Here is a 144,179-nt window from a genome sequence, read left to right as displayed (position 1 = left end):
AAAAAGCCACACAGAGCTTTGACGAGCTGCCTTCGTGAGACCTAGATTTGGGCCAAAGGAACAAGCAATTTTGCATGGACAAGCACAGAAGCAATGGAGGATCCTACATATTCAGATGAGTTTTCAAGGTCTATATTGTTTGAAACCCTGTTTAAATCCAGTAGAGATACAGTCACTACATAGATAGAAGTAAGAGCCTTACAATGTCCAGATTTAACTAAAGAAAAAAATCATTTCATGGATACTTTGACTTTGCCCCCCCCGCCCCCCCCCCCCCATGGTTACAGGCTCTACTCATGCCATAAGCAAGCTGAACACAACAGAGGGTGCACTGGAGATGATGAGCCATGTGCCAGGAGTGCAGCACTGTTGTGTGGGATAGGGCTGGATGCACGAGGCTGCTCCTGGGGCTTCATCCCATATTGATGAAGGGCTGTTCTCCCCCAGCACTTCAGCTGCATGGGAAGGGTTCTGGCTTCTGGGCAGGAGGAAAGTTGATTAAGGACCACTGTCTTAGTTCTATTAATATATAATGAATATATTAAGATATAATGATTCACTGCCTTAGTATATTCAGGTGCTTATCACATTTAACACGGTACAAAAGCAAACTTTTTAAAGTTTCACAGCATTTCTGATATTTTGTCTGCACTAGAAACTTACACACATAGTAACTTCAGTTCCCTCCATGCCTCAAACAGAACATTTTTTTCCTGTGAGCTGAGCAAGTTAATTAAAAAACTAAGTGGTGGGTAATGGGGGACAGATATTTTAACTCACCGCAAAATCAGCTTTTACTCTACAGGAGAGGAAGAGACCAGACAGCAAGAGGTTAATCTTTACACTGTCCAAGTCCATGGTTTCAGCTCAAGTCCCCCTTTCCCAGCAGCATGGCCAGCAATGGTCCAGGTAATGATATTCAACACACACTTTTCCTACTGCCCCACATCTCTTCTCTAGTTTGCCACATGGGAAGACATCTGAAGCCTTCTGGTTTCCTAGAGGTCTTCTTGCCTGAGAAGAAAGGAAACAAGTCCCACAAAGAAGCACAGGATTCTCACCGGTCTTGAATTAAAAACATGGAGCTTCTTGCCAGAAGGAGCCTCACAGACTGCAAGATGGATCTCTACACATAGATGTAAAATTCAAGCCCCAGAGTAAAGACGAAACTTCTGTTCCAGAGAGCCAAGTTTAGCTTTTGTTACAGGCTGCCCTAATTTATAAGTGAAGCTTTGTAACTGCAGTTTTAAGAGAGTGCCTCTACAGTAACTTAAAACATCTCTCCAGTAAGCAAAGTGGCTGTAGTGCTTGGTGTCTGCTGCAAAATACCCAAATAATTAAAAGAAATACAAAGTTGGAACCCTTTGGCTGAGATTCATCTCATTTCACTTTATCAGTGTAAAAGTTGAGCAGTCTGGTCATCTGGACTCCATCTATGGTCAGCAGATAAGAGGTGAATCTCTTCAGAGTGTGAATCTCTCAACTCAGACAGATGGATGCTCAAGATGGGTGGTACAAACCTCGTTTAGGCAAGACTTTCTTAAAGACTGCTAAATTTAGAATAAGTTCATTATAAACCAACTATTATCTCATCCCGAACCTGTGAAGTCTTGCCCTTCTTACATTAATATTGCAGGAGATTTTGCTCATATTTAAATGTTAGCATTTCATCATCGCTGAGCCATCTGTTCAAAGCCCATTGTTGTTTCACATCTTAATTCCAGTCATGCCACACAGCATTTACATTCTGTGAACTAGTTCTCCCAAAAATTTCTATGGCAATTACCGAATTCCCCTTTTCTATACCAGCACACTTCAAATGGAACAGCCTAATGACTCTAGATTAAGATCTTTAGAAGTCATACAATTTGTTCAATTCCACAATTAGCACACATACTAAAATCACTAATAGCCATCAGCTGAATCACCCACAGCTCACCATCATTTTTCTTCCGGAACAAAAAAATAAAAGAAAGCTTTAGGAACTGGCCATTTTCAAGACTAAGGTTAGGCAAATGTTTTCATCTACATTTCTGGCCCAGACAATGACGAGGCTACAGCGTTCTCCTCACTACTTCAGTTAAATAAGAAAAAAGAAGAGAGTAGGGTTAATTGGTTTTCTGAAAAAGTCTTTTTTAATATCATTTTATTGAACTCAGCTATTTCATGAAAATGCTTAATTTTAGAAAACTGTTCCCAGAACACAAGCTCTGCACAGGCAAATGCAGAGTTTTGATGTTTCTTGATGCAGAACAGACTCTTCAAAAGAGGAAAGGGGGATAAACATTTTGGGAAAGACTTACCATCAGTTTCTGTTCCACATCTGATCCTGGTTAATATTTTTCTAAGTGCCTAAACTTTCCGTGGAGCAGAATGGCTGCTTTACTGCAATCTCACAAAAACTTCACTGTATTTGTGGAGAAGGTTCTCCAGCCTCACCAGGCTTCCTCTTGGTGCAAGTTCTATCAGGTGTACGAGATTGCATTAGTGCATTAGGAAGAAGGACATAGAAGCTACTGTTTTACAGACATAATCTTGGGTAAAATTAGTATCATTAGATTTCAGGCTTGCTAATAAACCTGTTTCTGATGAGGGACAAACCCAGGAGGAATACAACACAAAACCCAAGACAGCTTGCCTCTGCTAAGGCTTTGTGCATGGAGGAGAGTAAGGCACTACCAGGAGCCGCCCTTGTTGGAAGGATGCAGAAGGAAAGGTTGCTCACGCTCAGCTCAGCACCAAGGAGGATAGGCACAGTCCTCCTGCTGCCCCAGGTCAAAACATTTCAAGCACACAAAACATCTCCTCAGGCCAACACCTCACAACATGTGTCCACCAACAAGCAGTTCTGGGACAAAAGTCAGGAAATCTGCACCATGGCCAGGGCCTGACAACACCATCAGAGCCAAGGACTGATCCTTCTGCAACAGAGCATTGCCTTTCTATTTTATTCTCCATTCTGTATCCAAAAGACATCAATTTTCAGACCTCTTCAGATGGCACATGTGCTTCACACCTGGATAGGGGCTGCAGTGGAGCCCATGGACTTGGCAGGTTAGGTCTCGGGTATGCCTTGGCATATGCCACGCGTGAGCACGCTTATTAGTCCTTACCTTTGCCTGCTGTGGGTACATCTCAGTACCAGTGCTTCTCAGTATCTGGGTGTTTTTCTTTGTTGTTGTTTTTTTTTATAACATCCCATAAAAATTTTCTTTTCATTAAAACATTTGTAGTGCCCACAAACAGACTCTAAATTCTATTTGGACTCTCTTTTAAAATGTATCAATAGTGATAATTTAATTACAAAATACCAGTCAAAGATGAGGAGCTGTAGTATAGCCAAAGTGAGGCTTACAGTCCAAACAAAGGGCACCAGCAACAGAACACTTAATAACATGATTGCTGCATTACTATTTACTGTGAGTTAGCCTTATAGGCAGTTTTACTGGCCAACTTTGTTTCTGAAGTCTGAACTCATTTTGTGTTTCTAATGCCCTCATAAAACTTCAAGCCAGCAAGTTCATATTCTATAAAAATCCATCTACCTTCAAAGCATGGTAGGAGAATGTCTTATTTGTTATCCTTCACCTGCTTGCATCCCAGGCTGGCAGTATACGTTCTGCCCATTCTATTTGAACAGGTACTTAAAAACTTCTTTTGATTAATGGACATCTGCAGCTTCAGTGAGAGCCAGAATAAATCACATGCAGGCAGTGGCTTTTCTTGGAGGATGAAATCCAGAGTAGTGCTCCATTTCTGCCATGCCCCACAACTATTTGTGAATGTATTGCATAGACATGACATGTGGTGGTACAGGGATGCTCTTGCTTCCTTCTGGCGACAGCCAGCACCTGGAAACAAATTGAATGGGACACGCAAAATGATGAGTAGTGCTGGGAAAGACACCAATTCTATTACAGTGCTAAGGTAGTGAAGTAGCAGTTTCCAAAATTATTCTGTGTCATCTTTCTTTCTCAGACAGCAAGGGCATTTTCCTGTTTTTCCTCCTAGCTTGGTGTCTCTGTTTCCACTCTGTTACACAGCTTGCTCTGCCTATAGGTGGCCTTTGTCCAGTTTTCAGCCAGGAGATCTCCTTGAAGCACCATAAGAAGTGCAGGTCTGCTGGTGTGTCTTTGCATAGGACAATCATGCATGGAAGACCCTGCCTCCCATCAGAATCCAAGTGTAGCCTCATCTTGCTGACACTAAATTTCTGGCATACCTTAATGTGTGTGCCCTGCAGAGTGAACAACTCTGGAGAGACTAAACCGGCAATGAAGGCGGGAGCAGCCCAGATACCCACATTAGCTTGACTCCAGCAGCAGGAATAGCATAAGTTCATAAACAGTCTTTGAGGTTATATGTCTCTGTCTTTTTGTTGCAGATCATCTGGTATTTTAAAGGCATGTTTAAAGCCTGTTTTAATAGAAATTTTACTGAAATTTGAGATTAAGTTGTCTTTAGCAAGACAAAAGTGACTGCATTCAACATCTAGATGCAAGCAGCACACCAGCTAATGCTCCCCATGGGTATCAGAGCTCCCTTGGTACACCACAGTTCTCAGGCAACTATAGCTCCTGACTGTCCATCTAATGTGTACATTTCTTTCAGAGCTGTGTATATGAGGCAGACCCTGAATCATTTGTTTAGTGCTACATCTACAGAGACTGCCTCACACAACCTAAACAGTGCCACACATGAGAGGGCTTTTCTAGAAACGGGTAATTCAGCTGAGTTGATGAACATGTATGTCAATGCAACATGGAGTCTGTTTTTCATCTTCTAGTAGCAAAGCCCAAACAAGCACAAGATAAAATGGGGATTTCAGAGACCCTGCTAACACTGTTCAGTGCAAGCCAGCCAGCCAGAGCTTGGGCGTCAGCCCACCAAACAGCCACACTGAGATGCTTCAAGAACAGTTTCAAGCAAAATATAACAGCATCAGAAAAATCAAATCTCCATTGCTCTTTTAAGCACATAACGGAAAGAAGAAAGTGCTTGGCTTATCCATTCACTATTTCAGCAGCTATTTTTCTCCCTGCCTTTAAAATCAAATGCAATAAGCCCCTTGCAACCCAAGTTTTGGCTAGCTTCATTAAACAGCTACTGAAAGAAATTCATCATTAAAATTGGAAGGCAGGGATGGGCAGAGTTTTCATTTTGAAATGTTCAAATATTTTTTCATATAAGCGCTTGAATTACTTCAAAAATAGATTAAAATTATGCTTCACAAGAAGAACACAGAGAGGGCAGGCTGGAATACCAAATAATTCTTTATCAATATACTAAATATTTGATTTACTCACTAAATGTTTTACTTGTGCTGCACTTGAGTGTAGGATCCACCTGAATTTGAGATAAATGTCCTCATGGCAACAGGTATCTGTGAGGGAAACAAACAAGATGCTACAGCAATGCAGAAGACACTGTCCAAAAAAAGGTCTTTTGAAGGCAGCGTGATCCAACACTTGGTCTAGGTAGGCACCAGAGTGGAAAGAGAAAATATTACCTGCAATTAAATCTATATATAAATTAGTTATGTCAGCCATAACTCTAAAGCAGCATGGCAGGCAAAAGAAGGCAAGCTCACAGAGCAGGCAGTATGCATAGCCCCCAGTGAAATAGCTGCTGGATTAGAAGCAAAACTGGCTGAGGACCCAGGCTTTTGTTTCATGAGAATAATGCCAGGTCTCAACATTCTCCAGCAATGTGCCTGCACATGTCAGGGTGTGTGTCTGACCCCAGTTATGGGTGCATGGGGACAGCTGCATGCTGTGCAGGCAGAGAGAACCTCTCAGCAGAGATGTTCTGGGAGCAAGATACGCATCTCAAAGCAGAAACATCAACAGCAGTCTCTTCTCTTGTCCTGCTGAGGAAATCAAAGTACCTTCCTATGCCAGCAATCACATTTCTTGAAAACCAAGTATTTTGTTCTGAGCACATTTAAATGTTGTTTTTCTGCAAAACTTTCACTAACTTAAGAATTTTAGCAGCTACTTTTCATGAGAATCCTTTATTTAATTAAAGCTGGAGTGTTGTGCATTGGACTCCAAGGTCGTGAGCCTGGGAGTCTTTTTCAAAACCTCTGCCAATTAAAAAGAGTCTTGTACAGAAAATTGTTAAATTTCATTGATATGTTCAGAACAGACCACCCCATCTACAGTGCTCTTTTAAATTCCTTACCCTCCCTCCTGGCAGGCCTTCCAGGAAACCCATGCCCACACAAGCGTTCCGTTTTGAAGGATTTTTTTTCCATTCCTCCCCCCTAGGCTGCTCATGGAGTACTGCATTCACTCCCCAGAATCCCAGCCCGCCACTGTCCCCATCTGTAGAGCAGGGATGAGGCCCACCTGCCCACCAGGAGCAGAGCTATGGCCTCCATACAGCACGACCACAGCATTCATCCCCCTCATGGGAAACTTCCTGAGGACGTTGCACTGAGCACACTTATGGGAACTGAGCATCTCTGAAAAATCCCCAGATTTTTTAGCAGAAGTGATGCGCTGCCTACATCGCTGCAATCTACAAACATCTGTCACTAAAATACAGACAGAAAATGCCCAGGAAAACAAGACAGGAATTTTTTCAGCTTTCTCAAGTTTGACACGGTGACTATTATGAGAAAGGTGAATTTCTTGAATAATGAAAAGGCTTCCTATTCCAAATTTCCTAGAAGCGGCTACGAGAAAAACCCTTCTGAGAAAGACTTTCAAGGCATTACCACATACTGGAGAACCGAGGGCAGAGTCCAGGGCCACCAGCAGAGCTTGGGGTACTACAGCTGTCAGCCTGCTTTTGATTAGCATTGTGTCCAAGCATGAAGCTGAGGTCAGATCCTCCCAAACACCTCTCTGAGCCAAAGTGCATACAGCCCAACATTTTTACATGGTACCCCGTGGAAGTCTCTCCCAAGAACAAGCGTGACTCCTGGCAGAAGAAACTGTCTTAGCAATTCAAACCACTGCTTTGCTGTCAGGTCAAGCCATGAAGGCAGGCCAACAGCTGTCTTGCTGCTTTCATTGCTACATATGTCCATCGACACCCTTCTTACCACTAGAGAACTTCCTCATCACAATTACATGCACTGAGCACAGCATGTGATTTAGATACACGTGCCCCCCAGGCTGCTTCCCAGCAGGTGCTGGGGAGGGTAAAACCCCCAGAAGCCAGGCCCAGGCCTCCTTGTGTCACTCCAGGAAGGCCCCTTCCACTTCCTCACCTCTCAGCCTCGGTGCACCCAGCACATCTGCAACACATGGACATCCTGAATGCTCCTCCTTCAGAGAAAATACATTTTATGTTTTCCTTTCCAATTCAGAGTACGAGAAGACAGAACAACAGCAGAGATTGTACTGCTTGTTGCATTGTTTATTAACGTTTTTTTGTTTATCCAGTTGCAAAAAAGCCACCAGTTAAAAATATAAACGGAAACGGTTCCAATTTGTGCTGTTAGCTCACTTCATTTGTAAAACCTGATCAGGCTAAAAGGAAAAGTATTTGGATTAATACGTATGATCATAATAATGATATTAAAAAAAAACAACCCTGCTGCCACTAAAGCATCAGACAGAAAGAAGCATAAAAAAATGAGTAAAACAGAACATCATATTTTCTATCTGATATGAAAGAAAATTGTTGTGTTTTTTTTAAGACTTTCCCCAGAAAATATATACAAAAAAAAAAAAAAAGCAATTTCATGCCCTCCCCCCAGAATAGGATAAATTAATCAGGAAAGTACGAACTTCATCACTAGTTTTCAGGTTGGATTTTCAGCCTGGGATCATCCTGATTTCATCCACTTTCCCCTGCCAACCATGTCCCTCTTGCTACGGAAGCCCTTCTGGTGCTGTGGGAAGGCAGCATTATCACCCATGGTGGCTATAATTAAACTTCAGAGCTCCATGACACTACCTTCCAAGCATGCCAGATAGGAATGCCACCATGAGCGCTGTAGTCTGGAGCAGCTGAAATCATATTTTTAAACAAAGCCAGGTATTTCCAACAGAACTTACAGGAAGGCCAAGGCTGCAGGCAGCCTTGCTCCTGCCAGAGCATGTTCATGGCCTCCATGGTTCTGTGCAGACACTGGGAGGTCAGTGCCACAATGCTGTAGATGGAGTGGCTTCATTTATTTATTGTTTTAATTCATTTTCAAATGGAGAGTCTGAGTCTTGAGGAGAACACAAATATGATTTGCAAGCATGAAGCAAGGGAAGATGGACAGCCCAATTCAGCCCAGGATACATCTCAATACAGTTCATAGAGCTATGTGAGGCCACTTGTAATTATGTTTTATGCATTTACATTTGTCTTCCCCGTGGTTCTCTGGTTGTTGCTTTTTTTAAGTCTTGAGTGGCTTTGTGGGCAGGTAGATGCAACACATTTTGTGCTCAGCACAAGGAAAATGCCAAATTTTAGGGGACATAAGTAGGTTTCAGAGACAGGTCTCAGCATTAGTGGTGCTTTCCAGAAAGATCAGGACAGGGCGGAAAAAGGCATTTGTCACCACTTTTCACCCCTAAAAGGCTCTTTTCTGGAGAGGAGGGTTCATGAAAACAAGCACACATTCACAGATTACTTCACTTCCTTCCACATACTAAATACATTGTATGCATTGCCCTATTTTGACCCATTTCTAGTGCTTCTCCAAGCCTATGCAGTTCTTCCTGGACTGCAATCAATCAGGAAGTTCTGTCGAGAAATAACCGTCGCCTGAGAGGTCTCAGAATTTCCCATTTTCTGCTGGACAAACACCAGCCTACCCCAGCACTTCTCATGCCATCTCTCTTCCCAGCCTGATCAGTAAAAAGCCTGGGAAAGTGCAAATTATTGTGCTTAAAAAAACAAACAAAAGCGAGGCCATACAAACATCTGAATAGACGTTTTGTTTCCAGATCATGCTTTGAGTGAAGCTTGTGGTTAAATCTGTACACTTTATTATGCTTGAAGGTGTTACCCTGATTAAATGTGGAAATATATAATGTGCAGTCATTTGTAAGAGAGAAAAAGTCGCACACAAGGGGCGTGTTTTTTGGTAAGGTAAAATATTATTTTACATATTGAAATATGTAAGTATTTTATTACAATTATTTGCCATCTGAATAACAATCTTGGGTATCCTGCTCTGGGTGTCCATGTTTAAGCATGGGCACACTGAGAAGATATGCACCTACAAAAAAATCACCCACATCAGCAGATATTTTCTGGATCTAGATAGCAAAAGTAGCAGGCTCAGTGCATGGTGGCCTCAGAGGCTATAGGCAACCAGAGAATTCAACACAATTTTCAAAGTCCTGGCTGTAAATGCAGTGTCTCTGCACCATGTGGTCTGCAGCAACTGCTACACACACCATGCACACAGAATATCAACGTCAAACCATCTAGTTGCTTTCCCCTATGGCCCTGTGGCCACACCACACTATTTAGAAAGAATGTTGTGATGGCCAGACTTGCAGTTGCATTTCTATTCTACCTAGCTGGATTTCTCCACACGGGCAGCAGGATTTTTCCTCTGACTACATGTGTCCAAGGGGGTGACTGTGAAAATATTTTGCTGAAGATAGCCTGCACCACAGAAATCAAAGCTGGTGCTGAAAACAATCACCAATAACAAGCTTTCATTGTTAGCACTGGGGCTAGGTTTTCAAAAATGCCTCCTGCACCCTTGCTCAGAGAGAGTGACACCCTGGACCAAGTATCACCAACTGGTCAGAGAGGACAGAAGCTTCAGGATGCCAAAAAACCTGATTCCATACAAGCCAAGTGAAGGAGCATTTCCCTTTATCTATAGCAATATCATCTGTGTCACAGAAAATAAGACATCTGATTTAAGGAAAGAAATGCCTCGGAAGATACAGCAACACAAATTTTAGGGGAGAGACTGTGCTACAGAAGAGCCACCAAACTCCTCAGGAGATGGACATTTCCCCAGACATCAATATGTACGGTTGTCATGTCTTGCCCTTCTTCTCCGTTTTCCTTCATTCGTCAGCAATCACTATCTTCACCTCACCCTCATTCCCCAGTTAGGTGCTGGAGGTCCAGGTCATTCTTCCCTACACCGACATTCACATTCCCAGCCAGGAATGCACAGACAAATGTCATCTAGTCAGAGGCACAGTAAGCTCATAGAATTCATAGAATGATCAAGGTTGGGAAAGACCTCCAAGATCTCCACTTACCACCAGTTTTGCCAGCTATGTTCCTGAGTACCACATCTTCACATTTCTTGAGCACATCCAGGAACAGCGACTCTACCACCTCCCTTGGTTCCAGTGCTTGACCACTCTTTCTAAGATTTTCCCAGTATCCAACCTGGTTCCCTCCTGGTGAAACTTGAGGCCATTCCTCTTGTAGTATCACTGTTAGTTGGGAGAAGAGGCTGACCCGCACCTCGCCACAACCTCCCTTCATGGAGCTGTAGAGAGTAATAGTCTACCCTGAGCCTCCTGTTCTCCAGACTGAACAATCCCAGTTCCCTCAGCAGCTCCCCATAAGACTTGTGCTACTGACCCCTCACAAGTTTTGTTGCCCTTTTCTGGACATGCTCCAGTGTCTTTCTTATAGTGAGGGGCCCAAAATCAAACACAGTACTCGAGGTGCAGCCTCACCAGTGCTGGGATGGGGGATGATGACCTCCCTGCTCCTGCTGCCTGCACTTTTTCTGGTATAAGCCAGAATACCATTGATCTTCTTGGCCACCTGGTCATGTTGCTGTCATCATTTTCTTTTGAGTGTCAGTCAGCACCCTCAGATCCTTTTCCTTCACACAGTCTTCTGCTCCAAGCCTGTAGTGTTGCCTGGGTTTGATGTGACCTAAGAGCAAGATGCAGCATTTTGTTTTGTTGAACTTCAACCCACTGGCCTCAGCCCAGGAGGCCAACTTGTCAAGATCCCTCTGTAGGGCCTTTCTACCCTCAGGTAAATTGACACTTCCTCCCAGCTTGGTGCCATCTGCAAACTTACTGAGGGCACACTCAGCTTCATTCAGGTCATCAATAAAGATATTGAATAGGACAGGCCCCAGTTTCGACCCCTGGGGAACAGCAATCTTGATTGTTCACCATCTGGATGTAAATCTATTCACCCGCACTCTCTGGGCCTGGCACTCCAGTCAGTTCTTCACCCAGAAAAGAGTGTACATGTGGAAGCCATGGTCTGCCAACTTCTCCAGGAGAATGCTCTGGGAGACAGTGTTGAAGGCTTTGCTGAAGTCTAGGTACACTACATCATTTCCCTCACCCACAAGATAGGTCACTTGGCCATAGAAGGAGATGAGGTTTGTCAAGCAGGACCCACCTTTCATGAACCCATGATGGCTCTGCTTGATTTCCCAGTTGTCCCACATATGTTCTATAACCTTACCTGGCACTGTCAGGCTGACAGGCCTGTAGTTTGCCAGATCCTCCTTACAACCCTTGTTGGAGATGGGACTCACATTGTTATGCACATTGTTTCTCTGTTTTCCCTTCCTGCTCAAAACCGGCTCCTGGCTTATTGCCAGAATTCTTTCCTTGTTTCTTTAAGCTTTGTACACTATAGAGGGTGAGGAGACTCTTGATTGCACTGCTTCTGAAGAACTAAGAGTGTTTATGCTCCCAGTATGAGCAAAAGCTTGTTAAATCACATGTACCAGAGCCTTATAGTGGAGGAATCTGCTATCTTTCCCTAGGCAGACAGAGAGTACTTTTTACAAAACATCCTCTTAACTGTTAAAAGCCAAAATGCCACTCCTGAATCACACAAAATAAACTATCTCTTATATAAAATAAGAAAGTCTAGAGGGAAAGCTAGCATGAGTAGAAAGTAATCTTCCTTGTTACACAACATCTTGCCCAATGTTTTGAAGAAAACATTAAGAACTGAAGCTAAAATGACAGATGCAGAATGAGCTTATTTCCTGTTGAGCATTTATCCTCCCAGATACATGCACACTGACACACGGCTTGCTCTGCTGCACTGCAGCTCTCAGGATTGACAGTGTCTGTCTCATGGCATGGAAAGAGGCACTTGATGCACACACTGTCCTCAAGCATATACAGCTGTGTCAGCACATGCGTTCCCCATGTAGTTCCCATTTTCCCTCCTGAGAAACTGAATAGCTTCTTTCTTCTCTCTCTCTTTTTTTTTTTTTAAATTTTTTTATTTTTTTTTTTTTATTTTTTTAATAATAACAATAAGCAGGACATGTTGATCATATATTTTCTTGTCAAGTCATTCAAGCAAAGCTACCTATTGCCTGTGAGGAATTAATCCTTCATTTAAAGCCACTCAGCCCATGTCCATATACTATCCATCAAGCTCCATGGCAGAGATTCTCCCACATTGTGGCAGGCTGATGGCACATTCTATGTATAGCATGGCAGAGCTGGGGCAGAAGCAGGAGTCGTGCAGTTCTTATTCTGTTCCTTTATCTACAAGAAGCAGTACTGGGGAGCTACCTGGGACATGTCAGGGAGCATCGTACCTGGGATGGAGCATCTTCCTGCCTTGCAGACCTTCCTCCAGCATGCTAGGCTACTAATTAGAGAGAGGGAAAACATTGGGTGGGTGGTCAACCCTGAAACACAACCCACACACCTATTATGCCATAGCTAGTATTTATAGTTTCCCTCAAAAAAAGGTCACCAGGTACTCTGCAGAGCTACACAGTATGAGACTGCATATCCAAATGGGATGTGAGAAAAGTTGCTTAAAAAAGAACATAGAAAAATGCAGAAAGCATAGAAAAATGTTCTCTGCTTTTTTTGACCGTTGCAAAGGTAAAACAACTGGATTTCTGCAATGCTGAAAGCTTCCGTAAAGCTACGAATTTCCTTATTCTTGCATTAAACAACCACAGAATAAATCCTTTAGATCTTCCTCTACAACTCAATCACCTACTGTAGCCCATAACTCGTTACAGAGTCAAATGAAGCCCCTGCAATCCAACTACTAAAAAAGTTACAGCATGACTGAAGGGGAGAACGGCTTTCTTCAGCACTTCAAGATGTATTCTATCACATGGACAAATGCGTGGACTGGAGGCTGCGTGCATAGACTTGCAAGCTGGTGGAAAACTTTTAACATTTAATATTTAAGAATTTAAAACCTTGAATTTAAAGGGCTGAAACTACCAACAGTAGTTTGCTAGAAGAGCTCAAAACTGCTCAGAAGACGTGATTTGCCCTTCACTGTCACTAAAGACATTATTCATATGTGCTTCTCAATAACACTTTCACTACTGCACAAAATGTTCATCCTTGTTTTATTAATGTTTCTCCAAAGACAGTAGCAAGTTAAGACAGGGAATGCGCCAGTCTGGCTAACCTGTTAAAATGGCCCAAGCCATTAAAAACCATAGAAGTGTAGATATACTTCTGATCATATTTTGCTGTTTATAGGCTGAATGAAAACTGATGTTGGACTAGGTAGAAGAAATGGTGGTAAGACCACATCTCCTACAAAACCTACAGCTTCCTGCAGTTGTTCCCCTCAGCCTCCCATTCCCAAGCTCTTCTGGGGGCAAAAGTGACAGGTCCATGCAAGCAGCAGCTCCCAAATATCCCCCAGCTCCTGCAGAGCTCTGCAACCAATGCCCCAGTACTGCACCTTGCAGCCACCCCTGGAAGAGTTGTTTCCTATTGCATCTTCTTTACAGAGTCTCTTTTCAGCTCAGTACAATGGCTTTAAATGGCTGTGTAAAGAGTTTGAAGGTTCCCTTACTCCATAGGCAGGGAGCTTCAACAGCCTCATTTTCTCTCACAACAAAAACAGCTTTGGAAATTTCCAAAGTCTCTATTTCCTTTAAAGGCAAGAAAAAGAGCTTTCTAGGAAAAAAAAAATAAAATTACTTTTGTCTTCAGAACTTGAAAATGCAGCTGTGCAAACATGAAATCTTTGTTCCCAATCCCTCTTCAGAATGTAAACTGTGTCAAGGAATTTTTTAGAGCAGACAATAGTCCAGAAAATTAAATAGCTGTTAAACATATATTAATTGAGGTTAGGTAAGTATTGACTGTTATAACATAGGAAAACCAACCTTAACTCACTGTCCCTTTGCTCTCTGACTGATGCTTACTTAGACAGTTATGCTGGATAAAGCAACTGTGGCAGCCAGAGGAGGCAGTTGCTTTGTTGTTTCTTTGGCTGGTTAATTCAGATTGTTCTAACTCCAGAGGTTTTCCCAGAGCTGCTTCCCTATAGCAGGAAATAGGATCTGAAATTCAGAGAAGGCATGGTGGACCTCAAGGGCAATCTAAATCCGGCAGAGCAGTGCAGTAGGCCACGTCGTAGCCACATACTCAGCAAGAAGTCTTGTGAAATATTTGATAGCTCTTCAAAACACATTTCCCCTCTCTGGTTTCTCTTCTGCCTTTGAAAGTTTCTTCTCCCAGTCTGAAAACTCAAGCTTGTGTCAAGTTCACATTTTGATACACTTACCTCAAAGTAGGAAGCACAGCAGAGAGGCTGGATGGTGGTACAGTATCACAGCACTTCCTCACTCAGCACTAAACACCTATTTTATCTTAAGCCTTGGCAACTCATTCACATTTGAGTGTGCTTAGACTGGTTGGAGTACCCGTAAACCTCCCTGATCACCCATTAGTGAAGGGAATTCATTGCACATCTTACTCAAACGTTTGGTTTTATGGAAAGGATGTAATCAGCTGATGTTCTGAATAGAAGCTACTATAGCCTTTCAAATCATTTTGGCCTTTGAAAGGTCTTACACTGCATTTCTTCTCCAAATATCCTTCTAGAAGCAGCCCTGGGCAGACCATGCTTTATGTGACTATGAGACGATCTCTTTGGACATATGCTTTTAAGCTTTAATTATTTTTAGTTTAAAAATGATTTTAAACTTATATTAGGCAAAGTATTGCCACAAATTGAACACAGACTTGGAACTGTATCATCATAATTCCACCAAAAATGTTGGCCTGATACCAGGAACTGAATTTCATAAAGTACTTTCTTTTCAATAAATCTGAACTAAGAAATAATGGCTTTTGCTACATACATGGAAGATTAATCTGCAGCGCTGTTTACAATACAGTATTCCACAGAATCACAGAATGGCTAAAGATAATGAATGTGAAAGATCACGTAGTTCCACCCCCCTGCCATGGGCAGGGTTGCCATCAGAAAGCAGAGCCAAGAAACAGAATCAGCATGACCGCAGCACAGTGGTCAGGATTAGCCATCTGATGAGCAAGGTCAGAGTAAGTCCATCCAAAATACTTAAGCAATTAAAGGGGGGAAAAAAAAGGCAAGAGATGATGATCATTTCTGCTGACCAGACTGCATGAATTCATGTACTCAGCCCAGTGGGACCTCTACTGGGAAAAACTCCATAGAATTTTAACTAGAGTGATTTAGAAACCAAAATATTGCTCTTTTCTGCTAGCCCTCAAAACAGTGATACAGACGACTTGTTTTTCAGGAGACCATTTGGAAATACCACACTGAGTCATGTCAGTAGCCAATTTTAATATGATTATTGGTAAGGTTAGTTCATTTTTAATTTCTCCTGTTAAAGGCTCCAAATCTTAGTGTAAGACTGAAGTCACTAACAACCATCGGCTATTAACTTAAGCCCTTCTAAGAAATTCCCATCAGTGTTAATGACACAGACAAGAAGCATATAAATGAAGAGGCAAATTTCAAAAATTTTGCTTTCTGAGTGCTCATGAAGTTGTGATTGGTAGTGTACAAAGGTCACTCTGAAAGTAATGCCTCCTATTTACTTCTATGGAAACTAAAATGATACAAAGATAACAATAACAGTATATGATGAGTAAATTCTTTGCTACAAAGTGCAATTTTTCAACAGTCACCACCATTAGCTATGCATTTCTGCCAGCAGTGGACACAAGCCGGCAAGCTGTGCTCATAAAAATCTGGATGAACATCTGGAAGATGGCTTCTTTTCCATGTCATTGTCACCACTGCTGAAATACACCATACACCTCACACTGTGCTCACATCCACTCTTTTGTCTCCAATGTTCACAAGTGTTGATGAATGTCAATGGGTACCATTTTTTCTGCATGGAGGATCTCAGTTCTACCCGCTTGCGTCATACACTCCCAAGTCAAATGCCACTTTCTCAGCCTGCCTGTCTGTTGCCATCATACAGCAAGAAACATAATGGAATACCGTCAGGAAGGTTCAGCCTCCACTTCCATCCCACTGACATCCACCCCAGTATCATGGGCCAACATAATAACATGGGAGGCATTACGTTTGGAACAACTCTCATATAACTCTCGTATGTTCACGCACCCATGTACTACCTACAGCTAGCAGTCATCTTTACAGTTGTCTACCCATTAAATCAATAGCTACACAGGGTTACCTGCATTGCTTGCACTCTCTTAGGGGAGTACACAGTTCCTCTTTGCTTTTCAAATCTTGGCTAAACTGTGTGTGGAGCATTGATTAATCATTGGGAAGGCACACAAACCCTCACAAGTTGCCTGCACGTAGCTGCTGAGAGCTACTGAACAGCAGAGTGACTTACAGGTCAGCTTACCCAACGGTCATGTTAATAATCTCCCTCTGAAATTTTATCAGAAAAATTAACAAAACTGATAGGAATGTTTGTTGGTTTGGCTTTTTTTTTTTTTTTTTTTTTTTTTTTTTTTTTTTTTTTCCCTAAGCACAGCCGCAGTCCTGTGTGTTTAAAACTAGATTGGCTGATGGAGCAAAGCATTCAGAAAACTGATAACATGGCAAGTAACATCACCAAATGTAGATATTCCCATACTTTGATAGACAAGCATCAAAAGTAACAAAACAGAACTTCCAGCATTCAGTGCTGTATGGAAAAATACTTACTGCCCTGGGGGTGATACAGCAATGTGGTTTTATTGCCTTATTTGCACATGCTGATTGGGAGCTCAGAGGCAGGTGGATAAGGCAGCTTAGAAAGTGATGGGGTGGAGACATTTTCCAGCATGTTGTTTTCTCAGTGGTGTTTCTGAACAAAATAAAGGCGTTTGAACTGATTCCATTAGTTTCTGGGCTGTGGATCCTTTCCCACACATTTATGTTTCACAAAGAATCACAGCCCAGAAGTATGTGGATCCACATGTGTGTATTTGTACACCTAGGCTATCAGGAAGGAAAACAGCCCTGGGGCAATGGCTAAGGCTATGCAGGGCAGCAAGGCTCACTGTGAGCTGCATTCCCAGGAAGCGATGACACAAATTGAAGTGCATGAGAACATTCTGCAAAGTGAGCTGCTCTCTGAAGGTCACCAAATCCTTGCAGCACATGGCTCTGCACAGGGATCCCACCAGATACAGGTGTGCCTTGCAGGAGACAAGCACCAATATGCAGTACCCCTTGCAAATAGCAGCAGCAAGAACAATACTCATTGCAGACAGCACCTCTCTTTGATGCTTAAAATATTTTGTCAATAAGGTGTTAAACATTTGTGGCTTTTAAAATAAATACTAGCTTTACAACTAGTGCTGTGTTTAATAAACTCTGACACTTTTTCCCGCTGAAAAACATGATTGAAGTCATTCAGCCTTACTAAAAGGGGATTTGCTATATTTTAGGGAAGGAATTAAAGTATAAAGCCTGCTATCCTCGGCAGATAGATTAATACGAGTTTATCATACTGCTTTAGTCCTGTCTTTCTCATATTCTCTCTCATTCTATTTCTTCTAATTTGAGCTTCAGATCCAAATAGCTGCAATAATAGCACAAATCAATCCCAGGCTAAGGAAAACTATAAAACACACCAGAGTATGGTTTGGCAGGGCGCATTCTGCCTTTGAGTGAGGATTAAAATGAGACTGATAGCTCAAAATGAAATAAACATATGCAGCAATTAGTACAAATTCCTATAATATTGAATTATTTCTCAGTTACTATTCAGCTGAAAAAGGCTAGTTGTAACATCAGTTTCCTTTTTATGGGCAAAATTTAGGACTTCTATAGAGACACTTAGGAAACTGCCACTGATACCAAAGCTGTATGAGGATTTTAGAATTTTAAGAAAACTTAAATCCATAATACTGTCTGAAAGTTAGACTGAGAATCATTCTTAAGGCCAGCAAGAAGGCCATTAAACCAGAACTCTTGTGAGAAGTTCAGCAGAGATCAGAAGGATTTCAGGAAACTGAATCTGATACAGTCTGAAATTATTAGGAGTAAGACATTTATCTTAATCCTATTTTCATAATAGGAAACAGGCCTCTGGCTGACTTTTCAGAAACCAAGAGCTTCTAAGAAAATCTGAGACATTCTCTGGGAGACTACGGGTGATTAAAGCCAGTTTTCCTGTGTTCCATTAAGGCTATGGCTCTGGGACTTTCAGGCATGAGCTGCTCAGCTCAGATCTGCTGCATAGCAAGCTTACTCACCTTGGGCAAAACATCAGGGGGACAATCTGATCTGGAAAGCTGATGCAGGGCTTTTTAATATATAGAACCCTGAAGACACCATCTTTTTAGCCAGTTCTCTTACACTTGCATGCTGGGAGAGATAGCATTACTCTTACAAGACATTTGCACATTCCCCATGCACTGATAACTGCTTGCACTGCACTTTGTTCTGACAGCTGGGAACCAAAGCAAGCCTTTGAGGTGCAGAAGTGATCATGAGCAACACAAGAGCCCATCATAATGGAACACAGAACAACAAAGTACCTGTCTAGCACTAGTATGTCAAGGGGAGAAAAAAAAATTGTACTTTTACTGCAGCCAGTAATGGTTTTCTATGACGTCAGTGCATTGCCTTGCCTTCTATAACCTCTGCTGCAAGTGTGATGCTTCCTCAATACAAGGTTTAAGAGTTCAAGAGGGAGATTTACAGAACTGCTGTAGTTTCCAAGAACACAGATGAACAAATGGGCAGTTTATGTCCATTTCTTTCAGCTCTTATGTCTCTTTCAGCTTCAGCACTGAAGGTGTAAGCTAAGGGTGAGTTACAGTTACATCTGTGCTATGATTTCCAAAGCAGGCACAAGCACCCCAGCAGCAATGAAGCACTACCATTTTGTTTGTTTCAAAACAAAAGAAAGAGGTCTGAAATCTAAAGGAATAAAAATTTAAACTCAGTTGTACTAAAGACTAGCTCATCTATCCATGTTTAAAGGTAAAGCAGAAGTCAGAGCTGGAAGAGCTAAGGGTCCTCTTCTATTCATTAAGTCCTGCATTGCAAAAGCCAGAAAGTGATCATTCTGCAGGGAACCCAACTGGAAAACACTGGAGGTTCCCCACGTACATTGCTGCTGGATTAACCAAGACAGGGACTTGGATCTGTGAAACGTTTCTCAATACAGTGAAAAGTCTGAAGATGAAAATATTAGGGGACACATTAATTAAATTTAGTTCCATCAAACACTTTATAGCAGAAAAAAATTTCCTGCTTCTTCATGAGTTACCCTTATGCTATCATCAGTGTTTGTTCCACCATTGATTTCCAGGAAGGAAATTACAGCACTAAGACATCAAGCTTTGAGTTCTTGAGGAGGATATTTTAACACCTTGAAATTTTGCCATAGAAATTTCTTCCATTTGAATGAATCAGAAATCTGGGGGGAAAAAATGAGTAAAAAAAAAGAAAAAATACAATAAGCTGTGATTCATGTTTTCACTGTTAAGTGGCTACAAGCATGCACACCATGTAAGCAAGGAGAAGAAACCCAGGTTAGTATATGCAACAGAAAATATGTGACACATCCACTGGATTTCAAAGCTGCATCACTGGCAAAGTGCTTTGACACCATCGTGATGAATCCAGTAGGAAAATATGAATGTAAAGTAAGTTAGAAGGAATAGTTGAAGAGATTCTGGCGGTAGGAATCCTTTCCTGAACATTAGGTAACATTTTAGTGACAGAATAACAGAATTGAAGGGCTTGGAAGGGGCCTCAAGTGATCATCGAGTCCAGACCCCTGCACAGCAGGCCCCCTACAGCAGGCTGTGCAGCTCAGTGTCCAGGCAGGTCCTGAATATTTTCAGAGGAGGAGAATCCACAGCCTCCCTGGGCATTCTGTTCCAGCGCTCTGTCACCCTCACCATGAAGAAGTTTCTTCACATGTGGGTGCAGAACTTCCTATGCTTCAGTTTATGATCATTTCCCCTTGTCTTGTCCCCAGAGACCACTGAAAAGAAGCTGGCCAGGTCCCTTTGTCTCCCAGTGATGTTAAGTGTGATGATGTTAAACACACATTGTCTAGAGAATTTGCAAGAACCATTTGGCATCTAAAATCTTTCATTTCAAGCCTGGAACTTGATGACAGGTGTACACTGACTTATCACTATGTAGAAACTCCATGTTGGCCAGCAAGATGCAAGGAAGTAAGGAAGCAAGCTGTAGGTAGGCATGGAGCTAACTAATGGCACCTATGTCTGAAGTGAAATGATTCATTTCATTTCATATTCCCTACTAATACCAAAGATATGGTATTAAGGAAGGAGAGTTTAGAGAACTGCATTACCATAAAGAAGCAAGCATTCTGATCATGGCTTGCTTAAACAATTTGAAGCTACATATTTTAAACTGACTACTTGTGCAACTTGGCCGATGGTTTGCAATAACAAGGTGGAAATACAGATCACATCTTTACTACACAAAGCAATAGAATAGCAGTTGGCAGCCAGTGCTCGCAACATCCATCTTGCCAAAACACCTAAGGTAACTGCATCAATCACTGGCTCTGCATACACAAGCTGAGGACTGGTGGTAGCATGGTCTGACAATCAGAATGAATTAGTTTACTTATGAGTGTGCCTCAGTCTATGGAACATAATCATATCTCCTATAAATCATCATGATGTCATTGATCTCTCCTATTTTGGGCTGAGTTTGACCTGTAATGCAGGTTCACACAGTACAGGCATGTGCAGCACCCGTAGTTCAGTCATCACACCAGAGGTCTACCTTCTGGACATGCAGCACAGACCTACATGGCTCCCTTGTGCTTTCCAGCACCTCCCAGAGGTCAGTCCTCAAATGTCAGACCTAGTGAAAAGAAAGCCAATATAGAACAAGGATGGGCCCCCCCAAAAAGCATTAATAATCTCTATGCATAATAGCATGACTTACACCCTCCTCAGCTCCCCTCCAAGCAAAATATAGAATAACTTTGGAATGAGGGGAAGATCTTTAGATAAATTTAAATCTTTAGATAAACTTAAAATTAAAAATTAAAACATTCTCCAAACACATCATTAATTTAAATATGAAATAAGACATCTTAGTATGATGCTAAGGTAAACCAAAAGAACTTCTTTTCTTTAATCTTTCATCAAAAAGCAGAAATTGTGTTATTTTGACTCAAAAAAAGCCTTTTTTTCCCCCACAGTTTGATTGCCTTCTGAACCACATCTCTCTCCTATCAATCACTATAGAAAAAGGTTGTGTGAAGTTCACACAGCACATAAATGAGAGCAACTAACATTGCAAATACTGATTTGAACAGGTTTTTTACAGTTTAAAAAAAAAAAAAAAAAAAAAACAAACAATTTCAGAAGTAGTAAGTTAGCCTAGAAGGAGGGGAAGAGAAAAGAGAATTAAGTTTCCTTATTCTTAAAAATGATATATTTTCTTTTATATGCTTTTCTTCAGGAATCAGTCTGGCATGCAAAACTGGATTTGTACCTAGTACGGACTGCGTTTTATTTTCTGAAGATTTTCAACTTGATATATACTCAACAATTTAAGAGATTAAAGTAACCGTTCTTGGCCAAAAGTAAAATACAAAAGATGTTTTCAGAGCATGAGTGCTTCTTTTCTTTCAGAGGATGTAGTCATAGCAGATCAGTAAGAGGACAAACAAAACCAGAAATTGCTATTTTTCCTTGTGCTGGTTTCCCAAACCACTGTGATGATTCTGCACAAGCTAACAAAACAGAAGGCTTCATTATTAAAGTACTCCTTGGCTATAAGCATAGAGTTTTCTTTCATTGCTAAATGCCAATAACAGATCCAACATTTACATACAAGAATAATAGGACTGAGAGTTTCTAATTTTATCTGGTGAGTTCAGGCAAATTTAAACCCCACATAGGAATAGCCCAAGGAGGAGGAAGGTCCCACAGACATGGACATCTTCTGCTCATTGCCATGTCAGTACTGACTGCAGAATGATGCATCGCCGCAAGGCAGACAGGCCATGCAGACGTGACTGGGTGCTGATGTGCTCTGGCTGCTTACATTCTTGAATAGTATCGTGCATGTGGTGTGGAACAGCAAAGAGAAATAGTCTGACATTTTGAGGAGCATGGAGGAAAGACTGTGGTTTAGTACGTTCCCTCCCACCCCTCCTGCAGCAGCCCCCCACAGCCTGACACCAAGCCTGTTTTTCTTCAGTCTGGATATCAGCACAGGAGACGTGAGTGCCGGAGTGTTTCACAGCTTTGCCTAGAAATTATCTTTTATCTTTTGATAACATTCGGTACTCTACTCCTTCACACTCAAGAGCTTTCCTGACACAGGCATTCTGTGAAACAGCTCTGGAAACTGCTGTCCACTTAGTTTGGTGCTTCCTCTCCTTTTTTAAATATTTATATTGGAACAACCTTTTGAAATATGCAAGTGTATACAGCAAATACCTTGAAACAGGAGACAGCCAATTCTGCTGCCTTCATCTACTTGTTTTCTTGCTGCAGCAGAGAGGGGCCAAAGTACAGGGCTAGTCTTTAAGTTCAGACTAAAACCACTGGAACATGGAAATGAGTTTTTCCATTATCAGATAGAGTTTTATTTAGCCATTTGGAAAAAAAAAAAAAAAAAAAAAAAAAAAAAAACTCAGATCACACTGGTGAGGTTAGGGAAGGTCACAAAAAAATGAGAAAGCCTCTGTCCAAAAAAAACCCGTCCAAATTATTTCACTCTGTAAAATTCTAAACATGGAAAAAATACAGAAAAGGATAATAATGGCAATCTTCATGAACAGCTGTGGGATACATTTAACTTGGAGAGGGATAACTCCAAAACAGCTTTAAGCCATCTTTGCAGACCCCACAGCTGAGGCCAGATGTGCCTATTCAATCACAGAACATATCTCATAGCATCCTGCTACAATTCATACCAGTTATATCTGACCCCGGGGTACTGCAGTTTACTACAAGCAGCATGTATTCCCTTACAGCATCTCTCTCTGTACCTGTTAACAAGATGGAAAGAGAATGGAGAAAGAAGTTGAGGTCTTTTTAAAGCATTTAGTCCATTTTCAATTGCTCATAAACCTGTGAATCTTTATTACATTTGGAAAGATTCATTTATTCATTTGTATTTATTTCACGCTAAGCATTCATTTCTCCTTCATCCTCCTTTGTACCCCATGCATCATCTCTGCAGTATTTCCTCATTATTGCTATTTAGAAGTACCATTATAGTTGGAACTATATCTCTGTGATATAATTTATCAGTTTTTGTCTTGAGAAAAAAAATATTACTGCATCAGGTGTTTCAGATAAATGAGAAGTTTACACAATTTTCTTTCAGTGTCATTTCTCCAGTAAATCAAGGCACTCTTTTAACACACTTGATCCAAATGATTCTAATATCTTTTCTTTGGCTGATATGCTTTCTTAAGTTCTCTGATCAGAACTATGTAAGTAACTGAGATGTGGCTAGACATGTTCCTTCTGTTCATGTCAGATGTGCAACAGAATCATAGAATATTCTGATCACTCAAAGCACAAAATCACTGGGATTGGAAAGGAACTCTGGAGATCATCTAGTCTAACTCTCCTGCTAAAGCAGGATACCTACAGTAGGTTGCACAGGAAGGTGTCCAGGCAGCTCTTGAATATCTCCAGAGGAGAGTCCACAACTTCCCTGGGCAACTTGTTCCAGTCTGGAACTTCACATGCTCCAGCTTGTGTCCACTACATCTTGTCTGTCATAGTGCAACACTTGACTCCCACCTTTTAGGCATTTATATGCATTGACGAGATCATATCTCAGCCTTCTCCTCCTAAGCAGTCTCAGTAAACAGAGTCAAAATCCTTGCAGAAATCAAGGTACTCTGCCCTCCACTCACCTATCCAGCCAGACATGGCATCACAGAAGGCTACCAGACCAGTTTAGCAAGACTTCCCCTCAGTGAATCCATGATGACTATTCCTGATAATCTTCCTCTCTTCCAATTACTTGGAGATGATATCCAGAATGAGCTGCTCTGTCACCTTCTCAGGAACAGAGGTGAGGCTGACTTTCCTTTAGTTTCCTGGCTTCTCCTTCCTGCCCTTCTTGAAGGCTGGAGTATACTGCCTACCCTCCAGTCTTCAGACACCTCTCCCATTTTGAAGACTATAGAGAGTGGCTTGGCAATCACTTCAGCCAGCTCCCTCAGTACTCATGGGTATATCCTACCAGTATCCATGGATTTCTGTGTGTTGAATGTGTCAAGACCATCTCTGATTAGATCCTCCTTAATCAAATAGAAGTCTTCCTTTCCCCTCTCTCTTGAGAATCTCCAGGGTCTCAGGTTCCCAAGGGGTATTCTTAGCAGTATAGACTAAAGCAAAGAAAGCATTCAGTAACTCTGCCTTTTCAGTGTCCTCTGTTACCAGGGGACTCACCTCATTTAGCAGTGGATCCGCATTTTCAATAGTCTTCCTTTTACTATTGATACCCTTAAAGAAGACAACATTCCCATAGTTCTCTCAAGCGGTCAGACCCTTTTTCCACATTCCACAGATTTGCTTCTTCATGATTTGAGTTTTCCCACGAGCTCCTTACTCATCCATACCACCTCCTGGTCCATACCACTCATCCATACTCATCTCCTGCCACCTTTGCCCGATTTCTTATTGTTAGGGATCCACCAATCTTGAGCTCAGAAGAAGTGGCACTTGAATGTCAACCAAATCTCTTGGGCCCCTATATTCAGTGCTCTTACACATAGGAATATCTCCAAGTAGGTCCTTGAAGAGGTCAGAGTTGGCTTTCCTGAAGTACAGGGTTGCAAACCTTATTGTCCTGTTTCTTCCATGTAAGATCCCAAACTTCACTATCTCAGGGTTGTTGCATCCAAGGCTGCCTGCAGACTTCACATTTCCAACCAATTCTTCCTTGTTTGTAAGAACAAGTTCCAGAAGTACATCTTCCCTCATCAGCTCCTCCACCACCTGCATCAGATAGTAATCCTCCATGCACTGCAGGAACCTTCTGGACTGTGTGTACCTGCAAATATCAGGGTGGCTGAAGTTCTCCATGAGAATCAGTGCTCACTGTTGTGATGCAACTTTCAGCTATCTGTGCAAGACCTCATCAATTTCCTCCTCCCGATCAGGTAGCCTGTAATAAACACTCAGAGTGGTGTCATCCACATTTGTGTGCCCCTTAATTCTCACCCATAAGCTCTCCACTTTTTCATTATTTATCCATCGACAGAGATCCATACATTCAAGTCATTCTCTCAATTAAGGAAAAACTCCACTGCCCTGCCTTGTTGATATGTTTGTCCTAAAAAGTACTTACATGACAGCATTCAAGCTGTCCCACCATGTCTTCATGACTGCAATGAAATCACATCCCTGCAACTGCACCGATATGTCTAATTCTTCCTGTTTATTCCCCATGCTGTGTGCATTGATATTCAAGCACTTCAGAGAAGAAAACTGGGCAGAGGATATAGGTTTCCCTAAAGCAATGCAAGACAATGCCCCATAGGTATACACACAATTGAGGTGGTTGGCCTTCAGGCTCATGCAATATTGCAAGATATAATCTTGATTAGGCTACAGTACTGGAATATAACTGATATAAACAAAGCCCTGAGAGGCTTCTGGAAAAAAAATAAGAGAAGATCCTTCAGCACAGGCATGTTAACATCACTTGAAGTAGGCAAGAATCAGAGCCAACAAGAAATTTATTAGTTAAAATAGTAGAAAAGGTGAAAGCCCCAGGACAATGGAAAGCTCTCTCTTTCCCTTAGAATTTAGAATCCACCAGCTTATAATGTTGTTGGGCTAAATGGCATTAACACCATGTCAGACTAGACAGGAATCCTCCTCAGGCACTGATTGGTAGTATTAAGAAAGGAATTCTTCAAAAGGTTAAATGAGGTAGCAAATACCCAAAGAAACAACAAAAGGCCAGGGATCTATTTATAGCCACTTCATATCTTTTAACTTTGCAAATCTGACATACCTGTCAGTCAGGTAAGGTAATTAGCCCATTATTTTCACTGTATAGGAGCAAAGCCAAAGAACATGTTGAAACTACATAGATAATCAAGAACTAATACCAAAACTTTGATCAAATCACTATACTTTGTACCAAGAATTTTGCATTCCCAAAGGAAAAACTAATTATGAATCTCATCTCCTTTTTCTTTTTTTTTTTTCTTTTTTTTTTTTCTTTTTTTTTTTTCTTGAGTTCCACCATTTCAAGAATAAATTCTCAAAATTGTCATCTCCTAACTCAAATTTGCCCTATGGTGGATACTAATGAATAAAGAAATAGTTATCCTTGGAAAGTAAGTAAGAATTTTTCACCAAAAAAAAAAAAAAAAGAGCAAAGCCACAGCAGAGCAACTAGAACATGAAAACAATTCTATGGCAACAATAACAGCAGAAATCGTCAATGACCAGGTTCCGGTGCCTAGACTGTAGTAGAGTGCTGATAAGGTGCTAAACCCAGGCAGGCAGGGAGACCAGATCCAGAACTCAAGAGCTGCCATCACAGCAAGTCCTCAAAAAACCCCAGAGATGCAAAGGCTGGTAGCCTGGGCTGCTCCTCCATCTCCAGGTGCACAATTAGACCAAGACTTACTAGATGACAAGAGCTCCCTTGGCCGGTACAAGAATGGATCTATATTATCTTGAGAGGATAATGAAGAACATCATTTGGAAATAATAATTCATGTCCACAGTCTTTCTTTACGTTCGTTCAATCTGTATTAATTTTATAATCCATAAGCAGAGAATGTAAGCAAACAGGGGAAAAAAAGCTAGTACCTGATAAAACAAGTGTAGAACAGCATCCAAAAGACAGAGATGATTATTTAAACTGAGGAAAATGAATAGTTTAAACATGGTGATTGTGAGTGGTGCTCATGACAGATTGTGGAATGTGCTTGGTTGAAATGTTGTGTGTGGGTTTTTTTTCTGTTTCTTTCCACAGAAAGATTTGTATATGAACATCACAATGCTGGGCACAGGTGATGCCTCCCAACATTCCTGGTTGCCAGAAGTTTGCTGGCATAAGCCTGTCCTGGGCCTTCCCAACAGGAAGTTATTCTCCCACTGGAAAATGGAGTCAGATTTGTTTATTCAAGTACAAGCACTGAAATTAAATCTCAAAACACCTCAAGGAAAATGTGCACAAAGAGATAAAGTTCCTTTGCAAAATTTCATCTAGGAACATACATGAATAAGGCCCTGACTGTTTGAAGAATTCTCTACACTGAAAAGGCAAATGTTAACTGGAAAAGTAATTTCAACTCATTAAACTTTTACAGTAATTACTCAGTTCCTCCAAGGAAACAGAATCACTTCTAAAACTCACAATCTGCCATGTCTAAACAGGCGTGGAACAGGAACATATATATGCATATAGACATATGAGACAATATAAAATACACATAAATAGAAGCCAGACGTTTTAGTAAAAAGCCAAAGCAGAGAAAGCACAAACTAGCCAGGATTTCAACTGCCAAAGGATATTTTCCAGGACTCATGTTCAAATTAAAAAAAAAATTAAAAAAATAAAAATAAAAAAAAATTACAAGATTATTTCTCCACTTACAATACTTAGTCAGAAATTACAGGCAAGCAGTAAACATGGAAACCAAATTATTTTTACTGTCATTTTGCAGAGTATAAGAACATTACATTTCAGTGATTCTATTTCTATGACAAGGATAGTGCAGCAAACTGTCCAGAAATGGACATAGCAATGGACATAGCAACTGTCTGACATCCATCCAAGGAGGAGTGGCTTAGAATAACTGAACTCTTCCATATGACGCAGGGGAACAGATCTAATGACCAATGAAGTGTTCCTTCCAAACATGCTTCTGAGATTATATGCTGATTAAATACCTGTTTGCATTGCCAGTTTATTTCCTCATTTTGCTCTAAATTCATCATTCAGACTTAGATCTGAATCACATGATGACGTGCATATTAGGACCTATGAATAACTGCCCACCCCCTTTCTATGTCTGCCCCAGACATTCCTAGTCTTCCCACAACCTTTTTCCCCTAATTTTATGATAATTTACTCTCTCCACATTCCAACTGCAAGCCTTACACACAAACCTCCACCTGAGTCTTGCATGCAGAGAACAAGCACATGCAGTAGGACATTCCTGTGGTGTATTCCCCACAGATCTGTCAAAAAGATGCCCTTGATAGACTGCAAAAAGACAAGATTATCACATACAATTAGTTGACCAGAAAGGATCTGAGCCAGGCTTCCCTGCTACCCATGACCTTCAAATTTTAAATAAATTTTGGAAGAGTAACTAGCCATTAGAGAAAAATCTGAGATGGATCTTAAGGAAATGAGCAGCAGTGCACCCCCCTCACTGTTAGAAATGGTTTCTTTGGATTTTCTTCAAGACAGGCAAACAAAAGACAGGTCTGAAATACTTCTTGTGGGGCCTCAAGGACACTGCTCAGAGGAGGATGGACCATGCAGCCATTGCAGTGCTAATGTAAGACCCAAGCACTGTCATTCTTGGAGACATCAGACAACCCAAGGTGAGCCAGGTGCACAGCAGTAGGATAGCAACTGCAGTTTCACTGCAGCCTCTTCAGACTAGGAATAATGTGGGTTGCTCTGAAAGTAATGCCTCCTATTTATTTCCATGGAAACTATGACAGATCAAAAGAGAACAATAGCTTATAAAATTATTTGATAGAACAAATTCTCAGCCGCAAAACACTTTTTAAAGCATATTTACCACTGTACATTTTCTCCAGCAGTGGACCCAAGCACTATGTCACACTCATAAAGGTCTGTACCGGCAGAAGTGGCCCACTGTGTACAGAGGAGCTCACTTCATATGTACTTCCATGACATCATGGGCAACATAATAACATGGGAGCAACTCTCATATATTCACGCACCCATGTACTACCTACAGCTAGCAGTCATCTTAACAGTTGTCCACCCATTAAATCAATAGCTACACAGGGTTATCTGCATTGCTTGCACTCACTTAGGGGAATACACAGTTCCTCTTTGCTTTTCAAATCTTGGCTAAACTGTGTGTGGAGCACTGATTAATCCTTGGGAAGGAACACAAACCCTTGCAAGCTGCTTGCACATGGCTGCTGAGAGCTACTGAACAACAGAGTGACTTACAGGTCAGCTCATTTGATTTGTTTTTGGACTAAGCTTCATCTCCATCAAAATATTTTAAATCTGTAACAAGTGTTCACAACAGATTTCTGTAATCACAGAATTTTAGGGGTTGGAAGGGACCTCTGGAGATCAAGTTCCACCTCCCTGCTAAAGCAGGTTCCCTACAGTAGTTTGCACAGGAAAGTGTCCAGGCAGGTCTTGAATATCTCCAGAGAAGGAGACTCCACAGCTTCTCTGTGCAGCCTGTTCCAGTGCTCCATCACTCTGATAGTGGCACAACTCTTCCTCATGTTAACATGGAACTTCCTGAGTTCCAGTTTCTGCCCCAAAAGAGCCTGGCCCCATTCACTTGTCTCCCACCTTTTGATATTTATAAATAGGGATGAGATTCACTCTCAGTCTCCTCCAGGCTGAAGAGTAACAGCTCTCCAAGCCCTTCCTGGTATGGGAGATGCTCCACATCCCTAACTTGTCTCTGTGGCCCTCTGCTGGACTCTGTAGGAGATCCCTGCCTTCTTAGAATCCTCCTCACCCGGTTCATGGCAAATAAAGGCACTCCCAAATTGGTGATATCCTACACAATAGCGCGAGTTGAAAAGAAAAATAAAAGTAATAAAAAATAAAAGCAATAAGAGAGACATACATCACTGTTTCGGAAATCCGTACGTGCCAGTTACCTACATGAATTCAGTAGCAGAATTCCATCTTAATCAGAAATGTCATTCATTCCATTTCAGCAAGTAATGGCTACAACTATGAGTGACTAAGAAAAAGAGATCTCTCGATACTTGGCAACAAATTTGTACAGAGACTGTAGGTGCACTACTGAAAAATTCCATGCTCACCCTTTACCCATCGTTCTGAGTAAACAGCAGAAACTCGTGGCTGAGGAGAACATTTCTATGCCTTTAGTAAGAGTGCTCCCTTCTGGTTACAGGTCTGAAGGAAGATCTGATGCAGTAATCTTTTGCTTAGATATGAATTCAGAAAATTGTGCACTACCATCCTAAATACTTAATTTAAAACAAACAGCTGGGATACACTCAAATGCAAACAGGGTATTTCAACACATCAGCGCCTCTCAATTCACACCTAAAACATGTAGGAGATTAAAACACTATTTATGGAGGAGGAAAGAATATCAGAGCAGGGGCATAAGCACTTCGGCTGAAGATTCCCAATAATTATTGAAAAGTAATGGCTACAACATATCTATCTCTGCAAACATTTTATTAACAAGCAGCATTCATGTAAACTTCACAATAAAATGAATACTAAATATTATCCAACTATGGTAATTGTTTTGATTTTGTAGAAAAACAAGCAATCAAGCCAATTAAAGAACACAGTGAATAACAGCAGTAGTTTCTTTGCTTGAGACACTGGAATTCAGTGTCCATACTGCTCAAAATGATTTCCAGCTGTCACACCTGACAAAGCAAAGGAAGTCTTATTTTGGTTAAGTTTCCATTTATGGCACGGTAGGACTTTTATCCAGCCAGGAAACACATTTCATATTTCTCTTTAAAAAGCATTTAGATGATTACAAACTGCAACGTGCACAGCCTGGGGACAGTTTGACATACCTGAGAAAATAAGTAAACAACCTATGCCATTCTTACCTCATTTGCCACACAAAAGCATATAGAAACAAACCAAAACTAATCGTTTTTAACCTGCTTAGGTAACACTGGCTGTGGTTCATTTTAATAACATTTGAGAAGATTGTCCTTACAAAATACTGCTTTCAAAAGCTACAAAATATGTTCATTTATTCTTTTAGGATTGACTTTTATACTTTCTTGATGCAGCACTATTCTGCAGACTTCATTCCTGAAAGTATCCTCCATAACCAGAAGCAAGTAGTTCACATATAAGCACTTTCATGTAGGCTCAACTGTTATTATCATGAACAAACCACGGTACGCAGGTCTCAGGATGAAGTGGGAGTTTCACCCTACAGGCATGTTGCTGGAAACATTCCACATATCCAACCAGATGACTGCATGAAATAAATGTAACGCTGTAACTACAGATATGATAGCTTCTCCCTCTAAAAGATCCCATCCCAGATAGATCTACAAATATTTTATGTTTTTTTTTTTCTTTTTAAGAATACCATTGTTTGTTGTTGTTTTTGTTTTGTTTTGTTTTGTTTTTCCTTTAAAATGTTAGATAGCAAAATTTAAAATGTACCAACATTTGCCTTCTCAGTCACATCTTCCAAGCTTAGAAAGACATCAGTACGTAATAACCCCGAGTAATCAGTAGAAGCAGGTAGGAAGGCAAGCTGCAGATTATGTGACTGGTATTAGCACTTCAGACACATGATCCTCTTCCTTTTCAAGGGCTAACACTGACCTCTATGGGTCAGTATTGCACATATAATGGTGCAAAATAGACACTGCTCTCCTGTCCAAACCACTTCGAATCTCAACCTAGAGCAGTCCAGGTTGAAAGAGACCTCAATAGATTAGGAGGACCAGACTCACACACTGCGGGTGGCACTGAGCATGGATAGGACCCAAAAATTTCTCAGCTACACATCAACATCTGAGATGGCAGGGACACAATGGTGATGCAGCCCTTGCTGCAGGGCAAAACTGAAGACACACCTTGAGCAACCAGGAGAGAGGAGTGATACAGGATGGCCACCTGAGATGAGGACAGCTTGCTCTTTATGACTCTTCAAATAGGGTGCTTACCTGTGTGTGCGTGGCACTCCCTGACACGGGAACTGCACACAGCAACCCCGGGTGACAGTGGGGGAAAAGCCAATATGCAAAATAGAATACAAATGCAAAAATATGAACTGATAGTGCGAGGATGGCTAGCAGGAAGATGGAAGTCTCACTCCAGCAATGTGAGAGCTGCTCCCAGAGAACCTGCATTGCTCTGTTGCAGTGGCCATTCTGAAAGCTTCTGTGAGGAACCTGAATGCGGGACAAAATTTTCAGTGCTTTGAGCTGCAAAAGAATAACACTGAAGCTTTGTGATGAAGCAAACACAAGAAACACATTGCTCTTCTTCCTGCTCCTCATTTTAATATTTGTCACGTTAATGACAGGGATGCAAACAAGCAGTTTTCCTAATTGGTTTAGTATCGGTTTCCATGCCAAAACTTAATCCACCTTTTTGTAACAAAGGTCTATTTAAGCAAATGATAAACAACAATAATTTTGAAATCTTCCTGCAAGTACTTATAATGAGGTACAAAACTATCACAAAATAACACTAGTAATCAATTTAATTGGTGTTTTTGTGAAATCATGGTACATGATGTACATGTTGCTAGCAGAGAAAACACAGTTCTACATTAAAGACATTATGAGTACCTTCTAGCCTAATGCTGTAGGAGTGACATCTCATCAAAAAATAAGGAAAAAAAGAACACACACACACACAAAAAAAAAAAAAAAAAAAAAAAAAAAAAAATTATCAGTTGTAGCTTAAGCCATTTCAAAATGGCCTTCTTAGACTTCCCTATCCTTTTTGGCCATGCTGATTTAAAAGGTTCTCTCCATATGGCACACCAGGACCATACATCTCTGTGACTTGTAAAAAGAAAAAGCTAGGGATGATGGAGTTATTATGGCTGAGGTTGTTGGGGCTAGGCTTTGTCCTAAAATAATGCTGTCTAGGCTTTGTCCTAAAATAATGCTGTCTAGGCTTTGTCCTAAAATAATGCCGTCTCACAGACAGAAATGAATGCTAACAGTTTCATATCAATAAACAGATGAAAATGATAAATGCACATGTTTAAAAATTTAAAAACAATTATACCGATTATCATACTCAAAGGTAAACCAGGTAGTACTCAAATGTAGTGTGACTCTGTATAGAAAGAGAAGACCTAGAAGTTGATAATTTACAATTAGAAGTCCCATGCTTGCCCTCTTTTCCATTAATATGTCCTCCTCCATTTGGGCCTTGGAAAAGCCCCATCGATTAATTCTTTGTTAACATGAATGTTGCCTACCTGCTGTTGGCTGATAACAGTGATATTATGTTTCTATAAGGTGTGAATTGCTCTTTAAGTAATCGTCTTGCTTTTGCCCTTTGTTGAAAAAGCCAGGGAACTTTCCAATTTAATGGGATCTTCCATTAAAAAGTAACAACTATCTCATAAAAGGGCATTTAAATATCATGCAAGGAAGCGAAAAATTGAAGTACTTGAAATCTCTGAAAGCTAAAGTGTATCATTTCCTATAAATGAAATAGCCCAGGGCAGTCTTTTAGCAAATAGAAACCTATTCAAGCAAGCAAGAAAAATAAGAGAAAAAGAAAAAACTCGTACAAACTTTTACATAAATACTAGAATTCAGGGAAAAAATGCCAGTGAACTCTAAGTATTACTTTAAATAGCAATACTGTTATTTAGGTTTCCTCAAACTGCTTTTGTTTCATTTTGTTTTAAAACAGAGCACAATACATATGCAAAAAATCAGATTGACAGAAGCCAGCAAGCGAATGCACAAGCTTTGAGTCCACTAAGATAAATACAGAAAAATGTATTGAAAAGATTTTCTGGGCCTCTTTGTCTCAAGTCTCTTCACCTCTAGACATCCCTTTGGCTGTTAAGGCCCCAAGGTCTCTTATCTAGCCTTCTGGCCTCCCTCTTGGTCTCTCGGCCTCTAAGTCTCTACACCTCTAGGTCAGCTTCTATGCCTTTAGTCCTCTGGGCTTCTTGGCTTTCTCCAGCCGCAAAGCATCTAGGAAAAAATGCTACAGTAATGCTTTACTTTGTCTTTTCATGCAGAAATCTTGGTGGAAATTTTTGCAGGTCCCAACACACTTCCTGTATTATTTTTAAGGATGAACCAATCAGAGTTTGCTGATACAGTGAAAACTAATTTCTAATACCCTTTCTCTACAGTCTGATTTCTAAGAAAACAGCAATCCTGTTTTTCAATAGTTTGCTCCTATTCCTTAAACAGTTATACTGTTACTATCTCATAAATTAAGAACAGAGTAGCTGAGGTTGGAGTTACCCTTACAGACCAGCTAGCCCAGCTCAAGCAGAGTGGCAGGGCCCCTGCTGGGATTTGAACATCTTCATGGGTGAAGGCTCCATGTTCTCACCAGACAACATATCCTGCTCCATCACCCCCCATATACACGTGTATATATACGTATACATACATACATACACACACACACATATATATATACACACACATTCAAAGCCAATTTCCTGTGTTTCAGCAAGTGCCCACTGCCTCTTTTCCTTTCACTGGACAACACTGACAGGTCTGGCTCCACCTTTCCACCCTTTCATCACACAATTGTAGCACTGAGCCTCCCCTTCTATAGGATGAACCCACACAGCCCCTCCTCTCCTCACACAACTGATGCTCCAGTTCCTTTTTGTCCTTTTGGCTTCACTCCAGCAAGTCTGCATCCCTCCTTTATTGGGGAATCCAGGACTGGACACAGAACCCAGACACACTTCACCAGTGGTGACAGTGGCCTTGCAGTGACATCAGCCAGCTTCTGCGGCATTTGTGAGTGCATGCCATCAGGTCCCATGGACTTATGACCAATTCTTGTTCCCTAGTTTGATCCTCCTTCATTGCAAGGAAGAGTTATTCCTTAAACAGAATTTCTGGGCTTGGGATCTGTGACTCTGGCCTACCTTGTAACCCCAAAGCTGCACAGAGTATGAAGTTAACAGCCCTAGATATGTGCTCTGCACAGAGACAACTGAAAGGCAAGTACTGCAGAGCACAGTAAAGCTTGTGCATGGTGCTATAAGCCTCATTCTTTCAAATGCAGTTACAGGGTTTATTTGAACATAAAAGAAATTATTAGAATATGCTTTCAAATAGAGTAACATATGAATATACTTACCACTGACTGAGCAGAGCTTGGTAAGCAATCACCTGTAAGGTGTCTGGGTGCTACAGTACATTCTATTGCACAGAGAAAGCAAGATATGAGTTGAAGGGAAGAAGGAGAACTCAGCTAAGGTACCACAACACACACTTGGCACTGCCAAGGCACTTCCAGGAGACACCTGGGCATGGAAATCTCTTCCCAGCTCCCTTCTGGGGTCATCACTTGTCTTTATTTCCACAGGACAACGCTCCTTAAGCTTGTCTGAGCAACATGGTGGCTGACTGCTGGACTTTTCTGGCTGCAGGGCATCCAACTGTGTGTGAGACACAGTAGCAGAGGTTTAACTACAAGTTTTCCATTGAAAACTGCTCCAAATTTAACCATTTCTTACTGTCAAATAGACACATTCGTAGTTCTTTACAGAGTAAAATTCTGTTTCCTTCATTTAGCATTTTGAAAGTATATTTTTTACATTCATGAGTAGATAGGTGTAATTTCAATACTAGCAGGATTCTTTTTATAAACAGGAGTCCTATCACAACTCAGAAATATTTAAAAGGCAATCAGAGGTGTAGAATAGCAGCTTTCCTACATACAGAAATGGTTCTCACACTGTTTTACAGTTCATCTGTATATCTTGATTATTTTAATACACCTTTCTCTGTAATACCAAGGTGCCCATTTGTATCTCTTCCTTGGGCTCAGTTGTTTTTCTCCCCTCTCAATTATATCTACGCACTTAATCCTTTAAATCTCTATCTAGCCTGCAACTTCATTGGCTCAAACTAATGAACAGAATTTTTTAATTCCCTTATGATAATCCTATTACCCGTCTGAAGCTATTTCTGCAAGGGTCATCATTATACAGAGACGTAAATCTGAGACCAGGTCTATCTACGTTCAGTTGTAATCCAGCTCCTCTCCTCGAAACCATCAAGGGCATTTGTCAACGCTTGAAAAAAGAAGAGTTGAGCAACTAAACCTCTCAGGTAGAGTGATTTGTATGTCGGTTGCCTTTCAAGCTTTATTTTAGTGGGGGAATAAAAAACGGTTTTTAAAAGTTTGCCACAGCTGCAAAAAGATTATTAGTAGAGTACTAAACATTCTAGTAGACAAACTTCACCAATACGGTCTGTCAGAAGAACCTCACCTTTGGCATCAGACTGAAATGTAACCGTTCATGCTTTAAATAAATGCAGGTGTTACTCTAGTTTTATGTTAAAAGGTGAATCACTCCAGATGAGAGTAATTTTGGCAAAGAGAAAGCATGTTGTAAATCTGACTCCAGAGTTGCTGCCTGTGCCCAGACTACTGGAACAGACATCTGTCTAATTTAAGGCAGCTTTTATATTCCTTGGATGGAATTGTACCTCTTTTTCTTTGATTTTGTCATCAATTTCATTGAAACTGAAGTTTTTGTAACTTTCCTATCTATCTCATTTCAGGCTCGGAATTGTTTTGTTGCAAAAGAGTTTTGTTCAATATTGATATTAGTGTAAAAATAATAAATGAAACATAGTGGATTAGAATGCAGCTGATATAACATCATTAATTTAAGGCAGGTTGCAAGTATGTAACTAAAATTATAGATGTATTATATGAAAATACGTTCCTGTTGTAGCTGCTGAACCTACCTTCTTCGAGGCCACTGCCATTGACCCCAATGGAAAACATGTTAAGTTCTCTGCTCAGAGGAGATGCAGAGAAGGCTTTACTTAGAAAGCAGTATTTCACTGTTTTTAAAGGCATATCTTTGTCAAGACTTGGATTGGTAGTAGACTTAACAGGCACTAATATTTTTTAGGTATGTCAATCCTTAGAAAACAGCTATGGCATAAGCAAACATAGAAAACTTAGTATATATAGCAGTTCAGTATGCCCTCATTTTTTGATGCTCCACAGCTGAGCTCACGAAAAGATAAGCAGTTGTGAATTGTACAGTTCTAAGCAGTTTGTTTCCAGTCAGCTTACAGAAGTAATATGCTATGACCTTCACAAGCAATGGTTTTAAAAGCTTTGTGCAAGTACTTGAACATTTTTTAACAGGAGGGAACAGTAAAAACTGCCATTCTTCTGCACCTTCCATCACATAGATCATTAGACATGAATACTTCATCCTATTTCAAAATGGGATTTTAACCTGATCTCTGTTATAAATATTAGTGCCAAATCCTACAAACTCCAATTACAGAACAGTTCAAATCATGGAGAGATGAATTAGTGAATGAGAGACAGCAATAAAAATAATAAAACTTGAGAGTTAAAAAAAAAAACAAAATAAATAAAAAAAGTAAAGAGAGTATCTACCAGCACACTCTGGTAGAAGAACAAAAACTCACAAAAAATAACAATGCTTTCCAACTACTTCAAGTGAAAGACTTTGTGAATTCATATGTCAACTCTTATATTAATAAATATTTCAATTTTTCATTGGTAGTATGACTTCAAACCGGTATGCAAGATGAGGGTAACAAGTATGGGAAGTATGATAAACCTGAAAAACAGTAACTCTATATACTTGACTGACATAATGACAAACTCGATGATCTAGAACCCCTTCCACTGTAATTGTTACAGATAATAGAAGAGAAAGAAGAATAACACAAGAAATTGCACTGAGCAAAAACCAAATAGTTTTTCTCACTGCAATCACCCAAAGGAAGAGAAAGAAACCTTGTGCAAAATGTGATTTCTTTGGAGAGCTAAGCTGAGTCCCAATGAGCTGGGTATATTTCAGATATTCCTAACAAAGTACCAAATGCACAAGAAACCTCTGCATGGTCAAAGCCCCTTACAATTATTTTTTTTTTTTGAACTATTGTTATTCAAACTAGCCAACTGCATAAGGCTCTACAAACAGTAAGAGCAGCAGCAACTTCTAAGTAACCTCAACCATGTGGAGTGGTAGATTCAGATCTTTTTTCAGCCTCATACAAAACTGCTATTCTTGAACATGTTTAAGTAATGAATTAAAATGACATCTTGAAATTAAATTTGTTTTATAATGGCATATTCTTGTCATTACACTGGTATAACAATAATTCATAATGACATCACAGTTTAAATGTTCTCCAATTATCCCATTTATGCAGTGCCTTAAGGACAGTTGTTTTGCAAGCAGCTAAATATTTTAACTCACTTTGAGATGAAAGCATACCATAATAACAGCTTGTCGTTTTTACAAAACGATCAAATAAAATAATTTCTCTGCAGAGACCTACCCTTCATAATTACTGAAATCCTATTTAAATAGCTAGCAGTACTCAAAGATAACCACAGATTATAGTTTCTTCTTATGGCAGGATGCTGCCCATGCTTAAACCAGTAAAGATAATAGTTATTCCCTTCCACTGAGATCCCCCCCCTAAAGAATGTCATTGAAATTTTTAAATAAAGCAGAGTATTTGCAAAGGAAAAAAAGAAATTATGAGATAAAGTCTTGCATTTCACCTCTCTGAAATCATGCACTGATGAAATGCTCCCACTGGCAATTTTAAATCCACACATATCAATGCTAAATTTTATGGTGTTGTCCTTTGAACTCTCATGATATGCAAAACTGGTCCTGGGGAAACCTTATTAATTTCTTGAAAAGAAATCCCAGAAGGCAATGCTCATCTTCACCCACATGTATGCTGAATGCTGTCTCCATTTTGTTATATATCACTTTTTTGTTACAGATAAAACATACTTACAGCCTAGTTAAAAATAAGCTTGTTAAGGCTTCAGACAAACAGGATGAAACAAACCATCAGAAAAATGATAGTATCACAGAATCAAGGTTGGAAAAGACTGCTAAAATCATCTAGTCCAACCAACAGCCCATCACCATCATGCCTACTAAACCACACCCGTAAGTGCCACATGTCCTTGTTTCTTCCCTGCGCAGCCTGTTAGAATACCTCATCACTCTTTTTGAGAGCACATTTTTCCTAATATCCAACCTCTACCTTCCCTGGTGTAACTTCTTGCCCTACCAGTAGTTATCTGGGAAAAGAGGCTGCCCCTACCTTGCCACAGCCTCACTTCAAGTAGCTGTAAGAGGGCAATAAGGTCTCCCCTGAGCTTTCACTTCTCTGGATTAAACACTCCCAGTTCCCTCTGCCAGTCCTCATAAGAGCTGATTTCCACACCCTTCACTAGCTTCATTGCCTATCTTTGGACACGCTCAAGGGCACCAACATCCTTCTAGCAGTAAGGGGCCCAAAACTGAATGCAGTACTTGAGGTGTGGCTTCACCAGTGCCAAGTACAGAGAGACAGCCACCTCCCTGCTCCTGCTAAAGTCAGGCTGTATCAAATGAGGAAACATGCCAGCCATTTAGCCTACTTCTAAATATAGTGCTATTAAACCTTAGGGATTTTCTCAGTGCCCTTGCTATAGCCATGTCCAAGCACTATTTGGTGTCCAGTATGTCACTCCTCCCAATGAAAACAAAATTTTGTTACCATTATCCTTGCCTATTTCCTCTCAAGAATAGTTAGTGTAGCGTTCTCTATACAAAAATGGGGTTCTGTCCAAAAGGGTTTCAGGTCACTGAACTGTCTTTGAGATATCAGTAATTTTAGAACTTTATAATTTCATGATAAGCTTTTGTTCAGTATGAACTCTGATGAGCCATCTAAGACTCCCCTACAATGCATAAAAGAGATATTACTTGCTGTCACACAGAACTATCTAGTGTTTACTGACTGAGAGAGCACTCTAGCATGCATTCACACCTTTAACACTAGTGAATAAAAAAAAATAAAAATAAAACCTTGGAAGGCTGAAGCCATGCCAAAAAGCTTTTAAACACCAAATTCACTAGAAAATCAGATTTTATTATTCCTAGAGCTTATAGAATTCTTCTCCCTTCAGACATACAGCAAGCTGCATATGGCTGCTACTCCATCCACCCCCAGTGCCCAGTGCAGTTAATTCAGAATCTACAGTCAGGTACCTAGAGCAGCTCATGTTTAACCAAGTGTTATGTTCTGCTGCATCTGGAGGGAGAAGAAAAAACATCATGAGAACATTTCTACTATCTCTTAATATCACATCTTCGATTAATCTGACCAGCCGTTGCTATGAGAAGAGATGAGGACCTGGCTGATTCTATCACATCAGCCACAGCAGCAATGGAACAGAACTACTGTGACACTTTGCAGAAAGTACCTAAATTCTACAGCAGGTTTCTGAAGCAGCTGCACCAAACCTATGCATAGTGATGTTGCAAAAGTTGGGGATGTAGGGAAAGCTGCCAGCCTATGGGTTTTATGACAAGGAACATGGTGTTCAAATATTTGCCATTCACTTCCTATTTTACTCACCAGAAACTCATGCTGTTAAGTACACTGTCAGTTTGTTCATGAAATTGGAACTGAAGAAACAAAGGAATTCAGATATCTTTGCCCATACCTCAGACAGCAATACTGTTACTTCTGTTTTGAATAAGCATTAGCTTCTTTTCACATCACATAGGTGACACATAATACTGAATTTACTCCAAATTCTGTCATTGGGAGGTAAATTGGCATTTGAACACTGTATTAGCGCACACACCGGGCTGGGGTGCATAAAAGAAGAGAATGAAATGAATCAGAGGAATTCATGGTAAGATCTTTTCTAGAGAAGACAATTTTGTTACATTTATTTTCCCTTCCCCCTTTCCCTTATTCTCCCTTGCTTAGCCTTAGGCAAATAAATAAGCTTCCTGATATTCATGCTTCGTGTTACAACAAGCCATTTTCTGTTGATGCTGACGCATCACAACACAAGAAAGGATAATATGTTAGAAACTTTCCAGAAAAAATAAAATACCACTACTAGATCACTGCAATGAAATTAACTTATTAGAAGTTTATATAACTACAGTATGACCATGGCAAAGGCAAAATATCCAGAATTAATTTCACAACAAGTTTTGTGGCAGTTCATGTGACTGTCTTAGGAACATCCAGATCCACACAGAAAATTAAGCCCAGAAGTTATGTCCTACATAAATAAATTCAGTCTGCTGTTTATGCAAGCACTGTTTTTGGGGTAGGCTAGGAAAGGCATATGCTTTAAGTCACCAGTGTTCTCTCCAAATTGTGACATTTATTTACGCAGCAGAGAAAACCTGTGTGAATGCATTAGTTACTATATGTAACTGCACTCCCACTTTCCTTGGTCTCGGTCTGTAAAGAAAGCACAAACATTAATTCTAATCTCCAGCAGATAAACCAAGTAAGGTTGTTTACAATTTTGCTGGCAAAAGTTCACTGTTTATAATCAAGAATCAATCGTGCAAGCTGAAGAAAAATGTGAAATCACTGGAACAATACCAATGGTTTAAAAAAATAACAACAAAAAAAAAATCCCACAGTACAGGAAAGGAATAAACTAATAAGTAATTTAAACCCTACTGAAATTACAGCTCTGCAGCGCTCTCTGTGGTCATACGATATTGTCTGCTTTGGCTGTCATCATCTGGTTAAAGTAACATGAGGACTAAATTCCTGTTTTTATTTCATGCATCTGGAGTTGCCACAGAAGTGTCAGAATCATACAGTGAAGACACTGTTACACCTGATTATGTGAGAAGGAAAAGCAGTCCAGCCCAATGCACTGTAAAGCTGCAGATGGTTGGTATGGGACTTGAGCATTCATCATTTAGTGCATTCTAAACAATTATAACTTTCTTTGGTAAAAAAACATACATCTAACTGACACAGCTTTATAGTTCATCACAGGAAACTTCTTTGTTGCACTTATTTAGGATATGCTGATCCCATTCAGTTTTCCTTTTTGCCTTTACCACATACACCACATTTACATGCATACCTTCTCAGATAAGATAAATATGAAAAATAATCTCCAAACCAGGAAGCCCCGCTTATTACTTTGACAAAGGAAAACATTTCACCCTTCAGTGCCTTACGACGTAGATATTATATTAGACTACGGACAGAAACAAAACACTTTTGCCATTACAAGTGAGTCTGTCTGCTTGAGTCTGTCAGTCCTAACAGAACAATTCCAAGGCAGCAAGGAGGACACACGTACTACTTAAAAGCACAGGTCCAAGATGGGTCCTTCATCAATACACCTCTCCTTAACAGAGCATATTCTTATTTGGTCTGCTGTGCCTTACCTTATGCTAGAATAATCACCACAAAACACAAATCAACCAAATAAAACTGACAAGAAGTTAATACTCTCTCTCAAAAGCTAGCTTGTCCTGTTACAGGTTGCACTCTGTTCTTCTTTCTCAGAGGGAATTCCAACTGGGGTGACTAAGTCCAGCTCCAGTGGAAAGGTACTGCTGTTATCCGGTGTTAGAACCAGAAGCTAACACAACTTCTCAAATGACAGGAATGTGACAAACAAAACCTTCACATATCCCAGAGGATGGCCAGGAATTAAGAAAACGTAAAATTCAAGGCAGTTGTAAACAAATTCTGTTCAATTGCCTAATTCTATGAAATTAATATATAAAGCTGCTTAGGTAGACGCAGCATTTATACCAAATCCGATTGCAAGGTCAATCCTGTCTTTTGCACATAATGGTAACAAAGTATAGGTACAAAAAAAGAAAAAGCAAGAATGCATGTTGAGATACTTTTACAATTACAAATATACATTAAAAAACAACAAAAACAAACAAACAAAAAAGAAAAAAACAACCAAGCTAAGAAGAAATATCACCAGAATTAAATATAGTTTTTCTTATTTTGCTGTTTTCTGTAGGCAGCTTCTCACACATCCAGAGATTTAACAGGCAACCACAATCAAACATCACACCCAAACAGTCAAGTGGAGTTTTACTCAAAGTCACAAGTTAAGATTCCCCCAGACTCCCTGCAGGGGCTCTTTCCTTTTGACAGAAAAGAGCACCACAAGCCCCTCTGAAGTGCCCACCAGGTACTTCTGCTTCTAGACTTTCACAATTAACACCTCAGCCAATGTAAGTGTATTGCCTTTTTCACAAAAACTTCTCAGCCTCTCTGAATGCCTGTTAACAGTCACCAAGTTCTAGTTCAAAGACAAGAGATTTTAGACAAAACACTCACTGAGCTTGAAAAACCTCTCTCAGTAGCATACTGTTACTCAGTGTTATTCAGCAAAAAAGCTCCAGCAAATTGTTCAGGAATATGTTAATTTTTGAGCAGGCATACAGATGTTTACTTAGAGTCCAGAAACTAAATATATACTTTAATATCAACTGAAACATCTGTCCTGACTTTTGCAGGACAAGTCAGGTCAGGCATTGAGGTTAAACATGGATTGAGGCTTGTTACCTCAGATATTCCCATTTCAAAATGTTGGCTGCTGAATAAAATCCTGAATTTCAGGACATTTACCACTTATGCTTTTAGTACTGTGCATTGAGTGGTTTTCTGTGGCTTAAGGTTATTTTTGTTTGTGTTGTTCTTTTGTTTTGTTTTAAATCTTGTTAATCTTAATAGAAATTTGGTAATATTAATGTTAACTAATTTTCTTTCTGAAACAATAAACCAAGACCATTTTTAAAATGCCTACCTGCTCCCTCCCCATACAGGACATATGGAGAAGTAGACTGGTATAAAAGAAGTTGAGCTAATTCTCCATTGCAGAGTGAAACCCGGAAATAAAAAGTTTAATTTTATAAAGACAATCAGATCTGGCAGTTGAATAAGTAAATAATGAAAGAAATTGGCAAACTATAAAACATGACCTATAACACTTCAATTTTTTTTTATATGTGTAATCGTAAGTCTAATTTAGCAGAACTCTTAAAAATAAAAATAAAAATAATAATAATAAAAAAAGTATATACATTTTTATCCAGTGATTTTAAACCTAATACAATGCCATGAAGCCAGGACACATTGAGGATTTATGGAATTTTCTTACAGTGAAAGCCTTAAAGATAACTGAAACACTGAACTGCACCTGTTTCAAATGTTTCCACCTCACAGATAAAGAACAACGTAACTACCCCAAAGCAGATAGAACAAATAATCCAATAACCCTCTCATCAGTCACAGTAATCTGCAGTGAAGCTGACAGCTTTCTACGTCAACCCCTTCTGGGTTTCTTCCTCTCATAAAACCTCTTATTTAAGCTAATAAGGTCCCACTCCAGAATTATGACTTTTTTCTTTTTTTTTTTTTTTTTTTTTTTTTTTTCCTCAGACACTGTGATGTGTAACTCTATGTGACACACTACACCAGCTAAGCCACAAAGTGTTCACCTATCCATCTAGGTCTTCATTCACAAATCTCAGCAGCACCGCACTACTGCAAATGATCACGTGAGGTGACCAAAGATCTGAAGGTCAGCTCCAAAAACAGAATTCACTCACCTAGATGGAAACTATCACACATCATTGAATACAAAGGGAGCTGTAGGCACTTCTGCAGGAACTTCTGTCTAGCAGCTATCTGCTTGGGTGCACCAGTGACCTGCTCCTGGTGATTAGAGGTGCTTAAGGCTTTCCACTCCCTCTGCGTTGTGCTGGCAACTGGTCCGAAATTCTGACCTCAGACCCTGACACTGCCTTTGCTTATGTAATGATTTTAATGCCACTTGCAAATCTAACTGCATACATGACAGATGATAGATCTTTTTTTAATTTCTTTTTATGAAGAGACCATCTGGTTCATACAATACCGATGTGTTTTCAACCCCACCCCTCCATGTTTCTTATTATGCAAACATGCATTCTAACTAACAGAAAGAACTACACAACATACAGAACATGGAGCAAAATATGAACAATCTGTATAAAGGTGGTAACTGTATAGTCACTAGAGTAGCAATAAGATCATGTTCAGTGCTAAAGCACATACATCCTAACTAACCAAACTATGCAAATATAACCTCAAACACACAGTTTATGTTCCATGCTGCAGATCACAAAAGGCACTGTGAAAGCTTCAGTGACATTGGTGAGCTGGATTAGGCTCTTTGTAAATCTGTCACTATTGCTAGCACAGAAGGATGCCTGCTGCCTCCAGTCCCAACAGAAGGTCTTATATGTGGAAGGCTCTTGATTCTGCTATGCTCAAAAACTGCCACTGCCTACATGGTGCAGATGATGGTGTGTTCCAGTTACAGTCAGGATCTCTTCCTAGAAACTGTCTGGGAATAACATTTGAACAGAGTCTAGAAGAGGAAGTCTGGATCTCACTATTGGATTGCACAGAATGTAATGAGAGTAGAATCCTTCAGATGCAAGATTTTCATGTGTGTCTATTTCCACTATTTTGTCACTTACAAAGACCATAAAAAGGTAAACATATGCAGGAAAATGCATATCGACATAAGAAAATGAAGTCATAAAATTGTAAGATCAGAATTGCTAATCTGCCAGTCTATTAGGAATAATGTGCAGAACACAGTTTTTACGATATTGTTCAGAATACACTATTTTATTTGTTTCTTCTAAATTCAACCTGAACTACACCTATTTCTTCTCTTGGCTTGCTTGCTTTATCAAGTGCCCATCCACCTGATAAGTTCAGTATCAAGTGACAGAGGCAATGTGTCTCACAGGGGAGAAATTCTGCAAATGGACACCAGGAAAGCAGAGTAGAGATTCAAATTTGTGCTTGGATAGAGGGAAGTGCGGTTGAAGCACTTTTTTCATGAGAACAGACAATTTGGGTGCACATGCTGGCTAACCAACCATCCACACACAGCTCAAGTGTTCAACACTTGCAATTACATCTCACTGACAAGGATCTTCTGGAGACACCATTTACTTTTCATCCTTCCATTTCCACAAGTCCAGTAAACTTCATAGTTCATAGGCAATTTTCCACTGATTGCCAAGGATTAGCAGCATAATGCTGATTTAGAATTTGTAAATAGATCAGCATTTTCAGGAGGATTTGCACAGGTGAAGAGCAGGAAATTTTTGCCTAGAGCTTGTTTATATTTTGAGAAAAATATTTATTGTGTTTATTTATTGGACTACTAGCAAAAACTTTTAATTTAGGATTCAAGTATTGTTTGTTGGCTTTGTCCTTTACATTATGCATCTTGTCTTTTACAGTTTGTTTAGAGATTTTTTTCCCCTCTCTCCTCTAACTATAGGTTACCACTAAACAGCACTGTTTTTGTATTTGCAAAACCAATATATTACAAGGATTAGATAAGTTACTTTTATAAATACACAGGTTACACGCTTTCTTCCTGAGCTGCCTCGAAAACTCAATATGTATAATACACATCTCTCCTAAATAATTATCTTTTTTTTCCCCACAAAGCTTTTCTTCATCTAGCATGTCACATGCTGTTAAATTGTTGCAAAGGGAATAATTTTCATCAATAGCAATGCAGTTGGCCTCCTGAGTGGTCTACAGACACTTCCTTAGAGTTTGGCTAAAACAGCTTTAGTGACAATATTTTACCACTTGATTATCACTTCACATCATCTCGTGGTGCTGATCTATTTGACTCCCATCTCAGGATGTTCTGTTTCTCACCATGTGCTCTCATACAAAGTAAATGTTTAGCAATAGTCAGAAACAGCACATTTCCAGAAAGACAAAAACAAACAACAAACAGGTTTAAAGCAGAAAGGAGTTTTGCGAGATGGCTGCAACTGGCCAGGGACATGTGCTCTCCAGCCCACAAGCCCATCCCTATAGAATGCAAACAAGAAGAAGCTTTCTCGAGAAATATATAACCTATAACCATCTGATCAACACATTTTCGCATACGTAGCTTTGATGCCTTTCACAGAAGCCTCCATCAAACACAAGATACCAAAATTAATGGGTTATATTGTGACAATTCCTAGTTCTAGTTCTGGTGACCTTGTGACCCAAAAATAAGAAACATAAAAGTAGAGAAGCTCAGTAATTCTGTAGGCTTATGGAAGCAATCATTCAAAAAATAGTAGTATTAGATAAATGAAATTGAATTTTCAGTCTTTATATTACAAGCACAAAGCTACTCAGTATTAGTGTGTTTGCCAGCTTCTGCTCAAAGATCACTCCTGTGTAACCACTGAAAACCTGGAGAGTTACACTGTTGCAGAGCAATGAGAGATGCGAATAGCAACTTCATAGCCACGCCAAAAAAGGAACAAGCGAAGGAATTCCCAGTGAATATAAAATTCTCATCTGCACCACCCCCATGCAACTAACCACTGTCTCCCAGCTGTGATCCACCAGGCTGTAGGGTCAATTCAGGTTAAGGGGACTGTGTTAACAGATGACCTTAAATCCCTGAAAAACAGCACAGCAGGTCAACTAATTGGGATACAGTGACAGTTGGGAGTGTGAACACAAATGTTCTAGTACAAGTAATGGCTGGGCATATTTCTAACCAGAGGCACTTGCAGAACATGCTTTACAGCTGGCAGAACTCAGTTACCGGCATCCTCATATTTATCCAAATATTAGGAACCTATTTTAAATATAGGAAACGCAGCATGCTTGTGTCACAAAAGGCCCCTCAGGCACCTCCACCCCCTCCCACCGTCCCACTCCACCCCTCCCCCCCCCCCAAAAAAAAAAAAAAAAAAAAAAACCAACAAAAAAAAAAAAAAAAAAAAAAACAAACAAACTAAACCAGAAACAACAAAGAATACATCTGAACACATCTGAGTACTTCACTAAGACACTGGAGAATTCCCTACCCTCATGATCTCAGGACTGCTATTTTGGAAGGAAGGTTATATATTACAGAAGATACAACGGATCCAATAACATAGCTTTCCATTGATCTCCTTGCAGTTACATGTTCATATGCTTGTGTCCTCGGGTGCCTAACTGGGAAACACCTGGCTTGGACAGATGTGATTCTTGCTGCATCAAGCTGAAAACTATAAATATTTATAACTTAATTGAGAGGAAAGAATAATAATTTGCATGACTTGCTCCAGGCTCACAGTCTGACTCAGCAGAAGGCTGTGCAGTCGAATTTTAGGAGTTCCCAACTCCCAGGCCTATGGTCAGCTTACCAGTCTGCATATTGCTAATATCATTGCCTTATGTCACTTCAATAGAGTGGTGAAATGCAACTTCATGTTGATATTACTCATCTAATTGTTTCAGCTTTATTAGTCACAACAGATCACTAATGCATGTTTTAAAGAGGGGGTTCATTTCTTAATTGATCAGTTGCCATCATCAAATCTCTTACCTCGTGGAAGAAAAAATATTCTCAGTGTCAGCACACAGTACAGTTTCCTGTAGATACTAGCATAAGAGTTGAGATGAACTTCCAAGGCTTTGAGCTAGCATGTCCACTGAGCTGTATATTACTGTAACAGGAAAGATTTTCAGTTTTGCATATGTGAGAAAGGATTAGCTTCATATTTCTATTCAAAATCAACTGAAAGAAAATTGGTCCAGTAATCAGGGTTTAAGCACTGTCAAAAACCTACCTACAGATATGTCTACATAAAGAATTTCTACTAATTTCTTATATACTTTCATCCCAAACTAATTTTGATTGGTTTGATTAATTGCCAGCAACATGTGTGGAAAGACTTATACTGACAATTACTAATTACAATTAATCCCAGTGCACATGATAATCAGATCCCTTGTGTCTTGCTCAGCCACCATTCCACTCTATCCTTTGATGCTAATTGGTAAAAAAGGAATGTATGTATCCTCTTGTGCACACTTGTGACCACGCTGATGCCATTCAGGTCTAACTCACCAGCAGCTTTCAAATATAATATTCTTGGCTTTGTGGCATCTTAGCATTTATTTTAATATTCTACCTTAACACATGTGCAGCTAAAACTTATTAAACCTAGTCTACACAAAATGGAAACACTCAGATTGTCCGTCTTAAGACTCCTATGGACAGTGACATTTGATCACATTAGAATTACAGTTTTCATCTACGAAGGAAACTTCTTTAACCTTCTGACACAGAAAATTGATCTGCTTGTGGAAGTTAGAGGACGCCAAGAACACTAATTGTGACTTTCAGGAAACAGCAGAACACCAGCTTTGACCGGAAGAGTATGAGACCAAGTGGTCTGGTCAGATCCTGCTGCTTTGTAATGCTCTGGCACTACCCAAAATTCATCTTATCTTCTGAATTCTTCACACACAGAAACCTCTCTTACCTTACAAGAGCAGTGGTTCAACACTCCTCACAAAAGTGTGTTGCCTGGGCACTGCTGTATCACGGTATTCTATGGTTCTATGCCTTGCTCTTGGGTTTGTTCTATAGAACAAGTAGAAGAAAAAAATTTATATAATTGTTTCCGTTCCTTAAACACCCAGATGAGCCAGTACAGTCTAGCTCCAGGATATTCTGAAGTCCCTTACCCAACAGGTACAAATACTTGGCCTCATGCTCTGTATGAGAAATGAGTAGTTCAGGCAACCCTTAAAAATGAACACACCGGCAGAATGGAGAATAGGTTCCCACCTGCAAGGGAAAAACAGTCCCATTGCAGGAAGTTTTATAGGCACTATGTCTGTGCTGTATTCAGAACACCATGATCTGAATATCCCGTGATGACTATGAAACAGCAGTCCAGGCATTTTCATTAAGGTTTTGTCCAGAGATTTTTTGGAAGAGACTGACATATCATCGCAATTGCTTTTTAAGGATGATAATAAACTCTACAGGTATGTAGAGTTATGTAGGTATGTAGTATGTGTATACTGACCTTTACTGACACCTAACTGCTACAGGAAACTACACATCGCATGCCATCCTGCTGTAAACATATCCCTTTTCTATCCTGTTTTTGTTTTTGTTTTGTTGTTGTTGTTTTGTGTGTGTGTGTACGTGTGTGTGTGTTGTTGTTTTGTTGTTTGTTTGTTTGTTGAACCTGCAGCATCTACTACTCCAGTCACCAAAATGGAAGAAAATGCAAACACCAGTTTGGAAGAAGATTTCGAAGGACAAGCTACACACACAGGCAAGAAAACTGACTACACTTGTTTTCTAAAAATAAGCGAAGCTTCCTCTGATCACTGAGGAAGCCTAGAATCCATCTACACTAACTGAATGTCAAAGTCCTTGTAGGCTCCAAGTCCAATGAGAATATATTTGGATTGTGACAAATTTTGTAACAGTCCTCCTCATATCTCAAACCAATGACAAATGCAGACATCTGAAGAAGCCTCCAGCAGCAACTGCCCAATGCAGATCTTGTTGGTTTATTGTTTCAGTCACAAACAAACTCCCATTCTTCTTTTGGGGAAAACAAACAAACAAACCATACTAATACTAGAATTAGGTTACGAGGTTCCACAATAAAGGCTGAATTATTTTTTCCTTCTTTCGGAAGGAATATTCAGTGCTAAAATTGCACATACATCTTTTTGGCAAACACAGCATAGCATTTAAAAGCTTTAAAAACATTCTTGCTTGGAATCACAATTCTTTTTAATTAAGCCCTCAATCACTAGGCCTTTTCATGAAGACTGACACTGCACTCAATTCTACCGACAGGTATCGCTGCATCCTATCTCTCTAGCAGATAACAATATACTTTAAGACAAACATTCCTTTCTATGCTCTGAGGGCTTCTTTTCTTGTGCTGTAATAACTCTTGTAGCTCTTGTTTTTTAGGGTTCTTTCCCAAGAAGCCTTGCTGCTGTTGGCTTAGTTGGTATTTTTCAGAGACTCAAATGTAGGGCACTATAACTATACTTAGGTTTCTAAATAATTTTTAAAATCAAGTCACTGTATACTTAAATCCTTACCGCTATGCCAAGACTTACAGGTTAATTCCTGTCTTGGAATCTTGTTTGCAAGAGATTGTTCACCTTCCCTTTCCATTTAGGGGGTGTACTGCGTTTAGCTGCGTTTCAAGATGTCAAAATCAAATCCAAAACAGATTCTTAGCAACTGGCAACACTGCTCTCTCGCATGAGTAGGAGAGTTTCTTAACTATCTGCTCCTGAATTTACATAGAAGTAAACTTGATCTCCTAAAATATTCAAATATTCCTTGGTTTTATTTTATGGTGCAAATTTAAGTGTTTTGTTTTGACAAAAACAACATAGGAATTTTGAAATGAATTTTTTCTCTCCTCCACTCCAAACTTTAACAAATTCAATCAACCAGTTCCAAAGAGCAAGATCTGCATTACAATCAGTTACTAGACCACTGCCTTATAGGTTTTGCATCCAGTGGAACATTCATGGCTTTTAAAATAAATAAAATCTTGAGGGCTCTTAGTATGTTAGTTTTACAATGATTGCCAACTTGTTATGCCTGGTATGCAGTCAGACCTTGCCCACAAGGAAAGGCAAAATTACATTTATGAAACACTGGATTTTGCCAAGATATCAGTTTTAATAGGTTTCCACATCCTCATCCTTGTTAAATATTCATGTAGATCACTCAAATACTTTTTATGATAATAATATAAACTAGATCACCAAAATCTAGCTTGGAAACAAACTCTCTTCTGGAGGCTAATTAATACATTGACTGTTAAAGCTCTGGTTCTCAGCCCTCTAGAGAGTATTCTGAAGGGAAAAGGGTTGGATAAACTGCAGCATATGTAGGCAAGCCAATAAAGGGCAAATTTAAGGAAGCTTCTTGTTGCCACCAGTTTCTCATCTAACAACTTCTCTCTTAGGGCCCAAAGGTGTGATCAATGACTGGAGAAAGTTTAAATTAGAAAGTGAAGATAAAGACTCCTTGCCCTTGAGCAAGAAAGAAATTCTTAGACAAATGTCTTCACCACACAGGTCCTTCAGTAAAGATGATAAAGATACCAGAGAGCGATTCTGCCGTAAGGTAAGAGAAAAACAAACCAACAAACCATTTTTATTCTCTATAAAACACACAATTCTATAAACAAGAAAATCCTGAAATCACCAGCCTTAATTCCTCCGTAGCTTAGCAGAGATCGTATTCGACAAACAAATCAGAATTACTGACAGTAACTTTACTTCGTATTTCTATTGTAAATATAATACGAAGCATCCTCTTGGGCACAGATCATATCATTGTCACAAAGTGGCATGCACATACATAGTGCCACTGAAGATCAAGAGCATATTCAAAGAGAAAAGAGTGACTTGCCAGGAGAATAGCAGAATCTGACCTAAAACACATACCCAACCATTTATCTTGCCCCCTCTCCAGAAGGTTTTAAGCTCTGTAAAATATGCAGTATACTTCCTAACAATACACCATACAATTCTGGGAGCTTGACCTTTCTTTCTCCAATCCCTGCCTTAATACATTTTTTATTTAATAATATTTGGTCAGGGCAACTGAAAAAATTTTAATGTGCTTAAAAGTCATGGGATGGGATCTTTATACCTGTCTATTCAGGAGGCATTAAAGAAACAGTAGTTGTTCTTCTAGCAAAGCTTTCTATGCAGTGTTCTTTAGATAGCAACTTCTTACCTTCCTGTTTGACCATCAATAAACAACCACTTATTCATATAGCATTCTCTCAATATTCACAGATGAGTATGCAGGAGTATGAATTAATAAATGATGAGAAAGAAGATGAAAGTTGCCTACAAAAATACCGTAAACGCTGCATGCAGGATATGCACCAAAGGCTGAGTTTTGGGCCTAAATATGGCTATCTGTGTGAGCTGCAAAATGGAGAACAGTTCCTGGAAGCCATTGAAAAAGAACGCAAAACTACCACCGTCATCGTTCACATTTATGAAGATGGTATCAAGGGCTGTGATGCTCTGAACAGCAGCTTAACCTGCCTTGCGGCAGAGTACACTACTGTGAAGTTCTGCAAGATCAAGGCCTCAAACACCGGGGCTGGAGACCGCTTCTCAGACGAAGTGCTTCCCACTCTGCTTGTCTATAAGGGTGGAGAGCTTCTGAGCAATTTCATCAGCGTTTCTGAACAATTCAATGAGGAATTCTTTGCTGTGGATGTGGAGTCTTTCCTAAATGAGTATGGGCTGCTACCTGAAAGGGAGCTTCCAGCACTGGGAAATGTCAACACGGATGAGCAAGATGTTGAATAGAAGGCCATAGTCTTCGCTGCCTTCCCTTTCTCTCCTGCAAATTATGTATCAGTCCCAGCAATACCCAACTCATTTAGAGAAGGCTGTCATTGCTTCCTAACGTATTTGTAAAATATGCATATATAAATACTCTTTAACTAACAGCATGTGAATTTTTAAGTTAGAACACATACAGTATCCAGGAATGTAACAGGCACAAGTAACAGGAAGAACAAGAGATGATACTGGCGATCTGTATGAAACTAGGCACGCACAAAATGAAAAATCAAGGGCCCAAGCAGGTCTCTGCTATGCAAAAGAATGACTTCATATCAACAGGAACAGAACTGATCTGTCCCTGTGCGTACGAGAAACACCACCTTCATTGTCAGAAATTATGGAGAGTCCTGGCTCCACAGATTCACATTTCCAACTACTTTCAGTAGGAACAAGACTTTATCCATTCATTTAGTTTTAAGGGCAAACAAATAGCCTGAAGCCTTTGCAATCTTAAACAGCTTAGGTAGCTAGGACACTATTTCATGTTTCCACATTTAGCTTTCAGTAAGTGCGAAAATACTGAAGTTAGTACAGTGCTTCTATTTACTTTCTCATCATAACAGCTAACACAAACTACCAGCTAATTTCAGTTTATCACTGCTCCACATTTTGAACTTTAATATTTAAAATATTTGCAAGCTACTAAAAAAGTATATTGTGTTTATGTAATAACTCTGAATAAAGCTTGACAGCTGTCAAAAACTGCTATAAGAAGTGTAAAATATGTTTTCAATCTATAACATTAAAAATGTGGGAAATACCAGAAAGCACTCATTTACTCTAGTTTTTAGCTTGAGAAAAGGACACTGCTGAGAAATTTTAAAATTCATTTGAGGAGGACACATTGTTGATTCCCTACAGCTCTTGTTCACTGCTTTTCTGTACATGTGAAGATGTTCAGCCTTTGCAGCAAGACATTAGTAATGTTTCAATAACTTCTTCTGCTCAGCGGCAAATCTGAAGGCTAAAATTTACTCTGAAAACAGAGATAACTGCATCTTAACCACATAGTTTTGCTGATAACGTCTGATATTATCAAAATCTTAAAGATTATTTCTGGCACATATCTGATTCACTTACCAGTTTCTATTTAATTTGCTAGCTTCACATTTTGACCACTTTAGAGTGAGAGATAAGGTTTTTTTCAGCTCAGGATCCCATCATGGAAATGTCACCTTCTAAGAGCCTGAATATGGATAGGTATAAATTTAATTCAACATCAAGGAACTATTACTGTGATCTAACCCACACAGCCAAACTTCCACAAGATTGTTAAAAGCAGGCTCCTGATCACTCTTTTAAACACTTTTCATTCATATGGAAAATTCACAGGATAAACAAAAGTTGCAGCACTTTCCAACAGATCTACACAACAAAATAATTATATTCAAAAACAAACAAACAAACAAAACCTGCTGTAGGAGTCACAAGACAACATTTCAAATAAAGTGGTTAGAACAAAACTTAGGCTTCATTTTAAAAAGTGTCCTCCTTTAATGGCAATCCAAATATTCCTGAACTTATTTTCAATATTGTTTTGCCATGCATTTATGTTTTAACAGAGCATTCAAAACCTCACCCTGCACAAATTAAGCAATAAGAATGAAGTTTCATACCATAACAATGCACCAGCTCTTTAACATGTAAAACAATGCAGGACTTTACTTCCCCAAGAGGTCAAATAGTATCTTCTCAAAATTCCATAAGTTCTGCACCATAAATTTCTTAAGAACCAACAAATACACAATGCCATACATTTTTCTGACAGACCTCCTGATGGGATAAAAGTGGCAGCAGTCTCTTTCCTTAGACCAGATCTTTTCTCTCTTCATCAAGCATGATGCTTACTCCTCAGTTGCTAGCATCTTCATTTCCTCTTAATGTTTCATTTGCATCAGCATGCCAACTTCTCAAAAAGCTACCAGTTGCAGATACACCTAACAGTATGAAAAGCACACGATCATATAGAAGGTTATGCAGAAAATAATCAATTATCTTTTGTCCATTACAAATACAGCCAGCTTCCTGAGGAGCAAAACATTTGCCTTGGGTTTGGCTGTTGTTTTTTGTTTGGTTGGTTGTTTTGTTTTCAGTTTTTCTTTGTTGTTGTTGTTGTTGCTGTTGTTTTGTGTGTGTGTGTGAAATATTTGAAACAGGAGGTATAAAAGATTTTTGTACTCTACACACAAGAAAGCTTCCAAATAACTGGTTGGAACACTCTTGAGAATTCCCCCATTTTATCAAACTCAGTTCAGAAGTTGGTAGGAGATGAACTTAAGCAGTCTAATCACGTAAGCTTCATTTCTTTGAGAAAACAGACTGAAAACAAAACTCCTTTGCAAACAGTAACCATCCCAGAAACTGCATTAATAGCTAGCTGTAAGAAGCAAGCTGACATCACAATTTAAAAGACAGACTATGCATGCTTAAGCAAGATTTCCTTCAAACTGTAATTAGAAAGAGAAATGTTACACCAAGCCTTAACAGCTCATGACTAAGTTTCAAATAAAGGTCTGATCAAATCCTTATTTCTGCAAGAAAAGAAAAAAAAAAAAAAGAACCTTCAAAACATGAAGCAAGACTCAACTCAAACACCATTCTACTGCAAAGGTTCCTGAACAGCAAGCAGTAACTGTTTTAACAAGCACATGGGAGCACACTTTCTGCTTCCTTAATATGGTTATTCTTCCATTTGACTCAAAGTGACAGAAACCCTACAAGTGTTCAGATACACCGATACAGACTAAAATGAAGGTGGGGAAACTATCAGTGGTGTCTCTGCTGTCCAGACTAAGGACAGAAGCTCTAGATGCAAGGAGCACATCATTATACTGTTTAAAAGTGAAACATCTAGATTTAAACAGTGTAAAAAACGAAACAAATGAACAAAAAACAGAATGGTAAGGACAAGCAGAGAAATAAAGTTTGCATGAAATTATTCCATAACTTTAACTTTACAACTAACAACTATACTTAGAAGAGACAGATATGCAGATGCAGAAGTCTCAACACACCTTCTAGACTCCTGCACATTAAAAATATGTTTTTATCCAGGGATAGGAGCTAAACATCTCAGTTTCAATCACAGTGGAATTTTCACAAATTGTAAGCTTTAAAAGCTTACAGTCAGGAAAAGGACATGCTTATATAAAACATGAGCAACAGTTAAGAAAGTGTCAATCAATAGACTTTAAAAGTTTGCTTTTAATCTTCCTTTACAAAAAAAGTCAGTTTCTATCAATAGTCAATGGCTATCAGTCAAAGAGGGATGGGAAGCAAGAAGACAGTGAAATCATCTCAATTAGTTCTGCAATTCTTAAACAAGAAACTGCTTTCTTCTGCATCCACTGTTCCCCATGGCAAGGTGACTGGAAGGTTCAATCTGTAGATACAAGCTGAGTTACTCTTTTTTCCCTTGATAGGGCTAAGCTGTTTTCTTACTGCAAAGATGAAGTCTCCTGTGATATAAAGCTTATCCAGAGCATCTTTGTTCTTTGTGCTTCAATATCAAAGTGCAGTACTAGACTTCTACAGAGCCTTGATACCTAATTAGTTATAAATTAAAAGATTAATTTGATGGTCTGTGATAACATTTTAAAGGGTGTTTATGACACCTTGAGTAAGTCTGCATGTGAAAAGGACAATAGAGTTCTTCCCTAGGTGATCCACAGAACATCGAAACAAGCTGTACGTTTTATACAACTGCCAAACAAAAACCTACTGGAAGAGCATTTCATCACAATTTTCCTCCTGGGTGAAACATAGCATCTCAAATGTTGTTCTTCTCTTCAGTTGTAACAGCAGCTACAGAAGAACAGCTTTGTAGTTTTACTTCCACGGAGGCACTTTGCTGTTAAGAACACTTTTCTTTATAAATCAGATGGGCTGTCTGAGACTGAAGTAGAAAATGTTAAACGGCGTTACAGAAACAGTCCCTTCCTTAGCTTTCTTTTGTGGTGCTCTATATAAAAATTGCAAGTAAACCTGGGTGGGAGACAGGCAAGAGCTCAAGCAAAAGACTTGCAATTCAGTGACTTTGTTGTTGTTTAAGTTACAAATTTTCATACAGAATGATTTAACAGTGAAGTGAATCAGACAAATAGTAATATGCATAAACATACCAAGCAAATACAAGTTTAAAAGTGTGACAGTTTACAAAAGCAAGAGAGAAAGAGAAAACCTTTTCTCTTCCCATTACTTCTGTTCCCTTGCAATATCTTCCTTTGGAGGCTACAGCAGTGTAATTTTTAGATCAAGCATATTTTAAAGTGTATTGGTAAACTCACCTCATTTTCTGAGCAGTATTCAATTTCTACTTGCACAGAATATAATTCATCTATAAACTATGCAGCAGCTGATGGAATTAACTGAAAACAGTGTCTCCAATTATTGCCTTCACTTTTCCCTGAAAGGCCCTCGAAAATACTGAGCACAAAAGAGCTGTATTCCACAGCAAAGCCACAAAACTAAAAGTAGATAATTTAACAAACATGTGAAAACAGAATACACAGACAAGGAAAGATGATTTAAAATGCACACTTCCCATTGTTGCCTTTTATTGAAAGTATCCAAATACACACATACTTGATTATGCTTTAGAATCAAATCTTTCTTTAAGTGTTCCCACAGCTTTACACTAAAAATAAACTTGCAGTGATATTTAAGTGTGCTAAAATCTGAAATTCTATTCTACCATGATTCAGATCTGAGCAAACATCACGCATCATATATGAACTACCTTTATTAACTTTACAAGTACTTTTCTTTCCCCATGCATTCCTCGTGTCTAGTCTATGATAATGGTATTGCCCACTATAATCAGAAGAATATCTAATCATGGAAAGCTATCCACTTATGGTCTAAAAATCATGACTAGCAAACAAATTTTGACAGCTTAGTTATCAAAAAAGATAATCTTTAACAGCTGCCTACATACAGCTTTCCATCCTAGCTCACGACAGAGATATTGTCATCAGAAGTTACAGGGTAAAAGGCAGCAGATCCACAAAACTCTATACATTTTACAGATTTTTGAGTTCTCCAGGTCTTAAACTAAGTTATTTACAGTCTGAATTGGCCTACTCTTCAATCTACTAGAAATTACATCTGTAACTATTAAGCTAGTTAAACCAACATTACCTAAAAAGTGCATCTGGTGAGATGTTGGTTACATAAAATCTAATTTTCTCTTAATTAAGTTTAATAAGATATCATTTAGCAATGGAACTCCTGAAGTAAGAATTTTCATACTAAGCAAATCTGCTAATATTACCAATAGCCTGAAAAACATCAGCAGCAACATTTTAAATTAAAATTGGAAGCCAGAGGAAAATGAAGGTTCTGTGTTGGTTTAAGGGCACTTTCTAGAGCATATCATTCCTTTACATAAGAGTAACAGTTTTGTATAAATTTGATTCACCTGCTACTTGGTGTATTAACTGCATGCTGGAACAAGGTAACTGAAAATACCATAACAATTTATATTGCACATCTAACTGGTGGTTTTCAGGCAACAATCCTCAACTACCGGTATATTAAACCCCGATGTTTCCATCTTGTATAAATGTGATTACCAGTCAGTACTTCAATGAGGCTGCTTGTGCTCAATTTTAGTCGCTGAAGTAATTGAAAGAGAAGATTGATGCAAAGACCGCAACAGCAACTGCTATTACCACACCTAGAAACAACAAAGGAAATGCTCTCAGTGAGCAGCAAGTTCAGTGAGTGGTGCAGTCAGCAGCTAGGGTGTGGAGGGTAGGGTCAGTATGAATGACAAGCAAAAGGAGATACAGTAAAAGCCACCCCAAAAGCTATGCACACCACTGCTAAGCCTAAATTTAAAGCTATGATCTCAGATAATTAAATTACAGAAGCTTCTCATAGAAGCTCTGACCAGAGCAGGCTCCTTCCAAAAACCAGTTGATTGCACCTTCTCTAGTAACTTGGTCATACCCTCCCATAAAATAAGGCAGTAACTCCATGCTACTGCCTAATTCTAGGAAAACAACTAGCAAAAACAGCACAATATTTAGACTTTAAGAAACAAAATCTACTATGTTTTTCCTCAGTGGCACTGGGGTTAGAGTTTTTCTCTGTGGCACTGCACCTATTCCTTAAGTCTCTTTGTCCCACTACAGCAATTTTCTTATTGATTAATAGCTTGCTACTGATGCAGTTTATAGAATACGCTGAGGTGGGAAGAAGGACTGATGACTAGAGGGAATAATACATTGTTACAAGCAAACCTAAAAGATATTAATTTTCTCTCAATCTTTCAGTTACTATGTTCTAGAATTAAGAATTAATAGAAAGCAAATGTTACTGTTGACTAAATTGCAATTTTTGGAACACAAAAAGACAGCTAAATCTCACAACATAGAGAACTGCATTAACTGCAGACAGATGTAGGAGAGCTAGAGTTGAAGCAAAGGATACAATGCAGAGACTGCAATTGGAGTTGCTGCTCTTTCCTGCATTAGTGAGGCTGAGAAATACCACCCAAGCCCATATGTATTCATAACAGAAGAAGCTTAGTGAGTCACTAGCCAATTTAAGGATACCTGTTTGACAAACCCATTCAGATGTGGTTTTTTTTTCCACTTAGAGAACTGATGGCTCTCCAATAACTTAAGCCTTCTGTATTGAGTTGTAGGCTGAATGAACTACAAGCACGGGTTTTGTTCAAACAGAATTTTTGAACTGGTGTTAATTTCCCCAGAAACACCCTGCATCTACAACAATGAAATCCTAGAAAAGCTACTGCATTTATTAGCAAAAGAAATTAAGAAGGGCTTTTTTTGTATATATATACTTACATACATATATATATATAAATCTCACCAGCTGTGAGAATAATAATAATGCTGTGGAAGCAAATTTTATAGAGAAAGGACCCATCATAATCTCTACATTGCCATAGTAGAACTAGGGAAGTAACATACCCATATTTTGTTGAAGTTTCAAAAACAACGTTGCTTTCGTCAATTGTTTCTGTTGTGCATCATCCATGTTTTCAGAAATTGGACAAATACCAACTGCATGGAAATCACGTAAACAAGTAAATACCAGGTGAAAATGTAACATTTGCATTTCAAACTTGAATTAATGCAGAAGACTGTGAACTTCCTATCAACTTCACAAAGTAGAATAAAGGTAGAAATGTAGAAATGTAGAAATGGTATAGCAGCAACAGCACAGTGCTAAAAGATTTCCCTTCAAAGACATTTGTGCAGAATTTAGTATACATGCAAAACCTACTGCCACTAAAAGAGAAAGGCCAGCATCATTCACTCGTTGCACAAAAATAAATATTATTTTCAAAACACAAAAATTTGCTTTCAAAAGTCCCTTAAAAACATACTTCCAGAACAGGAATAGAGGATCTATTCTCCTTTGGAAAAATTGCTAAATTCTTGGGCTGCTCATCCAGGATTGAGATCCAGAGCTTGACTGTTTCAAGACTGATGGAATTCAAACCCTATTTATTTATTTCCCAAAGTTTCCTCTAATTACTTTGATATAATCAGCATGTTGGAGAGGAGGGAGGAGAGAAAGAAGACCTCTACACGAACCTGTTTGTTTGTCCCACACAGAGTGAGCACGCTCTGGACTCTGTAGTCTAACAATAAGGCAACTTAGTGGTGGCCATGGGCCAAAGGCCTTCAGTTACCATTCCTGTTCCAAGCACAGTTTACTAAGGCATCAAAAGTTTTAATTACAGTTCAGTAATTACTACTGCATTTCTGCTGTGGAAATGTACAAAGGAAGTGGGAGAAAGTGCTTGTGCTATTGCTGGGAGACCTGGATGCCTTCAGAAAGAAGGGAATAGTAAAACAGGTTCTGTCATCTAAGATGAGTCATGTGCACATAGCTTCAAAACCTTAAGTCAAACTTGCATAAGATCTTGCTTTTCATAAAAGCATTCAAACTAGCCATTTACAACTTGTCTTTAGCCATTTACATCCCTTAATCCACTACTTTTGTATAAAGTGTACTACAGGGTAGCAATTAAGTACTGTCTGATACAAAAACTAACAGGGTATCTTTTAATTTACACTAATATGTATGCATATACTAAGCATAAACATGGCTGAGATCTGCCTGTAAGCTTCACATTATGTGAGTTAAGATTAAAAACATTCAATGCATGGGTTGCTTTCTTGAAGAGAAGTCATCTTAACTTTAATATCCATCAGAGGCTGTTGTTACATCATTAGTTTTTCTGTGCAAAGGCGAAAACAACTTCATCTACCTAAAATATGAGCAGAAATCTGTAACAAGTGTACAATAGTAAATGATTAACTGTTGCATGATAGCTTTTTAAGTAAATACTGTACCCAGTGTAGTAGGAACACCACATTCTCTCCACATTACTTAGAAGAGTTTTCAGTTCCCTAAAATAACACCTTGCTTTCAAAGAAGTTGCACTCAGTTCCTGGGTCCTATTTGAAGTCTAGATTCAGCAGGTCACTTTCTGCTTTACCTCTGATGAACAAGTAGGGCATTTGATGCCCTCTAACTTTACATTTCTTTGCACTGTTGTAAAAACAGCAACACATTTCTGAAAATAATTCTGTAGATAAACATCAAGGTAGCAATGCCCACTTATTCATGAAAATAAAGAGACAGAGAAAGCAAAAATGAAATACCCTGAAGGCATTTATGCCATTAAATTACGGAAGACCATTTGAAGCAGTTGTATCATAAACAATATAAAGTGCTTTTTGAAAGTAGAATTCTATGAACCAATTATAAGAACCCTTCATTCCTCAGCAACTCCTCAACTTGCTAACAAATATGGAGAAGTGATTACCACCACCATCTCATCTACTCAGCCTGCTTAGCACCCGTACCATGAGGAGGAACGGGGATTTAGAAAAAACAATCGTAAATGCAGACATTTTAATTGCTTGTATTAAAGAACTAAATATCTTGAAACCACAGCATTAGAGCTGTTTACACATTTCAGTTACAAACAGCTCTGGTTTCGTTTTTTATTTTCCATGTAACAATTTTAAAGTATGACCCCAGAGCGACCTCACCGAAGTGTTCAAGTGATTAAGAAAATAAAGCTGCAGGGGACAACAATGGGCCATATGAAGTCAACACATGAACCTGGCCTTCTCCAAATATCTTCATTTCACATGTGTTGACTATGTGCTTCTTAATCATAAATCTTTTCATTGTATTGATTGGATGGTCTTATTTATATTTTAAAGAACATCCAAAAAAGACACTATTTAAAAAGCCTCCTTAAATTTTTGAATTTTAAACAAGTTTTTTTTTGTAAGCAAATTTTCTGCACAACTTTGTAACATATATCATTTCTCTCATTAATTCAAGGTCAGTGTCTAAAATAACAGTAACTATGGTACAAACAGATAGATGCCAACATTTGAAGCAATTCAGTTTTTATACCCTATAATGAATACTAGAAATATCTTTAGTAATGACAGTCAAGCTTTGAGAAAAAACAAATGCTACCCGTACTAGAACAATGCATTGTGAATGCACAAGGGAAACTCCAAACTCTCCTGTCACAAAAGTATGTTTACATCAATACAAACAGGCTAATAAAAAAGTTAAGCTGTAGAATTAATGCTTTTCTTTACAACAAGGAAAGTAAAGCAAAACAGCTAGCAGCTCTAGTTTCTAAAATAGCCTTCTGGTGCTAATAAATTGAAGAAGCATTTTAATAAATCTCAAGTTAATAATTCCTAACAGAATTAATTCCTAACAGAATAAGTTCCTAACAGAAATTATCACACAGCACTGCATGGATAGCATAATTACCGCCAGCAGCATTGCAAGAACCCATTCTTATAGGCAAACACTTTAATGTTCACCAGGGCAAGGTCAGTCTCATTTCTTTTCTAAAATCCTCTTAGTATGTTTTTACTTTTCCTCATTTATGTATTTACTTTAATTTACATTAAAAAAAAAAAAAAAAACCACATATCTAACCCTATAACCAATAAGTCACAAGAAGACAAATCTACCTTGTGAGCTATCCAAACATCATTTTACATGTACTAGTAGCTCCTAGATTTTTGATGCGCCAAGTGTTGCCTTTCCTCCTACCCCCAGATCCTACATCCTTATGTAAGCAGTAAAGTTGAAAGAATAATCATCTCTTCCCACACCTACCTTCAGTGCTGCATTAATTTACTTCCATAAGTTAAACTAATTGCTTTAAGTTATTAGTTAGTTTTGAGTAATAACTAGATTTAAGATTATTAAAAGGTACTATCATAATACAATGGAGATTTTTATTGCCTTTACTGTTTTATCTCCAGGCTCTTACACTGTGCACATCTTTTGCTTCTCAATTCAATGAGTCAGACTCACTGCTAAGTTTAATTATGGCCTAGGAAATCCAATAAACCCAGAATTTATGGTTAGTTAGCTTTAAAAAAGCAAGTGAGCAATGGGGTCCAGAAGAACAGCAGGAATCGCAGTTCAATTTAGAGAGCATGTTCATGGCTATGCTTTTTTTTTTTTTTTTTGTCTGCTAATACCAACATCAAGAAAATGTCACTATTATCATCTAACAATCAGTGCTGATTTTTTATACTTAAACTACAGAACTCTAGCCTGCAACTCACAATGACACTGGGGTGGCAATTTCTTCCAAGAGACCACAGGAAGTATTATTGGATGCATTTCAAATGCAGATTTGACTCCAAGACTGAAATCAAACTCTTACAGAAAAAATAGGGTAAAATCTAATTCAGATTATATAGGGAATCAGTAAAGTTCCAGAAAAAAGAACCAATAACTAGATTGTAGCAAAATATCTGCATTAAACTGGGGATGATAGTTTCCTAATGAGATCATAAACTTATAAAACATTCAATAGAAAAAGGAAAGATCTGTCTGAGTGAACCACATTCTTTCCAAGTGAACCACAAAACTTCAGTTTTGAGCATTGCACTCAGTACCTATGAAAAAACACTCAGAACAAAGTAGAGACTTCATATTTTTGAAAAAGTCATACTAAAATTACTGTTAAGGCTATTTTTTATTTTAGGCTTTTTGTCTTTTCTTTAACATTTACTCAAAAAACAGATTTGACTAGAGCACTCAGCTCCTTTTTCTATCTAGTACTAGAATTACTCTGCTCTTGAACCGCAAAGTGGAATTATTGTAAAAGTAAGCAGAGTATAAAACTTTATAAATTTTTCTAATAGTTTATCCACAAATAAAAGATATATATGAACATTGTTCAGCTATATACTTACACATGTACCATAGCTCACGAGCTGCAACCATGGTTGCATAAATAATACAATCAGTAAAAAAGTGTAATATAACTGACAGTACTCTGTTACAAGTCAAAAACAGAAGCTGCAAGAAAACACACAATTTTTGAGAAATGCGTTTCAAATGTAATTGGCTTGATATAAACAAGCTTCATAAATCCTGATATTAAGTAAACCAACTTTAAACATACTAAATTCCCCATCTGGATAAAACTGGCCTTTGCAATTAATGATGCACTCTATCCTGGCTCCTGGATAGTCTATTTACCTGTGTTAACTTCCTCTGCTATGTGGATATCTTCAGCTAGCACAAATTGGTCCAACATCTCAACAAAACGTTCCTGAATTTCTCCAGCAGCCTCATCACCAAACTTATAATCACTGAGCATCACACTGGATCCAGCAAAAGGAACAAACAGTCTTTGAGGTAAGACATGATATACCCTCTCAAAATCTAAAAGAAAAGGGGGAAAATATAATCCAAATAAAAGCCTTGCTAGTTATGATAAGATTCCCAACTAATTTGACAGTAAAACAAAGCTGTTGTAAAAGAATTGCTCAAGGTTTCCGTGTAAAAAATCCTGATTTCTAACATGGCTTGTTTAGATGTTACTATTTTGTGAAAGATTTGGCTGCTATTGTACAGATGTTTTTACTCTCTCCAGAGATATCTGAGACCTCCAAAACAGACCACAAATGTTTAAAAGACCCTTTATCATGTTTAGAATGACTAGCAAAAGAACTCTGGGAAATACTGCAGATAAGAGCATGCACCGGACAGCATATAACTTCAAGACCACAAAGGCTGCAAATACTTGGCTGTGTTATTCCCTATCTACAGCCACAAAGTAAGGATGCCACCTAGAGAGGAAACTGAAACTTGCATGCAACTGAAAACAGTTTAAATCATGGAGTTGGGATAAAATTGGTTAGCAGAAATGCAGAACGGGTAACATAAGAACATCCAAGGCCATGTCCACAGTTGGTTCTTTTAATCTTGCCAAATTTTATCATATCTTTCATTTTTATATTAGTATGAAGGTAAGCCATAGAGGGAATTTTTTAAAAGCACGCACTACAAATTAGGAGTTCAGTTACAGTTTTAACTACAGAATTTTAAAAAATTATGAAATTCACAGTCAGTGAGAAAGGGGTTGAAATTGCATTTTGTGGCCATAAGAACTGAACACAAAATTTGTGTGAAAACTGTGGTACCGAAGAACATATCTGAACTTAATCAAAACTCTCCTAACATAAGAAAATGTCAGTGCTGACAAACTGAATTTTTGCAATTTGTTTTGTTTTTTTTTGGGGGGAATGGGTGTTTGCTATATAGCAGGACTTCAGTAAGGCAGCAGAGCTTTCTACAAGAACAAAAATGTACTGCAAGTGTAAATTGATGTTTCTCTGAATTCCTACCTTTTTTACAACGCCCTTCATTTATTATGAGATCCTCAAACAGGATTTCACAACGATCACTCAATGTGTTTATTATGTCTCTCTTCAAAGCCTACAGAAGGAAAAAGCAAAAATATGAGCAACACAAAAGACATTTGCAAACCTTTCCATTAGTAAGAAACCAGAACAAAAGTGCTTCATAGGTCTAAACCATGTTGGAAGAATAGTTCTCCAGAAAATAAAAAGCTCTAAAGAAAATTAGAATAGGAGATAATCTTAATTTTAACAAAAAATTAAATTCTTAAAATTTAATTTTAAAATCTCCAATGAGAACTAAACGCTCAGTAAAGAGAAGCTAGCATTAGAAGTACTAGTATAAAACAGAAAACAACAAAGATGAAAAGTAGAGAAAAATTTTAGTATTGCTAGAACTGATGACTTCTGGACATCAATATTAAACAAAAATAATGACAAGGCGTTGACTCAATAAAGAACAAGAAAAACTGCTGATCAAAGTTGTATTTTACTTCCTATGTGTACAAAAATATACAGTCTGCAACATTTTCTTAATTTTAAGAAAATCTGTCACAGCCTAAACACAAATCATGCAAAGATTTACCAGAGAACAGTTATAACAGAAGAAATATCTGAGGAAGTGAAAAATGAACTGAATCCCTCACACAAACACACACAGATGATTTCAGAAACTCATCTGTATGTTGAAGGGGTGAACCCCAGATTAGAGCACACCTTTTCTTAAGTGAAAAAAAAAAAAACCAGCGTGACAAATTTTCTGTATTTTGGAAATTTATTTCTGATGAACTAGCAATTACCTGAATAGCTTCTTTTACTTTTGGCTTGTTGTTATGTACATAGGCTCTACACTTCACAGCACCTTTGAGATTTATGGAACCGCTGCAGACCTGGACTGCTGCTGTTGATCTATGACTTGAACCCTGGGACTGAAGAACAAATGTGTTTCAGTTTTATCTTGTTACCTTGTCACTTGCGGCACAAATAACAAAAAACAGAGCAAGGAAATTAAAAGCATACTTTAAGATGCTTTCATGTAACTTGCTTTCCCTCATAATTTCTCTCACTCTCTCTCTCTCTCTTTGAATTTTATTTTTTAGCTTTTTTTTTTAGTTTTGTTAATTATAGCTCAAAATATCTCTCCTTTTCAATTATTTAAAACTTGTGATTTAATTATTTGCGTCTGTGAGACTTCCAAAACATTTCAGCAAAGAGGTGGTTAGTATTAGCATCGCAATCCAGGAAGTTATTAAACATTATTTTTTTTTAGTAACTAAGTAGTTACTTTTACCATATAATAAGCATAACCTAGGGTATTCAGAAAGCCATCCAATCTAAAAAGCAGTAATTATACACCTAGTCACATTTAGAATTGTATCAACCTGTTCCCTAGAGACAGTTTCCCTAATTACAAAAACAATGAGAGCATCCTAGGAAGCATTTTAAGACACACCTGGAAACACATGGATGTGTAACTTCTGCAGGAACTGCGTAATCAACTTACGTTGTGACTGGAAAAAGTAAACATAACCCTCACTGTTTTAAAAAGGAAGGGAAGATCCAGGAAACTGCATGCCACTCAGTCTCACCTGGCAAGACCATGGAGCAAATCCTCCCAGAAACAATGCTAAGGCATATGGAAAGCAGAGAAGTGGTAGGTGACAGACAACATGAACTCACTGAGGGTAAACTGTGCCTGGAAAATTTGCTGGCCATCTACAGTGTTGGATAGTGAACTGATGTCGTGAACTGGGAATTGTTCAAAGTATTTGATGTCTCACACAACATCTTTGTCTCTAAAATGGAGAAACACAGATTTGGCGAATGAATCAGTCGATGAATAAGGAATTGCCCTGATCAGGCACACCCAACCTGCAGCCCAACCCAGCCAGTCCTGTGGCCTAGCCCCTAACCCACGCCATCATGGCAGTGGTTCTTCCCATTGAATGGCCCACCCCAGCACCAGGTGCACACCCATTGCTCAGCAATGACCAAACATTGGTGTGCAAGCAGCACTGTGTCAGCTAAAACCAGGGCATGGGGAGGGCGCAGTGCAGTGCTATCTCAAGTTAAGGCAAATAGTTGTGTGCATTTTGATACACTGGCTAAACACAATCCTGTGAACAGCAAAAGATATACAGTCTTGCTTTCCATTGTGATAAAGGAATTTGAGAACAGGTTTCAAAAGTGCTGAAAAATATAGATTTTTTTAATATTCCCTTTTTTTCTTTATACATTTTGGTCTGAGGTCAGCAGGATAATAAAATTCAACAAAACCAAGTGTCAGATTCTGCACTTTGGTTGCAACAACTACACACAGTATTATAGGCTTGGGGCAGAGTGGCTGGAAAGCAGCACAAAGGAAAAGGATCTGGCGGCGTTGGTGGACTTGACTGAACCTGAGCCAAGCAGTGTGCCCTGCTAGCTAAAATAACCAATGGCATCCTGGCTTATATAAAAAATAGTGCAGCCAGAAGGAGCAGGGAGGTGATCACCCCTCCATACTCAATTCTGGTATTGAAGTACACCTCGAGTAATGTGTTCAGTTTTAGGCCCCTCACTACAAGAGAGACATCAAGGCCCTGCATGTACAGAGAAGGGCAGTAAAGCTGGTGAAGTGCCTGGAGCACTGGTTGTGTGGGGAAAGGCTGAAGGAACTGCAATAGTTCTCTAGAAGGCTCAGTGGAGACCCTGTCACTCTCTACAACTGTACTAAAGGAAGCTGTGACCAGGTGGAGATCAGCCTCTTCCCCCAGGTAAGCAGTAACAAGGGAAAAAGGGAATGGTCTCATGTTGTTCCAGGAGAGGCTGACATTGGATATTAAGTATTTTCTCTCAGAAAGTGTGGTCACATATTAGAAATGGCTGCCCAAGGAATCTGTGGCGTCATTATCACTGGAGGTATTTAAGGAAAGGGTAGATGTAGTATTTAGGCATGTTTCAGTGGGCAATATTGGTGATAGTTGAACTAGATCGTGCTTGACCAACTTTTTGGTTTGCCTGGTCTGCATTTTGTGAATAGAAATTGTCTTGGGCCACAGATATGTATGCTGCTCCAAAAGTAATGCCTCCTATTATTTCCAAAGAAACGACAACAGATGCAGAGTGCACAATATTATTACTTGATAGAGCAAATTCTCAGCTACAAAATACAACTTTTCAATATAGTCACCACCATTAGTTTTTGCATTTTTGCATAACAAGAGCCTGCATCCCATACTTACAGAAATCTGATCCACTGTCACCACTGCTGAAACACACCACTAAGTGGCTCCAAGGTGACCTGCAAGTGGCCTTTCAGTACCTAATGGGGGGGCTATAGGAAAGAAGGGTCTGTAGCGATAGGAAAGGGGAAATGGTTTCAAACTAAGAGAGGGTAGATTTGGGTTTGGTATAAGGAAAAAGACTTTAACAGCGAGGGTGGTGAGGCACTGGAACAGGTTGTTTAGATATGTGGTGGAAGCCTCATAAGCCTCATCCCTGGAGACTTTCAACGCCAGGCTTGACCACACTCAGAGCACCTGACTAAGGTGTGGATGCCCCTGTTCATTGCAGGAGAATTGGAGATAATCTTTAAAGGCCTCATCCAACTCTAAGGATTCCATAATTTCATTTTAAAATTCCTTTATCAAAATGGAGAGGACAACTGCATATTCCTCACCATTCAAAGCCCTGTCTTTAACCAGTATATCAAAATGCTTACAGTAATTTGCCATCGCTTGAGTCAACACTGCACAGCATTGCCCCCCCCCATGCCCTGGTTTCACGTGACTGTTAGTAGTACAGTGACAATTTAGTTGTTGCTTAGAGACGGGTGTGGTTACAGTGTTAATAGCACAGTGACAGTTTAGCTGTTGTGTAGAGATAGGTATGGGGCCACCGTGTGGTGAAGAGCCACTGCCTTTTAACTGCAGGGAGGGAGTAGGCTGCACTATGAGCCATGCTGGGCCGCAGATAGGACATGACAGTATCTTAGTGGCCTTTTCTTTAATGATTCTACATAATACATTTTACATGAGTCCCAAGACAATTCCTCTTCACTCAAATGTGGCCCAGGCAAGCCAAAAGTTTGGATATCCACAGCCTAGATGGTCACACTTGAAGAATTAGTCAACAATTCAGTGTCCAGGCAGAGACAAATGATGAGCCGTGCTCCTCAGAGCTTGGCACTGGGACTGGCACTATCCAACATCTTTGTCAGTGACATAGGCAGTGGGACTGAGTGCACCCTCAGCAAGACTGCAGGCAACATGAACCATGCATGGTATGCTCAATGAAAAGGATGCCATCCACAGACATAGACAGACTTAAGAGGTGGGTCCATGTGAAGCTCAACAAGACAAAGAACATGATCCTGTACATAAGTCAGAGCAATCTCAAACATGAATGTGGAAAGTGGACTGAGTGCAGCTCTGAGAAGGACTTGGAAGTGTTAGCATACGAAAACTGAACACAAGCCAGAAACACGAGCTTGCAGCCCAGAAAGCCAAATACACCCTGTCTGCATTAAAAGCAGCATGCCCAGTAGGGTGAAGGAGATAACTGCCTGACCGATCTCTCATGCTCCCCTCTCGTGAGAGACCACCTGCAGTGCTGCATTCAGGTCTAGGCCCCCCAGCACAAGGACACTGAGGCATTGGAGTGAGTTCAGTGGAGGCCACGAGGGTCATGTGCCCTTTGATCTACCATAGGACATCTGACCTAGGGGAGCCTGTTGATGAGGCCTTCTTGCTTCAGCTGCAAGAGGTGTTGCATCCCCAGGCTCTGATCCTAATGGGGGATTTCAACCACCCAGATATCTGCTGGGAAATCAACATGGTGAGCTGCAAGTGATCTAAGAGACTCCTGGAGTCCATCAATGACAACTTTCTGGCTCAGATATTGGACAGAAGTCTGGGGAAGTGCTGCTGGATCTGGTGCTCACTAGTGCAGAGGAGGTGCTTAAAGCAATTAAGATCAGAGGCAACAAGGGATGCAGTGACCATATCCTAGTTGTGTTTGTGATCTCCAGGAACATGGGTCAGAAAAAGGGTGGAGTCAGGACAGTGAACTTTAGCAGAGCAAACTTCAGTTCCTCGAGCTCCAAGGAACTGTTGGATGAGATCCCCCTGGGAAACTTTTCTTAGGGACAAAGAAACAAAACAGAGCTGGCAGCACCTTAAGAACATGTTTCTGAGAGCACAAGAGCTCTCTGTTCCAGAATAAGATCAGGCAGAGAAGGCACTGTAGCTGAGTAAGGTCCTGCCGGTCAAACTGAGGGAAAAGAAGGAAGAGTATAAGCAATGGAATCAGGGAAGGGTGTGGCCTAGGAGGAATACAGAGATGCTGTCAGGATTTGCAGGGACATCATCAAGAAAGCCATGGTGTGGATGGAATTAAGTTCAGTAAGGGACATAAAACACCAGGCGGGTTTCTTTGGGTACATTGGTCACTAAAGTCAGGCAAAGGAGAGCACACCCCCTCGGAACAATGAAAAGGGAAAACTGGCCACCTCAGATGCAGAGAAGGCTAAGGTAACTCAATGAGTTCTGTGCCTCCATTTCCACTGCTAGTCAGGCTTCACAAGTTTGTTGCATCCCTGAAATTACAAGTAAAGGTTGGAGAAGCAAATTCCCTCCCAGAATAAGAGCAGGGCAAGTCCGAAACCACCTCATAAGGCTGAATGTGTGCAGGTATATAGGGCCAGATAACATGTATCCCAAGATCCTGAAGGAAATGGCTGATGTGGTTGCCAAACTGTGCTCCATCATATTTGAAAAGTCGTGCCTGTCAGGGACTAACTGAAGGTTGACAGTGATAGGACAAAGGGAAATGGATTTAAACTGAAAGGGGGTAGATTTAGGCTAGATGTTAGGAAGCGATTTTTCACTCAGAGGGTGGTGAGACCCTGGAAGAAAATGCCCAGAGAAGCTGTGGATGCCCACCCCATCCCTGGAGGCATCCTAGGCCAGACTTGATGGGTTCTGGGCAATCTGATCTAGTGGTTGGCAACCCTGCTGATAGCAGGGGGTTGGAACTAAATGATCTTTGAAGTCCCTTCCAACCCAAGCGATTATATAATTCTATGAGCACCTCTATTATGGAGACAGGCTGAGGGAGTTGCAGCTTGGTAAGTTAGAACAGCTTTCCAGTATTTAACAGGGATCTAAAGGAAAGATGGAGAGGGACTCCTTTCCTGGGAGTACAGTGATAGGACAGGAGGCAACAGTTCAAAATTTTTGAGAGTAGATTTAGACTAAACATTAGTAAGATTTATATATATATATATATATATATATATATAAAATATACATGTATATATTTTTTTTGTTGTTTTTTGGTTTTTTTTTACTCAAAAGATGGTTAGGCACTGGAATACCAGTGGTTACCCAGAAAATCTTTGGATGCCCCACTGCTGGAGGTCCTCAAGGCCAGGTTGCATGGGGCCCTGGGCAGCCTGATCTGCTGGGAGATGTCCCTGCCTATGGCAGGGGGCTGGAATTAGATGGATCCCTTCCAACCCACTCTGTAATTCCATGATTATGCCAAAATAAAAAGTTGGATTTAAAAATCTTTTTTTCCTCTGAGATAATTAATCATTGGAACAGTATAACAATGAAAGTAGTTCAGATACTCTGAAGTCTTTAAAATGACCTTTTGTAAGTTTATAGATGTTTTGCTAGACACAACTTTATGGAACCAAGGAACTACCTGACAAAAGCCAGCAACGTGATCTCACAACAACATGCCTCATGACCTGTGCTATGAAGGAAGACTACAAAGCAATGCCTAGGCACAAGACTTTATGACATGACTGGGGCACCTAACTCACAGAATCACAGAATTGTAGGGGTTGGAAGGGACCTCTAGAGATCATCGAGTCCAACCCCCCTGCCAAAGCAGGCTCCCTACACCACGTCGCACAGGTAGGCGTCCAGGCGGGTCTTGAATATCTCCAGAGAAGGAGACTCTACCACCTCCCTGGGCAGCCTGTTCCAGTGCTCCGTCACCCTCACTGTAAAGAAGTTCTTGTGCACATTTGTGCGGAACTTCCAATGCTGAAGTTTCAGCCCATTTCCCCTAGTCCTGTCCCCATGCACTACTGAAAAGAGACCAGCCTCGCCACTATGGCTCCCACACCTCAGGTATTTAAAAACCTGGATCAAGTCCCCTCTCAGCCTTCTTTTCTCAAGGCTAAACAGACCCAGTTCCCTAAGTCTCTCCTCATAGGGGAGATGCTCCAGGCCCTTCACCATCTTTGTGGCCCTCCGCTGGACTCTTTCCAAGAGATCCCTGTCTTTTTTGTACTGCGGAGCCCAGAACTGGACACAGTATTCCAGATGAGGCCTCACCAGGGCAGAGTAGAGGGGGAGGATCACCTCCCTCGACCTGCTGGCCACGCTCTTTTTAATGCACCGCAGAATGCCATTGGCCTTTTTGGCTACAAGGGCACACTGCTGACTCATGGCCAACCTGTCATCCACCAGGATGCCCAGGTCCCTATCAGCAGGGCTCCTCTCCAGTAGGTCTTCCCCCAGCCTGTACTGGTGCGTGCAATTATTTCTTCCTAGGTGCAGGACTCTACACTTGCTTTTGTTAAACCTCATCCAGTTTCTTACTGCCCAGCTCTCCAGCCTGTCCAGGTCTCGCTGAATGGCAGCACAGCCTTCAGGCGTGTCAGCCAATCCTCCCAACTTCGTGTCATCAGCAAACTTGCTGAGGGTCGACACTATCCCCTCATCAAGGTCGTTGATGAAGGTGTTGAACAAGACCGGACCCAGTACAGACCCCTGGGGGACGCCGCTAGTCACAGGCCTCCAGCCGGACACTGCACCACCAACGACAACCCTCTGCACTCTGCCAGTCAGCCAATTCTCGATCCACTTCACCGTCCACTCATCTATCCCATACTTCCTCAGCTTTGTTATAAGGATGTCATGGGGGACCGTATCAAAAGCCTTACTGAAATCAAGGTAGGCTACATCTACCGCTCTCCCCCCGTCCACCCAGCGAGTGACATCTTCATAAAAGGCCACCAGGTTGGTCGAGCACGACCTCCCCTTGGTGAACCCATGCTGAGTACTCCTGATAACCTCCTTTACTCCCAGTTGCCTGGAGATGGCATCCAGCACAAGCTGTTCCATCACCTTCCCTGGGACAGAGGTGAGGCTGACTGGCCTATAATTACCCGAGTCATCCTTCTTGCCCTTTTTGAAGACCAGGGTGACATTGGCCATCCTCCAGTCTTCAGGCACCTCCCCTGTTCTCCAAGACCTCTGAAAAATTACAGAGAGCGGCTTAGCAATAACCTCCGCCAGCTCTCTCAGCACCCGCGGGTGCACCCCATCAGGTCCCATGGATTTATGGACATTAATGTTTCCTAAGCACTCACGGACCACCTCTTCCCTGACTAAAGGGAAATCTCCCATTCCCCAGATTCTCTCATCAACCACCAGGGTCTGGGATTCCTGGGGGAGAGCCCTTTCAATAAAGACAGAGGCAAATAAGGCGTTCAGTATTTCTGCCTTCTCAGCATCCCCCGTTACCAGAACACCCCCCTCACTTAGTATGGGGCCCACATTCTCCCTAGCCTTCCTTTTGCTGTTAACGTACTTAAAAAACCCTTTTTTATTGTCCTTTATCTCCTTAGCTAGATTCAGCTCCAGGTGGGCTTTAGCCTTCCTGGTTGCATCTCTGCAGTCCCTGACTACATTCTTATATTGTTCCCAAGTGGCCAGACCCTTTTTCCACATATCGTGTCCTTTCTTCTTTCTGCGGAGCTTGCACATGAGTTCCTTACTCATCCACGCAGGTCTCCTGGCACCTTTTCCCGACTTCTTAGTTACAGGGACGCACCAATCCTGAGCCTGAAAGAGGAGCCGTTTGAATGCTAGCCAGCTCTCACAGGCCCCCTTGCCCTCTAGCACCCTGGCCCACGGGATAGCCCCAAGTAGGTCCCGGAGGAGATCAAAGTTGGCTCTCCTGAAGTCCAGGGTAGCAATCCTACTTTTTGTTTTGCTTCCTCCACTCAGGATCTCGAACTCCACCATCTCATGGTCGCTACAACCCAAGCTACCCCCAACTTTTATTTTCTTAATGAGTCCTTCCTTGTTGGTGAGAATAAGGTCCAGCAGCACCTCACCCCGCATCGGTACCTCAACCATCTGCATCAGAAAGTTATCTTCAACACACTGCAAGAATTGTCTGGACCGCGCATGCCTGGCCATGTTGGTCGTCCAGCAAATGTCTGGATAATTGAAATCCCCCAAAAGTACCAGCGCCCGGGAGCGTGATGCTACTTCCAGTTGGTTACAGAAGGCCTCATCAACCTCCTCTTCCTGATCAGGAGGCCTGTAGTACACACCCACAACAGTGTCCCCCTTACCAGCCTGGCCCTTGATTCTCACCCACAAGCTCTCGACTGCTACATCACTCTCCCCCAGGTGGAGTTCAATATATTCTAGCTGCTCTCTCACATAAAGAGCAGGTCTCATTTCAGCACAACCTCTACTAGAGAGGAAACTTCTAACTTAAACCTGGACAGCTTCAGTTTTTGATTTAGCTCACATAATCTGCATCTTAATTCAAAACTAGTGACTAAGCTTCTGATTCAAAGAAATGTGCATAGCTAGCCATTACAAATGGGGTTCATTCTGAACTTCAGAACAATGTAGTCCCCATGAATTTACTGTGAGTGGGGATACACAAGTGTGTGCAGGACTTAATTTTTCTAGCCAGTGGTTCAAATTTTCCTCACAATTATATTGTGCAATTCTTAAGTCAGCACGGCTATCAAGAATAGGGCTCCTAAGACACAAAACATGCAAATCTGTCCACAGTCAGTTTCGCAATCAATATCCAGAGGGGGAAAAAAAAAAAAAAAAAAAAAAATCTTACAATGAACTAAGGAGGATTTCTAGGCTAGAATCTTCTTTCATTTTTTACTTCATTTTATCAGATAGCACTACTTACCAGCTGTGTCAGAACCTTGACATCAAAAATCTGAGTACTGGAATCAGTATTTTCCCTTAATTTTTTCTGAAAGAAAATGAACACATCACATGAAGTATTTATGTTAAGCTACCTTATAGTCATCCTAGCTATGACATAAAGCATGCCATACTTTAAAAAAAAAAGCTAAATAGCCGTGAGACTACAGTCAAAAAAAAACACAGGAAAGATATGACTTGGGCAGCTAATCAAGGTTTTTCCACTATTTTTTTTTTAACATTTAGACATATATAGTTAGTCTCATCACCTACATTTACACCTAACTTGGGTTCTTTAATGAGGCAATAAGGCCAGAGACAAGTTACAGAATTTTATTTTTTTTTTAAAGTCAGTCTTCATTACTTCATTACACTGGAGGTTCACATATTAGTTTTTGCTTATTATATGGCACTCACCTGCCCTTCAAGAAGTGCTGTGTCATTGTCTTTAACTTGTCCATTGATCAGAAAAATGCTGTCTTCTATCTGCTTTGACCATCGATTTAATCCATTCTTTGAAAATGTGAAAACAAAAATGTCATTAAAAAGAGAATTTGACTAAAATAGTTGGACAGTATCATGATGAACACTATCAAAAATATACATTTCAAAAGGTACCCTGAGAAAAGTTTTAAAATCTCTGAAATATCTGTCTACGTATCTTTCCTAAGTCAAATTTTGAAAACAAGGAACGAATATTTTAAGATAGTTAAGTGCTACTCCAGGGATACAACAAGGGATTCTACTTTTAAAAAGAGGGTATGAGAGCCTATAAGACTTTTTAAAAGCACCCTATAGCCCTATCCTAACTGGATGCAACCTTTTACAAAGTGAAACAGAGAGACCGTAGTTGAGATCAAGTATTGATGTCCCTTGGAGTAGGAAGGCCCTTCAAATGGATCTGGACAAGATGGATTGTTTGGCTGAGGCCAATGGGATGAAGTTCAGCAAGACCAAGTGCCAGATCCTGTAGTTGGTACACAACCCCATGCATCACAACAGGCTTGGGCAGAGTGGCTAGAAGACTGTGTGGGAGAAATGGATATGAGAGTGTTGCTCGACACTCAGCTAAACATGAGCCAGCAGAGTACCCAGTTAATCAAGATGGCCAATGGCATCCTGGCTTGTATTAAATATGGTGCAACCAACTGGTTTCAGGGAACTGATTGTCCCTTTGTACTCAGTGCTTGTGAGGCTACACCTCAAGTGCTTTTGGTTTTGGGTCCCTCACTACAAGAAAGACATCAGGGTCCTGGAGCATGTCAAGAAGGGCAACAAATCTGGTGAAGTGCCTGGAGCACAATTGTTATGGGGAGAGGCAGAGGAAACTGAGGTTGTTTAATCCAAAGAAGAGGAGACTCAGGGGAGAACTTATTGCTCTCTACAACTGCCTGAAAGAAGGTTGTGGCGAGGTGGAGTCAACCTCTTCTCCCATGTAATTAGCAATAGGAAGAGAGAAACGGCCTCAAGTTGTGCTGGGGAGGTTCAGGTTGGATGTTAGAAAAAATTTTTCCTCCAAGAGTGGTCAGGCACTGGAATCAGCTGCCCAGGGAGGTAGTTGAGTCTTTGGAGATGTTCAAGTAATATTTAGATGTGGTATTAAGGGACATGGTTTAGTGTGGAAATATTGGTGACAGGTGGATGGTCAGAATGGATGACCTTGGAAGGCTTGTCCAACCCTGGCGATTCTACAATTCTATGAACATCATAATAATTGCTAATAATTTTGAGGAAAGGAAACCACAAACTCTAAGCACAGCAAAAGAAGAGTTATCAGCATTTGCTATACTAGCAATGCTTCAAAGTAACTTTAAATAGCATTTAAAAGAGGAAAAATTACTACTAGATAGATGCAGTCAGTTACTTACCTTGGTATTCTTCTGTAAGTCATGGTTGGGTGAAGTCACAAGAAGTGGAATGTGGATGTTAACATTTACTGTGCAGTCCAAGGATAACCAGGAAGCAGACAGAGCACTTTGATACTTCCAGTCTGCAGGTTTAGCTGAACCCTGAGGGGCAGAAGTAAACAAGAAATATATATATATAACTTACATAAAACATTACATAATTCACATGTTAAGTATTTTTAAAACATGATTTGTCATGCATTAAAAGCTGTATACAACACAGGGCAACAAACTTACCTTTGGATCTTGCACATCATAGGTCCGGCAAACTATTCTTCACCACTTAAAGAAAAAGATTCAGTGGAAAGCAAAAAGCAAGTATAAACAATTTGTTATTACTTTGTCCTTTATAATAGTAGCTTCTTTTTTGAGCTAATTTGTGCTCTGAGAAAGTTCTCAACTTTCATTAGTTTAAAAAAGTAGAAAAATATTTGACTCCAAACTCCATTTACCATAGTGATTCTGTATCATCTAGATTAATATCAACAAGTACTCACAAAGGAGAACCACCAATGCACAAATTTGCAGTTTGATAGTTTCTCTCAATTTGCTAAGTAAAATCTTGCCTTCTCCTCTTGCATTTATCTCATTATCAACAAACACAGACTTCTGCAGAACTAGTGTAGATCCCACACGCCTGGTACTTCCCTATTTCCATATGAGTATCACTTGCATTTTTAAGTTATGCAGTACTTTAGGTTTTCTTATTTTATACAATTTTTTTTAATGGAGAAAGGCATAGTTTGATGTCACCACGCACACACAAATCTAACTGTAAGAAACTGGAGAAATTTTGCCTATGTAAGAGTGCCAACAGTCTTACTATGGCTAATCAGAAAACTCCATGATTTCAACTTAATGGCCTATGTCTATCTGAACTAAAAAAGGTTTGTGTAGTAAACAAATCCTGGGAACCTTTACAAAATCTTGTGTTAATAATACAAAATAACTACAGAAACCAGATTGGGGATAGCAGTCTCAATCAACAAAGCTTGCTAAAAAAGGATACTTTTTTGTAGCAGAGCAAACTTGAAGAGCTGCTCTATCAGAGATATCCTCGTCAGCAGGTTTCCAGAGCCGTCTTTTAGTCAAGGACTTCTCTATGGAAAAGATCAGCTAAAGGTTTAAAGGAAAAAATAAAAATAAAAAAATTACATTACAGAGTTTTCCAGCCAACTGATTTATTACAACTTCTGGAAAACAGTTTTCCACTGAAGTTGTAACTCTAACAATACTATGATTGTGGATAAATAACATTTTTATATATGTCGCCAAAATTTCACATTAAAAGAACATGCAGCAAGGATGAATATAGGCTAATACTCCAAAGTGAAAGTTGCACATGCAAACTTAATCCACTTTCCGTATGACCTGAAGTAAACAATACACATTCATGTGTTCAACTTGTAAGATTTTTTCCTACAAAAAATATTACAGCATTACACCTTGGACCAAAGGCTGCAAATCTTGCACATTAAAATCACTTACATTTGTCCTATGAGAACAGCAAAATGAACATACACCTAAAAACTAAAACAAAACCTAGCACTAGATGTTTCAATACTACTATGATGCATTTTAAGCCTATTGGACATGATAGAAAGTAGTTTCTAAATACAGTCTTGTGCACCTAAATCAGATATTTCTCCACAAAATATTCCTTTTAAAGAAATCAGAACTATAGATCATTCACTATTTCAAATCCCTCCAAACAATCAAAAAGCTAATATGTTCCATTGCTAATGACTGTGCCTCAAAGATTTAATAAAAACAGCTTTAAAGAGATTTTCTCTAAGCCCAAGTGTTTATTCTTAGTAAATGCTGTAAGATAGTATACTTGAGCACTGTACTACTTTGAAACACCACAGGAGACAGAAAGCTAGCCAGAATCAGAGAACAACAATTTCAGAAGTTTCAATCCCAAAACTATAAATCAAACCAGAATACTTTTGCTACTCTATCTTTTTAAAAAAGCACAAACAGCCATATAGACTAAAGACAATAACATAACATTACTCAGTTACACACCTAAAAATATCCTAGCCTTTCCCCCATTTTTCTCTACTTACCCTGCGTAAAGCACTTTGACTATCTTTTAACAGTTCTGGAGTTGCAATTATAAACACACCAAGAACTAATAAGCCTCCAGGAAGCATTCTAGAAATCTTAAAGACAGGAAACAACATGTGTTAGTACATAGCAGAGGTATAACACAGTGCATCCAAAACGAGATGAATACGAGTTGAGAGTAGATATAAGCAAGGCTGTTTCTTACATACATGTTCTTCTAAAATAGAGGAACAGACCATCTTGCAAATTTTCTTGCTTCAGCCCTACATTTCTGTTTCATCATAAACTTTGAAAGCGAAAAATAAAGACATTTTGGTTTGATATACCAAAGTATGTCTAAGAGCGCGTATTTCTTTGGAAAAAAAATGGGCTAGAGATTACAGAAGTGATGGAAGTGTGCCCCGGTGGCGCACGTGGTAGAAGTGCCGCTTGCAATGCCGGAGGCCTGGTGTTCGAATCCCCCCTGTGGCGCAAGTGGTAGAAGTGCCGCTATGCCACACAGAAGGCTCGAATCCTGGGAGTTGGACTCGATGATCTCTAAGGTCCCTTCCAACTCGCACAATACTGTGATACTGTGAAGCTTCCATACATTCCATCACCTTCCTGTTTTTCCCACCCCCTTCAGAAACTCAGATCGCACTACCTGACTGGCATGTGCAGTGATCCACTCTTCATCAATGGAATCCAGTTTTGAAGGACTGGAGTTGCCTTCCTTCTGCTCTTCCTTTGGAGGTGTTCGAGCAGCTCGAATTATGTAGTCTCTTTGCGGAGAACACTTAGGAAAACAACAAAGGGAGCCAAGAGCTTCAGGCTACTACCAAGTCTGGAAACATACATACTATGTAACACAGTACCTGTAAGTGTAGCTTTACAACACTTAAGCTAAATTGTATAATCTGCTACAAAACCCTTCTTGAACTTTTCCAGCCCTTGCCTTAAACCACTAGTTTAGTGTCAGATTTCACCATTAGATTTTTCTTTTCCTAGTGCCTATCTTTCAAAACATGTTTTTAGAAAACTTGAGTACTCAGCTGATGCTGTAAGCACTTTATGGACCATCCTCCTGCACTACAGAAGCCCCATGGGAGGGCAAATTATTAAAATTCAACGGGATTTTCTTCAGCTAACACAAGAGTACAGAATGGGCTTTGCAGTCCTCCCCCACACACTTACCTGCCCTATTAACAGCCCAGTGACAAAAGGCTTAAACTTCACACTGAGGTCTGAAAGGTACTGCCCAACAGCTTTCTCAACAAGATACGTTCTGCCCATTGCTGCAAATTCAAGACTGGGTATTTCAGTTTCAGCCTACAAAACAAACCATGTATGAAGTCAAATCAATTATACATTGGTAACTACACTAGTTACGTGAGAACAAGTGAAAAAATAAATAAATAAATAAAAAATCTGAGCAGGTTAATTTCCATCTGTCAAGAAAAGTGGAGTATTTTATCATCTGCAATTGTTTTTCAAAGAAAAATATAACTCCGCAGGCTAGAAAAAAGTACACGCTAGCCTTACTTGAAAGAGCATTTACCAATACACGCTTTAAGTACCCATCACTGAAATGACACAGCAAGTTAAGCAAGTAAGCACTAAGAAAATCTCGCTTCCGAGCAGCGACATCTTGATGCAATCTCGCTGCGCCCCAGCTCACGACGCGATGTTCCTCCTGCGTTCAGACCCCTCCGAGAGGAACGTGCTTCGGTGCCCACCTGAACGTACCGCTCAGCGATCAGCCCGCAGCACAGCTGCAGCTCGGCACCAGAGCGAGGACGGCTGCCACCCCCTCACATCACCGCCCCGGCGCCCGCCTCGCTTCAGCCAGCCCCGCACCGCCTCTGCGCTGCTCCGCTCCTGCACCTCCGAGCCTCGGGCCGCCGCCGCTTTCGCAGACCGAGGCGCGCGGCCAACGCCGGCCACACGGCAGCCGCCGACACGTCACCCCACCTCAGCGCCGCAGCTCGATGACGCCCAAGAGCGGGAAAAAAGCGCGCAGCGGGACATCCCGCCGCCATGCTTTGTGTGGCTGAGGCCTCGGCACCTCCTCCGCACTGCCCAGAACGCTTCAGGAAAGGGAGAGACCGCACAGCGGGCCTCCCCGCAAAGCGCCCGAGCCTCCCAGCGCCGCATCAGCCACTCACAGCTGCCCGGCAGCAGCCACCGCCACACCCAACATGGCGGAAAGAGCTGCCCTACCGGAAGCAAAAGTGCTGGCCGGCGCCCCCCCCACCCGGAAAACTACACTTCCCATGGTGCCGCAGGGCTCGGCCCGTCGGCCGCGCGGTTAGGAGCGTTGCGCCTGCGCACTGGGCGCGTCGTGACCGGTGGCGCTGTGCCCAAGATGGCGGCCGTGTTGCAGCAGGTCCTGGAGCGGGCCGAGATCGCCAAGCTGTCCAAGCCGGTGCAGGGGAAGCTGGAGCGTTTCCTGGCAGACCAGCAGAGCGAGATCGATGGGCTGCGAGCCAGGCATGAGCGCTTCAAGGTGGACAGCGGTGAGTCTAGGGGCAGGGGGGCGGGAGGCGAGCGGTAATGCGGCCGGGGCGCCGTGAGGGGCCGGGGCGAGACGCCTCGCTGGGGCGAGACGCTGCCCGGCAGTGGCTGGGCGGAGTGGCTCATCCTGCTGCCCGGCGGGGCCTCTGTCTTCTCTTAGCTTGGGGCTGGGCCGGGGTAGAGGCCGAGCGGTAGCGGCCGCGAGATGCCCTCCTAAATAAACGCTGGGACAGGAGGATGTAGTGCTCGGTGTCTGCCGGGGCCTGCAGGGTGCCCAGGTCCGCGGATCTCAGCCGGGCCCTATCTGAGTCTCGTGCTGCGAGGAAGCGACGCCTTATCGCGTTTCTGTGAAGCCACGTACCGCTTTAAAACTACCTTCAGGATGGACCTAAGCAACGTCTCTTTGTCAGGCTTGTAACGAGCCCTGGGTCTGCTTTGATCTTTGCTATGGAGGAGCGATCGTTGTTTGTTCACTCAGCCCTCGAATAGTTTTCTTTCTTGATTATGTGTTCGAGATCATAACGTTTCCGGATAAAACGCACCTAATAGAAATTAAAGAAACTAAATCTTTTTATTGATTTGGAGATTACTTGGTTGCAGAAAGCTTGATGGCTGTAGAGAACTGCAGCAGAAGTGCAAACAGAGGGGAGCGCTGGGCAGTGCTGGGAAAGCGGGTTGAGTTGTTGGGGGCTGTGAGCCGCTGCCTCCCCTTCAGCCTCTGCCTTTTTTGTGGTAGAAGTCTTACTGTAGCATATGAATAAATACTGAGAATTAAGTTGAGGTAACTACGTGCTGTAGCAGGTTATTTTCTTTCATGTCCATGCTTCTCTCATGTAACTGGAGGGCACTATTACTTGAAGCTGTAAACTATGCTATGAAGCATAAAATATGCAAAAATCACTCAGTGCTTCCCCAGAAGTCCACAGTGCCTGATAGCAAGACTAACTCTGGTTTTACAAGGTATCTTATAGTTAAGTGCTGTAACACACTGTCTCAGATGATAAATCAAAATGTTTTTTTTGAATGCACTTGGAAGGGCAGTTTAGAGCTGCCTAGTTTTAAGAATTATTAAGCATTATCCAGATAAAAACTCGCAATGCATGTATTTTATTTTGTATATGTAGAAGTATGCAATAAATTTTAAGGTGACATGACTGAGCCAGGACTATCATTGCAGTGCTGTAACACTCTAGGTAAATTAGAAATGTTCAAGTGTAGCAGTTAACTGTAGTTAATTTGTTGATTGGTTTTGCAAGCTTATCTTTTTTCAATATTAATGAAATGTTTAAAACAACGTTAACTGAGTATGTAAATTGAACTTTTTGGCTTCAATAGGACATTTTTATCCAAAATCTCCTATGGTATTATTTTAAAATATTTTATGATTAAATAATGTTTTAAGCTGAAGTCCATTAATATGCATCCTCTATAAGGTGAAGAAAGAAGAAAAGTGGGTTTGAAGTAGAACTGAGGTAATGTTAATTTTACAGAACAACAGTACTTTGAAGTGGAAAAGCGTCTGGCTCAAAGTCAGGAGAGACTTGTAAATGAGACACAAGAAGGTCAGAATCTCCGTGAGGAGCTTAAAAAACTTCGTGAGTATTACCGCATGTTCATAAGACCGAACAAAATTGTTACTGTTTAGTCCAATGTTACGTTGAAATTTCTTAAGTTTTCAATAGGAGTTAAAATCCATGAAATACATTTATTACTTCTGCAAATAGAGACTTTGCTTTTAGTGAAAATTTCTGTTTTAATGGGAAAAAAATTGTAATAGTACTAGTGTGGTTTACATTTTATTCTTCATTCTGGATGCTTCTGGCACTATGATGGTTTTAATTTGTCACGATAGTGTCTCCCCAATCCATGTACTGGATTTTTATTACAGATGCCTCACAACAGTTTGTTTTTATATAACAGATGAACAGCTGAAGTTGCTGAATGAGAAAAATAAAGAGCTCGAAGCTGCTCAGGATCGTAATGCAGCCATTCAGGTACTGGAAGAACTAGACACTATAGACTGAAAGAGTTGAGTTTACCTGTCTGATCCTGTGAAGAACACATACAGTCTAACTTGAAATTTGGTTCAATATCAGTACAAATATGTATTGATGTAAATATATACATGTTTTTGTGGACACGTGAGCAAGACAACTGCATGGTGGGTTTTTTTGTTTGTTTGTTTTTAAGAAGTTTGTTTTCTAGCAAACTGAGTTACAGGTGAACATAAGCCAGAGCAGATCCTTTTTTTTTCGATTTGAATAGATTGTCTTACCTTGTCTAAAACCTACCTGTTCCAAAGTGGCTTTAAAGTGAACCTCAGAAATCAAGGGCATGTTTTATGTTACTCTTTATCAAATGCTGAGCTGCAAATTAGAGATCTGTTTTTCTTCCATCCATTCCCCTACTCTGGTGCCGTTTTCTTTACATAATGCCCATAAGTTGTAATGAATAGCAAGATGAGTGATGCTGGATGTCTGATCCAGCAGAACACTATTTTATTTTTATTCTGTGTGTGTTCGTTTCTTAATTACTCTTATCTTTTGTTTAACCAAATAAAACTGTTTCAGTGAACTCCTTAGTTAACAAGGCTGTCCTGCAAAGCACTATATTATTGCATATGGTTCTGAACAGTTCTTCTTGTTGTTTGTTTTGAATTTCTGCTAGGCCTTTCATTGATTTCATCTGCTTTATGTACAAAAAATTTCATTCTAGTCTTCATTCACATACAACTGTAACCAGAAATCCTGTGGCAGTCTGGAACTCTATATCCTAGTTAAAAGGCAAAGGTGTGGACGCTACCTGTGCTGCTCTTGGAAATTGTGTGATACTTCTTTCTCTGCTTTGCTGTCTGATATTAGACATTTTGCATTTAAGGACAATAGGCCTGTTGAAAATGAGTATCAGAATGATTTATGAGAAAGAAATTAAATTGAAATCTGTTGTTTACTATGCTCTAGAAGAAAAATATGGTAGCTTGCAGTTGTTTGACTTGCTTCCAATGTGACAGAAACAGTGGACTCAGCTATAGTTTCATATTATGTAGTTTAGACAGATTCAGTTGAATCAGTCTAAAGAAGCCTCTTTTCCCAGTTTTTGTTCACCAAAATTGGAGAGGATAGCATTTAACACACTTCTCTGTGATGGTAAATGTAAATTGTGGCTAAACTCTCATGGAAAGCTGATCACATTTCTTTATTACTTTTTTGAAATCTTTTCAGAGCCATTTAACTAGAGAAAAAGAAGAACTGGAAGCTGAAAAGAGAGATTTGGTTCGAGCAAGTGAAAGACGATCTCAGGAAGTTGAACATTTAAATGGTATAAGCACAAATATATTAACAAATTGGTTCACATGATTATGCTAAGTAGAAGACTTACTTGAACAATTGTACAAGTATGGAATATCCAGTTAGTATAGGCAGTTCTAAAAAATGGATTGGAAAACTAGATGATAGGAAGCAAAGCAGATAGTTTCATGGTAATTGGAAGAAACAGATGACCCACAAAAGTCTGATAATTGATGTTTGATTTTGTAGATGTAAAGTAATACAGTGTGCAATATATCATTTTATTATATACAATTATATATGTTATATATTGTTTGTCCTCATTCTTTAAAATTTTTTTGAAGTTGGGCAGTAATGAAATGAAATGATGGTTCTAGAATTAATTCTGCAATTAGCATTTTCACATATTGGTTTCATTTTCTAGAGGATGTTAAACGCTTAAATGAAAAGCTTACAGAAGCAAATACAGAGAAAGTGAAACTTCAGCTGAAGTTGGATGAACTTCAAACATCAGATGTTACTGTGAAGGTGAGTGATTTTTCTGTGCATAATACATGTTAAGACTAAAACTGCCAGTGCATGGTTGTTTACAAGTAATGTCATTGTTGATATAAAAAGTAGGTCAAGTCTATTCCTGCTACTTATGACTAATGATTTTGTTATAAAATTGATGGTTGTGGCTGGAGGTGATGTGTATTTATATAAGACAAAGAGAGACATCAAGTTAAATAAACATGCCCAAGCTTCTGCCATGGCAGTGATAAGTAGTGATTCCACATCCACAAAAACAGGTAGAAAGGAGAGAAGCAATTATTTGTGAATGTTTCTCTGCATTAAGAACTGAGAGGATAAGAGGAGAAAAGAGGAGAAAAGTTTTGATGTCTTAATCTATTGCTTTAACTGGGGTTATATGTAGTTAAATGTTCCAAACTGTGATAAATGTTGAGGAAACTGATTTGTGTCAGGAGGTTCTTAGTAGTCTGAGATCTGTAACTCAGTATTGCCAATACAGCAACCTCCTTTGTGATTACAATAAAGCATTGTTACATCTGCTGTGATTGTAGTACTTTCTTAACTTCTTTACTTTCTGTGGAACCTGTACAATTACGTTGTTCATTTATTTTTAGTACCGTGAGAAAAGGTTGGAACAAGAAAAAGAACTGCTGCAGAGTCAAAACACTTGGCTGAACTCAGAGTTGAAAGCCAAAACAGATGAACTTCTACATACTGCCAGGGAGAAAGGCAGTGAAATCTTGGAACTTAAATGTAACTTGGAGAACAAGAAGGAGGAGGTATTTTTACATTGAGTGCTTTTGCCTTTTTTCTTTTTATTTTTTCCAAATTATACTTCCTGATTAACTGAATTAAGTGAAACAAATACTTTAATAACTATCAGAAGCAAAAAAGTGTAATTTTTGCCAGCAGTAAAGAGGTTTTTTCATTTAGCTTGTGTATTATAAGGAATATATATGATTGTTGAAAATAAGAGTCAGAGATTTTAATGGTAGATGATAAATTTTGACATCACTGATAACAAAAGAATGTAACAACATAATGCTATTAAAATGTACGAGAGTATAATTTTCAATTGTGTAAGGAGCAGAAGAATCTCGTTTAATTGTTTTGGTGGGTGGGATAGCAAGGAATTGTGGATTATTTCTTTGTGTGCATGTGTGTTTTTGTTGTTGTTGTTTTCTTGGAATCAAAATATTCAGCTTTATTGAGTTTCTGTCTGGGTACTTAAGTAGTTTGAACTGTGTCAATTGGTCAGGTTTTCTGTAGTGTTTTTCCCCGCTAAGGCTCATGGAGTTATATGACCAGTTTGAAAATAGTCACGATTTCATTGAGCTAAATGTAGGAGAGCATGTTAGAAATGTAAACTAATATGCTCTTTTCTAGTATCATTGTTTGATTATTAAGTAGAAGACAATTAGATGGTATTTTTCTAAAATAAGTTACTAATTTGTTTAAAATAACGACACATTTATAGATGGTACTCTCATTTACTGTTTGACAGGTTTCCAGGATGGAAGAACAGGTAAACAGCTTAAAGCAGTCAAATGAAAATCTTCAGAAACATGTGGAAGACCTTTTGAATAAACTGAAGGAGGTAGGGCAACTTGAAGTATAACAGCATTACAGTTGCTTCTACAAAATAAAAGAGATGTGAAACTAATGGTGGAATGCTCCCACACCCCGATTGTTCTTTACTAGGCAAAAGAACAACAAGCTGGTATGGAGGAAAGATTCCACAATGAGCTGAATGCCCACATAAAGTTATCAAATTTGTATAAGGTAAGTCAGTGATTCAGCAATACGTGTTATTAGCATTACTTGGGGCTGAGTCTTAGGAATAAGAATATTGCATAGTGGTTGGTTGGTTTTCTCCCCCCACTAAGGGCTGATGTGCGAAGGGCTACCTTACATTACTAAATACTGTAAAATCTCCTGTTTTAGGTAACATTTATAATCTTACATTGTTTGCATCACTTGGCAGTTTAATCAAAACTGGTTAAAACAGTAACTTCATGCTCACTGATTGTGCTTCATATTGTACCAAATGAGTTATGTTTTTTAATGTTGTATTTGCAATTATAGGTTCTTATCTAAAAGTTGACTATGGAGGTGTTTTAGGTTTGCCTAGTAGAAGTTTACTGCAGTGAGCACCATGAATGCTAGTGATCTGGTTCAGGTAGCTGAATGTTACATGCTATTTCAAATAAGCAGCAGCTAAGCAAGAATTTGTGCTTATTGATTTGTCAGCTCAGAGTGAAAAATATTCTGTAGTATGTTGAGTAAGACTGCTGAAAGAGCCAGCTGACTGGTCTTCCGCTTATGTCAGGTACACAGATGAAGTAATTCTGTTTTGTGAGTTTTAGTACATTGATAGTTACACACCTAGCATGAAGTGCAAAAGAATGTTTGACTTTTACATGAGTATTCTGTCTGGTAGATATATATATATCGATATATATATCTATATATTTATTTATATATTTATATATAAAAATAGATAATTTTTTCCCTATTAAAGTATTTTACAGTCTTGAACTTCTGAAATGTTTAACTGAGAACAAGGAAACATAAACTGTTTATATCATATTTCTTTTAAATCTCAAATTCTTAAGGAGATCAAATTTGAATATTCAGAATTTCTTCAAACTGCCTTTTCTCTTCATTCAATAAATAAAAAGCTAGCACCACCTATAAAGCAGCTAAAGGGTATACCAACATAGTTAGCTTTCTCATAGCATATCTTACTTTTGGGTAGGTGGTTTGCATCAATTGGGATTTAATCCATGTGGAAGCAGAATTGTCGAGTTTAGGTGAATCTCCTGTTTTACCCGAAATCTCTATATTTATAATTTTGTTCTGTTTGAGATTTATTATGAAGGTAGTTGCTCCTATTACATAATAAAGGTAACATGAAATGCTTTTATTTAGAGTGCTGCTGATGACTCTGAGGCAAAGAGCAATGAACTGACAGGTGCAGTAGAAGAGCTGCACAAGCTTCTAAAGGAAGCAGGTGAAGGTAAGCTTTGAATGATAAATGTTCTGCAGAAGAGCAGAACTTATCTACTTCTTTAAAACTAAACTGATGCACTGAAATGTAGATACTGAGCATTTATGAAGGGATAATCTTTAGGATTTGGGGATGGAGGAAGCATTACACTTTGTAACAAATATATTGTGTGTCTTCTAATTACTTTAGAGGTGTGTGTGGGGGAGAATCTACAAACATACATAAAATATTACTTTGATTTTGAGGAGAGGACCTAATTTTACAGCTTTTCTTGTTTCTATTCAGTGGTGGTAGGCAGCAATTCTTGTTTCTGTCATTATACTGAGTATTCTTATAAGCATGAGCTTCTGCAAGCTGTATAAAGTGGAGTTTAAAGTTCATATGCCAACTAAAATCATTCTAAGTGAGGGAGAAAAGAAAAAAACAAAATTGTTTGTTGATTTTAGCTAATAAAGCAGCCCAGGAGCATTTGGCTGAGGTGGAAGAGTCAAAAACTGTCATGGAAAAAGAACTGAGAGAGAAGATAAGTAAGCTGGAAAAGGAGCTAGAGAATGCTAACGATCTACTGTCCGCAACAAAACGTAAAGGTAGGAGTAACTCTAGGAACTAAAATACACAATGCCCCGTAACTTTTATTCTTACCAGTCTTTGATGAAATTAGTAATGCTGCATATCTCTAGGGAATGCAGTAATTCATATGTAATGTGTGTGTAGGTTTTTTTTCCCCACTAGAGAAATGCATATTTTTTTCAAATTTCTCTGTTAATCTCATATACCTTTTCATGGAAAAGTAGAGGAAAATTTCCGTAGTACCGAATCCATTGGGCTTTATGGAGAGTATAGCGAGAAATGGTAGACTTAAAACAAGTAAATCTGTCCTTAAATTTCTATTTACTAGTAAATCTTACTCAATATGGTATTCATTGCTCTAGTTTTTTGCTGGTTTTTTTTGTTTGTTTCTGGAAATAAGAGCCTCTTTATTGAATACACATGGGAAATTTGTGAAGGCAAGAGAACAGTTCAAGATGGAACAGAGGCATCAAGTACATTTGTTATCTGTGTAAGGAATATCAACTAGTCCTCGGCAAAAGATGTTCATAATTTCAGATTAAACTGGTTGAAGGGCTTGATGATGCACAATAAAGAATATTAAATAGAACATCAATCACTTGCACATGTATATCTACAGAAAAATCTTGCACCAGTAACTTTAAGAACTTAAAATATGATTATTTATTTAAAATACACTAGTTGTAAAGTACAAGGGTATATGAGGACATTTTAATGATGGCTATTATTGCTCTTTTTTTTTTTTTTTTTTTTTTTTTTTTTTTTTTCTTTTTTTTGGGCTAATTGGTGGTATTTGTGGTATGTCTGCAGGAGCCATATTGTCTGAGGAGGAACTGGCAGCCATGTCTCCCACTGCTGCAGCAGTAGCTAAAGTAGTAAAACCTGGAATGAAGTTAACGGAGGTGAGTGAGAAGAAACTTGCCAAGTTTCAAGGCTATTGAAAAGCCAGCAGAGATATACTAATAATGGAGAAATGTAGATTTTCATTCACCATCGGGGAACTGGCATAACTCCCAACTGAAATGAAATCTTGTGTTTCAGACAAGCTTGATTAGCTATAATACTAGCAAGTTTATGCAATATAGATTTCAGATTCAACTTAATGTATCAAAACATACAGAAGTTTTAGTTACTTTTTTGTATTCCTGGAGATAGTTTTGGCTTCTGCATTTTTGACAGATCACTTTCTTTTGTTAATGCATAATTAAGTTAATGTTAATGCTTAATTTAAGTATTTTTTTCTGCTGTGGGGTTGGCTTATGCTTGAAGGAAAAAATGAATGTAATGATATATAATTGTGTAGGTTTTTTTTTCCTCCTGTCAATGGAAATTTTTTTTTGTTTGTTTTGGTCATTCTGTTCAGCCATGAAGTTATATTCCCTGCTTGCTATTTTCTTTTATGATACTACTTTTTATATTGCTATTATCTTAAGTTTGCTTAAGATTTGTCACTTTAGCATGGAATTTTTTTTATTGCATACGGTTGCACTGTAAAACTCTGCATTTCTAAACTGCTCTGCCATGATGTGAGTTATAAGAACTTATTTTTCTTTTTAAGTCAGTCTGTTTTCTTTGAATTGATTTGTTTATCGCCTTATTAAACTGCACTGCTCTGAGATGCAAATTATGTAATTGATTACCAGTGGTTCTTTGATACCTCTGGACAGATTTGTCTGTAAAAATAAATAAATAAAAATCTTATGTTATAGCTCTACAATGCGTATGTCGAAACTCAGGATCAATTACTTATGGAAAAGTTGGAGAATAAGAGAATCAATAAATATTTGGATGAAATTGTGCGGGAGGTTGAAGCCAAAGCACCAATTCTGAAGCGTCAGCGTGAGGAATTTGAGCGTTCCCAAAGAGCTGTTGCTAGTCTATCTGCAAAGCTTGAACAAGCTATGAAGGTTAGTATAGAAGGAAAAAAAAAAAGCACAAAAAATATGAAGGGAAGAAAAATAAAGGGCTGCTAAAATATGTATAAATTGTGTCTTCTGCTCAACTGTTCCTGTGGGGGAAATCTCTGTTGAACTTTCTGATTTGAGATTTATTGCGCTGTGCATTATGTTTTACAGAAACAACACTTTTAATACTTTGAAGGCTTAGATGTGATTTTCGTGGTGGGGAAAAAAAAGAAATACAGACTTTGGTGTTTCTATTAATACACACTCTAAAAGAGCATTATACGTTGTAGCTTCTGATTCCTAAATGCATGATGTTTAACCTTGAGGAAATAAAGCTTGAGAGTTGCACACTTTAATTGAAAAAGTAGAGCTACTAGTTAGTCTTGAAGTAAGCAAGTAGGTAAGTAAAAATTGAGAACTATTGTGCATATTTAATTCACAATGCATACCTCAGTAATTGACATCCTCTCTCTCTCTATCAATAACAAAGAAAAAAATAAAAAAATTCTTGAATGTATTTCTGAACTGCAGGAAATCCAGAGATTGCAGGAGGATACTGATTCAGCCAATAAGCAGACATCTCTGCTTGAAAGAGAAAACCAGAGACTGGAAATACAAGTGAAAGACCTTTCACAGCAGGTACAACAAATGTTGCTGTAGTTTTAAAATGTGCTGCTTGCGATTTGTTTATTAATATAGTGCTGTTTTTCTGAAGTCTGCTTGAAAGTTGTGTTCAGCTATAGTCATTCTTGGGCTGTCACGAGAACTATTAATAACATTTCCCTGATACAATATGGTATTTACATTTCTGCTTAAAATTAGATTAAGTTTGTGGATAGAGGAGAGGCAGCTTTAGTGTCATATTGTTCAACATCTGTCTAGTAAACTAAAGTATAATTTGTTTATTTTTTTAATTTGGTTTTTGTTTAATTGGAATACCCTGACATAGGTTCAAGGAATTGAACACAAATATCTACTTCTGATTTTGATGTGGTTTTCCTTCTGCAATCTGTCTTTTTAATAATGCAGTTACCTCACAGGGGTATGTTTATTGCAACAGCTCATGTATTGTAGGAAAAAGAAAATACTTGAAATTATTTGGTAATATTCTTTTTTTCTGAGCAGACTTTTAAAGCAGTGTGCAAGTCTTATACTAGAATGTTCTCTTTCAGATTCGTGTGCTGTTAATGGAACTTGAGGAAGCTAGAGGCAATCATGTTATTCGTGATGAAGAAGTCAGCTCTGCTGATATCACTAGCTCTTCTGAAGTAATATCTCAGCATCTAGTGTCCTACAGAAATATTGAAGAACTTCAGCAGCAGAATCAGCGTCTCCTGGTGGCTCTTAGGGAGCTGGGAGAGGCTAGAGAAAAAGAGGAGCAAGAAGCAACATCATCCAAGTAAATAATTTGTTCTTTCTGGTGAAGTGTTTATACTATGTAGCAACTGTTCACTTTTTTTTCTTACTAATTATGTGTGCATAAGATAATATGTGTTCATGAGCAATTACATAACTGTGGTTTAACCTGGGAGAGGGGGCTCAGCACCACAGCTCATTATCTCCGCTCCCAGTGGGATAAGGCAGAGAACTGAAAGGAAAAAAAAAAAAAAAAAAAAAGCAGAACTTTAAGGGCTGAGATTAAAAACTATTTACTGACACAGAAAACGGAAAAAAGGTTCATAGTTATGATAATTATATGTATGCAATATGTATGCACATGCACACAAAACAAGTGATGCACAAGCAATTGCTCAGTGCCTGCCAACCACTGCCTAGCCAGCTCCCAAGCAGTTGCTGCCCACTCTTGCCAACTGCTCACTGTTTCCAGTTCTTGTTCTTTTTTTGCATAATGCCAAAAGTGGTAGAAGTGCCGCTATGCTACACAGAAGGCTCGAATCCCGGGAGTTGGACTCGATGATCTCTAAGGTCCCTTTCAACTCACACGATACTGTGATACTGTGAAATGGGATGGAATATCCCTTTGGCCAGCTTAGGGCAGCTTTCCTGGTTCTGTCCCCTCCCAGCTCCTTGTGTCCCCCAGCCCCTCACTGGTGGGAGAGTGAAAGAAGCTGAAAAACAGAATGTCCTTGGCTCTGTAACATCTGAAACATTGGTATGTTATCAACTTAGTTTTTCTCATGAAGCCAAAACACAGAATCATACCAGACACAGTGAAAGAAAAATCCATGCTGTCTCAGCTGAAACCAGGACAGTAAAATACAAGGGTAATTGTTATTAAGCAAATGCTGTATAGCTTTATATCTCATCATTCCCCTTCAACATTGTTTATTTGACTAATGAAAACAATTTTTCTTCAAACATTCTTCCTAAACTTTTCTTTTCAATCCATAGATATGCAGGTCTGAGAACACACATTGAAATGACAACCTTTTCTGATAGGAGTAGTCTGTGTGAAAGTCTTTTAAACCTATGACATTCAGGAAAAGTGATTGTCAGTCTTCCACTAAATGCAATTCTACACAGAGCTGTTATTCAAAGAAAAAAAAGGTTAAGTTTTCATTTCTGCTGAGGAAAAAAAAAAAAAGTGTATGGGACTATAAAGTCCTCAAGTAATGTAATTCTATATTAAGCATTCTCAGCATTGTTTTCTCTTAATGCTACTCTTTGAAGTTACTCACATGAGCAGAGTTACCTCTGTTCTGCCTTTCATGAAAGGGGAGGCCTACTTTCTTCCAGTCATTTACAACAGTCAAGACCTTACGCCATTCTTCCCATGTTTTCTCAAAAATCTCTGTGATGCTTAAATTTCAAAGGTAATAAGTGTACTCTGGAAGACTTGTCGTGAAATCTGAGAAGTGTGTAACCTTGGTAAGTGTTGCTGCTATATTACTAAAAACAACTGGTCTTGGTTTCAGAATTGCTGAGCTTCGGAGTCAACTTGATGAAGCTCTCAATGAGCTAGAAAAACTGCGTGAATCACGTCACCATCAGTTGCAGCTTGTTGAATCTATCGTTCGTCAGCGTGACATGTTTCGCATATTGTTGGCACAGACCACAGGAGCTGTCATCCCTTTGCAAGGTAAGTTCCATGCTTCTGCATCAGTTGTTATGAGCTTCCACTGATGTTGCACAAATGAAACAAGCAGTTTCTGTTATTCTCATATTCAGCTTTTACCCTTACTCTCTAGAATTCCCATGAATTGGATCTAGGCGCATGATTCTATTTTTGTAGTGTAATAACTTAGATATGGTGACTCAACTGTAGTGGTTACTACGTATATGATGTAGTAGCATATTGTAGGTGTAAAGCATGGATAGTCAGTAGCTTGTTGAGGAAAACACGACTTTCCTAGCAACATGGTATTGTTCTTAGGTTATATGGTCTTCTCCTTTGGAAAGCCTTCATTCAGTTGTAGCCTTTAAAATTTAAATTATTTTTTGTAGCATCTGGTATGTTGCCAGAAGAGATTTCTCTTACAACTACTCCAAAGCGCTCAAGTTTACCTCAAGCCATGTCAACTCCTGCTCCAGTGTCAATGAGTGAGTCAGTGGAGGCTGTAGAGGCTAAGGCTGCACTTAAGCAGGTATATATTTTTTTATTTTTTGGAAAACATTGCACAAAGCTATTATTGGTTGTGTTTTGTTTTGTTTGTTGTTTTTTGTTTTTTTTTACTTTTGTAAGCACATTAATGTCTGTTCTTTGATGCAGTTGCAGGAAGTTTTTGAGAACTATAAAAAAGAAAAAGCAGAGAATGACAAGTTGCTGAATGAACAAAATGAAAAGCTTCAGGAGCAAGTCACAGAACTGAGGTCACAAAATGCAAAGATATCCACACAGTTGGAGTTCGCCTCCAAACGGTAAATTGGCAGTTTCAATTGCCTTACTTTATGTATGTATTCTTAACAGAAGAATCACATGGACTGCTTGACGTAGGTTACTCAGGAAGAGTTGCCAGGTAAACATGAGTATTTTGTTAAAAAAACACAAAATCACGAGGGCGGGATCAAGAATATACTTCATATTTGAGTGCAGCATGTATGAGGCTATCTGAAAACTAGGGCGTATCAACATGAAATAGTCTGTGTACACAGTCTGTGTACTTACACATCTTAAGTTTAATTTAAAAAAAAAAAAAAAGGTAGAAAACATGCTTTGCTTTGTGCTTTGTTGTTCTGTGTGAAGTTATGAGATGCTGCAGGATAATGTTGAAGGCTATCGTCGAGAAATAACATCTCTACATGAAAGAACCCAGAAACTCACAGCAACAACTCAGAAGCAAGAACAGATCATTAACACTATGACTCAAGACCTGAGAGGTGCTAATGAAAAACTGGCAGTAGCAGAAGTGAGTAATACAATGGATTATATTTCACATGTATCAAGTTAGTGCCAGAATTTTTCTTAAAAGTTGTTAAAATTGGATGTGTGATAGTTTTAAATATGTCAACTGCTATATTCATATATTCATAGTCGTATGTATACTTGTGTTGTTGAATTTAATGGTGTTTATTTGCAACTTTACAGAAAATATATCAATTACTGAGTAAAGATGGAATGAGATTTCCAAGGTGTTTCAATATCCATATTTACATAGAAAACAGAATGGGATAAGGGAAACAGTTATGTTATTACTGTTCTTGGCCTATTCATGTAAATCTTGATTTATAGCCTGTAGTTAAATCAAAAGCTTGCTTCAGTAGTATTAATTGATCATACTAGTACTGCCTGAAGTAAAAAATAATGGCCAGATTTGGGATTGATAAGAAAATTCTTATACTTTGCTGTCTTAAAGGTGAGAGCAGAAAATCTAAAAAGAGAGAAAGATATCTTGAAAATGTCAGATGTGCGCTTGACTCAGCAACGTGAGTCTCTACTGGTTGAACAAAGAGGACAGAACTTGCTACTTACTAATTTGCGAACTATTCAGGTATGGGATGTTACTCATGAATTCCTGTCAGTCTTCAGTAAATGTCAGTTGAAATTGACTTCCTGAGTCATAGGTTAGGGTCTGAAAGAGGATTGTTTGTTTGTTTGTTACAGGTTGACACTAAACATAAATTATTTGAGTGACTTATTTAAGATTTTTTTTGTTTTTATTCCAGTCCTGAATTATGGTATTCAAGATTTTGCCTGTGTAGATAATAGGGAATTTTGAAATGATGAGCAGGGTTTTTGCATTAAGACAGAGATGAAATGTGAAACAAAGAAAAAGGGAAAAAAAAAAAAAAGTTATTTATAATAATAAAATTTACCTATGCTTGCCTTAATAGAAATAAGTATACCTTAAAACAATAAGGGATTTTCAGTTTTTAAGGTAACTTATTTCTGTAGCATTAATATGAAGGCTGCACATTTTTGTCATTTTCTACTTTTTAGAAAGCTTTTTGTTGTTTGTTTGTTTTTTTTTAATCCCCAATATTAGACCACCTGAGTAGTGGATTTTCTCCTAATAGTACCTGTTGTATCCATATATAAAGAATATATCAAAACTAAGTCATAAGTCTTAACTGCTGTCTCATGTTTATTTCTTGTTCCATGTAGTAATTAGTGTGGTTAGGAGAAGTGTTGTGACAAAAAACTTTCATGAAGCACTGCAATAATTCAGAAGAAAAATACTGAAATATGTTGTAAGCATACTGCATGTTGTTCTTTTATCAGGGAATACTGGAGAGGTCTGAGACAGAAACAAAACAAAGACTCAATAATCAGGTAGAAAAGCTGGAGCGTGAGATATCTCAGCTAAAGAAGAAACTAGAAAGTGAGGTGGAACAAAGACATGCTCTTACCAAAAATCAGGAGGTAAAGTATAACTATACTGAACTTACTTTAGTGAAAATAAAGCAAGAGTTGTGAATGGCTTCTGCCAGCTTACAGTGGATTTTCAGATGTGAAGTTTAGTAGCACACTGGGACTTCCTGTTGTGTGTTCAGGTTCACATCCTGGATCTTAAGAGGCAGCTGGAGACTGAGACAAACCGTCACATTAACACAAAGGAACTTCTGAAGAATGCCCAGAAAGAAATTACAGTGTTGAAACAACAGCTTAATAATACAGAGGCTCAGCTAGCATCTCAGTCATCACAGAGGGCTCCAGGGAAAGGTAAAGATGTTTTCCTACATTGAATTTCTCTTTATGCTAAACTCTGTTATGTGCAGAATGGTTAGATTCATCACAGTTCAGAATTAAGGAGTCAATACACTAAATAATAAACCTCCTCATTTTTGCAACCATAAATTTGAGCAAAAGATGACCAAGATGAGCTTTTAAAGTAAAATCAGTATCCAGCAGAACTCAAAAATATAAAAAAGTAAAACCAAACTAATTAAAGAATCCCTTTTATTTTTACTTGAGGGCTCATCTATTGTTGTATAGGCGAAATGCGGGAATATTCCCTTCCAATTTCTGGAAGGATCGGTGACGTGTATAAGATAGTAGGCGTACACGAAAGGCATAGTTTATATAAGTGTCTTTGCTTCAATAAATCGCCATTTTACTGCTCATCACGTTGGTGTCACTTCGGTAATTGGCCTAGCTGCTAACTTCTAGGTAATTAGGATCATTAAGTCATCAGCAGCCGTAAAGCCTTCAATCTATAAAGGTGTCTATTTTAAGTAGTAATTTTTTGTGAATCAACAGTGTTTGTTGTAAGCCACTCTTTTGATTAGAAATGGCTGCTTTCTGTAAGGAAGCTTTGTGAGGGTAATTTTATTTTCTTTTAATTTTTTTTCTCTTAGTTATCCTCAAAATAAGTCAGTTTTTAAATGGAACAGTGGTCTAAAAGACTGAAGTAGACTTCCACAGTTAATGAAAGTCTTCTGATATTATAGGTCAGCCTGGTACAAGTGAAGATGTGGATGATCTTGTAAGTCGACTCAGACAAGCTGATGAACAAGTTAATGACCTAAGAGAAAGACTCAAGACTAGTTCTAGTAACGTGGAACAGTACAGGGCCATGGTTCTTAGCCTAGAGGAATCTCTTAATAAGGAAAAACAAGTAAGTAGTTAACATCTAATGTTCTTTATTAAAGCAAAATGGGAAATACAGTGAAAGATGTTATTTTTCGTTTGTGTTGTGTTCTGTAAACTTATGGGAGGAATTAGAAAGCACCTAAGGTTAGTTTAAGAAAGCACTGGAAAATAATGTAGTTAGATCAGACTTCAGACAACTTGATGAAAAATACTTATAATGGTGGAAGCATATAATATTTTTTGTGGCATATTTTTAAAATGTTGAATTGTAAATTTGACTCAGCTTTGTACTTCCTTCAAAAGAGGGAATTCTTCTAAAAATGTTTCCAGTAACACTGTAATCGTTGTTCTAAAAATACTATTTCTCAGTCAAAGCAGTTAAATCCATCCCTTCTTTAGCGAAATAAGGTCTGCAGTGATTCTGAAGACCGCTCTTTATGTGGTTGGTTTTTATGGGAACAACTGCATAACAGCTTTGACCATTTTAGTGGTGAATGAGGCCTGTTCTTGCAAGCTGTTCAGAAAATCAAAATAAGATTGACTAGGGAAACTTATTTTCTATTGAAGTTACAGCTTCATAAGATGGCGTGTTTTTCTAGTATTCAGTTTTCTTCTGATCTGTCTTCTGTTACTGTAAAACTTAATTGTGGCTTGATTTGCTTTATGAATGTCCCAGGTTTAGCGTGAAATAAAGAGGTATGCTGGTTGATGCATGGTTGAATGCAGTCTTCTAAAGCATATCTTAGGTGTACTTTTAGCTTGGAGAAGAGAAAGTTCTGGGGAGACCTCATTGTGTGCTTTCAATACTTAAAGGGATCTGATAAGTTGGAGGGAGGCCAACTTTTTACATGAGCAGATAGTGATAGGACAAGGGGGAATGGCTTTTAAACTAAGAGAAAGGAAATTTAGGTTAGATGTTAGGCAGAAATTCTTTACTCAGAGAATAATGAGTACTGGAAATGTTTGCCCAGAGAAGTTATGGATGCCCCATCCCTGAAGGCATTTAAGCCCAGGTTGGATGCGTTTAAGGCCTGAGCAACCTGATCTAGTGGAATGCAACCCTGCCTGTGGGGGAGGGTTGAAACTAGATGAACTCTGTGGTCCCTCTCAGTCTAAGATATTCCATGATTCTATGTATTGTACTTTTGAAAAAATGCATTTTTTTCAGTGCTATTTGTGAGTTTCAACATTTTCAGTGATTTACTAAATGAGATGTTGAAAATACCTTCTCCGAGTTTAAAATATTACTAAAATTGAAGTACCACGTTTAAAGCAAAAAAGAAAAAAAAAGCTTCAAGTCTATCTGTATGTAATTATGAGCTTTGATGAAAGGTGACAGAAGAAGTTCGTGCAACCGTTGAAGCTCGTCTGAAGGAGTCTTCAGAGTATCAAGCACAGCTGGAAAGAAAGTTGATGGAGTCAGAAAAAGAAAAGCAAGAACTTCAAGAGGAAAAGCGTAAAGCTGTGGAGAATATGGAGCAACAGGTACACATCAAATACCACCTCTCTTAGACTCTCTTGCAGTGTCCTCAAGAATATGTTTTTATTTAATTCCCTCCTTCTGTATGAGCAGTGCATTTTGGTATTGCCCAAAACTAAATCTCTTAGGATATGCAAAAGTCTAAGTAAATCTGAGAGGTTTCCAAATGTCAGTAGTATGTGAACTTTATCACTTCACTGAGTTAGTGACAGTTCAAAAGAACTACCATCCTTTTGAACTCTAAGCACAAGTTACATAAAAGTGTGAATAATAAAAAAAAAAAAAAAAACCTTTGGGAAAGGTTTCAGGTGATCTGTTTTGAAGCATGAGCCAAAGCAGTACCTGTAGGATGCACATACCCTAAAACTAGAGTGACCTTTGTCTCTATTTGTCTCTTGTTTGGGCTCTAGCTGTAATGTACTTGGCACTGCTTAAAGCCAGACTCTGAAAGAACGGTATTATTTTTCTGCTAGGGAAGCATTTTGAATGTTAATAAGACAAAGATGTAGGAGTGTTTCTTTTTATGTTTTAACTGTTATAAAATAATTATGCTTCAGCTTTAATTTATTCATAACTGCCTACATTCAAAGTGGCATTCAATACTTAGTTAAATACTTTGCCACTTAGTCTGTAAGTTTTTGTTTTGTTTTCGGTTTTTGTTTGATTTTTATTTATTTCTCCTTCATTCATCACTGTAGCTATCAGAACTAAAGAAGAGCCTGTCAACTTTGCAGTCAGAAGTTCAGGAAGCCCTTCAGAGAGCTAGCACAGCTCTAAGTAATGAACAGCAAGCCAGACGGGACTGTCAGGAACAAGTATGTTTGTCATAGTTGCCTATTGTAGCCAAAGGTAGTAGAATTAATGTTAGTTTTTCATTGTTTCTCTTGAACTTAGAGCATTTGTTAAGATTATCCTGCCAGTCGTAGTACAGAGAAAGGAAAATAACTGTAAGAGCATTTTCTCTGTATTGTGAACATCTGCTTTCTTAATGCATCATTGTCTCACCTTATCAAATGTGGTTTTATAAACTAAACTGACTTTGAGATAAAGTAATGCTGCAAGCACAGTTTTTGTCATTGAAAAAATGCCATGAGTTCTAAGGTTTGCTTCATTATGTAATAAATATATTAGCAGCATGTGATAAGATTAGCTGTTGTTTAATCCAACCCAAAATTTATCAGACAGTGTTTTCTGTTCATTTTTCCTAATGCTATGACCGTAGGCTGTCCTTAGCTTTTTACCCTCATGTACTAAATATCTTTGCCCATTCATATATATGTACTATGGTTGGGCTGCAGTTGGACTTGATGATCTTCAAGGTCTTTTCCAACCTGGGTAATTCTATGATTTTATATCCACCAACTAGTGGATGTTTTTGTAAAAATTTCCATGTCTTATCTGTGCAGAATCTACATCAAGAGCATTGATTGTAGATTATCTAAAAATAAAAACAAATCAAATACAAAAGTGTTTCTTCCACCAACCCTCTCAAAAGAAATGATTACATATTCTAACTTTTCTTAAAAAGGATAATTTATTTAAGGGAAAGTTTTAAAAATATCAATTTCTTCTATGCTTAGGAATGACAAAAGGTTTTGGCCAGTGGTTTTCTTTTTGGTCAGTGGTCACTAATTTTGTCTAGCATTTGGGAATCTCCAGGTATGTATCATGCATAATGTTAAAGGTAACAAAATCTGTAATTGTTTTCTTCAGGCAAAAATGGCTTCTGAAGCTCAGAATAAATATGAACGGGAATTAATGCTTCATGCTGCTGATGTTGAGGCACTACAGGCTATTAAAGAACAAGCTGCCAAGAATACAGCAGTAAAGCAGCAGCTTGAGGAAGCTGCGCAGAAAGCTGAGTCTGCATTGCTAGAATGCAAAGCCTCCTGGGAAGAAAGAGAGAGAATGATGAAGGTATGATTGTTTTTATGGTTCCAGTAGATGTTTTCAGTTACCAGTCTACATGAACTTTAAATTGCTGAATAATGTTGTTGTAGGATGAAGCTTCAACACTTGCATCCCGCTGTGAAGACTTGGAAAAACAAAATCGATTATTACATGAGCAACTGGAAAGTCTGAGTGACAAGTTGGTGACCTCTATGAAAGAAGCCATGCCATCTGCATTGAATGTTTCTCTCAATGAGGAAGGGAAATCCCAGGAACAAATTTTAGAAATTCTTAGGTAAATTCAGCTCTGGGCTCCTTCTGTTGGTGGCTTTAATTCAATTTCCAAAATAAATAGTTCAGTCTCGCTTTATATTTGAGAGACAATGTATGAAACTTCCATACATTTTTATTAGGTAGGAGGTGGTTGTTCTGCATCAGTAACTAGTAAAGAGAATTTCTTCTACAGTAAAGTCAATTTTGACAGGAAGCAAAAGCAGATTTTACAGTATGTGATTGGCAGGAAAGATTCATGGCGATTTTCTCATGTTTTTTTCTTAATTTTTTTTTTTTTAAGGTTTTGTCTCAAATTTTCATCTTTCTGGATCAATTTCTATACTCCTAATTTTTCAGACAGAAGATGCTTCTACTTAAAATGCTTTGCTTCATGTTTTCATTGACATGATGCCTTGTTCATCTTTTGCAGATTTATACGTCGAGAGAAGGAGATTGCAGAAACTAGATTTGAGGTGGCTCAGGTGGAAAGTTTGCGTTTTCGACAGAGAGTGGAGCATCTGGAAAGAGAACTCCAGGAAGTGCAAGACAGTCTCAATGCAGAGAGGGAGAAGGTGCAGGTATGGTTCAGTATGTTTATGATGTAAGGAAGTAGAGGGTTGCTCCCTGTGTTCTGCTTTTTGTCGTTGCTGCCTGTGCTCAAGAATTTTGGAAGAATCAGATCCTTTTGAAATGAGTTTGGTATCTAACCAGATTGAGAGTCTTGTCTGGGATCCCCTAAAGCAGTGGCAATAACGAAAGCACGTAAATAGAGAAAATAAATATCTTTTATCTGTTTTTTCCCAATCTCTTTTTTTCTTTTGTGATATTTACTTGTTTTGAACATCTGTGTGAGATAATGAATGCCACACTAGCATTAGTTAGTGTTATTCCTAGTCCCAGAAAGTATGTATGCATGTGCAAGCAAAAAAAAATGATTGAGTTAAATATTTTCAAAAGGTAACAGCAAAAACCATTGCACAACATGAGGAATTAATGAAGAAAACAGAAACCATGAATGTACTGATAGAAACCAACAAGATGCTAAGAGAAGAGAAAGAGAGGCTAGAACAGGAGCTACAACAAATGCAAGCAAAGGTTAGTACTGCATTTCACATATGTTTGCGGGCATTCAAGTTGGTGAGTTAACATCTTGATATACTGTTGTTAATTACTTAAATTGTGATTATTCTTTTATATCAAACACAAATATGGTGATGTTCCATTTTGGATTTAAAATGATATTGCTCCACCTAGAATATTGCAGAGTCACAAGTTCAGTTTTCCTTATGCGAGTCTGAAAATCAGCATTTATCACTGATGTTATAACAAGGATGTTATCAGCTGATAATGGCACAGAAATACATGCAGAGTAGGCCACCGGAAATAGATACCTCTTCCCATTGCTTTAATAGTGCAGTGCAGTGTTGCTTGACTTCTATATGCAATAATTCACTTCCTACAGCGAAGTGCAAAGCAATGGTCTTGAGATTGTGAAGCTATAATTGTAATTGTTTTTCTTGTAAGGTCATAGCCCACTCTCGCTTTCTGTTACTTTCTCTACTTCCAGCTTGCTACTGGGAAGCAGAGTAGGGGGGGAAAAAAAGCTTTATCATGACTTCCTTGATAATGTTTTGGGTTTTTTCCTGTGGTACTTTTGCTGTCTCTGTCTTTCTTATCATTATTAAACAAAGCCTACCATAGTCCATTTTCTGGAGTCTCCTAAGATTCAGAACTCAAACTGTGATTTTCAGGTACGCAAGCTTGAGGCAGACATTCTGCCTCTACAAGAGTCTAATGCTGAACTGAGCGAGAAAAGTGGAATGTTGCAGGCAGAGAAAAAGCTTTTGGAAGAAGATGTCAAACGCTGGAAAACTCGGACACAGGTGAGAAATGCACATTAAAAGTTGCAAAACATTTTTAAAAAAAAAAAATCCCACAAAACTATGTAACTAGAAGTGGCAGAAAACTAGGAAATGTATTTAAATTTAAAGCTGCGTAAGCAGTGTTTTATAGGTAGGCTGTTCTAATTTGTAGGCAGACCAAATTGAAACACCGAATGAGGGAATCATAGGGTTTGGAAGGGACCTATCATTGAGTCCAGCCAACCCAGTGGAAGCAGGTTCACTGCAGTAGGTTTTACCAGGAAACCATCCAGGCAGGTCTTAAATGTCTCCAGAGAAGGAGTATCCATAATCTCTCTGGGTATCTTCTTCCTGTGTTTCAGTTCGTGCCTGTTGCCCCTTTTTTTTGTTGCGGCACACCACTGAAAAGAGCCTGGCCCCTTCCACTTGACTCCCACACAAAATACCTAATTTTTAAATAGTGACCAGATCCCTTCTCAGCCTTCTCCAGGTTGACAGTCTGAGATCTCTCAGTCTTTGCTAGTATGGGAGATACTCCGGGCCCCTGCTTGTCTTTGTGACTTTCTGCTGGACTCTCTAGAAGTTCCTTGTCTGGTTTGAACTAAGGAGCCCAGAAATGGACACTACTCCAGATGTGGCTTCACCAGGGCAGAGTAGAGGGAGAGGAGTCCCCCTGACGTGCTGGTCCTGTTCTTTTTTAATGCACTCCAACATACAACGTGGCCTTCTTGACTATGAGGGCACACTGCTGACTCGTGGCCAACCTGTTATCAACCAGGACACCCAGGTCCTTCTCTGCAGAGCTCACAAAAACAGTAGCTCTATTTTAAATGATTTCCTGAATGTATCTGTTTAATCATCTTATGAAAATGCAGATGTTTTGTCAACCTTTCAGCATTTGTTGAGTCAACAGAAGGACACAGATCTTGAAGAATATCGGAAGCTACTTTCTGAGAAGGAGGCAAATACTAAGCGTATACAACAAATGAGTGAAGAAACAGGCAGGCTTAAAGCTGAAATAGCCAGGTATTGTAAAAGTCAATCAGTAAAATGTTTTATGCGAAGCCTAATATTAATAATAAAATTGCATATAGAAGTGTAACTTCCTCACTGTTTCCATGTAAGTAATAAACTTGGTATTTTTAATGTAGCTTGATAACATACAAATGAAATAAGAATTGTTTTGGAAGATGTCTCATAGCTAAAGAAGAGAGCTAAACACTCTAAAATGTGTTAAACATTTGTACTGTAAAATCCTAGTGAACACAGTTAACTATAGCTGATGCCTGCGGTATTGCCTAAATGAGTGATATTGCAGTATATTATTTCAGACTTCTCACGTGCATCTCCTCTTGCTATTTAGAACTAATGCATCCTTGACTACAAACCAGAATCTTCTTCAGAACTTGAAGGATGAAGTAGCCAAAATAAGAACAGAGAAGGAAACTTTGCAGAAAGAACTAGATGCTAAAGTGGCTGATATACAGGAAAAAGTGAAAACTATAACACAGGTCAAGAAAATTGGGCGCAGATACAAGACTCAGTATGAGGAGCTGAAAGCACAACATGATAAGGTAGATAAAATTTTGTCTGCAGAGTTGTGTGTATTCATGTATAATCCAGCTAATGACCTTCACATTCTTTTGGTACACTGTAGCACAAACACTTGCATAAGGAAAAGCAGAAAATTACATACTTACGCTCTTTGCTTGGAAACTGCTACTAAAGCATGAGCTTATTATCATTTAATACTTTGCTGTTTTGTTAACACAACACTGGAGTTGATTAGGATGTCTGCGTTCTACCCAGAACTTTTAAATTATCGGTTTGTATGCAACAACAACTTGTGAAAGTAAATGCATTCTAACTGGGCAGCACCATTCAGCCTGATACCACTTGACATATTTCAGATGGTTGCCGAAGCAGCAACTCAGTCTTTAGTAGAACAAGAAGAAGAACAAGTTTCTGTCCAGGAAGTACAAGAGTTGAAAGACTCTCTCAGTCAATCTGAAGGAAAGACAAAGACTTTGGAGAATCAGGTTGAAAATTTACAAAAGGTAAGAACAAAGCAAGCAATTTCAGAGGAATTTTACTGAAGGCTTAAATAAGTAACTGTGAAGACCATGATGATGGTCGTCTGTGTGCATGCACGCGTAGGTGTGTTTACACACAGAAACATCGTTTTCTGAAGTATCTCATTGTGGTCAATCTTTCTATAGACAATAGCAGAAAAGGAAACTGAAGCTAGAAATCTTCAGGAGCAGGTATCACAGCTACAGTCAGAACTTGCTCGTTTTCGTCAAGATCTGCAAGAGAAGACTACACAGGAGGAACAGCTTAGGCAACAAATCACTGAGAAGGAAGAGAAAACTAGGAAAACCTTTCTTGCGGCCAAGCAGAAAATTGCGCAGTTAGCTGGTAGTATTATTATTATTTTTTTTTTTTTCCTGTTCTTAAGGTGTTAATATTCTGTCTGTGTTTCTGACTGTTCCTCTGGAGAAGTATTCAGACACTGTTCTTAACAGTATTTTCTATGTTAGATGTCTTAAAATTGTTCTAAGATTGAGAAGTTTTAGTTCCTTAAGGAGGTGGTGCAGGTACATAGCTACTGTACATGTGAGGAATCAAAATTTTGCCTAATTTTGGCCAGCCTTTTTTTTTTTTGTGGTCTTGTTGATTAGAGCAGATTGACTCTCCTAAAGACTTCAGTAATTCTTCTCCGCTTGCTTCTTGCTTCCTCAGAATGTGCAGGTACAAAATATTCCAGTTCCTCTATTTTAAATAGATATTGAGAGGAATGATGGTGCAGGTACTTGCTGAAAACATTTTGTCCTCCTATGACTGTTTATTTACTTATTAAATGTATTTTTATGTTTGTTAATTTTTTATTTAACTGCAATTAAACAAATTGCATGCAGAAGTTAAAATCGTATTGAAGAGCTCTTTCTAAAGCTTAGCATTTTTAGGATTTCAAAATTATTCAGTCATCTTATAAAATCAGATGTACATTCTGCATGCGGAGACCTAGTACGCAATTTTACAGTAGCAAAACTGGATTCTTTCCTATTAAATCAGGTACAAAAGAACAGCTAACAAAAGAAAATGAAGAGTGGAAGCAAAAGAGTAATTCATTAGAAGAGCAGAAGACTGAATTGGAAGTACGGATGAGTGCACTCAAGTCACAATATGAAGGTCGAATCTGCCGTCTGGAAAGAGAGCTTAGAGAACAGCAAGAACGACACCATGAACAGCGAGATGAACCACCAGAATCTACAAATAAGGTACAGAGTCTGTCTAGCTGCATGAGAAGAAGTAAGCCTTTTATATGTCTTGTACTGAACTACAACAGCTTTCAGCACTAGCAATGTTGTCTAGCTGAGTTTGTTTTTTAATGTATTCATATGGGAGAACTTTAGGTGAAGGCTTGTTTTTGTAATACTAAACAGTTGACAAAAGTTCTTATTGAATAATAAACAAATAGCAGTTAACCTAGCAAACTGCACTATTCAAGTTCCATTATCCCTAGACTAGTGGTTTTGGAGATAGGTAAGCTGGCTTCAGTGAGGATTCAAACTTAATTTAAAACTTGTTTCCTGCCAGAGTCAAAATACCCAACGCTGGCAAGCATGCAGTTATATTGATCACAGTGAATTAGCTGATAAGTTTTCTCTATGCTTTTTATTTTTATATTTTTTACGTATGTTCAGCTATTTTTGGCAGTATTTTATGCCTCAACAGCTTTGAGAAATATCTGAAAAGACCTAGTATCTCAAAAGACTTGAGAAATTACTGAATTGGTTTACATACTTGGTATGCCTGCTTGTGATTTTTTTGGGAGAACTTTTGATGGAGTCTGGGTAGGCACACTAACGAAGATGTTCTTAAAAACAGTTATTAAGGAAAAGATTTGTCTGCTGAATTATTCTACCAAGTTGCTTGTTCTGTTTTGTATTTATACTTCATGTTGCTTTTGTTTCTTACTTCACAGGTTCCAGAGCAGCAGAGGCAAATTTCACTCAAGTCTACTCCAGCTTCAGGTGAAAGAGGAATGTGAGTTGAAGGACTTGGGATATTCTGCAGAGTTTCTGCTGTTGGGAATTTTTGTTTTTATCTCCATCTAATTGCTCTTTGTTTTAGAAAACAGTTGACTTTTCCAATTTTTCTTAATCAGCTTTAAAATACTAATTGGCTTATGTTCTTCCCGTTTTCTTAGACCCATTTAGTCATTAATCAGTAATGTTTTCCAGCATTAATTCATAATAATAATAATTCATAATAATAATAATTCATAATTGTGAATTATCATATATCTACCAGGAGCAAGATATTTGCAGAACACTAAGTTCTGAAAGTTCTTCAAGAATACTTGAAGATTCGTGAAATTGTACAGTTTTGTTTATTACCTTTAACCTATTTGTAGGAGTGGAGGATGAGATGGGGAAAGTTCCCTGTGCAAGGACCTTAAACGTGAGAAATGGATTTAGTTGATAGTAACTAGCAGATAAAATTGCCAAATGAAATGGCGGCCAAGCTCCAAAATGCATAATATTATCATTTTACTAAGTTTAGAGAACCGAATCCCTTTTAATTTTTATTATATGTTTAAACTAAGACTCTGATCTTGAAAAATGCCTTTTAAAATTTGACAGATACTCATCGCAGCCAAGAGATTATATTGTTCTGTATTTAGTGAACCAGTTAGTTTTAAATAAACTGTATTATATGTCTTAACAAAGAACCAGTGCAGCTGACGCTGCAGCGCTAATAAGCTGTGCTTATTCTTTTGATCTGCTTATAGATTGCTCACAGATTGTTAGTTGATTACCCTTGAAGAAACCTGTCAGTCCTCTAAGCTAGACAGAATGTTACTGATGGCATAGTGGGTCTGTTTTTCCTTTTTTTTTTTTTTTTTCCTTTAACATATAAGCAAATTTTGGAAGACGAGTCATTATGTCCCTGTCAGGTTTTCAAATTTAAAGTCTTTAAAAATGAATATTTCAGAATATGATAACATATTTAAATTTGATATTTTGGAAATTTGCTTTCTGTGCTATCATGATAAATCCAACATCCTGTTTTTCAGTGCTAGCACTTCAGATCCACCAACAGCAAATATTAAGCCAACACCAGTTGTGTCAACTCCAAGTAAAGTGACTGCTGCTGCTATAGCTGGGAATAAGTCTACTCCAAGAGCTAGTATCCGTCCAATGGTTACTCCTGCTACAGTCACTAATCCTACCACTACTCCAACAGCCACAGTTATGCCTACAACACAAGTGGAGACTCAAGAAGGTGAGCATTTCAGTAGTACTGGGATCTACAGCAACCGTAAATGCTGTTTTTTCCTTGAAGTCTCATTAGATGTTTGAGGTACTTTCATTGTTACTGCATCTCTTTAAAAACTGCTCCTGTATGAACATTTTTGGTGCCACACAATTCTCAGTTCCTCATCTGAGCACAGGAGCACACATAATAGTAGTGTTAACTGAATCTGAGAAACATTTCATCTGCAAATTCAGGACGTTCTGAAATTCAGAATGTGAATCTCACTAGATGATATGAAGACGGTTGAATCTGCTACTGTTTGCCTTTCAGCTATGCAATCAGAAGGACCTGTGGAGCATGTTCCTGTCTTTGGAAGCACTAGTGGTTCTGTGCGTTCCACCAGTCCTAATGTTCAGACATCTCTCTCTCAGCCCATCTTGACTGTTCAGCAGCAGACTCAAGCAACTGCTTTTGTGCAGCCCACTCAACAAAGTCATCCTCAGATTGAGCCTGCTAATCAGGAGCCATCCCCTGCCATTGTAGAAGTTGTACAGAGTTCTCAAATGGAGAGGCCGTCCACTTCTACAGCAATGTTTGGCACAGGTTGGTTTCATTTTTTTGGCCTACCTTTTTGAACAGTTGATTTGAAGTAGCTCCATTGTCAAACTAGGCCTAACTTCATCCAGGGAATATCCTTTTTTTTTTTTTTTTTTTTTTTCCCCTTAATATATTGCACATTTTACAAAACGTCTTTCAGTGAACTTCTTTTCTTCAGAAAAAGAAGTGGTTTCCTTCTTAACCTTCAGAAGAGCTACCACTGAAATTCTATGTTTGTGACATTCCTTAAATAGGGATTAAAAATTATGTGTATCTATCCATAACAGTCTCAGGGGTTTAATGCATTAAACTTTTTTGCTCCTGTTTTCACAATAGCTTTATTGCAAAGTTAATTTTGAGATTCATGTAGTTCACTTACGCTGGAATTTAAGATATAAAGAACACTATAACTACTCTATTGTGCATTGTTTTACTTGTGTTTGCCACACGTAGTATAGAACTCAGTTTAGTTCCTTTCCCAGAAAACACTTTTGCAAACTGCTTTTTTTGTTTTTCGGTACATACTCTGTTAATTCTTAGGTACACTTTTCAGAAGCAAAGATGTGGTAAGAAGTATTTTAGTTGAAACCCTGAGAGACTTACATTGAAGTCCAGTTAGAGAATATAGATCCAGAAATACAGGATTTGTAACCCAGCATACTGATGTTTTCTTGTCCTAGAAGTCAGCAAAACACAGTTCCAATTCTGTTATTCAGTGCAGAAAAAGAATAGGTTTTACAGAGTAAAATACCAGACCTTTCCGTTTTGTACATTTATAGTTATCCTGCAAATAACTGAGAGTTTTTTCTAAGTTTCAGCTACCCCAAGTTCTTCACTGTCTAAACGTCCACGAGAGGAAGAAGAGGATAACACTGTGGAAAATTCAGACCAAATTTCAGAGGAAGCCGTGGATGTACCTCTTCCAAAGAAACTGAGGACCATACAGAGGGTTGGACCCGAGGTTTGTAAGAACATAAAAATGCTACCAATACACTGCTGCTTTGGTTGATTTTAATGGGAAGAGGAAGTATATTACTTCATAGTTAAGTCAGTTAATTTTAAACATTGAGTTTTTAATCTATCAGAGAAGCAGCATGTGTCTTAAAAGGCAGAGGTTGTCCCAGCTACAATGGCTGGTGTAAGTTGTAGTGAAGTGGAGTGGAGAGCAGGGTGGGAGAGAGAGCCATAGTCTAGCACTGAAGGGGAAGAAGTTAAATTATTTTTAGATGTGGTCTGAAAAATCATTATCTACACTTAGTCTCGAAGAAAATGGTGTGCTTGAGGAGATGCCAGAGAAGCAATACTGAAGTGCTTCACTGAAAAGAATAAAGCATATGAAATGTTGGTGTGAGGGAGCCAGGAAAAAATAGAATGAGTTGAGACATCTCACAACAGACAATTCATGAAAAATGTTATGGAATGCAGATACTTCATTAGCTATGTAAAATGGTGTATGGCAAATGAGGGCAATGACAAGGCTGGTCTCTTTTCAGTAGTGCGTGGGGACAGGACTAGGGGCAATGGGCTGAAACTTCAGCATAGGAAGTTCCGCACGAATGTGCGCAAGAACTTCTTTACAGTGAGGGTGACGGAGCACTGGAACAGGCTGCCCAGGGGGGTGGTGGAGTCTCCTTCTCTGGAGATATTCAAGACCCGCCTGGACGCCTACCTGTGCGACGTGGTGTAGGGAGCCTGCTTTGGCAGGGGGGTTGGACTCGATGATCTCTAGAGGTCCCTTCCAACCCCTACAATTCTGTGATTCTGTGATTCTGTGACAAAGCCTTTATTTGAGAAATAGGCACTATAGGAAAAGATGTCAGAAGGAATTAACTCACCCCTCCTGGTAATAGCTCAGAGAAAGGGATGAGCTGAGGAATTTGACCCTTCGGCTGAGGAATGTGACCCTTCCCTGGAGAAAAGGGAGGGCAGAAGGGGGGAAGCTGCGCAGACTCAGATTGCACGGAAGTAGGGAGGCTCCAGACTCCCTCACTGCTCCAGGCACTCACATACTCTCCCATCTCACCCATTGTTTCAGGCCATAACCCTGGAATTCCACTACAGATGAGGTGATGCATAACATAGGAGAGCAAGATTGTAATGAAATTATCACTTAAATAGCCCAGAGGATAGGGATTAAATGGGAAACTGAGGATTTTGTTTGCTTCTAAGTAGATCTGGGGACACTGAAGAGAGTCAGTCCAGTGAACCAGAATGAGAGAGTGGTATTTCAGGACAGAGAAATCAGAGGTGCTAGATAAAACCTAAGCTTAGGAATAACAGCTAAAGGAGAACAAATGTTATCCATAATCCTTGTGGGGAAAGAGGAAATAGAAAAAAAAAAGTCTAACATGCTAGAGAATCAAACTTCAGGATTAATGGTGTGTTTTAAGAAAAGTATATGGTCTTTCAGGAGGAAGTGACAGCAGAAGAAAGCACTGATGGTGAAGTAGAAGCTCAGACATACAATCAAGACTCACAGGACTCTATTGGAGAAGTAAGAATATTTGAAAAGAAAAATAAATCATAGTTTCAGCAAAAAAAACTTTATTTTTTTACTATTGTGTCATACAACACTTTTGAAAGAAGACTCTCAAGTCAGATCCTTCAGAATGCCTGTGGAAAGCAGTTACAACCATTTTGAGTTTAAACTTGCTATCTTTTAGAATATATGCCAGTTTTTTTAATTGCACTCTACGTGCACCTATATAAGTAACAGTGAGAATGTTAATGAGACTTTACAATTTTGAAATGAAATTTAATATGACATTTTAGAAATCCTAGTATCTTTAGCCCCAGTGCTGTGTAGTGAAGCTGAGACATAAAGGTTAAATGTATCACAGTATAAAAACAGATATGGCATTTACATTTCTTTATTTACTTCTTTCCTTTCTGGCTTTAGTTTTAAAGAAATATTTGACATTTCCTTGGATCATGATATGATAAACAAAGGAAAGAAAGTTGTTTGTATTCTAGTTCTGGAAAATGCATGTTACAGCTGTGTTAGGAATGCTAAATATGAGTGAAAAGCGTATATTTAATTATCTTTGTCCTTTGAAACAAGCACAAGTCACGATAATTCTCTAACTTAGCATAATCCCGTGTAAAGTTGTGAAATCTACTTACTTGAAGCAGTGGTGGGTACTCTTTAGTCAGGCATTTTCCCTCATATCCTTTATATATTTAGAAGATGTGATAGATGTTTACCAATAAATGCTAGCTGTGTGCTTTCTATCTGAGCCACGTATCTTTAAACTTTAATACCAGTACTCAATATGATAATTTAAATTCTGCTGCTAAACACCACCTATTTGCATTACAGTGACACATTGCTTGATAAATAACAGAACCTAGTTATCGAACCTGAACCAGAAATCTTGAGTGCTATAAAATATATGTAGTAGAGTCCTAATTTAAATTTTGAGAGAGTTTTCTCCCTGAGGCGTTTTATTTTTCTGGTTACTCTTAATCATACTTGTGTATTGAAAACGTTTGTACTGAATGTAAAGAGAACAATTTGATGTGCAAATTGCATAACTTTTCATCCAGACTAAAAGAATTGTAGTAAAATAACAACTCAGATTTCATTTTTCACAAGTGAGAATGCTATTCCTTGCTCCTGGAGAGACTTCTAGTGGTTTGTATTTAGTGACTTCATAGTTTTTAGCATTATCTTGTTTTCTCCTATCTTGGTTAGTTCTTAATGAACAGTGATAAGCAGTGTTTCTCTTGCAGGCATCAGTCTGTTTCTCATCTGATTATCTCCAGTGTTGTGCACTGACATTAAATGCAACATCCTTAGACAGCTCAGGGAGTGCACTGTTAGTGGAGCACTGCCCGTCAACAATGTTCTACACACCTGTATTCACTTATTGTGCAGGTGTTGATGACAGCCCCTTGGTTATCTGAAATAGAAGGATAAACATTCAGACAGCAGCTTTTTTTAGATGTGTTTTTGAATACATCCTGTATGAACACAGTGTGCTTCGTGATGTCCCCCCAATCCCAAATCAGAGTTGGAAGTGAAGGTTGAAATACTTATGTTGCTCAACAGGTCTTCTATTTTATCAAGTTTATTAGTGAAAGCAGGGAACTCCTAGGAGTACAGTGGACACTTTTGAGATGAGCACTTTAAAGAATACATATGCTGCATTTAATTTCCTTTTGTAATTTACTTTCTACAGGGTGTTACACAGGGAGAGTACACTCCAATGGAGGATAGTGAAGAAACTTCTCAGTCTATCCCAATAGACCTTGGGCCTCTACAGTCAGATCAGCAAAATACTACTTCATCTCAGGATGGTCAGTCCAAGAGAGACGATGTCATTGTGATTGATAGTGATGATGAAGATGATGATGATGATGAAAATGAAGGCGAGCAGGAAGTATGTATACTGTGGAATTAATTCTGTTTAGGGATTACCGTACTTACCTTTATTTGTCTTTGATCAGCTGTAAAGCTAATCTTGCACAACCGTTTTAATCAAAAATATCCTTTTTTTTTATGTAAGTGTTGTCTCTGTTTCTGTTGCCTGGATGTTTAGAGTTTTAAAGACTTGTTAATTTTGCCTGTTATGGGCTTTTTGTTGTTGTGTTTTTTTTTTTCCTTTTAATTTATTTATTAATTTAATTTATTTTTAAAATTCTACGATGGCTCTGAGTTCCAAAAGGAGATTTTGTTTAGCCAAGCCAGCCTTGTGCACACTTTGTTTCACTTGTGTCAAATTGGAATTGTCTGTTTCTATGCTCTTAACAAATGTCTCTTAAAAAATACCAAAATGCTTATGGACCACAGTGGCTTCCAAAGCAGATTTCCAGAGGATCTTACTAACCAGTTTCTTGAGCTGTCTATAGTCTGCTCCCCCAACATTCAGGGTAGTAGCTTTGCTGCTAGTTTTTATTGTATCAGAAAATATTCGTGTCCATAGTGGCCAAGACAGCTGCCAAGTATCACTTCACCTGCAAGTCCATCTCTATTCACAAAAAAAACAGATCGAGGAGGATACCTTTCCAAGTCATCTGCCTTAGTCTGTCTGTTACAAATTATCTTCAGTATGCTTCAGGAGTTTCCTGGACCTGTTCATGATAGACTTGGTTAACATCTGGGAAGTTAAAGTAACCTTTGAGGACAAGAGCAACTAACTTAGAGATTTCCTTTAATTCCTTATAGAATAATGCATCAGTACTGTCCTCCTGACTGGGTGATCTGTAGAGACTCGTACAGTATCTGCTTTATTATCTTTTCCTCTAATCTGGACTGGAAGCTCTCAACCATGTTGTCCCCAGCTTCAAGGGCTTTACAGTCCAACCACTCTTTTCTATACAGTGCTGCCTCTCTACGTCACCTGCCCTACTTGTCTCTCCTGTAGAGTCTATAACTGTCCATCACAACGTACTGCTTATAGGGACTCTTTCCACCAAGACTTTTTCTCCCCCAAGTTGAGTCTGTTTTGCCTGTGGCTGTAGGTGGTAAGTTATCTCCCCATCTTTATCTTGCTCCTCAATTTTTTCTGTCTTGTATTGTCCATCTGTGCTGTTGAAGAGAGGGAGCAAGAGCAGCTGATGGATGTCTGGCACCCTGCCAGTCTTCAGAAAAATACATACATCCCGTCTGCAAATGCAGAAAATCTTCAGATAGAGTTCCAAAAACAAAGGTGGTCTCTGTATGTGAAGTGAGTGAAATTTGCCACTTTACCATGTGAAGTGTTCCCACTGTTCTTTTGACATTTCTGTAAGGTGTTTTTATGGTACTATCACAGGATTATGAAGATGAGGAAGAGGAAGATGAAGATGATGATGAAGACACTGGGATGGGAGATGAAGGTGATGACAGCAATGAAGGATCTGGTAGTGCTGATGGTAATGATGGGTATGAAGCAGATGATGCTGAGGTGAGATTTGCATTTTTTTATAGTCTGTTATATACTTGGAATAAATTAGCATTGTGATGCAACTGTAAAGATTCAAACAAAAATCTTAGTGTGAATTCCTCCCAGAAAACTGAGGCTATATAGTAGGTGATAACTTTTGTTAGAACTGGTCTTGTCACAAGCAAAAATTAGCTTTGAATATGTAAAAGAGCTGAATGAAAATGTAAAATATAAGATGCAGCATTAAATACTGTAGATGCAAAGTTAATAAGACAGTATCTTCAAAAGCCAGGTATTTCATTGTCATTAAATGATTATGATATGTGAAATGATATGTGTGCCTCCGGTGGCGCAGTGGTATAAGTTGCTGCTTGCAACACCAGAGGCCCGGAGTTCGAATCCCCCCTGTGGTGTAAGTGGCAGAAATGCTGCTCTGCTACACAGAAAGGCTCGAATCCCGGGAGTTGGACTCGATGATCTCTAAGGTCCCTTCCAACTCTCACGATACTGTGATACTGTGATACTGTGATGAGTGTTGTGTTCACATTTGTGTATGCAGATAAGCAAAATTTTTTATGTATCTTATGGTTCTGTACATTTAGATAATTTTGTAGAAATTTATAGAAATAACTTGATTTTTTCATATATGTTTATTTACTTTTCAAATGCTTCTACACTGCTTATGTAGTCTTTTTACAGCCAGTAGGTGTTTGGTGCTAAATTGTTATGTCTGTGAATTTTAGGGTGCTGATGGTACTGATCCTGGTACAGAAACCGAGGAAAGCATGGGAGGAGGAGAAAGCAACCAGAGGGCAGCAGATTCTCAAAACAACTGTATGGTTAATTTTTGCTTCTTCAAATCTGTCTGTAAAGGGAAAAACATAGCAGTGATTTTGCATGTGTATAAAAAGTTAATTTAACGTAAAACAATGTAACATAAAAAGTGAATTATTTTGAAATGTTCTCTTTTAGATATATCCTACTTTCCTTTGCAAACACATTAGAATCAACTTGCTGTAGAAGTTGCTATTGTTTCAGGAGATGTGTGTGAATCACTGCTTGAGTAATCAGTGTTTGTTTCAGTGCTGGTGTTGACTTAGCTGACACAAATCCTCTTTTAAATGACTTTAAATAACAGTACTGTGTGGTGTCCGCTTATGCAAGAGTAAAAAATGCTTGTATAAATGTGGCAGCAGAATTTGAAGACTTAATTTAATGTCGTCAACTTAGAAAGATGTTGGATGGAATAAATTTACTGCTCTGAATTTCCGCATATTTTAGGTGAAGGAAGTACAAGTGCTGCAGAGTCCACTTTTCCTCATGAAAGTTCTAGAGAACAGCAGCCATCATCTGCCTCAGAGAGACAGGCCCCCCGACCACCACAGTCACCACGCCGACCACCACATCCATTGCCTCCACGATTAACTATTCACGCTCCTCCTCAAGAACTAGGACCCCCGGTACAGGTATAAATTGTTTCAGAAGAACCTTTTTAAAATGTTTATTTTAACTTAAATTTCTTTTAACTTAAGCTTAAGTGCTCTGCAAATCGTAAAAATTGATCTATATATGATCTATATATATCTATATAAAATTGATCTAATGTATCTATTTAGCATCTTGAAAATGGAAACTAGGCAAATTGACTTAACATTTCTCATTCTGCAAATTATGGCTGGAGAGAGAATATTGATAGCAGAAAAGTACTCATCATAGATTTGTTTCTTGAAATGTTTATACCCGTGTTAATACAGAAAAAACCCTCTTCTTGAACAGACTGTAACTCAGATTGCTAGGGATTTTTATTAGTTTCTGCCCCTTTGCAGATTGGACAAAGGAATGCCAGTATTCGTTATCTAAGCTAAAACTTTCATCATTAGTACTCAACTGATGATTATGCTTTGATGTAAGCATAAATTCATTAAATGAAAACACCACATCATAAATTTAGCTAAATAAAAAATATTATAGCTACGAAATTATGCTTTACTGTTAACTTGTGAGGCTTGTGACCATTATATTTTTGTGTCCAAGTTTTCTTTCCTCAGTAGAAAGCTGAATGAAACAGTAATAATGTTTATCCAGGATTTAAATCTTCATGTTTCTCTTTTGTAGTTAGGCCAGGCAGCAGACGTGGGATACTGGCTGTCTGCTGCCATAATCTGTTTAGAGATATATGACACTGTATTGGGCAGCATTGTATACTGAAATAAAATTGTTTCGCTGTTACTGATGTGGCTGCTGTTCTCAACTCTGATTGAATAACTCCATGCTATTAGAATTCCAGAGAAGCATTCACACTACTTCTTTTTTTTTGTTGTTGTTTTTTCTTTGCTGTAAAGAGAATCCAGATGACTCGAAGACAGTCGGTGGGACGCGGACTTCAGCTGACTCCTGGTATAGGTGGGATGGTGAGTACGTGAAAGTCTACTACTAAAATCTTGTGTTGAGGGGATATTCATAACTCTTGAGGCTTTGTTTTGTTGAGCTTTGTTTGGTTTTGTTTTTTCTTTTAAGAAATCTAGCTACTAAAGTCAAAAATGGCATGGCTTCTGTAGCCTCATAGGTAACATCTTAGTGCTGTTAATTTCTGCATTAGTGGAATACAAACAAGAGAAAAGTCTGAGAAAGCAAAAGCTCTTCTTAAAGTTGAACTTATTTTGTCCAAGTCAGTTTTAATTATTTATTTTTAGAATCAGTCTTTTAAAGTTAATGTATTATTGAAAGAGGTAGTTTTCAGTCTCTCACTAAACAAGTGAGGCAATTCATGTATGTTTTCTGGAGATGAAGAGAATGCTATGTTTTAGAATAAGAGGAGAAATCTGGGACATCTGGCATTGTAGGTAATGTAGGAGCAGAGGATACAAATCCATAGGAAACGTGATTTGTGTAGAATCCCATAAATCAGGTTATGTTACAGTCACCTCAAGATTTATTTGTTGTCAACAGGGTGATCTGACATTTCAGCATAGCATTCTCATGCACTAGATGTCACCTGTTAGGGCAATATGTATAACTAGCTCAGATTCAGACATCTGAAATTACACATGATTTGTTTTAGAGCTAAGTCTGGTGTTGGTTTTTGGGTTTTTTGCTCAGTGATATGGAAACAGCAATCCACATTTTAATTTAATAGGAACTGGAAATACATTGTAGGCTTTCAGTTCAGTCTCTTTCTTTTTTTCCAGCAGCAGCACTTCTTTGATGATGAGGACAGAACAGTTCCAAGTACACCAACTCTAGTAGTTCCACATCGTACAGATGGATTTGCTGAAGCAATTCAGTAAGTAGATATAAAAAAAAAAAGAGTAGAATTTTGGTATCTTTATTATTATTATTATTATTTCCCATAGTGGAATGAAAATATATGAAGTGAACTTGTGATTGGAGTGACTTGCTAAGTAGTCTGACATACATCTACAAATAAGCAGATATTAAACTGTGTATTGGGTAACTTACCAGGAAATTAGGAAACAGGTAGTCTACAAAGTATGGTAGCATGTTGACCTAAGAGAGGAGATGTGCAAAAAATAAGGATCTTAATTATTTGTTTCTTTCAGCCTATGTGCTAATATTTTGACAATTAGTAACAAATAGGTAGCTTTGTGATATTTGTGCTACTGACCAGTGCAAATAGTAAAAGGTTACCTCTTGTTCTAGTTTTGAGGTAGTTCTACACATGCTCAGTTATCCATGTAAAATTGTGAGGATTCATAGCATGAGTAAACAAACAATATTCCATTCAGGATTTGCTTCCAGGTGCAATCCAAGTTTGAGAAACTCAGCCCTATTGAATTATTACTAGTGCTTAAGCTGCTTTTTATGGTTATTATTGATTAATTTTGTCTCATGTATAACTTGTGCTCCTGTATGGTTTAGAAAATTGTTGGGTTGGGGTTTTTTTGTTTGTTTGTTTTTGTCTCCCTGTATTTGGAAAAATTGCAGAATTCTTTAAATCTTTATTTTTATAGTTCCCCTCAGGTAGCTGGAGTTCCTAGATTCCGATTTGGACCCCCTGAAGATATGCCACAAACTAGTTCAAGTCACTCTGACCTTGGTCAACTTGCTTCACAAGGAGGTAAGTCATTTCTGTATCTCTATCTACTTTTCCCTGGTTATTTGAGTACAGAAATAATAATAATTCATCCATAGAAAGGCAGTGTTACTTTGGGTACTTGGAGCTTCTCTGTCAGCAGACAGAAACTTACGGCAGTAAGTCAAAAACACCTGAAATAACACATCTCCATATTTAAATATATGTAATTGGATTTCATCAAATGTACAAAGAAAAGGCAAGAGCTAGTCTGTTGGGTTTTTTTGTCTGTTCTTATTGTACTGTGTGTTGCAGGTTTGGGAATGTATGAAACCCCACTCTTCCTTGCTCATGAGGAAGAATCAGGTGGTCGTAGTGTTCCAACAACACCCCTACAAGTAGCAGCACCAGGTAAGTGGCAGGAAATTCGCAGGTAAAGGTTTGAAATTTTGACTTTCCGGAAAAGGATTGTACAGTCAGGAATATTCCAGTAGCTTTTCTTTGTGCCTAAGATTTCCATAAATTTTATTTAGGAAATTCAAGCTAACTTTATTCTTACTTAGCTGCCTTTCCTCTACAGTTACAGTTTTTACTGAAAGTACATCAGCTGACGCTTCAGAGCATGCTTCTCAGTCTGTTCCTATGGTTACTACGTCCACTGGCAATCTGTCCACAACTACAGAGACTGGAGCAGGCGATGATGGGGATGAAGTTTTTGCAGAGGCTGAATCTGAAGGGTATGCTCTGACTTGATTGCTTGACTTGAAGTCACATTAGTTTTTTAATTATGTTTCATCCAAATTATATCCACATAGAAATTAAATGGTTCACAGAATAACATTTGTACTTAGGACTTTAGCTTGACAGGATGGCAAGTTAGCAGGTATTTCCCAGATCTTAGGAGTTTTACTTGTCTTGTTACAGTTTTTAATAAATGAAGTAAATGTAAACCACATGGCAAGCTGCATTTTAACAAAATGGGGACTTTCTCTGGAAGATAATTAATGTTATGTACACATTGTATGTTGGGCTGCATACCAGGGAAATTATTTTATTATTTTTTTTAAGCCATATGAATTGCTTATAATTATGGGGGCAGGGGTGGCAGAAGAAAATTTCTGCAGATAGATGTTTGGATAGAAATCTTTCTGCTCCATGATGAGGATTTTTTTTTTTCCCTGAGTTATTTAATACTGAGCACGTTTGCATCTCTTCCCATCCCTTACCCCCCACCCTTTCTCTTTTAGAATTACTTCGGAAGCTGGCCTAGAAATTGATAGTCAGCAAGAAGAGGAATCTGTTCAAGCATCTGATGAGTCAGATCTTCCTTCTACAAGTCAAGATCCTCCATCTAGTTCATCTGCAGGTACTGGTTAATTACTAAAAACTGACGTTGTTTTGCATAATTCCATTAAGTGTGAGAACTTTTTGGGGTAGGATCATGTGCTGCTCATGAGTAAGATACAAAATACGGCAGCAGGTCTTACTTAGAATAAGAATATACCTATATATTTTCAGTCCTAATGGCAAATCAGTTTTACTTGGACCGGAGTAACTGATGTGTCCATGGTAAGTATGCTTCAAAGAGCAAATTCTTGATACACAGATGATTCCATCCAATGATAGTTATGTCAGATTTAAAATAGTTTTTATTCGATCAAATTGTCAGAGAACAGTGTTTATCACTGTTCTGTTACCAAGTTACCAGATAGCATGGACGATGAACAAAATACCAAACTTAAATGTTCTGAAGCTTTTATTTATAGCAGAGATTATGCCAATTAAATAGGATGCACCTTGATAATTTTAGGGTAAATCCAAGAGCATAATGCATATCAAGTCATGGTGCAAAACTGTACTAAATGCAGATATTCTTTCCTGTACTTCCACTTCACAGACACAAGCAGTAATCAGCTTAAGCTGTTTCGACGTGTAAGGCTTCAGCCACCAACATTAAGAACTGGTGTTCGTGGTCGTCAGTTCAACAGACAGAGGGGTAAGTGTTCATGGCTTTTTTTCCCTGTCAAACTTGTCTTTAATACTTTGTTCCTTCAGGGACTATGTATGTCCTACTTTCTATGCATATGTTTGCTTGTAAGTCAGGAATAAAACATCCCAGTCCTAGCTTTCAGTGTGTTACCCTAAAAGCTCTAGGTTTTTAGTATATTTGTGCAAGCATTTCTGTAATAAGCAAACATTTTATGTGGCACTTGGTTCTTACCAATAGAGAGAAGGTTAATGGCAATAAATCTTACACTTGAAAATTTTAAAAAAGGCTTTAAAAAATATTTTGAGGGCATATGTTAAAACCAAGGTTTTTTTAATTTTACGTGTCAGTATTAAAAAAAATCCTTAGTCAAATTGTATTCTATTTAGTATTATTTTAATGTTTTATTTAATGTAGTAGCACTGAAATACATGAAATTTTTATAAGAAGTGAGGTTGATGACTTTGGATAGATTTTCCTAATCATTTATCACACTTTCTGTTAATAACCAAAAGAATGCCGTATTTGTTCTTTTGACAAAGAGCCTGAGATATTATCTTTAGTCAGCAGCGTTCTCCTAATGACAGAAGTGTAATGTAGCCATATCAGCAAACTCTAAGGGAGGAAGAGGGAGACTGAGTTTTTCCAGAAAGGAAGTGTTCCATTGCAATAGCAATTCCTTACAGGAGGATGAAACATCAGATGCATCGATGTTTGATTAAATGGCTGAAAAGGATTTCTATTAATGCATTTGTTTTCTTTCCCAACACAGGTGTAACTCATGCAATGGGAGGCAGAGGAGGCCTGAACAGAAGCAATATTAGTTAAATGATGTGTAATTACAGCTGTGTATACAAATGTGCCAGTTTGCCTGCGGTTGGTTTAGTGTAATGAATGCTTAAAGCAGCATTTTATACTTAGATTTGTGTGCACACATTTCAATGTCTTTATTAATAAAATTAGACAAACTGTCAACATTCAAATGGTATCTTTTCTAAAACATCCTCTGCTCTGCATCACTTTTCAGGACAGTTATACCAGTCTTTAGATACAGTCTTTCCTGTGAGAGCGGTAACAGGTCTTGCTATTCTTTTGCCCACATCCAAGCTGTAGTACCGATCTGAAATGAATAGACAGCAGAATTAATTTTTATAAACTACAGTTACTGTATGGAAAGAATCTGGAAATTAAAGCCTGCCTTTTAATTTTGTTAGGCATGAATAGCAGATTTTCATTCCTCATCTATACAAGGTTTTGAAAGGCTATAAAAATCCATTTTTAGTCTCATCTTTTTGACATGTAGATCTTTGTTTAGCTACATTTAATAGCTATAATGCCACTAATAATTAAATCTTTTGCAAGAACAAGGAGTACAGAAGGAGCCACTAGTACTGCTAGAACACAGAAATAGTTTTAAGATTTAGAAACTGGAAACAAAACTAATCCTGCACCAGTTGTAAAAATGGGAACTTCTGTGGTCCCTGAGTTTGAATTACGTTAAGGTTGTCAAATTATTCTGGCAGAAACTTATTTTAGTATCTTCCTGTATTGGGATATGTGTGTCCAATACTTGTAACTTTATTTTCTTGTTTATTCATTTAAAAAACTGAGGAATGTTTTTATCTCATCCTGGCTATAGGAGAAAGGTCTTCTTAAACTGGAACTAGAAATAATTATTTCCCAGAAAATTGCCAGTGAAAAACCAATGTGAAAAATCAATGTGTAATGGTCCAAGGATTTTGATATATCATTAATATGATTGTTCATTTAAGTGTCAAGATTTTTTTCTTTTTATAAATCTGAACTCTTAAGACAATGCATTCCACAACTGTATAGTTTGAATTACTGTACCTTGTTGCTACTAGCTGTTCTGTAACTCAATTTTTGAATAGAAATCTCTCTCAATTATAGGCAGCGTTTTATTTCTCAGGGCTTCTCAGTAGTGCTTGCTTAAAATTAGTGATGCAGAATCACAAGTTGTAATGTTAGAAAGCTCAGAGACTTCTTTCTTTCCTATTCATTCGCCCCTTAGTCTTTTGAAATAACTTGTAGTTAACTTATAACTTGAAGTAACTTGTGTTAGCTTTAACTTACTGTAAGAGAAGGCATAATAATCATAGCCATCTGGCTTATTGTAGTTGGGTACTGATATCGTCGAATGGATTACTTTGGGGAGCCCCCTCCAGTAGGCAGTCACTTTGACTTCCTTGCGCAAAACTCCTGCAAGCAAAAGAAAAGTTAGGAAGTGTCACCGTGTGTCTGCCAAAAGCTTTCATTTATTTGTATTATCTAGAGCAAACAAGAATTACTGGATTGAGAAAAAAATGAAGTACTATATTAGGAAAAAAAATGGAACAATGTTACATATCAGAAGCTTAAAGAAGATTACAATGGTTGTATAAAAAATGAATAAACATAAGTTACCGGATTGATATGGATTGATTCTGACAGTCTGAATAACTGTTGGCGTTCCTACTGCACGTTGGAAGCGTCTCCTTATTACGAGTCTTGGGACAAAAGCTGGGTATCTTATGGTAATACGTGCTTTCCGTTGGCACTTCTTGGCTGGTTCCTGCCTGTATACATACTGTTGCATGTTGCCATCTAAAAGAGACATTGGTTTAATATGTTTAAACAAAGAAAAAACAAGCCAGTTTGATAACAGGAGTGATAATGGGTAGTATTTTTGTAATGGGCAGGAAAACAGCATCACTTTGATACGTCTACAGCTCTCTAATGCTGTTGCAACTTGCAGCTTTTTGTATCCATTCCTACATTCTAATGTGAAAGCCTTGCTCTCTAAATCCAAACTACACTTCAGAGGTAGCACTAACTCCTGCAGCTTCATTAGAATTACTGTACTGAGTACAGTTCTTCGGGAACTACTTTGATTTCCACTGTACCTATTTATCAAGACAAGTGAAAGACCTACTTTAGGTTAGGTAAGGGGAAGGCTATAGAGTCCAGAAAATGACTTGCATTTCATTATCCTAAGCTTTCTTTTATTAGCAGAACAATTCTGTTGCCATACATTGTTCATAAGAAAATTAACTTCATTTAAAACAGGATAAATAGTTAACAATGAAAGAACTGAGGTAAATCTCCATGCATTAGTTCTGAACTAAAAAGGCTGTTTGAGCCTTTCCTTTGATTAATTTGAGACTGATTTTTTTATTTTATTTTATTTTTTTATTTTAATCAGATAAAACTTATCTTTATGTTTGAGAGATGCAATCTCATGCGTCTGGTATTTTGAATATTTTGAAAAGCATTTAAAAATGTGTGGAACTTAGAGATGTTTGAAGCCTCAGGCTGTGTTTTGACTAGGGGCATGTCTATTAGTCCGTAACAGTGTTATATTCCTCACTAATGCAGTTCAAGTAGGTTTTGATCATCTGTAAACATCTGAAATATGAGACTTACCTCTTTTGATAAAATAAACAGATTCTGGTCTGCCATTGTAACTTGCAACAGGGAGGGCTGCCCTTATTTTCCCAGTTAGCCCTGCAAATCCATTTGCGAGAGGTTTGGGATAGCCTTTATCCATTACACCATTAGTGAAACGCCAGTACAGAGGACCCTAGTGATTTAAGCAAAAGATGAACTTCAGAGAAATTCATTCCTGGTAATTGGACTTCAGCGCAGGTATTAAAAGTAATTAATACTAGCATTTTGGGAACCACCTTGTTATCTGTTGGCTGGAAGTGCTCCTAAATCCACTAAAATCCACTAAAAACAAACTACTACAATGGTAATTAGGCAGTGCCTTTAGGCAGGCGGGAGAGTGTTTCAGAAATGATCTGGAACGATGATTACTAAACAGCAATTTGCTTTCTAACTGCATAACATTCTTAATTAAGTGTACATCTGTCATTCTTCAAGGAAGGGAAAAGTACTGGGAACAAACTTAGGTTGTCTTTGGTCAAAGGAAAGACTCAATGGAATAACTGCATTTTAAAGGTTTTTTGGGGGGCATGGGAAGTTTTGGAAATACTGATCATACTGATGGTCAGGTAATTGATCAATAAGCAATTACAGGAAAAAAGCACAGAATTTGGACATTCTGAGAAGCACGGTGCCAAGGCGGAAGAGGGGGAAGGTTTCACTTCAGCTACTTAATTTCACGTCTGAAAATGCTGAATGTTTTACAAAATGAGCACCTTAGCCTTGGAGTACAAGGTTGCACTGAACAGCCCCATCATGCATCAAGACTGTGCTTCAAAGCTTCCCTACTTTTCCTACCTTGATGAAGAAAGTCTTGCCATCACAGTTGCACCTGGAGAAGACAGCATCGATGGGGGATGGGATGCCCCAGCCCTCACTGATCCGGCGGGGGCTGGTTGTTGGTGGGGTCCTGCCATTCAGCAGCCAGTAGTAGTGACCTGCAGGTGGGAGGAGACATGGACCACACCATGAAACACATGGCCAATCAGTGATGCAGGGAGAAAAGCTTGGGAAGGAGGGAAAGGTGTCTCCTGCACCTCCTGCCCCACTGTGGCAGTGAGGCCAATGGAGGGTGTGGGGCCTTCGTACCTCTGAAGACAGCCAGGGTTCCATTGGGCAGGGCAACCATGCTATCCGCCGGCTTCCCACTGCACAGGTCCTTCTCATCAGCCTTCCCTACTGAAAAACAGCATGTCTCAGGATTGTTTGTTCCTTTAACAAAAAATGCGTTCCCTCCCCCACCACCTGAAGCAGTGCTATCACAGAATCATAGGGGTTGGAAAGGACCTCCAGAGACCATCGATTTCAACCCCCCTGCCAAAGCAGGTTGCCTACACCAGGTCGCACAGGTAGGCGTCCAGGTGGGTCTTGAATATCTCCAGAGAAGGAGACTCCACCCTTAAATATCTACAGACATGGATCAGGTCCCCTCTCAGTCTTCTTTTCTCAAGGCTAAACAGACCCAGTTCACTTAGACTTTCTTCACTGGGGAGATGCTCCAGGCCCTTCACCATCTTTGTGGCCCTCCGCTGGACTCTTTCCAAGAGATCCCTGTCTTTTTTGTACTGGGGAGCCCAGAACTGGACACAGTATTCCAGATGAGGCCTCACCAGGGCAGAGTAGAGGGGGAGGATCACCTCCCTTGACCTGCTGGCCACGCTCTTTTTAATGCACCCCAGAATGCCATTGGCCTTTTTGGCTACAAGGGCACACTGCTGGCTCATGGCCAACCTGTCGTCCACCAGGATGCCCAGGTCCCTCTCAGCAGAGCTCCTCTCCAGCAGCTCATCCCCCAGCCTGTACTGGTGCATGCAATTATTCCTCCCTAGGTTCAAGACTCTACACTCGCTTTTGTTGAACCTCATCTGATTTCTTACTGCCCAGCTCTCCAGCCTTCCAGGTCTCACTGAATGGCAGCACAGCCTTCAGAAGGCCACAGTTAAGTGTAGTTTTTTTGTCTGTAGAACCAAGTTCAGGGCTCTCTTCAGGCCTCGTTCAGGATGTATTCTTGAAAAGTTGAAATCTTGTGTTTTCCTCCAAAGAATGTAAGACCAGCTGTTTACACAGTTATGTTACAGTTATTGTCATTTGTTGTTTATCTCAGTATCTATAATTCAGATAAAGGTCTACAGATGCTTCACATGCTGCATCTCATGTTCAGTTCCTTCATACTTCATACAAGTTTCCCATCCTTCATTCTTAAGTGTGCATTTACATTTATTTCAGTTATATGCAAAGGAAGGATATCTTTTTCAACAAAAATCCCAAGTATTTTCATTTAAAAGACCCACTCTATATATTTAGATCAGTGGATCTAAAAGCACCCAAGAGCTTCTGCACTGTATGCTAACATAACTATGATAACTGTGTTCTGGACTGCATTAAAACAGGGGTGGCCAGCAGGGAGGGGGAGGTGATTGTCCCCCTCTACTCAGCTCTCGTGAGGCCCCATCTGCAGTGCTGCGTCCAGGGCCCCAGTACAGGGAGGACACGGAGCTCTTGGAGCAGGTTCAGAGGAGGACCACTAAGATGATCAGAGGGCTGGAGCTATGAGGACAGGTTGAGGGAACTGGGCTTGTTTAGCTTGGAGAAGAGAAGGCTCTGGGGAGACCTCATTGTGTCCTTCCAATACTTGAAGGGAGCGTATAAAAAGTAGCAGGAATGGCTGTTTACAAGGGGGAATGGTTTTAAACTGAGAATGCGGAGGCTTATTTTCCTAAGACTTTTAGAAATTTAACTTGGTTATCCTTTGCATCTTTTTTGTTTGTTTGTTTCCATCTTCCACAGTATTTACAGCAAATATTTTTCAGCAGGACCAAAATAAGAGCGTGAAATAAGATGCACATGAGAAATTTCAATAACTATGCAACTGAAAAAATAAAGTGCTGCATAGAATTCAGCATGCTGACTGGTCTAATTAGAAAGTACTTGCACATCCTTTACTCACAAGTTTTGCTGTGCTTGCTGGTTTTGTACACTTACTTTCTGCTCCTCCAGATAAAATTGGCAAGTCTGCAGTTTGTATTAAAGGCTTGTTTATCTCATCCTCTTCTACGGGCATAGTTTCAGGGCTGGATGGAGAAGGCTCATCATGTGTGTCAGTAATCTCCTGGAAATGTATATCTGGCTTGGATGTCCCCCTAGAAACAAGAAACATTTCTTCTATCGTGTCTTTTTTATCTGTTGTTGTTCTACCTCTGATCACTGTAGTTTCTTCTTTCTTGTCAAAACTAGGGGACTCTTCAGGGGAATCCTCTATTTCTTTTTCAGTAGTATAGCTAGTACCCTCAGCAAGGGTGGTTGTCTCCTTTCCACCAGCTGTTGTATCTTTAGAGGGAATGATGCACTCAGCAACTGCTGGCACAGCCTGTGTAGTTTCCATAGTTGTGTCTCTTTTAGCTGTTGTCACAATCTCCGTGGGTTTAGGAGTTGAATCAGTTTTGGTTGTTTCTTTTTTAGTTGAGGTCTCCGTGGTTATAGGGGTCATAATAGGCTTTGTTGTTCTGTCACTTTTATCAGTTATACTTAAGAGTTTGCTGTATGTAGTAGTTGTGCCTTGATTAACATTTGTGGCTGCAGCTGTAGATAGTTCAACTTCAGGAATGGTGGGAGAGTCAGATAGGGATACTGGAGGACCTGTAGCCTTAGGCATTACTTCTTTCTCTTTGGGGGTTGTTGACATCTTTGTGTCACTAGCAGTTTTCCCCTCAACTCTGGGGGTGGTGGGAGAATCAGCCTTGGTTGTTGGTGCCTCTGTGGCTTCAGGGGTTGTCTCCTCAGCTTTGGGAGTTGTGGGTGCATCTGTAGCTTTAGGGGTTGTCTCCTCAGCTTTGGGAGTTGTGGGTGCAACTGTAGCTTTAGCGGTTGTCTCCTCAGCTTTGGGAGTTGTTGGGGCATCTGTAGCTTTAGGGGTTGTCTCCTCAGCTTTGGGAGTTGTGGGTGCAACTGTAGCTTTAGGGGTTGTCTCCTCAGCTTTGGGAGTTGTTGGTGCATCTGTAGCTTTAGGGGTTGTCTCCTCAGCTTTGGGAGTTGTTGGTGCATCTGTAGCTTTAGGGGTTGTCTCCACAGCTTTGGGAGTTGTTGGGGCATCTGTAGCTTTAGGGGTTGTCTCCTCAGCTTTGGGAGATGTTGGTGCATCTGTAGCTTTAGGGGTTGTCTCCTCAGCTTTGGGAGTTGTTGGTGCATCTGTAGCTTTAGGGGTTGTCCCCTCAGCTTTGGGAGTTCGGGGTGCAACTGTAGCTTTAGGGGTTGTCTCCTCAGCTTTGGGAGTTGTTGGGGCATCTGTAGCTTTAGGGGTTGTCTCCTCAGCTTTGGGAGTTGTTGGGGCATCTGTAGCTTTAGAGGTTGTCTCTTCATTTTTAGGGGTTGTTGGTACCTGAGTGGCTGCAGGGGTTGTCTCTTCATCTTTGGGGGTTGTTGGTGCCACAGTGGCTTCAGGCGTTGTCTCTTCAGCTTTCGGGGTAGGCAGATCTTCTGTGGCTTCAGGGGTTGTCTCTTCAGCTTCAGGGGTTGTTGGTTCCTCTGTGGCTTCAGGCGTTGTCTCTTCAGCTTTGGGTGTTGTTGGTGCCTCTGTGGCTTCAGGCGTTGTCTCTTCAGCTTTGGGTGTTGTTGGTGCTTCTGTGGTTTCAGGCGTTGTCTTTTCAGCTTTGGGTGTTGTTGGTACCTCTGTGGCTGCAGGGGTTGTCTCTTCAGCTTTGGGTGTTGTTGGTGCCTCAGTGGCTGCAGCGGTTGTCTCTTCAGCTTTGGGTGTTGTTGGTTCCTCTGTGGCTGCAGGGGTTGTCTCTTCAGCTTTGGGTGTTGTTGGTGCCTCTGTGGCTGCAGGGGTTGTCTCTTCAGCTTTGGGTGTTGTTGGTGCCTCTGTGGCTTCAGGCGTTGTCTCTTCAGCTTTGGGTGTTGTTGGTGCCTCTGTGGCTTCAGGCGTTGTCTCTTCAGCTTTCGGGGTAGTCAGATCTTCTGTGGCTGCAGCGGTTGTCTCTTCAGCTTTGGGTGTTGTTGGTGCCTCTGTGGCTTCAGGCGTTGTCTCTTCAGCTTTGGGTGTTGTTGGTGTCTCTGTGGCTTCAGGAGTTGTCTCTTCAGCTTTGGGTGTTGTTGGTGCCTCTGTGGCTTCAGGTGTTGTCTCTTCAGCTTTGGGTGTTGTTGGTGCCTCTGTGGCTTCAGGCGTTGTCTCTTCAGCATTGGGTGTTGTTGGTGCCTCTGTGGCTTCAGGCGTTGTCTCTTCAGCTTTGGGTGTTGTTGGTGCCTCAGTGGCTGCAGCGGTTGTCTCTTCAGCTTTGGGTGTTGTTGGTGCCTCTGTGGCTTCAGGCGTTGTCTCTTCAGCTTTGGGTGTTGTTGGTGCCTCAGTGGCTTCAGGTGTTGTCTCTTCAGCGTTGGGTGTTGTTGGTGCCTCTGTGGCTTCAGGCGTTGTCTCTTCAGCTTTGGGTGTTGTTGGTGCCTCTGTGGCTTCAGGCGTTGTCTCTTCAGCTTTGGGTGTTGTTGGTGCCTCTGTGGCTTCAGGCGTTGTCTCTTCAGCTTTGGGTGTTGTTGGTGCCTCTGTGGCTTCAGGCGTTGTCTCTTCAGCTTTGGGTGTTGTTGGTGCCTCTGTGGCTTCAGGCGTTGTCTCTTCAGCTTTGGGTGTTGTTGGTGCCTCTGTGGATGCAGCGGTTGTCTCTTCAGCTTTGGGTGTTGTTGGTGCCTCTGTGGCTTCAGGAGTTGTCTCTTCAGCTTTGGGTGTTGTTGGTGCCTCTGTGGCTTCAGGTGTTGTCTCTTCAGCTTTGGGTGTTGTTGGTGCCTCTGTGGCTTCAGGCGTTGTCTCTTCAGCTTTCGGGGTAGTCAGATCTTCTGTGGCTGCAGCGGTTGTCTCTTCAGCTTTGGGTGTTGTTGGTGCCTCTGTGGCTTCAGGCGTTGTCTCTTCAGCTTTGGGTGTTGTTGGTGCCTCTGTGGCTTCAGGCGTTGTCTCTTCAGCTTTGGGTGTTGTTGGTGCCTCTGTGGCTTCAGGCGTTGTCTCTTCAGCTTTGGGTGTTGTTGGTGCCTCTGTGGCTTCAGGCGTTGTCTCTTCAGCTTTGGGTGTTGTTGGTGCCTCTGTGGATGCAGCGGTTGTCTCTTCAGCTTTGGGTGTTGTTGGTGCCTCTGTGGCTTCAGGAGTTGTCTCTTCAGCTTTGGGTGTTGTTGGTGCCTCTGTGGCTTCAGGTGTTGTCTCTTCAGCTTTGGGTGTTGTTGGTGCCTCTGTGGCTTCAGGCGTTGTCTCTTCAGCTTTCGGGGTAGTCAGATCTTCTGTGGCTGCAGCGGTTGTCTCTTCAGCTTTGGGTGTTGTTGGTGCCTCTGTGGCTTCAGGCGTTGTCTCTTCAGCATTGGGTGTTGTTGGTGCCTCAGTGGCTGCAGCGGTTGTCTCTTCAGCTTTGGGTGTTGTTGGTGCCTCTGTGGCTTCAGGTGTTGTCTCTTCAGCTTTGGGTGTTGTTGGTGCCTCTGTGGCTTCAGGAGTTGTCTCTTCAGCTTTGGGTGTTGTTGGTGCCTCTGTGGCTTCAGGTGTTGTCTCTTCAGCTTTGGGTGTTGTTGGTGCCTCTGTGGCTTCAGGCGTTGTCTCTTCAGCTTTGGGTGTTGTTGGTGCCTCTGTGGCTTCAGGCGTTGTCTCTTCAGCTTTGGGGGTAGTCAGATCCTCTGTGGCTTCAGGGGTTGTCTCTTCAGCTTTGGGTGTTGTTGGTGCCTCTGTGGCTTCAGGCGTTGTCTCTTCAGCTTTGGGTGTTGTTGGTGCCTCTGTGGCTTCAGGGGTTGTCTCTTCAGCTTTGGGTGTTGTTGGTGCCTCTGTGGCTTCAGGCGTTGTCTCTTCAGCTTTGGGTGTTGTTGGTGCTTCTGTGGTTTCAGGAGTTGTCTCTTCAGCTTTGGGTGTTGTTGGTGCTTCTGTGGCTTCAGGCGTTGTCTCTTCAGCTTTGGGTGTTGTTGGTGCCTCTGTGGTTTCAGGCGTTGTCTCTTCAGCTTTGGGTGTTGTTGGTGCCTCTGTGGTTTTAGGAGTTGTCTCTTCAGCTCTGGGTGTTGTTGTTGCCTCTGTGGCTTCAGTAGTTGTTTCCTCAACTTTGGGTGTTGTTGGTGCTTCTGTGGCTTCAGGTGTTGTCTCTTCAGCTTTGGGGGTTGTTGGTTCCTCTGTGGCTTCAGGCGCAGTCATCTCTTCCATTTTTTCAGTGGTAGGATATTCTGCCTCTGTCATTGATTCTTCTGTGGCTTTGGGGGTCATCGCTTCCACACTGAGGCTTGTGAAAGTGTCTGCCTCATCTGTAGTCCCATCTGTGGCTGTTGTTTCAGGCTGTTTAGTAGTTGGAGGAGGACTGGTTGTGGTGCCAATATCTATGAGAGGAAAAATGCATTACAGCATAGGAATTGCAATGTGTGCACCTTTTCATATTTTTTGTACACTGATAAGAAATAGCTGCTTGTCTTTTGAACAGCATTAGTAGCATTAGTACCTTCTTTCATAGTCCTTGCTTAAAATAAATAAATAGATAAATAAAAAGCATTCTGTGTAAAACCGTGCTTTGTGTTGCTGTTGTTGAAACCTCCATTGTTTTTTTGCCAGTTTATAATCGTATGTGGAAACCTATGTTAAATTTGATAAATACCAGTTACAGACAAGTCAAAAGATACATTCACAGAATCATAATCATATATTCTTTAAAAGAACTAAACTAATCTGCACTGTGAATTTTTTTTTGTGGGGGTGCCTGGGACTTAGCTGTAGCTAGGTTTTGACTAATACCATTGGTTAACCGAGGCATGGCCAATCCGCACCAGCACAGCTCACAGTTTTATTGTTGTTGTTGTTTTTCAATATATATATATATATATATAAATGTTTTAGTGAAAAGAAAATAATAAAAAATTAAAATAAGCTTTGTTACTTGTATACATTAGCTATATTATATATCTTATGAGGGTTGCTCTGAAAGTAATGCAACTTATTTAGTTATATTTTCCCACAGCATTATGGGTAGATGTTAATGGGATGACATTAGAGGTTGAACCTTCTCACCAAGACTTCATTACATTTTGCAGCCATACAACAAACAGCAGCAGGGGGGTAATCTGACAGAATGGTGTCTGACATGGAAGTACATATGAAGCCATGTGGTAGATTCTTCCATGCAGGAAAAACTGTCATTCATTGACACTTGCTTAACATTTATGGAGACCAATCAGTGGATGTGAGCACAGTGAGGGGTGGGAGATGCATTTCAGCAGTGGGTCACTTCCACTGGGGCAGATTTTTACCAAGTGCAGCATGTACGTCTTGTTCATCACTGCTGAAAATTCTTAGCCAACAGTGCTGACGGTGCCAAAGACCATTTTGTAGCTGAGAATTTGCTCTATTAAATAGTGTGATTATGCTCTGTGTATTGATTGTATTTTCCAAGGAAGTAATCAGAAGGCATAACTGAGCAACCTCCATAACTGCAGCCCTATACAATTCCTCTTCATTCAGTGCTGCCCATGAAAGCCCAAAGACTGGACACCCATGTATTAACCCACAGTGACTTTGACTTCAGCAGGGCAGATTTAAATTTGGTGTTTGTATGCAAAGCCATATCATGTTTCTATCATTTTTCATTTAAGGGGACCCACCTTATAAAATATAGTTCTTTTTAATAGGACTCTTCCCTTCACTGTTAGTTCCTTTGATTTGCTCTTTTTGTCCTTAACTATTATAAAACCTGCACTTGTGTCCTAGGCCTGATTGGAAAGAGTTATAGAAACAGGAAAAAAGGGAACTTTCTGAATGTAGATACCTAATAACATCTCCTATGCTGTGCCTTTGGTATTTTTCTCTTTGTGATGTACAGCTTTAAGGCTATACTTTTATACACAGTTACACAAATCTGGGTCAAATTATTCACACAGATAGATTCAGAAGAAACTAACAATAAATGTTTCTGCTTTTTAATCTTTTGATCTCTTACTGGGATCTCTGATTTAGTTGTTCTCACAGTTTTGTTATGGAGTTCTTTTTTGATTGATTGATTATTGCTTTTTTTTTTTCTTTTTTCTTCTTATAATTACAATCAAATTAACACTATGTTATTGAAAACCTGAAAAATCAAAATCAAGAGCAGCTTCATGTGACTTTGAACTGCACTATTTTGTACAGATCTCCCAAAGAAGGTATTTCAAGATCTGAGCTGCTGCTACTGACAGTCTCTCAGCAGGCTGGAAGTACTGAGGACTTTGCAGTGTGAGAAATAATCCCTGCATACTATAGAGACAGTGCAGTGTGAGCAGAGCATTACAGAATAGGCTTTCATCCTACCCGATATGTCTGAAATACCAACAGTCAAGTGGAGTCCTGCTGTCTACATTTCCTTCATTCTGTTCCATTTGACCTTCTAGACTGACTTTGCAACAGGAAATTGCCACAACAGGTAAATAGTCCAAAACAAAAAACAAACTAAGGGTTAAACTACTGGCCATTATTGACTTATAGCCTTGTTTCTTTGTTGTTACTTCAAGGTTTCAAGTTCAAACAGATCTCCCAAGTTAGCATTAATAATGCTAACAAAGAACACAGGTACACAGTGTGTTTTCCATTCAGAAGAAAATAAGTTACGTGTGTTTTCTGAAGCTGCAGGATGCCTGACTTGATTAAAGCTAAAGAAATCTGTCAGGAGGTTTTCCTGTCCTGGTTCTGACAGACCTTCACTGTCCCAGAATACAGCACCCTTCCTGTTCCTGCAGTGAATATTGTCCAAAATTGACAGTAGTGTGTTATGTTATTGAAGACCTGAAAGATCAAATGGAGATGTCACCCCACCCCCATATCTGCCTTAAGCAAACTCGGCAAAGTCAGTAGAGTCTTTCTTGAAGTGTAGGTGAAGTAATCAGTTTATACACCAAGTGGTTCCAAGGCTGGTAATGTCTGGCATCGCTTTTATATTTCCAGAGCAGGAAAAACATCTCTAACATCCCCTTCAGATAACTCCCACCCCGTTTCATTTGTATCCTTTCCTACCTTCCTCCGGCTTCTTTTCCTCATCTGTGGATGACCTTTTAGATGTTGATTTGTTTGGGGGAGGAGTCTCAGGCACTGGCTTTTCTGTGTGTACTGAAAGAAATGACACAATCTGTTAATAGGACCGCATAGAGATGCTTGTTGTAAGAAGGTGGTACTTTGGTACAGAACTTCAATGACACTTTTCCATATCCATCTTTTTTTTATGTTACTTATTGTCCATGGGATTTTTTAGGGTATTATCTAGAAAAGGAGAAATGAAAAAGACAAAAATACTCTTGGGATCCCCAAGTGTTTATCGTAGGCCTGAGCAATCTTTTTCCCAGAGGTGAGAGGTGAGGCATTCCGAGCTGACAGGAATTTTCAGATGGGAAGAATATGAATTCTAAGTGGAGTTCTGTGCTCTGAGAACTTGTCATAGAATCACAGAATGGTTTGTTCTGGAAGGGACCTTTAAGAACATCTATTTCCAACCCCCTGCTATAGGCAGAAACACCTCATTTGGTTACAAATGCACGAATTACAATAAGGCACTGCATCATTCCAAAAACTTTATCAGGTTTCTTAGCAGATGGAAAAATTGATGACTAAAATGTTGGTAGAGAGCAGAGTGGATTTGGGGATGTTTGGTTTTGTGTTGTTTGGTTTGTTTTGACAAAAATTAACAGCAAACCAAAGTAACAGTGGCTGCCATCACTGCTTAAAGCTTCCGTGGTGCTGGATGGGATCTGTGGGACCCACATACACTGCCTGGGGCTGAGCTACTACCAAGCCAAAGCAGGCCGTGCTTTCCCCTAAAGCAGAGCTGATGGCTCTTTCTGAGTCACAGAGATCTGCTCAACTAGCAGCTCTGAGTGAGCTGCTTTAATTTTGCCTACGCCCACTGCAGTCCCAGATTTTCAGTTGTAACCCTTTGGGGAATCTTGCTCTAACTGAAGGGGTTTTATTGCAGGGATTAAAAAGCTAGAAGGAAAATAAGATGGAATGAATTGGTAGATAATATCATTTAAATCAGATGGCATCCTGGCAGCAACAGCTGAGAGAAGCAGGTTTTAAGCAGCCTGAAAGGCAGCAAATTCACCTCAAGACATTGCTAAGACATTTATCTTCTTCTACACATTCAGCCAAGAGTTAATTTCAGTATGAACTGCTGTGCACCTGGGGACTGGGACTGGCTGTCATGTGAACCAAATAACAGTCCGTAATGCTCATCCTGACTGTTAAAGACCATGCATGGAAAACTGGCTGCCCTGCAGGTCTGTAAAGCGCAAGATAAGGAAAAGTGACTGTGGGTCACCTGGTGGTTAAATTCACATTTTCCTAAAATGCCTCTTGCTGCAGTGTGATGTGCAGCCACTTTTCATCAGGCAGTCCCTATGGATTTTCTTCCTTTCCCCAGAGAAGCAGTTGCTATGCTGGCCTGATCCTCCTTTTCAGAATTCAGAGTGGAAAGGATCTAGGAGAATTCCCCCTCTGCTTGCAGTGGTTGCAATAGTTCAAAGCAAATGGTCCAGGGGTTCAAGTGTCTGTGCTATCCCAGTGCCAGGGGTTGGGTAGTACCCACTTATGGATGAGTTTCAGAAGAACTGTAGGGAGCTGGACCGACATTACTACCTCTCCATCCATGAACTAGACCATTTACTGCCAAGTGCCATTCATTTTCTGCAGCCCATGTCTTTGAATTCTATTATTGGTGTAATTTTTAGTGGCATGAGTGGATGTATAGGTGCCAAACCTGGCAGAAATGTTAGCAAATATTCAGGTATTCTCCACCTCCTAGTTCCCACTCATCAGACTGCCGTACTTAAGGTGTACTGGCCAACAGTAGGATTGGCTTAACTTTATGGAAAGTTTCACCTGAGAATGTTGTTGTAGATGCTACAACAGGTGATAATAACAAGAATGAAGACTGTGTGGTTCACTTTAAATGACAGCCCAAGGTATCTAAATTTAAATACATGTATATAAGAAAAACATTATGAAGAAGACATTTCTTACATTCTTTACAGTGTTCGTCGTAGTCTGGGCAGCATTTTCCATATCGTTTACATTCTATGTCACAGTCACACTCTCTTCCTCTTTGATAGACTTCAAAGCAACGTCCTTTGCAGGAGACTGCAAACAGAACAACAGAGTTAATTTTTTTGTGTAGCTCACATGTGACACTGGGACCTTTCTACAGTGACTTAAACTGATTTAAAGAGCAGCTTCCTATGTGATTATTCTGGTCTGCCCCAGAATTTGACTGTGTGATTAATTCCAATGAGTTTTGGATCAGGCCATGTAACCAGAACTGTGCTTTGCCACTGAGGGTACTGAGACCAGCTAGGACCTGTGGCAGAATAAAACATAACCATGGAGTGGAGTTCATTTTAGATAGGCCCCATCAGAGAAGTCTTCACAGAACCAGAGATAGCTGAGGCTGTCAGGAACCTCTGAAGGTCACACCATCCCCTGCTCTAGCAGAGTCACGAAAGCTGGGCACCCTAGACCATATCAAGGTGATTTTGGAGATCTTCAAGAAGGAGACTCCACAGCCTCTCTAAGACGTGTGGTGTTTCCCTAATCAAATAGCAGTTGGCTCAAGAATGATATTTAAAATCAGTAAGAAAATAATTCTGGGCCACATTTTCAAAATGGACTTGCATCGGGGCACCACTCTGCATCAACAGTGGTGTGTCCACCAAAGCGTTTCTGAGAAAGAATAGGGCCAACATACATTATGACTGCACTAAATGTCAGTGGTCAAGTACTATATCTTAGTTTTTGGTGAGCTGTATTGGAATACATCAGACCTAAAGTGGATTTTTTTTTTTTTTTTTTTTTTGGGGGGGGGGGGTTGTTTGTTTTTTTTCTTTGTTGAGGTTGCTTAGTATCTCACAGAACTGAGCTAAAAATTAACCATCACTCGGCATTTCTAAAATTATCATATGATCTATTGCATAGAACCATATTTTACAATTAAGTAATTATCTAGCAAAGTTAGTGTTGCTGCATAGGCAGGATTGGAACAGTTTTAGACCAGTGGAGAGGTGGAGTGCTCTGCTGATGCGAGTAGATTCATTCCACGTGCCTAGGCAAAAATGTATTTATTTTTTAAAGAATGATCATTTTAGGTAGTGCTGTTTCTGCATTTAACATACTTAGCCTGAACTGCTAGATCTAAGACCTTTAATCTTTATCTCACACCTTTAATCTTACTAGAACTACACTGTAGTGGTTATCTAAAGTCCTGCTGTTTTTGACATACGGGTAATGCATAAGAAAAGGAGAACTCCTCCAACAGAACGGTTTGAAATATCTGTATTTTTTATGCCACACATTTCTAAATTTCACACAAACTAAAACATGTCCATTCATCTTGTCCATCACACTCCAGCCACAGTTCTGATCCAGTCAGTTTCTGTCAGGACTCCCTCTGACTGGATCAGACCCCACAGACTCTGTCCCTCTTAAAATTGGGTGGGACTGCCACAGAATTTCTCTCTTCTGGAACATCCTGAATCTTTCCTCTTACCTGAATTGGCTTTTAATATCTTTTTGGTTTGGTTTGGTTTGGTTTGGTTGTTTTTTAGTATACAGACAAATAAATACAGTATAAGTGCACAGAGGAGGAGAAGACAAGCAATAGAAGACAATCCCTCTCTTGCTCTGTTCTTCCAAAAAGCAAACACCTTTTCTTGGTGACAACCTGCAGGTGCAAAATTTACATTGAATGGGCTGTGAGAGGTTATCACAAAGTTTTCTGAGCGGGAGAATTACATAGATGAGAGGAGCACAAGGATGAGCAAACAAAAAGAAGCATCTAAGCGTTCAGAGGACATAGGCTGGTGCAAGCAGGAGAAGTCTTTGCTGATAGGAGCTGGCTATGTTTGGGAACTTACCCCCTGTGCAGACTTTGTTGAAGTCAGGGCAGCACTCCTTGTAGTGTTGGCAGCTATAATCACAGTGGCAGACATGCTCTCTAGAATACCCTTCCCCACATCTCCCTGTACAGCTCCATAAATCTAAAATCACATGACACCATTGTAAACATTGCCAGATTGAAATGGTATGTGAGGAAACTGAACAGCAAAGCAGGAAGACTTATGTTTCCCTAAAGAATGCCATTTCTGTACTCAGGGCCATGGAAACTGTGGGGCAGTGCAGCCTGTTTGAAGTCCTGCAGGTCAGAGCTGATCCCTGGGCTGGCTTGTGGGCAGGCAGCAGAGATGGATTCTGCATGGGCTGGTTTGTCCTGTTTTTCCTAAAAAGCAGTGAATCCTGAGGACCAATTCAGTCACATGGCTGCACTGGTTATGGCACCCAGACTAGCTTGTTTACCTGAGGCAATATATCAGCCAGGCACTATGTTGTTTCATTTTCTACTTTAATTCACTCTAAGCACAGCCACAGAAGTGTTACCTGCACCAGAATACCTGACAGATGCATTAGGTCTGTCAGAATTTTACTTAGGTAATAGTATTCTTCATAATAAAATCAGCTCAACTTTTAAATGGTGAGCACAATACCATAATAAATGGAGGTCCCCAGAGCCATTTTTGCTGTCAGTTGTCAGAATCTGCCTGCCCTTTACATGATGGTTTTTTGCTTTTTTTTCTCTCTGAAGTCAGAGAGGAATTTGGTGCTGACCCCGAGGTTAGGAAAAGTTGAGATCTGGTCCTGCAACCTTCTACAAAGTACTCTCTGTTTGCTAATGAGAAGGTTGCTAGCAGAATAAACTAGGCGCTTATTCCACATTGGCATTATAGCTTGACTGCTGGAGTGCTGCAAAATGCCAAATAATAAATACGTGGTGCAGGCCAGAGGTGACAAGCAGGACATCAGAGATCTACTTCCAGAGTATCAGATATTCACTTGGGCTTACTCCCCCTCCTACATGAATCCCCCACTAACATAAGGCTCTATCTCTTCTTCTGGAAATGCAGGACTGCGAGTGGAGTGTCCCTAAATACAAACAAAAAGCTGAACAGTCAGCGAGCTACAACAGACTTTGGATAACCAGCTGAAACACTGAGGAACAACAAGGAAACAACAAGGAATAACATGTAACACAACACAACACCAAAGACAATCATTTGTACCAGCACACACACTGTGTGTGTGGAGGTAGAACACAGCATAACAAAAGATTAAACCTATGAATCTTGTGATTTTTCAGCAATTCAATTGTGAAGGTACTTCTCTGGAAAACACCATTTGCTCCTTGGTAAGAATCCAGTTTTTGCTGAAAATAGTGGGAAGGAGCCCACTGGCATCGGGGGTGCAGTGTCAGATATTGATGCCCTGCAGGTAGTGTCTGACATCTGCTGAGCCCTGGTGAGCTGCTCACCTGCACAGACCTTATGTTCAGTACTCACAGGGAGTAATAAAATGTATTTTACAAGCAAGAAATACACTGTGTTATCAGTATTAACAACTTCAGAGCCCGCTTGAGAAGTGGGACAGCAAGGGGCTCACCAGGCTGTGGGTTCTTCCATTCCTTCTTAATGGAGCTGCTTTAGTTAGGAGGCAACTGCAGAGCTTTGAGGGTAGATTAAAATCTGCAGTAGTAAGAATAAGATAAGATTACGTGTAGTTGCCAAAATTAGCCTCTTTGCATCTACTGGCAAAGAACTTAGTCCCATGTGTGCATTCCTTTCCTCCAGCCCATTCTGTTTAGGTATTTCTACCTCATTTGTATGGGTACTATAATTCTAATTTCTTCCTTGAAGTATATTGCCAGTCACCACTGCTACATTAGTCAGCATAAGGACAACAGGATCAGTAGAATATGTCTGCAGGAAGAGACATAAATTCATATACACCTTGCCTGATATTCATACGCATGTTATTTCTCAAAAGCAGAGGATTTATGAAATTATTCAGTGACGATAAAACTGAATCATAACAACTGCGTGTGTAAAAAAAAAAAAAAAATGTTTTAGAGTTTACTATTTTGATGAAGATAAATTCAAAGCTTCATTTTGAAGCTTTTATTTCATCATTTTTCAGATCTCCTTGGCAGCCTCCCTTCAGCTGGATGTTACAGTACCTTGAGAAGCCACTTCTTGAACCGGGGACAGTGAAAGGATCACCAGGAATACACAAATTATGTTCCATATGATCATTACTTTCAGATACGACATCATCCCTAAAAAGAAATAATTTCACATCACTACATGCAATTCTTGTATTTTTCTTATAATGAATTTGTTAAAATTGAAATGTATGAGTTTCACTGCAACATACAGCTCACATTAAAATTACACCAGGAGAAGTTGGTAATTTATAATCACTCCATTAATCATATATCATCTCATAGTTGATAGTAGCAGATTAGCTGCTAAATTTTTCAGTAAGACTAGGAATATTCATTATTAACAAATGAAATGATTTTTTGCATTTCCTTATTAGGTGAGATCTGCAGTCGGTCTCCTCGTTTGAAATGAATGGAGTCTGGTACTCCAGTCTCTAAGGCTGATCTTTATACTGACAAAGATAAATCTAGAACCAAAAAAACAATACTCAAAAGAGTAAACAGCATATTTTTATAAACTAATCCATCATCAAAATATTAGTGCTTAAGCATGACAAATGGACAAAAGTAAATCTCTTTCAAAAACGAAAAAGTTTGTTCTTTCTGTTCCAGCCCATCATTTTCTTTGCATCAGAATGCTCTGAGTAGAGAAGGGAATTACACTTACCTAACAAAGAATGTGCCTGCTCTCACGGATGCTTCAAATGCCTTATATATCACTTTATAACTACACTGGAGTGAACTAATTAGATAGCTTGTAAAACAAAACTGCCAATGACAGCCTATGACAGCAAACTTTCCACATGAATTGGAAGAAATCCCAGACGACTAGACTAACACAACATCTGGAAAACACTCCCATTAAGAAAAATGATTACTGAAAAAAATAAATAGAGACTTACTAGTCAAAACACTGTGTGAAATGAACAAGTTGTCCTGGATGTATCTGGAACACATTCTTATTGCATAGCAATAAGAAATCATGATAGGCAAATGCTGAGTATATTTTCTTTCCTGTCAAAAGAAGTTTAGGTGACAGTAGCCTAAAATTATGCAGTACTGTCTTTGACTGATGGTGTTTCTTCTCCAAAAACTGTTCCATATCCAATTCATTCAGCCATGTACAATTCACCACTTGTGCACTGAATGTGCGCTACTCTCCCCTGAGCTGAATGGAAATGTTGCCAAGATGTTGGCTAGAAATCAAGCAATTTAGTCAAATCTCAAATTGGTTATATCTATTGTATGCAAATCAACAAAAATGAATGGAAGACATTAAACTGTTCTGTCAGACTTTGTGTTCATCCATTTCGTATTCAGAGTACTAGGAATGACTACTTGTAATGCCCAAAGCTAAAGGAGAATTATTGGAAACTTGAATGTTGCTAACTCTTGGAGTTTGGAGACTCTTCTTTACTCAGAAACCAACTTTAAAAAAGGCCCTGCCTTTTTTGACACTTCTGTCTTACCCTATTACTGTATTAACATATAGAATTAGTTTAATTCTGTTTTTCTGCATTACAGACATTTCTAATAGCTTACATGTCATCACGGGTTTTCCATTAACTAATTCCAGTCAATAAACAAGTGCTTTTGCATTGCTCTAGAAACACGTCTGATCTTTGCAAAGTTTTCTGGAATTGTTTATACAACTGTTAAAGGGAGCACCTACAGTATCAGTTTGCTATTCGTGGTTCTCTGCCCACTGCCAATGAGGTAACTATTAGTATACATTACAGAAAAGGAAGCCCTGAGATTTCATAGAGTTTATTCAAGGTAATACACTGGAGGGGACACACTGGTTTTTGTAGTTACAACAAGAACTTCATTTCAGTCTTTATTGGAGCTGGCCATAACTTTGATTCAGAAACTCTGTGGATTGAGAAGAAAGGTCTGTAGATAATTGAAGTCTAGGAAAGAAACGAGGGTAGTAAAATAAGAGCAACTTGATGGAATAGATTTTCCTAAAAAAAAAAAAAAGCCACTAAGATCCTTGTAACTTAAATAATTTGTAATTAGATCAAGCAAAAAAAATTAAGGCTACATTTCAGAGTGTACTTTGATTGTAAGACTGACAAAGGGCACAATAAGAGCAATGCAATGATTTCCCAGACAGCTACAATTTTAATTGCAGTTATTCTCATTTGGAATCTTTATACTATATATGCTATATAATGTACAGTTTTTCCTTTCTTTCAGGCCAATAGAATTGTAGCTAGCAGCATCTGACAGTCTGTTAGGCTTTCACCAACCTGTGATTTCACCAAACCTTTATTACTTCTGTGATGCATGGAAGCAAGTTGTTATACATTCATTCTATTATCTTTGCAGAAAAAAGCAATTGTATCTGAGAATTTTCAGTCATTCTTCTTCGTAGCACTTTTTTCTACACTATCATACACTGATTTAAAAGAACATACTTTTTGAAAGACCCGTTGAAGGTGCAACTCTTCTTTTTAGAGAGGAAGGTACTCAGCAAGTGTTGGTTCAGGTTGGTTTCCAGTTCTGTGACAGACTTGGTATATGAGTTTTAGCCGAGTCACTTACCCTGAAAGTTAAAATCAGATTTTCAGAATCTCCAGTCTGCATCATTAAGCCTCTTAAATCCTCTTTTAAAGTCTCTTCTTTCACAGTAAAATCCTGACAAAGCTACTTCTTCAGGCAGGTTTGGCTTTCAGGTGTAGGGGATAATTCAATAATTAACAAAACACAAAGAGCACATTAAGCACCTTAAAAATCCATGTATCTTCACAGTTGCATTTAAATGGCATGTTGCCATCAAATGGCAAGCAATCACTGCATTTAGGGAATGAGGACATGTCTGTTGAGTAAACAAAGACACGTGGCTTCAGCGGTGTGTTGTTTTGTTTTTTTTTTTCTTGGAATACTGCACAGGGCTCAGCATTATGGTTAGCCATTCCAGCTGGAAAGAGGTAGCATTTTTTATCTGATATTTGGTTGCTTCAGTTAGATATGAGCTGAGCAGTAATGTAACTAGGCTAAGGCTTCAGGCAACATAAGCCCTTGATGAAATATTTTTATGCGTATCCCAAATGTTATCTATATTTCCCAGCTTCACAGACTGAGCACATTCAAAATAAAATA

At 39.3% G+C, this 144,179-nt stretch overlaps 4 protein-coding genes across 9 annotated transcripts; 2 read left to right on the top strand and 2 right to left on the bottom strand.

Moving 5' to 3' along the window:
• Positions 1 to 49,885: 49,885 nt before the first annotated feature.
• PDC (phosducin) lies at positions 49,886 to 53,753 on the top strand. Its single transcript, XM_072343515.1, has 3 exons — positions 49,886 to 49,963; positions 51,638 to 51,798; positions 52,479 to 53,753. Exons 1-3 carry the CDS (start codon positions 49,903 to 49,905, stop codon positions 53,004 to 53,006), a joined length of 750 nt encoding a protein of 249 aa, XP_072199616.1. The 5' UTR covers positions 49,886 to 49,902; the 3' UTR covers positions 53,007 to 53,753.
• A 3,683-nt stretch (positions 53,754 to 57,436) lies between these two features.
• Positions 57,437 to 81,837, bottom strand: ODR4 (odr-4 GPCR localization factor homolog). Of its 3 annotated transcripts, none has more exons than XM_072342948.1 (14): positions 81,398 to 81,837; positions 80,856 to 80,990; positions 80,326 to 80,457; positions 79,682 to 79,777; positions 78,622 to 78,728; positions 77,850 to 77,886; positions 77,574 to 77,714; positions 76,123 to 76,218; positions 75,689 to 75,754; positions 66,538 to 66,666; positions 65,726 to 65,816; positions 64,575 to 64,760; positions 59,987 to 60,079; positions 57,437 to 58,722 (listed from the first exon to the last, which is right to left on the bottom strand). In XM_072342948.1, the coding sequence occupies exons 2-14, from the start codon at positions 80,952 to 80,954 to the stop codon at positions 58,655 to 58,657; spliced, it is 1,341 nt and encodes a 446-aa protein (XP_072199049.1). In that variant the 5' UTR covers positions 80,955 to 80,990; positions 81,398 to 81,837; the 3' UTR covers positions 57,437 to 58,654. The 3 variants fall into 3 exon arrangements, with proteins under 3 accessions (XP_072199049.1, XP_072199050.1, XP_072199048.1); XM_072342949.1 differs by having other exon boundaries at positions 81,519 to 81,837; XM_072342947.1 differs by having other exon boundaries at positions 81,408 to 81,836.
• Positions 81,838 to 81,999: 162 nt separating this feature from the next.
• Positions 82,000 to 124,093, top strand: TPR (translocated promoter region, nuclear basket protein). Of its 4 annotated transcripts, none has more exons than XM_072343905.1 (51): positions 82,000 to 82,177; positions 83,666 to 83,770; positions 84,096 to 84,169; positions 85,397 to 85,493; positions 85,887 to 85,990; positions 86,590 to 86,754; positions 87,480 to 87,572; positions 87,677 to 87,757; positions 88,907 to 88,994; positions 89,432 to 89,572; positions 90,366 to 90,457; positions 91,265 to 91,462; positions 91,991 to 92,098; positions 92,632 to 92,858; positions 94,336 to 94,499; positions 94,865 to 95,004; positions 95,130 to 95,278; positions 95,604 to 95,766; positions 96,214 to 96,348; positions 97,080 to 97,220; positions 97,352 to 97,520; positions 98,249 to 98,415; positions 99,723 to 99,875; positions 100,569 to 100,685; positions 101,584 to 101,787; positions 101,871 to 102,055; positions 102,464 to 102,611; positions 102,991 to 103,128; positions 103,785 to 103,916; positions 104,791 to 104,921; positions 105,259 to 105,469; positions 105,806 to 105,952; positions 106,115 to 106,313; positions 106,971 to 107,176; positions 107,884 to 107,945; positions 108,979 to 109,187; positions 109,491 to 109,763; positions 110,576 to 110,718; positions 112,168 to 112,251; positions 113,939 to 114,139; positions 115,514 to 115,645; positions 116,368 to 116,458; positions 116,906 to 117,090; positions 117,967 to 118,035; positions 118,813 to 118,907; positions 119,596 to 119,702; positions 119,973 to 120,068; positions 120,238 to 120,394; positions 120,905 to 121,023; positions 121,555 to 121,653; positions 122,417 to 124,093. In XM_072343905.1, the coding sequence occupies exons 1-51, from the start codon at positions 82,027 to 82,029 to the stop codon at positions 122,470 to 122,472; spliced, it is 7,101 nt and encodes a 2,366-aa protein (XP_072200006.1). In that variant the 5' UTR covers positions 82,000 to 82,026; the 3' UTR covers positions 122,473 to 124,093. The 4 variants fall into 4 exon arrangements, with proteins under 4 accessions (XP_072200006.1, XP_072200004.1, XP_072200007.1 ...); XM_072343903.1 differs by having other exon boundaries at positions 110,570 to 110,718; XM_072343906.1 differs by having other exon boundaries at positions 118,816 to 118,907; positions 122,417 to 124,081.
• PRG4 (proteoglycan 4) lies at positions 122,626 to 143,537 on the bottom strand. Its single transcript, XM_072343295.1, has 13 exons — positions 143,495 to 143,537; positions 141,090 to 141,188; positions 138,940 to 139,062; positions 137,054 to 137,170; positions 135,056 to 135,148; positions 131,912 to 132,402; positions 128,071 to 129,724; positions 126,178 to 126,264; positions 125,887 to 126,026; positions 125,068 to 125,224; positions 124,069 to 124,248; positions 123,739 to 123,864; positions 122,626 to 122,764 (listed from the first exon to the last, which is right to left on the bottom strand). Exons 2-13 carry the CDS (start codon positions 141,184 to 141,186, stop codon positions 122,661 to 122,663), a joined length of 3,369 nt encoding a protein of 1,122 aa, XP_072199396.1. The 5' UTR covers positions 141,187 to 141,188; positions 143,495 to 143,537; the 3' UTR covers positions 122,626 to 122,660.
• Positions 143,538 to 144,179: the final 642 nt, after the last annotated feature.

The sequence above is a fragment of the Excalfactoria chinensis genome, chromosome 8 (assembly GCF_039878825.1).
Source record: "Excalfactoria chinensis isolate bCotChi1 chromosome 8, bCotChi1.hap2, whole genome shotgun sequence".
Taxonomy (NCBI): Eukaryota; Metazoa; Chordata; class Aves; order Galliformes; family Phasianidae; genus Excalfactoria; species Excalfactoria chinensis.
The sequence above is the reverse complement of the archived record's forward strand: the minus strand, read 5'-3'. Positions and strand labels throughout refer to the sequence as shown.

Coding starts and splice junctions, on each gene's coding strand:
- PDC (XM_072343515.1), top strand. CDS start 49,903: ATGGAAGAAAATGCAAACACCAGTTTGGAAGAAGATTTCGAAGGACAA. Junction 49,964..51,637: donor AGGACAAGCTACACACACAG/GCAAGAAAACTG, acceptor CTTCTCTCTTAG/GGCCCAAAGGTGTGATCAAT. Junction 51,799..52,478: donor GAGAGCGATTCTGCCGTAAG/GTAAGAGAAAAA, acceptor CAATATTCACAG/ATGAGTATGCAGGAGTATGA.
- ODR4 (XM_072342948.1), bottom strand. CDS start 80,954: ATGGGCAGAACGTATCTTGTTGAGAAAGCTGTTGGGCAGTACCTTTCA. Junction 64,761..65,725: donor TGAAGGGCGTTGTAAAAAAG/GTAGGAATTCAG, acceptor CTTTTCTTTTAG/ATTTTGAGAGGGTATATCAT. Junction 60,080..64,574: donor AGCAGAGGAAGTTAACACAG/GTAAATAGACTA, acceptor ATTTCCATGCAG/TTGGTATTTGTCCAATTTCT.
- TPR (XM_072343903.1), top strand. CDS start 82,027: ATGGCGGCCGTGTTGCAGCAGGTCCTGGAGCGGGCCGAGATCGCCAAG. Junction 82,178..83,665: donor GCGCTTCAAGGTGGACAGCG/GTGAGTCTAGGG, acceptor TTAATTTTACAG/AACAACAGTACTTTGAAGTG. Junction 104,922..105,258: donor CTTAAAGCTGAAATAGCCAG/GTATTGTAAAAG, acceptor CTTGCTATTTAG/AACTAATGCATCCTTGACTA.
- PRG4 (XM_072343295.1), bottom strand. CDS start 141,186: ATGATGTCGTATCTGAAAGTAATGATCATATGGAACATAATTTGTGTA. Junction 129,725..131,911: donor CAACTCCTGAAACCACAGAA/GCACCAACAACA, acceptor AAAGCTGAAAAG/ACAACGCCTGAAACCACAGA. Junction 122,765..123,738: donor TTATTATGCCTTCTCTTACA/GTAAGTTAAAGC, acceptor TATTCATTTCAG/ATCGGTACTACAGCTTGGAT.